The 144,179-nt window shown below is 40.5% G+C and overlaps 1 protein-coding gene across 3 annotated transcripts; it reads left to right on the forward strand.

The window, feature by feature from the left end:
• Positions 1–8,326: 8,326 nt before the first annotated feature.
• On the forward strand, positions 8,327–114,462 carry slc35b3 (solute carrier family 35 member B3). 3 transcript variants are annotated; one of them, XM_060823144.1, is made up of 14 exons: positions 8,327–8,413; positions 18,901–19,055; positions 23,236–23,319; positions 59,110–59,197; positions 71,013–71,192; positions 72,279–72,537; positions 72,712–72,833; positions 81,164–81,318; positions 86,268–86,375; positions 89,223–89,320; positions 100,006–100,098; positions 106,810–106,921; positions 109,374–109,443; positions 113,363–114,462. In XM_060823144.1, exons 5-14 carry the CDS (start codon positions 71,119–71,121, stop codon positions 113,508–113,510), a joined length of 1,239 nt encoding a protein of 412 aa, XP_060679127.1. In that variant the 5' UTR covers positions 8,327–8,413; positions 18,901–19,055; positions 23,236–23,319; positions 59,110–59,197; positions 71,013–71,118; the 3' UTR covers positions 113,511–114,462. The 3 variants fall into 3 exon arrangements, with proteins under 3 accessions (XP_060679127.1, XP_060679129.1, XP_060679130.1); XM_060823146.1 differs by lacking the exon at positions 59,110–59,197; XM_060823147.1 differs by lacking the exon at positions 23,236–23,319.
• The last annotated feature ends 29,717 nt before the right edge of the window (positions 114,463–144,179 follow it).

Here is a 144,179-nt window from a genome sequence, read left to right on the forward strand (position 1 = left end):
TCTCAAACATCAAAAACTGTAAGTACAACAAACTTTTATCTACCCACCTCCATAACCAGTACTCCTCAAATATTCCAGATGATTCCCCCAGCCTCTGCAACTACGTGGACTACATTAGCCATGTGGCTGGTGCAGCTGCCACCCCCACGCTAATTGATTATGTCACTTCCGTCCTTATCATGGCCACTCCCACAACCACTTCTGCCCCTCACAATTTCTCATGCATCACATGTGACATCACTTCTGCCCCTCACATCATCGCTGATGCCACACGGTCAGTGACTTCCGCCACCCCCAATGCCGTGTCTGCCACCACTTCCGCCCCCACCAACGCCATTCACCTGCATTCTGCTGACACGCGCTCCCACAAACCCCACTGTCACTATCCTCACCCCCCCAGAATCCCGAAGGGAAAACTACCCCTGCTCATGACTCCACCCCCATTCCCCCCACCATCACACCCACTCCAGCTACAGGTTCCGCCCCACTCCCAGCTCCACACCGACACCAGATCCCAGCTCCCAGCCCTGCCGAGTTTTCACCATCCCTCCAGACCTTCCCCTCACTAAGGATGAACAATCAGTCCTCAGCAAAGGACTCACCTTCATCCCCCTCCATCTACGCATAAATGAATTTAATACACGCCGTGACATCGAACAATTCTTTCGTCGCCTCCGCTTCCGAGCTTACTTTCACAATCAGGATTCCCACCCACCTTCCGAGGACCCCTTTGCCCACCTCCAACACACTGCATCCACCTGGACACCCCGTGCTGCCCTATTACCTGCCCTCGACCTCTTCATTTCCAACTGCCGCCAGGACATTAGCCACCTCAACCTGTCTACCACCCTCCCCCACTCCAACCTCTCACCCTCACAATGCACAGCCCTCCAATCCCTCTGCTCCAATCCCAACCTCACCATCAAGCCAGCGGATAAAGGGGGCACAGTGGTAGTCTGGCGCACTGACCTCTACACCGCTGAAGCCAAACGCCAACTCGAGGACACTTCTTCCTACTACCCCCTCAACCATGAGCCCACCCCCCCATCACCAAACCATCATCTCCCAGACCATACAGAACCTCATCACCTCAGCAGATCTCCCACCCACAGCTTCCAACCTCATAGTCCGGGAGCCCCGCACTGCCTGGTTCTACCTCCTTCCCAAGATCCACAAGCCTGACCACCCTGGCCGACCCATTGTCTCAGCATGCTCCTGCCCCACTGAACTCATCTCTACCTACCTCGACACTGTCCTATCCCCCCTAGTCCTGGAACTCCCCACATACGTTCGAGACACCACCCACGCCCTCCACCTCCTCCAAGACTTCCGTTTCCCCGGCTCCCAACACCTCATCTTCACCATGGATATCCAATCCCTCTACACCTCCATCCACCATGACCAGGGCCTCCAAGCCCTCCGTTTTTTTCCTCTCCAGACGTTCCTAACAGTACCCTTCCACCGACACTTTCATTTGTTTGGCTGAACTCGTCCTCACCCTTAACAATTTCTCCTTTGAATCCTCCCACTTCCTCCAGACCAAAGGGGTAGCCATGGGCACACGTATGGGCCCCAGCTATGCCTGTCTCTTTGTTGGCTACTTAGAACAGTTGATCTTCCGTAATTACACCGGCACCACTCCCCACCTCTTCTTCCGCTACATTGATGATTGCATTGGCACCACCTCGTGCTCCCGCAAGGAGGTTGAGCAATTCATCAACTTCACCTTCATATTCCACCCTGACCTCAAATTTACCTGGACCATCTCTGACACTTCCCTTCCCTTCCTGGATCTCTCCATTTCCATTAATGATGACCCGACTTGACACTGACATTTTTTACAAACCCACCGACTCCCACAGCTACCTGGATTACACCTCTTCCCACCCAACTCTTGCAAAAATGCCATCCCGTATTCCCAATTCCTCCACCTCCACCGTATCTGCTCCCAGGAGGACCAGTTCCACCACAGAACACACCAGATGGCCTCCTTCTTTAGAGACCACAATTTCCCTTCCCACGTGGTTAAAGATGCCCTCCAACGCATCTCGTCCACATCCCATACCTCTACCCTCAGACCCCACTTCTCCAACCGTAACAAGGACAGAACGCCCCGCTGCTCACCTTGAAACCGACCAACCTTCGCATAAACCAAATCATCCATCAACATTTCCGCCACCTCCAAAAAGACCCCAACACCAGGGATATATTTCCCTCCCCACCCCTTTCTGCCTTCCGCAAAGACCGTTCCCTCCGTGACTACCTGGTCAGGTCCACGCCCCCCCCTACAACCCACCCTCCCATCCTGGCACCTTCTCCTGCCACCGCAGGAACTGTAAAGCCTGTGCCCACACCTCCTCCCTCACCTCTATCCAAGGTCCTAAAGGAGCCTTCCACATCCATCAAAGTTTTACCTGCACATCCACTAATATCATTTATTGTATCCGTTACTCCCGATGCGGTCTCCTCTACATTGTGGAGATTAGGCGTCTCCTAACACCGTGCTTTGGGGAACATCTCCGGGACACCCACACCAAGCAACCACACCGCCCCGTGGCCCAACATTTCAACTTCCCCTCCCACTCTGCCGAGGAAATGGAGGTCCTGGGCCTCCTTCACCGCCACTCCCTTACCAGATGCCTGGAGGAAGAACGCCTTATCTTCCGCCTCGGAACACTCCAACCCCAGGGCATCAATGTGGACTTCAAAAGTTTCCTCATTTCCCCTTCCCCCACCTCACCCTAGTTCCAAACTTCCAGCTCAGCACTGTCCCCATGACTTGTCTGGACTTGTCCTACCTGCCTATCTCCTTTTCCACCTATCCACTCCACCCTCTTCTCCCTGACCTATCACCTTCATCCCCTCCCCCACTCACCTATTGTACTCTATGCTACTTTCTCCCCACCCCCACCCTCCTCTAGCTTATCTCTCCATGCTTCAGGCAAACTGCCTTTATTCCTGATGAAGACCTTTTGCCCGAAACGTCGATTTCGCTGTTCCGCGGATGCTGCCTGAACTGCTGTGCTCTGCCAGCACCACTGATCCAGAAATTGAAGATCTCCTATCCACAGTACATTCTGTGCACTTGCCTTCTTTTCTGCATCTTCTGTACAAAGTAATATTCTACATGGTGGAGTACTGATTCAGCAGCTAAAGCAAGCTGGTAAGCAGTAATCAGCAAGAGGGTGTTTTGCCCATATTTAAGCTGGTGCCCTCATGGGCCCCAGAGTCAAAGTTAAGTAAATGCAGGGCAATTCCTTCTTGGTAGTTTACTCTCATACCGCCGCTTCTGATAGGTCTGTTAACCAGGGAAGGTGATGGTGGTATCTGGTATAGTGCACAGTATAATTCCACGTGTATGAACGTGTTGTGGTGTTGCTTGATATGTCTGCAGAACAGTCCTCCCAAGTTTGGTATGACCCTCCAGATGTTGGTATGGAGGAGTTTGCAGGGTCAGCAGGGCTGTGTTTGCCATTATTGTTTCTGGTGCCAGTGTTGATACTGGGTTGTCTTTCCCAGTTTGTTCCTTTATTTAGACTTTGTAGTGGTTTGATGTAACTGAGTGTCTTGCTAGTATGTATCAGAAGCCAGGTAAAGTTAACCATCTTTCTGTTGATCTGGAATTACATATAGACCAGACCAGATGAGGATGTCAGATTTCCATTCCGAAAGGAAATTTATGAGTTTGTATCAAAAGTTTTGACAGGTATTTAAAAAGGAATACTGGAAGTAAAGTGAATGTTCATCCTCCAAGGAATGAGAATGGCAAGATAGTCAAGAGATGGTAGATGGAATTAACTGACTTTTTGTTTTTGACTTCACTGTAGAGGATACAAAAGCATTCCAGTAATAGCTGTAAAGAAGAGGCTGAAGGAAGTTGGTCATTACAGTCACGTGGTAAAGAGTGCTCCAACCTGGTGGAGCAGCAGGTTGTTGGGTCCTGTGTCCTGATGGACCTTATCATGGGCACTCAAAATAGGTGACTAATGAGGTAGTCGAAGCATTGGTGTTAATTTTCCAAATTTGCTGGATTGTGAAAAGGTTCCATCAGAGTTGAAAGTATGAGGTGTGTTTGAATCCATCACATATCAGACTGTTTGGATTGGCTGAAGAGGCGGTTAAAGTCACTGAGGAGCACACAGGAGCTACAAGATTGTTAGTGAGTTTAGAGAGGTGGTTTCATTGCAAGTTCAGTCAGATAGATGGGTGACTGTCAGGAGAGGTAGGAAGGTAGTTCAGGTCATGGCTGTTCCTCTCTCAAACAGATATGCTATTTTGGGTATTGTTGAGGGGGATCATCTCTCAGGGGAAAATGGAACTGGCAGCCTGATCTTGGGCACGAAGAATGAATATAATGTTAAGTGGGGTTCGTCAAGATTCAAAAGAGCGATAGAAGACTCTCCTATCAGGGGGACAGACAGGAGATTCTGCAGCTATGAGCATGAATTCAGGATGGAATGTTGCTTCTATGGTGCTAGGGTTAACGATGTATCAAAGCAATTGCAGTATATTGTCAAAGAGGAGAATGAGAATCGAGAAGTTGCTGTACACATTGATAAGAATGACATAATTAGAGAAATGTTTGAAGCTTTGCAGAGTGAATAAAGGAAGCTAGGTAAAAGGTTAAAAAGTAGAACCTCAAGGTAGTAATCTCTGGATTAGGAATAAGAAAATAGGACAGATGAATCAATGGTTGAGGAAATGTTGCAGTGGGAAGGGATTCAGATTCTTGGATCATTGGGGGATCTCTTCAGGGGAAGAAAATATCTTTTTAAAAGGGACAGTTTTTAGCTGAACTGGAAGGGGATGACTGTCCTCATGGGGAGATTTGCTGGTGCTACTCAGAAGCTTTGAAGTGAGTAGGCAGGGGGGGTTGTGTGGGAGCTAAAGTAGTCTTGAAGATAGGAAGAAAATGACGATGGCTCTGAATTTTAAAAAAGCAAGTTGATTAGAAAAGACAATCAAGAGCAAATCAGAGAATGAGGTAACTCTGATGAATTAAAGTACATAATCATGGCTTTGTGAGAGGCAGATCATGTCTTACTAAATTGATTGAATTTTTCAAGGAGGTGATGAAAGTGATCGATGAGGCTAGGGCAGTGGTTGTTGTTTACATGAGTTGTAGTAAGGCTTTCAACAAGGACCCCCATGGTAGGCTTATCCAGAAGATTAAGATGCATGGGATCCACGGTGACCTGGCCGTGTGAATTCAGAATTGGCTTGCCCATAGTAAACAGAAGATAGTAATGGAAGGGTGTTTTCTGGCCAGAAGTCCGTGATTAGTGGTGTTCTGCAGGTATCTGTACTGGGACCTCTGCTGTTTATGATAAATATAAATGACTTGGATGAAAATGTAGGTGGGTGGATTAGTAAGTTTGCAGATGGTACAAAGATCAGTGGAGTTGTGGATACTGTAAAAGGTTGTCAAAGGATATAGCAAGATATAGAAGAGTTGTAGATATGGATGGAGGAATGGCAGATGGAGTTTAATCTGGGTAAATGTGAGATGCTGCACTTTGGGAGATCAAATGTTAAGGAAACGTATACAGTTAATGGCAGGACCCTGAACACCATTGATATATAGAGGGATCTTGGGGTTCAAGTTCATAGTTCCCTGAAAGTTGCCATGCAAGTAGATAGGGTAAAAAGAAGGCATATGGCATGCTTGCCTTTATTGGTCAGGGAATTAAATACAAGAGTCAGGATGTTATGTTGCGGCTTTATAAGACTTTGGTTCGGCTGCAGTTAGAATATTGCATTCAGTTCTGGTTGCCACATTACAGAAAGGATGTGGAGGCTATGGAAGGTGCAGAAGAGGTTTACCAGGATGCTACCTGGGTTAGAGGGTATGAGGTGAGGCTAGAAAAACTAGGGCTGTTTTCTCCAGAGCTGTGGAGGCTGAAGGGAAACTTGATGGAAGTCTTTAAAATTATGAGATGCGTAAATAGGGTTGACAGTCAGAATCTTTTTCCTAGAGTTGAAATATCTAATACAAGGAGGCATACATTTAAGGTGAGAAGGAGAAAGCTTAAATGAGACATGAGCGGCAAATGTTTTTTTTCACAGGGAGTGGTCAGTGTTTGGGACGTGCTGCCAGAGGTGGTAGTGGGGGCATTTAAGGGAGTTTTAGATAAGCATTTGATATGCAAGGAATGGAGGGATACGGATTAAGGTCAAGCAGAAGGGGTTAGTTTAATTAGGCATCATGTTTGGCACAACATCATAGGCCAAAAGGCCCATTCCAGTGCTGTACAGTTCTATGTTCTATGTTCTATGCTAAGCATTTCATTTAATATTGCTTAATTAAGATACTTGTTGCAGTACCACAATTTGTTAGCATGTGCACACCTTTGTGAACAGGCGAATAAAGAGAATGGCAATTGTAAGAAGAATTAGATTACTTACAGTGTGGAAACAGACCCTTCGGCCCAACAAGTCCACATTGACCCGCTGAAGCGCAACCCACCCGTTCCCCTACATTTACCCCTTTACCTAACACTACAGGCAATTTAGCATGGCCAATTCACCTGACCTGCACATCTTTGGACTGTGGGAGGAAACCAGAGCACCCGGAGGAAACCCACGCTGTGAGGCAGCAGTGCTAACCACAGTGCTAACCACTGTGCCACAGTGCCACCCACAGTGGTTAGCACTGCTGCCTCACAGCGCCAGAGACCCGGGTTCAATTCCTGACTCAGGCAACTGACTGTGTGGAGTTTGTACATTCTCTAACAGTGGTTAGAAGAATGTTAGTCTTCTAAACATCCTTCAACATATCTAACTGATTGTGGACAAGATACAAATGGCGAAAGTGTTGAAGGTTACTTTGAAGCATGTGGTAATCTAAAAAGAAGATGAAGCAAGTGTGATTGATGAAAGCCAGAAGATACTTGCGAAGGCTCATAAGGCTAATGTCAGTAAATGACTTTAAAGCTGGGATTTTCAACTGAAGGTTTTGTAAATGACATTGGACTCTTCATAAGGCACTTTGACATTGGACTAATATTTATAGGACCATTGGACTGTCAGTACCCAACTATCCACCCTGAAAAAGGGAATTAGGTAAGATACTTCAAGCTCACATCAAACAATCATGAGGAATCAAGAAATAGAGAGGACTTGGGCAACAAGAAAATTGGAAATTGAGAACAAAAAAGGACAAAGACACAAATAGAGAGAGAGAAAAACACAGCTAAAGAGAAGGGAATCAAAGAAATGGAAGAAAGAGAGACAAAGAAAGAAAGAGAGAAAAGTGAATGAGAGAAAGAAAGAAATGTTTGCATTTGCCAGTAATTCTGCCCAGTCTGAACTGATATTTGTGACTTGTCACTCTCGTTTATTTTTGCTAGTTGCTGATGTGTTATATCCATCTGGAACTCTGATTAAAGTCGATACTCCAATCCTAATTGACTGGTTAGACAGTGTAGTATCACTATATCATTGCAAGACTAAGTATCGTACAATACGGTAGCAACTAATCCATGCCAAAACAAACAATAGGAAGAAATTATGAAAAAATAAATTGTTGAAGGAAAAGTGCAATTTGAATAATAATACCCAGCTGGAAAAGCTTTTAGAAAGCATTCCCATTTAAGATTGTACACTAGCTGCCAAAGCTAAGACTAAATACTTTACAATGTCCTTTCTTCCAGCCTTGATATTTGAGATGAGCTGTTTTGGAAAGTATAACACTACTTAAACAGTCCTTATAACTGTTCTACAATAAAGGCTGCCTCTAAAGCTATCATTTAGGGGCAGGAAGTGAAACTAAAGCAGAAAGTTCAGCTTAGTAATTGGTCATGGTCACGCTAAGTGAACAGGAAGAAATCTGCAACTGATTAGAATTCTTCCTTTTAAATTAATAGTCAGAAAATTAATTATATTTTAGACCCATTTCCACTATCGTTTTTCCTGTTTAGGAGGTATTTTACAGGGGATATTCTCAGATAACAAAACACTGAGTAAATGATTTTGTAAGCTCAAGGGCCGAATGTTTCAATTTAGTAAGCAGTTCACCTTCCTCTTAGAAATGGAAAGCAATTAAAAATAGTTGCTCAAGAACATAAACAAAAACTAACTTTTCAAAACATTACGATAAGCAGTTTGTCCACAAAAGATTCTTCATGGCCCTTATCTCGTTTTGATCCGATCGGTTATAGAGGTCTACTTGGGTGCTCTCCTGACCTGTGCCTGCATCTGTTTATCCCAAAGTCAACATTGCGCCACTACTTCCTCCTAGATAACTCGGAGTGTGCTGTGCTTTGTGTTCCATGTTTGGCATCACCCTCTTAGGAATTAAGTACTTTCCTGAATCCAAAGGATCAGCTAATTCAGAACATTCTACAGCTTAGTCTCAAGCATTTGGTACTTCAAAATGCAAATTACAATTATAGTTGTTTTATTTTCATTGAAGGTAAGTTTTCTTTCACTCTCTAATAGTTGAAGAAAGTTACAATAATATTGATTGGTTGTGTGATATTAAGACATCATAAATAAACGCTAAAGACGAAACGTAGTTAATTGATGCAACAATTGATAGTTATAGTCTTAATTTAAGCATATAAATGGTTCAAAATAACTCAATGTAACTCTTTGTGTCTCTTGCTGTTCACATTACATAATTAGCGTTGCCAGGAGTCTGGATTCAATTAGTAAAACAAGCCCATAAGCTGGTTATGGTTAGAAGGATTTTCAGACTGTTTTATCAGTACTCTGCCTGTTTAAACAATTTCCCCAGAAGAAAGTACTACTAATATCTTCAAACTCCAAAGCCTTTGAGCGATGGAGTTCCTTTACTGTTCACAGTCCTCTAATGAAAACACCTTCCACAATGCAAAGTTTCTTTGAAAAGGGATAAGGGCTAATGCTTGACCATATTTTGAAGAATTACACAAAAGGATCAATTATTGAAGTGCAAGGGACAGCATATTTATTCATTTCTGTCTTCTTTTTACAAATTATCAACACAAATGCTGATAAGTTTTTAATTAAAAAATCATGTGATTCTATATCACAGAGGATGTGCCTTCATCTAATCAGGTAATATTCACAATTCACAAGTTCAGCTGTTTAGATCTATGGATTTTTTTTAAATTAACTTGGCTCCACCAAACTAAAGAATACTTTTACAATTCCTGATTCATGGTTAGGAGAGACTCCTTTTTTTTTAAAGCAGCTTCATACAGAAGAACATAAGAAATAGGAGACATGTTGGAGCTGAGTACCATGTAGTGAAATTTGAGACAGAATTGCCAAATGTTTTCAGTACACATGGACATGAGAACATTTGACTGCTTCGATGGAAAGGATGGCGCATGCCTTGGAGACCTGGGATCAGAAGGTCATCTTTGTGTTGAACCTCAGGAGATGAGAGAGATTTTAAATGAATAGTTTGTGTCAATTTTTACTGTGGAGAAAGAAATGGAGGATAGAGAATACATGGAAATAAATATTGATGTTTTGAAAACAGTTCACATTACAGAAGTGGAATTGCTGGAGGTCTTAGAAAACATAAAGGTGAATAAATCCCCAGCCCTTGATTAAGTATGTTACAAGACACTGCGGGAAGTTAGGGAGGAAATTGTGGAGCACCTAGCAGAAATATTTTTAACATCTATAACTACAGGTGAGATGCTGCAAGACCGGAGGATAGCTAATGTTGTGCCTTTATTTAAGAAAGGCTGTCAGGAGAAGCTTGGGAACTATAAATGTATGGGTCCGCTATTAGTAGTGGGTAAGCTGTTGGGGATGATTTTGAAAGATAGGATTTACATGCATTTGGAGACGCTAAGAATGATTAGGGATAGTCAGCATAGTTTTATGTGAGAGAAGTCTCACAAACTTGATTGTGTGTTTTGAAGAAGTAACCAAAAAGATTGATGAGGGCAGAATGGTAGATATTATTTACTTGAACTTTAGTAAAGCCTTTGATAATGTTCCGCATGGTAAAGTAATTAGTTAAAATTACTAATTACATGGGATTCAGGGTGAGCTTGCCAATTGGACACAAAATTGGCTTAATAGCAGAGACAGAGGGTAGTGATGGAGGATTGTAGACCTGTGACCAGCAGTGTTCGACAGGGATCGGTACTGTTCTTTTTTGTTTGAAATTTATATAAATGATTTGGATGAGAATCTGGGAGTGATGGTTAGGATATTTGTGGATGATACCAAAATTGGTGGTATAGTTGAGAGTGAAGTAAAGATTACAAAGAGCAATTGGGTCAATGGGCTGAGGAGGGGCAGATGGATTTTAATTTGGATAAATGTGAGGTTTTGCATTTAAGTAAAACAAGCAAAGGCAAGGCTTACCTGATTAATGGTAGGGTCCAAGGTTGTGTTGTAGGACAGAGAGACCTCGGGGATTCAGGTACATAATTCTTTGAAATTTGCATCACAGGTAGACAGGGTGATTAAGAAGACATTTACCATGCTTGCCTTCATTGCTCAGACCTATGCGTATAGCAATTGGGATATCATGTCGAGGTTGTACAGGATGTTGGTGAGGTCTCTTCTGGTGTACCGTGTATAGTTCTAGTTGCCCTATGATGGGAAGGATGTTATTAAATTGGACAACGTTTCAAAAAGATTTACTAGGATGTTGCCGGGAATGGACGGTTTGAGTTATAAAAACAGACTAGATAGGCAGGGACATTTTCCACTGGAGTGTAGGAGGTTGAGGGATAACCTTATAGAGGTTTATAAAATCATGAAGGGCACAGATAAGGTGAATAGCAAAGGTCTTTTTCCGAGGGTGGGGGAGTTCAAAACTATGAGACATATTCTTAAGGTGAGAGGAGAAAGATTTAAAAAGGACACGAGGAGCAAACTTTTTATACAAAGTGATTAGTGTGTAGAATAAACTGTCAGAGGAAATGGTGGATGCGGGTACAGTTACAACTTTTGTAAGACATTTGGATAAGTACATGAATAGGAAAGGTTTAGAGGGAATTGGGCCAAACACAGGCAGGTGCGACTAGTTTAGCTTGTGAACATTGTTAGCGTGGACTGGTTGGACTTCAGGGACTGTTTCCATGCTGTATGATGCCATGACTCTATAACAGAACGTTCAATTGTTGCTAAATACATGGTTGAACCTGCACCTTATTCCTCCAGCATGGTTACAGTGCATCAATGACATATTGTGAGGGGAATTTTGGTGACAATCTCAGCCTAGGTTCATAAGACTTATTGCAGGAAGAGTGGGTTTGTTGAATTAGGTCAGATTGAAGAGATTGGGCCTATATTACAGGTGGAGATACTATCTATGTGAGGCAGGAAGAAATCTGACATGGCTTTGCAGGGTGAAGGAAGGAAGAATCAGTTCCTTGGCTGGGATCTCCCGGGACAACATTCTTAGAAACACTTGTTGTTAATAATAATCTGAGGTGTGCAGCATTTTATTCTGTCAGGTAACGTTCAGAGTTTGGAAGTGCATAGGGTAATGGAGCCACAATCACTGAATTAATATAACATGTGAGTTCTGGAAGAGAAATATATTCAGGGCTGTATGCATAGGTGATGAGTTACATCTTTTATGATGTAGGAGCACTGAATAGCATGCATATTGGCCTAATCGGCTCCTCTTTCTTAACTCTCTGTGTACCTCTACCTATATTAAAGTTCTCAAATAATCCCATTTGGAACATGTGTTAGGGTGACATGAATGCAGCTAAACTGAAATGAGTCACCATGAGTAGGTATGGTGTATGTGGGCTTGCCTGAAGCAGGGCTTCCCTTGTTGTGGAAGAATCACTCAATGGTTTATATTTAAAAAATTACCAGGTGACACAGAAAATCCTTCACAAACTTAAACTTTAATCTTGCAAAATCAAAGCTGTGGGAGCCAGCAAAATATCTTCCCTGACTCCCCACAAGCTCTTTGTTCTCCTCCAGTTTATAGAATTGTTGGTCCCACGCTTATCAGATAATATTAGCATAGCCAATCATGCCGGCTTGCTTTAACTTGCTAAATTAAACAACTTCTGCCACACTGCTTCCCTCCATGACACTTAAAGTATCACATTACAACACCATCATCTTCAGGATTAGCTCATCTCCCAGTGATTTAACTAACCTATCACAATGTACTACCATTATCTGTTACAGGGCTCCAGTAACAGGATTATGGGCATACATTGCAACACTAAGCTAACTACATAACTGCCATGATTTGGAGATGCAGGTGTTGGACTGGGGTATGCAAAGTTAAAAATCACACAACACCAGGTTATAGTCCAACAGGTTTAATTGGAAGCACACTAGCTTTCGGAGCGACGATCCTTCATCAGGTGATAGTGGAGAGCTCAATCGTAACACAGAATTTATAGCAAAAATTTGCAGTGTGATGTAACTGAAATTATACATTGAAAAATTGATAGCTAAGTTCGGTACCCGTAGGGAGGGCCTCAACCGGGACCTTGGGTTCATGTCACATTACAGGTGATCACCATGCACTACACACACACACAGATATTCCTACACACACACACACACACACACACACACACACACTCTCGCATACACACGGACACAGGTACACACAGATGCGCACAGACACCCACACACATCCTTATAGACACGCACACTCCCACACTCACACATGCACCCCCTCACAGGCTTAAGACACTCTGCACTCACTACACACACACACACACACACACACACACACACACACACACACACACACACACACACACACACACACACACTTTCTCACACTCACAACCCTCACCCCAGGCAGACACACACACACACACACACACACACACACACACACACACACACACACACACACAGACAAAGACCAACATGCACATATATTTTGTGGGGTGAATTTGTACTTGCAGAGTTACATTGCACTTTGCTCAAAAACTGCATACATTCATATAGAATTCTGAGCTCAAAAACTGCATGAATTTATGTAAAACTCTGTTATCGCACTTTTTAGATTAGAATCAATCTAAACATCAGGTCATAGACAGAGAACACAGGGGGCCAACACCTTCAACATATTGTCTAGCTATCACTATTGTTAACAGCCAACCCGAGAATGCAACTTTAAAAAAAAAATTTGTAATTTACCCATGAAAGAAGTGAAACTATCACTGTATTCTAACAGATGAAAGGATTAACAAACCATCAATTTTTCAATGTATAATTTCAGTTACATCACACTGCAAATTTTTGCTATAAATTCTGTGTTACGATCGAGCCCTCCACTATCACCTGATGAAGGAGCGTCGCTCTGAAAGCTAGTGTGCTTCCAATTAAACCTGTTGGACTATATAACTGCCAGAATAACTTCCATACTCTCCAGGACCTGGAGGTCACAGAAATATGCAGCGTTGTGCAGGTCCTATTGGCCACAATCACCATAAGGCCAGATTTTTCAAAACTGATCAATGCTTGTGAGGTGTCAGCTGAGACAGTGTAAAACAGAACACTTTATTTAAGGAAACAAAAACTACAGATAACTTAAATAACTTAAGGATGAATGTCCTAAATAGGAAACAATAGCTTTCTGGCCAGCTTGTTTTTTTTAAAACCACCAAACTCTAAAACACGAATATTGTGTCATTACAGTGTCAAGTTCAGGTGATCCCCAATACAGTGCACTGATCCATCTAATTAGCTTATTTCATCCTAAGTCCTGATGTAATATCTGCCCTTCTCACCAACCATGGTGCATGCTATCCTGTGGGACCATGGAGGAGACTCTTTGTTACAAGTCATTCATGTTTATGATGTTATCCCTGTACTTTTCCTGACTGAACAGGGAACTTTCCATCAGCAACTTCAAACCACAATTATGATGGCCCTGCCATGCCATCATAGACATTCTATCCACCCTCTTGTCTGATTTGAGGATCAAAACAAGAAACTGGAGGTTCCAATATTGGAGATGGTTACCCTCTGATACTTGTTTCGCTTAAAGTTTGTACAGTTTTTTTATTTTTCCCCATGGTTTTATCCATACCTCAGACATCATGACTTGCCAATCAGGCTACAATATACTGTGGCTCCAGACACTGGTGGGATCTCACTTGGAACAATAATGGTTCTGTAGCCATCAGGCCATGGAGAGGAGAACTCAGATGTGCATAGGTCTCCAACCTTTTGACTCCAAAATAGTAGGATGTCCCTTCAATTCAGCCAAAATTCAAAGTATGAACTCCACCCATTTTTTGTTCCTGATATATTGTTTGGAAGTGTGACACACAATCAGGGCTTCAAAATGATACCTTTATTCAAGGCTTTATCATCCACCAAGCCACTCAAAACCTCCTTTGGCCTCACTGCTTCACTGTTCCTTTTCCTCCTGTAACAATTCAGTCCACTTGTTGTTATCTTGAATCCTTTTTAAAAATATGTTGACATTCCTGCTCTCCTGTCTGAGTCTATATCAATTGATATACCCAGTCCCTTCCTGAACCTGACCTCTCCATTCTTGAGACCACTGCATCCTGTTGTTTACAGACATCCTCTATGAGGTCACACAACATCATCTCACCAACCCTGAAACTCCCACTTTACGAGATCCAACACCACCCTCTCCCTCTGACAGGTCCCTGTGCCACATAGTGTCCTCACATAAACCCTGAACATGGATGCAGAAATTCTGCCCTTTAGACACACCTCTCTGTAACCATGATTGTCCTGCAATTTCTTTCCAGAAAGACCACACCTTGACTAACAGAACTATGCTTCCTCTCTCGACAATTTAACATGCTTCCAGCCTCTCTGACTCATCACCCAAAGGTCATCTGGTCCTTGCCCCAAGACAACAGTCCTCTCTTTTGCCACCTCCACTCTACCCTTTCAATACTGAGGTTCCTTTACTTGTGCCTCTTTGACTCCATGTCGGTTTGCTCGCTGAGCTGGAAGGTTCATTTTCAGACATTTCATCGCCATACTAGATAACATCATCAGTGAGCTTTCAAATGAAGCACTGGTGGTGTAGCCCACTTCCTATTTATGTGGTTGAGTTTCCTTGGGTAGGTGATATAATTTCCTGCGATGTTATTTCCTATGGAGATGGCATTTCCTGTTCTTTTTCGCAGGGGGTGCTAAATGGGATCCAAGTCAATGTGGCAATGAAGCCTGGCAATCCAAGCAGAAACACATTGACTTGAATCCCATTTACCACCCCCTGAAAAAAAGAATAACAAATGACATCACCATAGGAAATGACATCACCCAGGGAAACTCAAACACATCAATAGAAAGCCATCTACACCAGGAGGCTCACTAAAGATGTTACTTAGTATGGTGATGAAATATCTGAAAATGAACCTTCCAGCTCATCCAGAACCTCAACCTGAGCTACAAATATTCTCAAAACTCCTTGACTTCATCCTACACTGAGACACCCATCCCTTATTGTGCAGCCATCAATCAGCTCGGAGTACTGACACCCGAACTTGATCATAAAAGTGTTCTCCTAGAAGTACAAAGCAGCAAACACTCGCTCCAAAGCATTGGAAGAAACCAACCTCACAACATGCAAGGCTCTCTTATGCATCCGAACCTATGTATTTCTTGATTAAGGAGAATGGAATGAGGAAGGACCACATACACATTTCAGAGCACTTAATTGGAGCACTTAACGTTTATCCCACAATTGAGATTCTAACTTTTGATCTGTCCAATTAAGCTCCCCCACCTGCAGGAGCAATATAGGTTTCCACCCACGAATTCAGGATTTAAATCCTGTGGGCGGTGTGGTTGGTAAATGGCATTCTCTGTTGTCAAAACAAGTAGTTCTAATTCAGTTTGGATTTAGATTATATATAGATTGTTTCCCAAGAAAACTTGCCTCCAAGGTTATGAAAATTTATAAGGTGATTCATTCTTATGTTGTTGCGTTACCACATCAGCTTTAATTGAATAGATGAGTGGGTAATGGGCAGAACAAGCAGCCACTTAAATATTTGTTCACCCAGGGAGGAAGAATAATAAAGCCCCTTGTTTGGACATTTTCAATAAAGTTAGAATTAAAATAGCCTTTGTTGTTGTGTACTGAAGTACAGAAGTACAGCGAAAAGTTTTACAATGTCATCTCTTTTGGCGCCATCTTTTGTACAAGTACCCAGGTACGAATCTTAGATACAAAAAGAGGACGAAAAAAGAAAAGTGGTTGCATTATTTTACAGTGATTTAGAAAATAAGTTAGAAATAAGATATAGTTGAAAGGATAGACATTACAATTAGATAAACAAATTACCAATAAAACTACATTGCAGGAGCTCAGCTCAGGGACTTCAACATGTAGTCTGACCATTTGCGCCAAACCCCACTGTCCCCGCTCCGTTCCAAGCCTCCAGTCTGCTCCACACTGGTTCCCAGCTGATCCAAGGTAAATTTTCTCTAGGACAGCTTCCCTTCAGTGGCTTCCACTCCGGAAGTTGCTCCCCATACCAGCTTTCACTCCAAGACTCGTTCTCCACACCGGCCTCCACTCCGGGGACTGGCTCTGTGCTGGCCTCCGCTCTGGGACTCACTCCCCACTCCAGCCTTCACTCTGGGACACAGTTCACTGCGCCAGCCTCCACTCTGGGACACACTTCTCTGTGCCGGCCTCCACTCAGGTCTCGCTTCCCCATGCTAGCCTCTGTTCCGAGCCTGATTCTCCATGCCAGCCTCTGCTCTGAGACTGCTTCCCCCACTGGCCTCTGGAACACACTTGTTCCTTCATTCTCCTTCGGTAAGTCTGAGTCATTAGTTGAAAAAAAACACATAACAGAGATAAAAAGAGAGAGAATGAAAAGAAAAAGAAAGAAAAAGAACAGGCAGAGTAGAGGAGCTCTGGCTGGAGTGACTTACTCTGTCACAATTTTGCCTAGTGGTCCAAAATTGGTCCAATTTTTTAATATGATATTGTACTCTGGCCCAAATCCCAATTATTCTCCTTCTACATGGGCAGATTCTGAAAGTCAGCAATAGGAACTATGCACCTTAGCCTTTTATGGGTTGACCTGGTTTTAAAGTAACTTTTACAAAGATATTTCATAGCTTGAACTCTACAACCAGGCAGGTAAATTTCACACCATTCTGACTCATTACTTATATCATGATGATTAAATACTAGTTTAATCCAGAGCAAATTGATCCCATTAGGAATAAGGTTGATAACATAATTTTGTGTTGTAATGGATAGTGTTCAATGTCACTACTCCAATGAAACTGCTATAATTTCTGGAGTCTGCAATGTGTAAAGTAAGAAAGAAGTCTCAAAGCTGATATCAGTGACTCTCCAAGACAATGCTGCTGAACTCAAATATTCAATCAAAGGGAAATTTTTGCACCGATGTAAAAGTCCACTTTCACGCTGTTAATCTTGCTACAAAAGGCCTTTAAAAAACTCTACCTTTTTGGGTAATGTGTAATTGGGTTTTAATGGCACAGGAAGTTTGTAGTCACTGACAAACAGCCTTATTGATCCTCAAAAGCAAGACAATTGTATAAGGGTCAGAAAGGATTGCTCCTAAGGAGTGCTTTATACGATGATGTCATATGGATCTAAAAACCGTAAATCTACTTATACCAAAAAAGTTTATATTTTCAATACACACTCACATAAATATTTCCCATAATGGCATCACACCTTAGATATTAATCTCATTTTACAATTTGGATTTGGTTTGGTTAAAAAAGTTATGAAATTTGTCATTTTACTCATAATATAACAGTAGGTAGATAAAATCCCTCATTATTTCTCTCACTCCTTGATACAACCCAAAGATTGGGAGGTTTCAGAACTCTCTATTTGACACCAAGAGACAATTTGACATGCTTTAGCGCAAAGGTAACAATACCTATTCGTACATTTTTAACCAAGTTGTGTGTTGTACATCTATTGCTTGTGTTGATGTTGACATCTTGCCTGAAAGAATTAAGATGGAAAAGCCAATGGAGGTTGAGGATTATTAAGACATCATTATTAACTTGTTACCGTTAGGCAAATAAAATCTATAGAATACAGATTCACAATTAATTAGGCACAGAATAAACGTGAGCATTTAATGGATACACAATACACAACCCACTGAATCACAACAAAATGTTAAAATCCTAGCACTACAAGCTAGAAGAAATTATGTATACAAAAAGGAATTATTCCCTGTCAGTTCCACGTCAACTGAGAACCAATATTGCCTGAAGGATGCCAATGAAAAATGTAAGATATGGAATGGCAAATTAAACAGGCACTCCATTAAAGTGTGCAATGATCTCCTTAGTCACTTAACATAATAAATTATAACATTGGCTTCTGTAATTACTTTTTAAATTTTTTATCTCTGCGCAGTAGCTATAACACATGTGCTAAAATTTGTTTGCAGCACAGTCATCACAGAAATTGCTCAGAAAGTAGTCTTTCCCTTTGAAACATTTTGGGAAGCTAACATATACAGTTAATAGCTCCCATGTTAATTGTGAAACTGTATATTGCTCCATCTTTCTGATACAGTCCTGGATAATCCACTTGTTTTCCCATTGCTTTTTATAGACAAAAAAGCGAGGACTGCACACAAACAATACAAGGGTTTCCAACAGAAAACAAAGATGAACTGTAACCGTAATATGTTTGATGCTGTTCTAATTTTTCCAAATCTTGCCGCAATGTGAACTCAGTTGTTAAACACAACCAATATGTCCCTTTGAGTGGAAACTTGTATATCCAAAACAAAAGGGTTTGTATCTATATTGCAATGTTCACAACCTCAAGAAGTCCCAAAGACACTGTAGTAATGTAGAAAATGTAACAGTCAATTTACCGAGATACAGCACAAATAGCAATGTGATAATGACCAGATAATCTGTTTTGGTGATGTTGATTAACCGTGTACATGGCAGGTACTCATGCAACTCAGCCAACCTTGAATATCTCATATGCTGCAGGCAAGGATGCCCTGAAGTATGGTACATTGGCAAGACCGAACAGAGGCTACAGCAATGGATGAATGGACACCGCACAACAATCAAAAGACAAGGGTGTTCCCTCCCAGTTGGAGAACACTTCAGCAGTCCAGGACATTCGACCCTCGGACCTTTGGGTAAGTGTCCTCCAAGGCAGACTTTGGTACAGGCAACAATGAATAGTGGCCAAGGAGAGGCTGATATCCAAGTTCAGTATCTATGGGAATGGCCTCAACCGGGATCTTGGGTTCATGTCACATTACAGGTGACTCTACTGCACTACACATACACATACACACAGTCAGATGCACACACATAGATTGACACACACACACACAAACGCTCCTACACACACACACAGACACTCCCACACACACACACTCACACTGGCTCTCTCTCATACACAAGCTCTCTCTCATATGCTCACACATACACACCCACACTCACATGCACCGTACCACAGACTTATACCCCTTCACACTCACACTCACACACATACACACACTCTCTCACAGACATTTATAACCACCCCCACCCCCACCCCCACCCCCCAGTCACCCACATACACACACACAAATATAAGTTTGTGGGGTGAATTTGTGCTTGCAGAATTATATTTTATTTTGCTCAAAAGCTGTAAGAGTCTATAAACCTGTGTTTTAGATTAGAATCAGTCCAAACATTGTGCACAGACAATCTCACACAGCGCACCTCACACCTTCAATGTATTATCTGGGCCAACTTGACACCAATTGTTAAAATTCACTTAAGAATGTAACTTTAAAAAGGTTCTTGGATTTACATATGAAAGGACTGAAACCAACATGGCCATTCTAAAAAATGAGAGACTTAACAAACAATCCAGTTTTTTTTCAATATATAATTTCAGTTACACCACACTGTAAACTTTTACTATAAATTCTGTGGCTTATGATCTCATATTCCACAATCAACTGATGAAGGAGCAGTGCTCCAAAAGCTAGTGCTTCCAAATAAATCTGTTGGACTATGACCAGGCGTTGTGTGATTTTTAACTTTTGTACACCCCAGTCTAGCACCAGCATCTCTAAATCCTGTTTAACATTGTTTAGAGAAAGAGTGATAACCACCTATGGTATTTCAAAACAGTTCCTTTGGATCCTTCCTACCGCTCTGTCAGAACAGACCCAATATTTACTCAACATCTCATCACCTCCAACAGTGCAGCAGTCCCTCCATATTATACATGCAAGCTGGACTTTGCTCATGACTCTGGAGTGGTAAATGTACTCATAAAATCCTTTGAACTCATAAGCAAGAGCAACTGAGCTGTATGTGACACCAAGGGATGACTTGATATGCAGGAGTACTATTATTTCTGTCAATAAAGTCTATTGCATTTGGGGTAAAACAAACAATGGTCCAATTTTCCAATTTGCAGTTAGTGTGGTGGCAAGTGGATTTCATGGCAACGGTTTGTTTTGGCACAGGGCAAGTTTTCTCAAGCAGCCTTCTGCCTCTCTTGTCATTAATTATGAAGCTGAACTGTCATGTTCTGGGCATCCTATGGCAAGTAAGACGATGTAATCACCCCTGACAAGGGCTCCTGGTTCACATACGTCTGCAACCCACTTCAGATGCTGCAATTCAGGAACTACCTCTTACACTGCAGTGCTTGGTCCTGAACTTTCCTCCTTATACATGACCACTGATTGCATTCACTTCCATCACATTCAATCCCTCCCATAGTCCCATTGCTGGAAAAACTGGTCCATAACTGGACTGAAAGGGTCAAGTCTGGTGGAAAGTGACAGAACAATGGTGGGATAGGGTATTAGGCTTCTCAATCCTTAGAAGGTGAAAGTTTTGAATTTGGCCAGAGAAAAGCAAGAATAACTCATGTGAGGACAAGTAGACACCATTTGACATTCAAACCAGTAAGCTCCAATGTGTTGTGCAGTTCTCCCAATACCACCAAAGCTAACTCAGTCTTAATCTGCACAAGCTCTCATCCATTTTTTACAGCTACCTCCATCTCTTCTCTTATGGAGGCACTAGTGGCACCCAGTGAACCTCCACTAAGGAGATGTCAGTGATGGAGACCCTGAGATCCACTGCTTCCTCTGAGGAGGAGGCCACTCCATTCTCAGTGAATGTATTGGCAAAGCTTTCACTTGCACCTTCCATCAGCTCAGCGACTTTCACCTCACTGAATGCTTTTCTAGATTAAACTCTGGTGAGCAATCACTGACATATCTTATTATTTAGACATGGAAGAGATTCCTCAGGTCATCAGAGAACAGATTCTATCAGAGACCAGCACCTGCCCCAGGAAAATTATGCGTACAATTTTGGTTGACCTTCTAAAGGAAGGATGTTGTTAAACTTGAGAGAGTGCAGAAAAGATTTACAAGGATGTTGCTGGAACTGGACGGTTTGAGTTATAGGGAGATGCTGAATAAGCTGGGGCTTTCTTTCCCTGGATGGGCTGATGGGTGATATTTCAAAGTTTCTCAAATCATGAGAAATGTGGATAGGGTGAATAGCTAACATCTTTTTCTTAAGATCTGGGACTTCAAAACTAGATAGCATAGGTTTAAAGTGAAGCAGGAAAGATTTTTAAAAAGTCCTGAGGGGTGTGCTTTTCATGCTGAGGGTGGTGTGTGTATGGATCAAGTGAGCTGCCAAAGCAAGTGGTGGAGGCATGTAGAAATAGAACATTTAAAAGGTATTTGGATGGATATGCAAATAGGAAGGGTTTAGAGGGCCATGGGCCAAATGCTGGCAAATGGGACTAGGTCAGATTGGGATGTCTGGTCAACATGGACGAATTGGACTGAAGGGTCTGTTTCCATACTGCTTGACTCTACAACTTTGTGTCCCCCTTCTCGGCCATTAATAACTGCAGAGACAGGCACAAGAACATCAGGCAGCTTTCCAGAGGCACTCATTACACAGGAATGAAAGGTTCCGGAGTCTATCAATACTTTGCTGGCTCTGGTATGCATGCATCTGCCTGTCTCCAAAAACAGATCGGTGACCATCATAAAGACTCAGGTTCAACAGAATACTACGTCTGTTTGTTACATGTGCAGACCTGTACTACAGAACTTTGGTCATGCTGTTCAACATTAGTAGCAAAGTGGAATGTGGATAAGACACCTTGAGCTCATTTCAGTGCCCACTTCCTTTCAGGAAGATGGGATGGCACCAGTAGGCACCTACAGGGAGCAGTAGTAATAAACAAGATCCTCAGAAGCTTCTTCTCAGGCTGTTCCAGAGGTGCTTGGCCCCCTCTGCCACCCCCTACCCCCCTGCAACCCACCCCCTCAACTTATCCCCCGCCCCAGTGATTCCAAAGCCTGCAGCAGCACAAGCCGAGGAGGGTAAGCTGCAATATTATAGATCTGGGTTTTCTAGATCCAAATGCAGCAGGGAATGACTGCCCAAGTCTTCCAGGATAGTGGGGTAAATTACAGAACTGAGAGATGAGCAGCCTCTTCAGAACCCCAAGGATGAAGGCTGTTGCAATCATCAAGTATTGCTCACCTATTAAAAACAATCTGATTGCAGACAGCTTCAGACATTGCAGTTCAATCCAATCATACCATTACGTGAAATCTGACTGGACCCTGAATGATGTGGCCTATGGTGAAATTTGTTGAGGAATCACATGAGAAGTCTGGCAAGACCAATCTTGATGTTGGGCGCAATTCGCTGCATGTTTTACACTTATGCCAAACAGTAAGATTGGTTTCTCATTAGGCAGCAGTAAAGTATCACTTAAGGAGTATTACATCTTGTTAATGATCTTATTAAAGCCACAACTGACCTCATTAATACTCAGCTTTCTACTTACCAAACTTGCCAAACAAGCTAGATGCTAAGAATCCCCTACATGGAAATCAGAGCAGATACCAAGCAACTTCAGCTTGTGTTTCCTCCATGATGGACACTTGACACCAACATCTCAGGGCATGGTGCATGTGCACTCGATATGTGCACTCCAAATTGGCATCTGACATGTGCCAACCCTCATGGCACCTTTCTAATACACCTACAGGACGCTTCTGCACTTTAATGCTGCATCTTGGGTTGCACTGACAACCATCATTATAATGCTGCAGCAAGTGCACAGTGCACTCAGCAACGTGCATCTAGCTCATGGACTGGACCAGGCTGCATCTCCAGCCTGTTTGCTTTGTATCATTGTGCTTGTTTATTCTGAGCCTAACTGGATAGTTACTACATCTCTGTCTTACCTTGCTTTGCCTTTTTGACCCTCAGCTAGAAATACCAGGCTCATTGTCCTACTATTTACTGTGCTATTTATTACAGAGAAAAACCATGAAGCTTGTGATAGTCATCAGCAGTTCTCGGTCAAGTTGTGGGACAGAGCTTACAGACGGAGATCCTGGTGAAGTAAGTCACGGGCATTTTCCGATACCAGTCCAAGGGCTTGGATACGGTCAGTCAGCCCCTTGGGGTGGTCAGAGTCAAAATCTTTCTCCACTGAACTGGTGAAGAGCCAAATGTTGAGCGTGCCCTAACTGTGAGTTGTTTTCCTCCTAATATGAGAGACAGTTAGGTATTAAGGGACATCAAAGTGGGTGGCACAACTGTCACTGTTGGTACAGATGGGAATGGTGGAGGTGGTTTCAGTAGCAGAGTTGAAGTGAGTATCAGAGAGAAAAAGCACTTAAGTTTTCAACTTGAAAAAGGTCATTACTCTTCTTCCTACAGAGTTGTGTATTCCACCAAAAAGCGGAGACTCACACTAACCCTGGTGGGCGGCACGGTGGCACAGTGGTTAGCACTGCTGCTTCACAGCGCCAGAGACCCGGGCTCAATTCCCGCCTCAGGCGACTGACTGTGTGGAGTTTGCACATTCTCTGTGTCTGCTTGGGTGTCCTCCGGGTGCTCCGGTTTCCTCCCACAATCCAAAAATGTGCAGGTTGGGTGAATTGGCCATGCTAAATTGCCCGTAGTGTTAGGTGAAGGGGTAAATGTAGGAGTATGGGTCTGGGTGGTATACGCTTCGGCGGGTCGGTGTGGACTTGTTGGGCCGAAGGGCCTGTTTCCACACTGTAAGTAATCTAGTCTAAAGTAATCTAATCTAATCTAAACCTTGGACATAGCTGATATGATTTGGTCCATGGAAGAGGGTCTCTGCACTACCTCATCCAGCAGAATCTCCAGGCCTTGCCTGCAAAGCAGTCACTGATTTTCTCTCAGTTTGCCACACTGAGAGCAAATGTCAAGAAATGTGCAGAGCAGCTCCAAACTGACAGCATTGGTCCAAGTGCACAATGGCTTTTTCAGCGATGCCAGTCATTTCTGGGATATCCTAACAGTAGTGAGTTGTTCTGGGGATGAGATGGAGTGCCATAAGGGCTGGATAGTTAATGAAGTGAGTTGAGAGTGTTGTTCTGGAAAAGCACAGCAGGTCAGATAGCATCTGAGGAGCAGGAGAATCATTGTTTCGGGCATAAGCCTTTTATCAGGAATGAGGCTTGTGGGTCGGGGGTAATAGAGAAGTGAGTTTGGCAAGATACAGCCAAAGGCAAATCACTCTTCAAACCAAACTCAAATATAACTAACACTTAGTCATACAGTCATACAGATGTACAGCACGGAAATAGATCCTTCAGTACAACTCGTCCATACTAACCAGATATCCTAAATTAACCTAGTCCCATTTGCAGCACTTGGCCCATGTCCCTCTAAACACTTCTTATTCATATACCAGCCTCCATCACTTCCTCTGGCAGCTTATTGCATACACACACCACTAGCTGTGTGAAAAACTTGTCCTGAGGTCCCTTTTACATTTTTCCCCTCTCACCTGAAACCTATGCCCTCTAGTTCTGGATTCCCCCACCCCAGGGAAAAGACCTTATCCATTTACCCTATCCATACCCCTCATGATTTTATAAACATCTATATGGTCACCCCTCAGCCTCTGATGCTCCAGGGAAAACTGCCCCAGCCTATTCAGCCTCTCCTGATAGCTCAAATCCCTGAAACCTGGCAACATCCTTGTAAATCTTTTCCGAATCCTTTCAAGTTTCACAACATCCTTCCACTAGGAGGGAGACCAGAATTGCACACAATATTCCAAAAGTGGCCTAACCAATATCTTGTACAGCTGTAACATGATCTTCCAATTCCTATACTCGATGCTCTGACCAATAAAAGAAAGCATGCCAAACATATTATCCACTATCCTATCTACCTGGAACTCCATTTTCAAGGACCTAGTAACAAAAAAAAAATAAGATATGGGCCATTCCAAACTGTGGCAAAACTATTACACTTTAATGTGGACATTGCTGAGTGAGAGTGTAGAATCAGTGATGTTTCTGCAGCAAAAGGTTCATTCTATGTGTCAGTTTTTCAAGGGAGCTCACTGAGCAAGGCAAGGAGATATACAATGGATACAATATATGTCCACTACCCCTCAAAGAACACTAATCTACCAGGAACAATTGTCCAAAGCATTACCCCTTGCAAGTTAAATATTATCATAGAGGATGCTCAAGCATTTCATGGCAACTTAATTGTCTATGTGAATTCTGAAATGTTGAATTGTTACTCATGATAGGAGGATTAAAAGGATGGCTTAGGATTTCTGTCAACTTGGTGGCTACAATGAAGAATTTTACAACACATCATTTGAAGTCATATCCTCTTGGAAGCCTGACAAATAGCAAATCTTAACACGTGATATTAGTGCAGTCTGTCAGTGGCTTCTACTTTTGTCTTAACAGTCAGGTAGGTTAGGTTATATACAGATATTTTAGAGTGGGATGACATAAAGGTACCATGTGTACAACCACATAGATAAGGAAACTTTGATTCCAACATCACAAAAGGCCATTCACTGCAGAAATACCAAGGTCCACAAAACTAACAAACAATGTTCTTTGCACTAAGCAGAAGCTGTTTGCCAGATTAGCAGCAGATTTGTAAACAAGGAAGGAGACAAAGGGAGAAAAGCACCAGTCACATTTCAATGTACTTATGGGTTGAAGTTTGGGATATGCCGCACAGGTCCTTAGTTGCTCCCTGAGAAAAAAAGTTGCCAGCATCTAAATTCAGGACAGCTGTAACCTTGATGGCCTTGATGACCATCACAATGGACTTTCCATCCAGTCCTTTTCAACACAATTTCTCCCCTAACAAATAACACATGACTGAGATGATGGGTGAGATATCCTTAATCGGTGAATACACTGACTTTCAGACAGCATCTGAGAGGCAGGAAAGCCAACATTTTGGGCCAAAACATTGTCATTCCTGCTCCTTTCTGAATGGCTGTGCTCTCCTCGTTTCACATCTATTAACTCTAACTTCCAGCATCTGCAGTCCTTACTGTCTTCTGACTTTCAGACAGTTCCCCTCAATGTCTCCTCTTGCATTGTCAATGGAGTAAGAGCAAAGCCACAATGAGTCCAACAATGGTGTCCTGCGTATGAGTTTCATAAGCAGGTCCTTTGTGGAGAATATCACAAAGATAACACATTATTATTGAAAGAATTCCTGAGCTCTCACATCCACCACAATGAAGGTTGTGTAATGCCATCACACAGTGTGGCATCAAGGCTTCCCACGGAGGACATTCCTATGCCTCTATGAGAATTTTGGGGGTATGTCACCATATCCAATTGTTGCTGTGGTTCTGTTCGCTGAGCTGGGAATCACAATATCCAATTGTGATTCACACAATCAAAGGTTTCATGCTATTTCAGAAATAATCATGGTTTTGTAACTGAATAAACAATTGATTAGTATATTTACAGTCAATCTGGTATTTGCTGCACATAATTTCTGAAGCTTAGTTAGATTCAGGTGTGCACAGGGGTAATTTAGGAATTTAACAAGGTAAAATTGAGCAGAACACTTGCAAGCTGCACCTTTTTGTTTGTAATATGCTACCCATTAGGTCACTGACATGAAAGTTGATCTAAAATTGTGTGATAATTCAAAGATTTTATTGACAGAATCAATTCTCAATTTCCCATGGATCAGTTCATCTGGTTAGTCAATCAGCAGTATATCATAATACCTACCACGATCAAGTCGGTGTCATTGTACATTTTATAACTCAGATCGGTGCAGAGATTATACTAACTTCTATTTGTGTAATGAGATTTCTCAACAGTATTTTAAAACGTATATGCCATTCTTCCAGCTTACTTTAATTTGAATTCATATTCAGGCTTAACGAATCAAGCCAGTGAGCATCAATAGGAAGCAGACTTATATGATCAAACACAGAACAATTGAACACTGCATAATAAATAAATACCATCAACCTTGCCAAACTTCCTTGTACCATTCAAAGTCCTATAATTTCTATGCTTTTGTGACTCTTTTACTGTATTTTCTAATTTTGGCTGTTCATTTCCCTGCTGAAACGTTTGGATGCCATCTCCTGGCAATCCTCCAACCCAATCACAGGTTTAAACTGTTCCAACAGTACTAGCAAACCTTCTCCCTGTCTGAAGATTCCAAGAGTAGAATTGCAGCTCATGTTAGTAACTATTCCTGATGTCATGAAAATTTGGCAACATTTCTGATGGTGTTCTACTAAAAGTCAGGAAGCCTTCTATAGGAACTATAAAATAGTAATGTCACACTATTGCCATTTGCCATTTGTCACCAGAACAGAAGCAGAAAGGTCTTAACCTCAACACATATTTAGAAGGTGATAATTACGTTTGCAGAAGATTAGGCCATGATATAGACTCAGAACACGTATTTTGCAATTTCACAATAAAACACAATGTCACCACTTTACTTATATGTCCTTTGTCATTTTCAGTAAAGCTATGAACAATAATGACCTTACATTAATGAATTTGCTAACACAAATAAAATAACTAAGACTGACCAATCATGACTTCCGTATTCTGCAAGTTTAGTATAGAGAATTGTGAAGAATATTTTCCCCTTCAAGTGTTGCTGTATTTCTTCGTGCACCTTAGCATTTGACAGATCAGTAAATCACATGATTGTTCAGACCAAGGAGATTTTCTTAAATGAAGTCAGAATGAAACAGGCATGCCCAAGACTAGTCTTCATCCAGTCCCTTATTTGAAAGTAATGTTGAAGCCGCATATGACAAATTCCAATGTGCAATGACGTTATCCTTTGAACTATGGGCTGACTTTAACAGTTACAGATCTGTAGGTCCCTGCTGAATGTAGAACCTGCAACAATGTAAGATCAGTTTTTTCAGTTGCTGACTTTGCAGCCATTTTTATGACAACCAAAACAACCTGATTCAAAACAGAAACAGGAATCTAATAACTTGCATTCCCAGTGATTTAAAACATTCAATCACATAGATTTTTCTTATGTTGTTTTATAACTAAATTGGTTATTTTATATTTAAACTGAATGGTTAACTCAACAAATAGATCATTTTCCCCAGCCATCAGTTTCCAGAAGTTACCAACATTTAGGTTTATACCGAATAACTATGTCTGTGAATCATTTAGCTGAAAAGTGACTTGCTGTACGATGCTTAGCCAAAGAGCAAGGTTGCTTATGATATATCCTGCTTACTAGAAGATGAGGTACGCAGAAACAGAATGCGGGGAAATGCTTTTCAAAACCAATTCCAAGTATAGGAATGGCATCTCAAATCATTCTTACATTAAAAACTCATGGTTGGTGGAACAGTGAGTGATTTTATGATATCCAGGCCTAAGGTAATAATCTGACTGCATAGATGTAATTCTGCTTGTTTTAACTGTCCTACATACAATGAATTGTAATAGTTTCATCTATTAACTAGTGGACATGAGCCCACAGCACAAAACTGTTCATATTGCAGTTTAAATTGGCACTAAATTTCAATCATACAGAGATATTTCTGAACACGTTTTATATTACACTTTTAATTCCTTTGTATTGGCGCATTGAAAATTTAGGTTGCATTGAAATTATGCATGTGGTGGTGCAATGGTAATGAATCTGAATAATAATCTAGAGGCCCACGATAATGCTCTGAGGCTATGGTTTGGATCTCACCATGTCAGATAGTGAAATTTGAATTCAATTAGTAAATCTAGAATGAAAAGCAATTCTAATGGCGATGATAAAACTATTATTGATTGTTGTAAAAATGACATTCTGGTTCACTAATGCCCATTAGAAAGGATATTGGTTGTCCTTATGTGATCTGATCTCATCAGTGACACCCAAATCCCATGAATGACTGAAAAGAAAATTGTGGGGAATGGGAGAGCATAGAAGTATAGTGAAACACTGCAAGAAAATCTGAGAATGAAATTATTACTTTAGTTTGAATCAGATGTAAATTTAAAGATTAATGGATTTCTTATTAACAGGGTCCTGTGACAGTTTGAGTGAAAGGCATGGAAGATTTTGATTAGACATGATCTTACTAAATGAGAGAACAGGCTCAACAGGTTGAATGAATTCATCCTGTTCTAATGTTCCATCCAGGCTATGTCACCTTTAAAGAACATATGGCAAGATAAAGTCAGAAATGAACAGAGCTTTGAAACACAAAACCCTGCCTTACTGTACAACAACATTAAATGGTCCAAAGGGAATTGCTATAATATAAGAGCATTTTGGAACAACAAAGTTATAAAAACATTTTGATTTCACTCGTCTCTCAGTCATTGAGAAGACTTGGGCCTTTGAATGCCCAACAACCGTGATTGAATAAAAATTTATCTGATCAAATACAGATTGTGGCTGACTTAAGTTCAAGTAAGAAATTTCATAATTTGCCTTTTTCTAAACTTTGTTCATATCTAAACTCAAAACATCTTTGAGCAGTTTGAGTTCATTGTATTTTTTAATAACTGTGGGTCTTTATAATTCAAAGTATTTTCTTGACCTGGAAAACATTGTATATAATCTTTCATTTTAAAAATATCATTACCCATATGTAGTATATTACACATATAATGTTTAGTATAACCTGAGAGGAGCATCATACAGATTTGAATAGCATAGTGGTCAAAACAGAATCAGTCTGTTATCAAAAGCAACATAAGGTTGAATTGTGTGCTTCGAGTCTTGGATTTTGTAGTCCAAATCACATTGCTGTGAAACCATTTGCTGCATTGTGGTTGTGTCACCATAGTCTTACCAGACCATAGGGGCACTCTATCATTAGAGAGAAGCAAGTGGTGGTGATTTAACCTGAGTGCCACCAGAGGTCAGGCAAGGGGAGAGACTGAGAATGAGTGTCCTTTATAGTAACCTCAAACCAGTGTTGAAAATTGAACCCATGCTGTTGGTATCATACTGCTCTACAAACCAACAAACCAGCCAACTGAGCTAATCAAATTCCACTGCATTGTAAGGAGCAAGGAGAGCAAGGCACGTGTTTATGCTCTTCATTGATATTATTTCTTCTAGGTTCTAGAATGAAAAACTATTTTTGAGAAAAGGTTAAGCAAATATAACTTCATGCTTGATGTGTTAGTTCCCAGCATTATTATGAAAAGTATAAAGAAACAATGTAAGGCACGGCACAATGCTACAACCATGGAATAAAGCCACCACAGTCCCACACTGCTGTCAGAGAGGGACACCTGATGGTAGTTTGGCCGAAGAATCATCATGCCTTGAGCAAGAGAAGAAGTTGAGAAGGAGAATCCTTTGCTGGAGTGGAAATTGAACCTACCATATTGGCATCACTCCACAAACCACCAGCCATCCAGTCAACTGACCAATCACCAAGCACTAGCATACATGTATAGCAAGTAATTAGTAAGGAAAATAACATGATGTCTTTTATTGTAAGGGAATTGGAGATTATTTTTTTTAAATTTTAAAGACTGCACCTAGTGCAGGTTTGCTTCTTAAGTGAGGACGCACTTGAAAGTAGTTCACTAGGCTGATTATTTATCGAGGCTAATTTTTATAACGAATGATTGAATAAGTTGACCTGTACATTGAAATGTAAAAGAATGAGAGGTGGTCTTATTGAAACATGTAAGATACTGAGGGAGATTACATTCTGAGAGAATACTTCCTCCAAGGAGGAATCATAACAAGGCGACACAGTTCAAATATAAAAAGTGTCCTACTTAAGACACGAGGAGGAATTTCTTCTCTCTCAGACTGTTTGTCTTTGGAACACGTTTGACATATCTTTGAAAAATAAGAGAGTCATAAGGAACAAGTATAGAAAATGTTGTCAAGGTCACAATCAGATTGTTACGGTCTTATTGAATGGCAGAGCGGGCTCAGTTATCAGAACTATCTACTCTGTTCTTATTATTTATGATGTGCAGGTGCTGATGTTTGACTGGGGTGGACAAAATCAGAAGTCACACAGGACAGGTTTATTTGAAATCACAAAATTTCAGAGCACTGCTTCTTCATCAGATGAAGTTTATTTCAAATAAACTTGTTGGACTATAGCCTGGTGTCATGTGAAGTCTGACTTATTATTTACAATCATGGTTCATTTTCCCACCTGAGGTGTACACAAAATTAAAAGATATCCCCTAACACCTTGAGAATTTCTGATACTTTCATATTTTCCAAACACGCTCCCTCACATATTTCTTTTCTTCAATCTAGTTATTTTTTTCCACAGACAACATGGAAACTGAACATTCCTACTCTCATGAAAAGGATGTGTAATGTGGTATTTACAGAGTCAACTGTGAGCATCTCCAGCTGCTGGATACAGGGTTTAGGCTTTCTATTCCTTTATTAATTTATGGGACTGTGGGTGTCATCTGCTGGGCCAGCATTTATTGCCCATTCTGAGTTGTCTTCAGAAGGTGTTGGTGAACTGCCTTCCTGGACCACTGCAGACCACATTCTGTAGATAGACGCAGAATGCCATTATGGAGATAGCTCCAGGAATTTGACCAACAACACTGAGGAAACAGCAATATATTTCCAAATGAGAATGATGAGTGGCTCGAACGGGAAATTGAAACTCATTCCCATGTTTTAGATTAGATTACTTACAGTGTGGAAACAGGTCTTCAGCCCAACAAATCCACACCGGCCCGCTGAAGAGCAATCCACCCAGATCCATTCCCCTACACCCAACACTACAGGCAATTTAGCATGGCCAATTCACCTAACCTGCATATTTTTGACGTGGGAGGAAACCGGAGCACTCGGGGAAAACCCACACAGACACGGGGAGAACGTACAAACTCCACACTGTCAGTCGCCTGAGGCGGGAATTGAACTTAGGTGGCACGGTGGCACAGTGGTTAGCACTGCTGCCTCACAGCGCCGGAGACCTGGGTTCAATTCCCGACTCAGGCGACTGACTGTGTGGAGTTTGCACGTTCTCCCCGTGTCTGCGTGGGTTTCCTCCGGGTGCTCCGGTTTCCTCCCACAGTCCAAAGATGTGCGGGTCAGGTGAATTGGCCATGCTAAATTGCCCGTAGTGTTAGGTAAGGGGTAAATGTAAGGGTATGGGTGGGTTGCGCTTCGGCGGGTCGGTGTGGACTTGTTGGGCCGAAGGGCATGTTTCCAGACTGTAAGTAATCTAATCTAATGAACCCTGGTCTCTGGCGTTGTGAGGCAGCAGTGTTAATCACTGTGCCACTGTGCTACCAGTTGTCCTACAAGATAGAAATAGTCAGGGATTTGGAAGGTGGTTTCTAAGGAGCCTTGGTGAATTTCTGCAGTGAATCTTGTAGATGGTATATACTGCTACTACTGAATGTCAGCGATGGAGGGAGTGAATTTTTGTGACTATGGTGCGAAATAAGTGGCCTGCTTTGTCCTGGATGGTGGCAAGCTTCTAGAGTCTCGTTGGAGCTGTACTTTTCCAGGCAACTGGGGAATATTCCATCACACTCCTGACTTATGTCATCCAGATGGTGGACAGACTCTGGGGATTTAGGATGTGAGTTACTAGTTGCAGGATTCCTACCACCTGACATCATGGTGTAGCTGCTGGATTTATTTGTTAGTCCAATTTAGTTTCTGGTCAATAGTACCTGGGATGTTGACAGTATGGTGTTCAAGAATGCTAACACCAATGAATGACAAGGCATGGTGGTTAGATTCTCTCTAATAGGAGATGATCAGTGACATTTGTGTGGCTGTCACTTGTCAGCCCAAGCTTGGATGTTGCCCAGATCTTGTTGCATTTGAACACGGACTGCTTCAGTAACTGGGGAGTCACAAGTGGTGCTGAACATTGTGCAATCAATCTGCCTTATGAAGGAGAGAAGGTTATTGATGAAGCAGCTAAAGATAGTTGTGTCTGGGACACTACCCTGAAGAGCTCCAGCAAAGATGTCCTAAAACTGAGATAACTGCTCACCAATAACCACAACCATCTTCCTTTGTGTCAAATATGACTCCAAACTGCAGAGGGCTTTTCACTTGAAACCCATTGACTTTGGTTTTGCTAGGGGTCCTTCAGAGAAACTGAAACTCTGCCAAACTCAGAGAAATGTGGTCTTGATATCAAAGGCTGTCACTGTCATCCCACCTCTGGAATTCAGTTCTTTTGTCCATATTTAAACCAAGGATTTAGTGAAGTCAGGAGCTAAGTGGTTCTGGCAGAAACCAAACTGGGTGTCACTGAGCAGGTTATTGTGAAGCGGGTACTGCGTGTTAGTGTGATTGACCACATCTTCCATCATTTTACTATTGCTCAAGAGTATGATTAGACATGATCTTACTAAATGAGAGAACAGGCTCAACAGGTTGAATGAATTTGTCCTGTTCTAATGTTCCATCCAGGCTATGTCACCTTTAAAGAACATATGGCAAGATAAAGTCAGAAATGAACAGAGCTCTGAAACACAAAACCCTGCCTTACTGTACAACAACATTAAATGGTCCAAAGGGAGTTGCTACCAAACCAGAGGATTTTGGAACAACAAAGTTATAAAAAAAAATTTTTTTTCACTTGTCTCTCAGTCACGGAGAGGACTTGGGCCTTTGAATGCCCAACAACTGTGATTGAACAAAAATTGATCTGATGAAACACAGATTGTGGCTGACTTGAGTTCAAGTAAGAAATTTCATAATTTGCCTTTTTCTAAACTTTGTTCATATGATCACTAAACAAAACATTGTAAACATAAGAAATATTTCAAATTTCCAAAATATGGCACCTAACTCAAATCCAGATCTTTAGTGAAAAGATACAATGTGTTTGCTGCTCAATTAGGAAGTAGCCCAGTTGGAAAGAGATGATAAAAACTTTTATTACATCTCTCAGAACTGACCATTTTGGTGTATATAGGCAATTATTTATATAGTGACAACCAGTATTTAGGCAAAAGAAGTAATGAACTTATCTGGAGCAAGATGACTGAAAATAATTCCTTGCTCTTCATATAGTGACCGGAATCAAAGTATTTATCCTAATTACTCAAAAAGAAAAAGTTTAACCTGCAATTATTTTCAACTCAGGTGGATTTGTCCAGATTTCAGAGGTTTTCTTTTGAGAGCAAGACGTACTCAGCAGGATGGAATTTATAAATTGATTCAATTTGCTGTGGAGTGATCCAATGTATCCACAATGTACAATTTGATTCAGTGTGAAAGACATCTTGTCAAGTGCTCTACAATTTTGGCTAGCAAAACATAGGACTTAATATTCTAATGAATGGGTTAGTTACTTCTTCAGAATTTTATACTTCATTTTCTTCTGAAAGTAATAAACATCTTATTCAGAATAAAAGGTTTGACAGACAGTTTAGACTCCAACAAGTTAGGTCTGCCGCATGAGCCCTGGTGAGTCCACAATGCACAGAAACCTTTTCATGTGGAGCAAGCTCAAGGCTGCAGGGTTAGAGGGTGAGAAGTGGATCATTTGACAACCAGTAACAGCTGTTTGATGTTGCCTCTCCCCATTCATCCTACTTCTTACTGCACCCCTAAGTTTCTGAACTGTTCCCCCAATTGGGTCTCCTACCATGTTCCCAAGCCTCTACCCGACCACTGCGTTTAACATTGCTTTCACAACGCTCCAAATGTCTCCTCCCATTGTATCAGGCCTTTTTTTCACCTCCACCTTTTCAACTTTGTGAGAAATCTCAGTTAAAACACATAATAGTGCCACACAACACAATGTAAGGTATCCTTAATGTGAAGGTGAACCTTATCTCCACAGGGATTGTGTGGTGATCACTCTTCCCAGTACTATGATAGACAAATGTATCTGTGGCACGCAGATTGGCGAGGAGGAGAACAAGTACTTTTTTCCCCCTTTTGGTTCCCTCACAACCTAGTCAACAGTGATGTCCTTTAGGACTTGATTAGCTCGATTAGTAGTCATGCTGCTCAGACACTCCTGATGTTTGACATTGAAGATTCCCCTATCCAGAAAGCTTCCTGTACCCTTGCCATGATCAGTGCTTCCTCCAGGTAGCATTCAACATGGAGGGGCACTGATTCATCAGCTGAGGGCAAGTAGTACATGGTAACCAGCCCATGTTTAACCCAATGCCATGACATTTATTAAAGTTCAGTGCCAAGATTGAGGACTCCCAGGTTAAGTTCCCGCCCCATGTATACCACTGAGCCACCACCTCTCTGAGTCTGTCCTGCCAGTGGGGCGGGCTATACCCATTATGGTGATGTCTGATTTATTGTCTTTAAGGTACGATTCTGTGAATACATCTATGTCTCACCATCATGGGATGGTGCTTGAGAGACCATTCTTCCAGTTTTGATACCAGGCCCCAGATGTTAATAAGGAAGACTTACCATTTTCTGTTGTCACTGCTGGTGGCCAGGTTGTTCATCTGGTTCCATTTCTTTTTTGAAACTTTCAAGCGGTTAATACAATTGAGTAGCCAGCTAGGTCATTTTACAGGTAACCACATTGCTTTGGCTGTAGAATCACATGTAGGCCAGATTTCCTTCCTAAAGGACATTAGTGAATTAGATGGGTTTTTACAATAATCAATAATTGTCATTAAAATTTTAAATCCAGATTTTTTCATTCAATTCAACTTTCATCATTGGTCATGATAGGGTTCATTCCCAGATCCCAGAGCAGTACCTGGGTCTCTAAAATACTAGATGATTGATGATATCACAATGTCATCACTTTCCCTTACAAGGAGTCCAAACCATGGTTCTTGTAAACCTTAATCTAATGATAATGTTAATAAGATCAATGAAACATAGCATTATTCTGTGGGCCCCATAGAAGGTCAGCCCTATTTGAGTCAATTAATTGCACTTTTACTTTTCAAAAAGTCCTTTGACATAACCTGCAACAATGCACAGAATTTTATTTCCTTCATTTAACTTGCCTTGATCTTTAGATATCAGATGGACTGACACCTAGTGGATCTACAAGTAATCAAGTTTTATTTCTAGTTAAAGACTTGAACTCCCATGGGAACTCTTTCATTTTCACAAATTGTAAAAACCTACACATCATGGACACTGGCCCTGCGGAACTCTCTGCATTAGGGGAGCTAACATTTATATTTTTTCCCAGAATGATTTTCAGAATTTCACTTTTCCCCACAGCTTACTAACTTAAGTTCTTTGGAAATTGGAATTACTTAGTTCACTCCATTGCTGAAATGCATTTCCTAAGCAGTGAACTAGAAGTTAAATACAGTCTGTGCAAATGTAAAATTTATGAATTCACACATCTCAATTTGATTTATGTGAAATAATAATACACTATTTAATGGTTAAACATGGCTGGGAGCAATCCTATGCCATCAAGATGTACAATGGAATAATGGATTTACAAGATGGATAACCCCTTTGACTTGAGCAGCTTGTTTAAAAGTATTGTAAAGATATTATTAAACTATATGTAATTTTATACCAACTTCAAGTTTCAAGCTTGTATGACAGACAGCAAATGATTACTGACAAACCAGTTACTATAATGTCAAAATTTAACATACAACCTTCAGAAAAGCCAAATTTGAATGAAATGAAACTGATAAAACCATGAAATCCTTTGTTTCTTCCTCGCTTAAACTGTTCTATCTGTATTTTAGCCCTGCTAGAATTTCCAATGCTATTATTTTAAACCTAATTTTCAGCTGCATATTCCTCATTGGTTTCCTGAATAAAGACCATCAGACTGTCAGATGTAAGAACAGAAGTAGACTATTTGGGCTCTTGAACCCTCTGATCCTAGACTCTCCTCCAAATGGAAAACAACTTCTCCCTATTGACCTTCTCAAGCCTCCTTATGAACAAATGTGTTTCAATAAGGCCTCCTCTCATTCTTCTAAACTCCAATGAGTACAAGTCCAACCTACTCACCCTTTCAACAAGAAAATCCTCCATACCCAGAATCAACATAATGAAGCTAGTTTGAAAGGAGTGTCTTATGAGCAAAAGCTAAACAGATTGGAACTCTACTCACTGCAGTTTGGAAAAGTAAGAGCTGATCTAATTGAAACATATAAATTCTTAAGGTGCTTGACAGGATAAATGCTGAAAGGATGTTTTCCCTCATGGGAGAGTTTAGGACCAGAGGTCGCAATCTCAGAATAAAAGAGCACCAATTTAAGGCTGAGATGAAGAATAATCTCTTCTCTCAGAGGATTATGAGTCTTTGGAACATCTTTCTACAGAGAACTGTGGGGGCAGAGTTCTTGTGTATATTTAAGACTGAGATAAATTCTTATCCAGTCCAGGAAAGCATAAGAAAGTAGACATGAGGAATGTCAAATCAGCCATTATCCCATTGGATAGTTGAGCAGGTTCAAGAGGCCAAACAACCTACTCCTATTCCTATCTCTTATGATGCTATGTTCTTATTCCATCCAAGGTCTTTCAAGATTGTTTTAAGAGAAATGCCCAGCACAGTGTGTCCCACGGATGTCTGTCAACGCTAGTAGAGTCAGGGGGCTTGACCCTTTTTTTAAAGCACCAGTTGCCAGGTGGCAAATTTATCATATTGGGTAAAATTGGTAATATGTAAATGATATTGATTCTCAAGTTAGGCTAGTTCCAAATCAAAGTTAAAAATCCAGAAAGAAAGAAAATTAGCAGTTTGTTCTATCATTGTTCAAAACAGATCTGTGGCTCTTGTGGTGCAGTGTAGTGTCCTTGCCTTTGAGCCTGGAGGCCTGGGTTTAAGTCCTAACCACTCCAACAATGTGTAATAATATTGCTGAACAGGTTGATTAGATAATATAGACTTTTATTTTAAATTCAAGTGTTTTGCACACATTCTTCTATTTAAATATTGTTTGGTTCCAAAGCTCTGAAAAGTGATTGTTGTGCATGTCTCTTCATGTGAGGTGCTTGTAATGTGAAACTCCCCCATACTTTGCTTTCTTTTGACGTATTGTAATGGATGCCATAGCACACAGGACACCCATCACCCTCAAGATATGTGCATATTTGGCAGCTATACGTGGGTTTTTTTGGCACATCACTTGCTGGGATAGCGATGTCCCATCCCATCTGAAGGCATCTCTTGGCATCTTCTGCATCAACTGTATTTGTAGAAATCCCAGGGACATCCTCATGTGTCTAGTAATAACCGTGTGTGTATAGTGACACCCATCTGCATGTATCAGGATGCCAGACTGAAAGCCATCTGGGATAGTTCATATCTCAACGTTTCTCTTCAAGAACTTCAAGACAGTAATGTCACAGTAATACACAGTAGTTTTCATATTCATCTTAGCAATGTGTTGAGTGCTGGAAGTGTCGATTGTATTTTTTTACATTGGAGAGTTGCGAGAAAAGGAGCAGCAACCTATTAGACACAGTGTACTTTTATACTGGGTGATGTCAATGTATTCTGTACATCACAAGACATTCAGTGTTGTTCTCATGCTGAGTTACAAGTTTGTTCAAGGCTGCCAGTTTGCTGTTGATAGGTAACCCAAATTTGTTTTACCTCAAAATGTCTGTGTTTTTTTTGTGTGTTATCTGTTCTGAATTGTCAATGATGATCCTTTGTTTTGGGATCTCTATAGGACAATAGGTAAATTTCCCTTGCAAAAAAAAAGTCTGCATTTTGCTTATGATTATTGGACTGAATTTTAAGATTTTTGTCCTGTGGCTCCAATTCTTTGATGGAAACATGAAGGTGGCCATCACAGAATAGCATGACATTGAATATGAGATGGTGGTATCTTGCTAACATCACCGGGCAAGACTAATGCGCTGTGGTGTAAAACTGATCAATATTGAATGCAATAAAAAAAATCTTGAATTGAAAACTAAGCTTTCTTTGATGTATTGTAATGGATGCCATAGCACGCAGGACACCCATCACCAAAGCCCATAAGATTTGTGCATATTAGGCAGCAATAAATGGGGTTTCTTGGCATATCACTTGCTGGGACAGTGATGTCCCATCCCGTCTGAAGCTGCCGGCAAACCAGAGGCTGTTTCAAAGGCCAGAACTGTCAGTGTAACAACACCACCAGAATCCAAGCATGTTGGGTGACTTTTCAGAGATGATTGCAGAGTTGGGAGTTGGAGAGACTGCAAGTTGGAGGGCTTTGAGACCTTTCAGCTGTTGGACTGGGAAGACTGAGATGTCCCCAGTCCAAATCCTAACTCTGCAGACAGGCTGCTCCATTTTACTGACTGGGAAAGGTGCTACAAGTCTCGTCTGCCGAGAAGAGTTAATTGCAGAAGAGGAGTGAAGGTTGTTAATTGACCACTGAAGGAGGTCAATTTGTGACAGGTGAGTAACATAAACTGCAAGCACTCCAGCCAAGAACTGAACTCCTGTAGTGGCAGGGAGCCAGTGCATACTTCCCAACTCTGAGTCACACAACTATATTTCTCTCCTGCCAACTTCTCCACTGCTCCTCAAGAGAGGAGGATTCCATCCTTGGACACAGTAATACTCCAAAACTATTGTTGATTGCCATGAAAACTCATCTGGTTTACTACTCTCCTTTTGGGAAGGTAATCTGTCATCTGTACCCAGGCTGGTCTACAATATGGCTCCACATCCACAAAAATGATCCTCAACTGCCCCCTGAAATGGCCTTAGCAAGCTGCTCAGTTCAGGGGCTATAGGCAAGAAATGCCAGCCTTGGCAATGTCATCCACATCCCATGAAATAATAAAGACAAATAATACAATCTGAAATAGGTGAAGCTGCCTATCAGAACTTATAAGATGACTGAAATAGATACAAAAATCATTCCTCAATAAACATAATGCAATACATGTGACTTTGTGAAATGATCACTTTAAGATGCGACAGTACAATACTTTTACTTCCTCAAGCAAGAAAGCTGGTTGCATTTTCTATGGGCAGTACTCAGTTCCTGTGTAGAAGGTGCATAGTCAGGTAGCCAGGAGGATAGTCGTGTTGGTCTGAAGATCAAAAGACTAGTAAATTTGGCCGAATATTTTTTCAAAGGTGCACAAAAACAAAAGAAATTCCAGAGTTGTCTTGTACATAGTTGAAAATTAATCACAATCAATTCCAGAAGTGTATTCAGCCATGGCATATTCATACAGAATTGTATTTGCATTATGCAACTTTAAATGTAGAGCAATAGTAATAGTAATTAATTACTGAGAGCAATTACAAATTAATAGTAATTACTAACTTTAGCAAGTGTTTGGAACTACAGCAGAACTATTTTCTCTGGTTAGGGAATTGGATCATTTTATCAGAGGAAGCTGCTAACATACAGGAAGACAAAGGACAGTCAAGTTAGGTTTGGATTGCTCTGTCAGCCAGTAAAACACTGTCATAATTTTCTTCACTCAGCGAGTCGTGAGTTCATGGATTGCCCTGCCAGTAGCAGTGGTGGACTCTCCCTCTTTATGGGCATTTAAACGGGCATTGGATAGACATATGGAGGATAGTAGGCTAGTGTAGGTTAGATGGGCTTGGATCAGCGCAACATCGAAGGCCTGTACTGCGCTGTATGTTTCTATGTTCTATGTTTAATGGGATGAATGGCCCCTTTTCTGACAACCTCTATGGGTCTATAATGTGGACAATTTCAATCTTAAAGTTTGGCATACTATTAGTTTACTATTTATAATAGGAAATTATTAAACAATTTAATATGTTAGAAAGGTGGTGTTCAAATTTGAGAACATATTTTTCCGATTCTTCTTGGCCAGCAGTTCCAATTCACATAAACTTCACTTGTGCAGAAAACCTATAAATCTTGTGGATGATATAAAATAACTAGGATCAGGCATGACCAATTGTCATATTTCTTAACTTTGGAAAATGTCCCATAAGATTGAAAATGAAGCAGAAAAGCTAGCCTGTTCGAAATCTAATATTCCATCCAAACACAATTTTTGTAATGTTAAAACAAATACTGAGTCTGACATTTCCACAGAATATTTTTTAAATGAGATATGAAATATTTAAATTCACTTTCAAAGTTTGGGAGATGATTTGTAGCTCGGGTGCTCGTTGTTGTGGTTCTGTTCGCCGAGCTGGGAATTTGTATTGCATACGTTTCGTCCCCTGTCTAGGTGACATCCTCAGTGCTTGGGAGCCTCCTGTGAAGCGGATCTGTGACCTTTCCTCCGCATTTGTAGTGGTTTGAATCGGCCACTTCCGGTTGTCAGTTCCAGCTGTCCATTGCAGTGGTCGGTATATTGGGTCCAGGTCGATGTGCTTATTGATTGAATCTGTGGATGAATGCCATGCCTCTAGGAATTCCCTGGCTGTTCTCTGTTTGGCTTGTCCTATAATAGTAGTGTTGTCCCAGTCGAACTCATGTTGCTTGTCATCTGCGTGTGTGGTTACTAAGGATAGCTGGTCGTGTTGTTTCGTGGCTAGTTGGTGTTCATGGATGTGGATCATTAGCTGTCTTCCTGTTTGTCCTATGTAGTGTTTTGTGCAGTCCTTGCATGGGATTTTGTACACTACATTGGTTTTTCTCATGCTGGGTTTCGCGTCCTTCGTTCTGGTGAGTTCAAGACACTGTTCAAAAGGGCCACAACACACTGCAGTACACCAGAACTGCAAAAAGAGGAAGAAGAACACCTATACAATGTATTCACCAAAAACGGATACCCGCGCAATTTCATCAACAGATGTCTAAGGGAAAGACAACAGAACGAGGACATGCCACAACCCAAAGGACTAGCCACACTACCATACATCAAGAGCATTTCTGAGCTGACAGCCAGACTACTGTGACCATTAGGACTCATAACAGCACTGAAACCAACAGCCACTCTCAGACAACAACTCACCAAAACAAAGGATTCAATACCCAGCATGAGCAAAACCAATGTAGTGTACAAAATCCCATGCAAGGACTGCACAAAACACTACAGGAAGACAGCTAACGATCCGCATCCATGAACACCAAATAGCCACGAAACGACACGACCAGCTATCCTTAGTAGCCACACACACAGATGACAAGCAACATGAGTTCGACTGGGACAACACTACTATTATAGAACAAGCCAAACAGAGAACAGCCAGGGAATTCCTAGAGGCATGGCACTCATCCACAGATTCAATCAATAAGCACATCGACCTGGACCCAATATACCAACCACTGCAACGGACAGCTGGAACTGACAACCGGAAGCGGCTGATTCAAACCACTACAAATGCCGGAGGAAAGGTCACAGAAGCACTTCACAGGAGGCTCCCAAGCACTGAGGATGTCACCTAGACAGGGGATGAAACGTCTGCAATACAAATTCCCAGCTCAGCGAACAGAACCACAATAAGTTTACTTTATTTGTTATTTTCCGTAGTAGACACGCCTTCGATAAATGATTGCTATGAAGGCACTTCCATTATTAATATTCTTGAGAATACATGTCTAAAAGATTGTGAAAATTAGTTCATTTGAAGTACTCATTGAATGTTTGTAAGGCAAAGACAGATCAATTTTTGAACAGTAAAGGAATTAAGGGTTATGGTGAGCTGAGTCCATGAAATGATCAGCCAAGATCTTATTGAATGGCAGAGCAGGCTCAATGGGCCAGATGGCCTACTTCTGCTCCTATTTCATATGATCTTATATTCTTAAAACCATTTAGTGGAGTTGGCTTAAGCTGCTTGTCTTAAGCTAAATGAACAGCCTAGGTGGACAGCCAATGGAACTGCTTGGATTTATTGGAAGTCGAATGTTTGAGTTCACTGCTGTCAGTAGTTGGCCACTTGAGATTGTTTGAAGTACAGTTGTTTCATAGTCTATCAAGAGAGAAGCCAATCAACTCATCTCTTCTCATCTTTTTGAGTGAACCTTTTGAAGAATGGAGTGTGAGTACTGAAAAAAAAACTGCTGCAGCCATTCTCCATAGAAGCTTCAAGAAGGCATCTCTTGGCATCTGCTGAATGAACTGTATTTGAAGAAATCCCAGGGACATCCTCGTGTGTCTAGTAATAACCATCTGTGTATAGTGACACCCATCTGCATTGTACCAGAATGCCAGTCTGAAAGCCATCTGGAATAATTCATATCTCATCATTTCTCTTCAAGAACAAACAATTACTTTGTCAAAGCTTTTAAAAGAAAAGATAGTCTCTGTTACAAAACAAAATTCTTTAACTGGTGTGTGTCTATGCGCTTTGGTTTTAAAAGATTTTCTTTTTATACTGTCACATTCAAAACTGAATGTTAGTATGCTTTGCACCTTTCCTAAACAACTTCTTAGCTTTTAATAAATTATTTATTTTATTGTTTATTGAAGAAATCTGACTGTTTGATCTGTATTCTGAAGTGGAAAGATCGGTATTTATAACTGACCATATTGATAATTGAGTAAAACATTTACTTGGCACTTAAATATATGCTGACACCAGTAGAGTATTGGAACTTGAGAAAAACAGAACTCTCCTCCTACCTTGGCCATACCTTAATCAATCTGTAATCATTTGCACAATATCGGTCTTTACATGCCATGATCGCTCAGTTTTGTTTCTTCTTAACACACTTTGGGTTTGAAAATTTGTGAAACTGTTATTTCAGAATAAGTGCCCAAATATGCCCAATTAGTACATCCATTGCTGCCAAGTTAGACTCTTTGGATTGTGGGGAGGTTGCCTTCCTTCAACATGACTGGCTGATACCAACGTCACAATACATGGTCTTGAACCCCGGCAGAATAGAGTTGAAAAGTGTGGCACTGGAATGGCAGCAACCGAGGAGCAGGAGAGTCAATATTTTGGGCATCATCAGATGCTGCCTGACCTGCTATGCCATTCCAGCGCCACACTTTTCGATTCTGATCTCCAGCATCTGCAGTCCTCACTTTCTCCGGGTAGAATAGAGGCAAAGTAGGACAGCTACTCACAGTAACAACCAAGGAGCATGGTGAATTTTCTGGGCTTACCGTGAAGGGATCAAATCAGACCAAATGCCAAAGTGACATCTTACAGACTAAGGCACACAGTGATCTGCAGATTAGCGTCAGCCGTACTGTCAAGGAGGTCGATATACCTCCTCTCATTGGCATATCTAACATCTGCCATCTCATGATGAAGGGCTTTTGCCTGAAATGTCGATTTTCCTGTTCTTCGATGCTGCCTGACCTGCTATGCTTTTCCAGCACTACACTCTCAACTCTGTTTTTCTAACCTATCCATTGTTATCTATGTCAACATTTGACTTTCCTTTCATCAAAGAACACAAAGTTGTCAAACACTTAAAAAAAAGGGCTTAGCATGACAGGAATGCAACTTTTTTTGTGCATAATTTTAAAAATTCTTTCACAGGACATGGGTGTTGCTGTTTGGGCCAGTATTTGTTGCACAGCTCTAACAGCCTTTGGGACCATAATGCTGAGCTGCAATCTTGAACTGATTTAATCCATGCCGTATAGGCACATCAGCAATGCTGTTGAGGAGGAAGTTATTCTGTTTCCCAAAGACCTGAGCCAATAAAATGTGGTCTTGGCAACCATGAATTCCAGCAGCTGCCAGCAGGTTCCAGTGCTGTATAGGTAAGAATATATATCCAATGTGATGATACTAAGGCTTTAAGAAGTGTATTTTTTCACTTTCTTTTCAAAAGAGGTTTTGAGACAGAGGTAAAGACTTATCTCTTTGAAGCCAATAAAGTAAACAGCTTGTAAGGCCCTGGGATTTTTAAAAGTTAGAAAAATAGAAGCAACATGAATGGATGGAGTCAGGTTTCCATAGACCCAGGATTTTAGTTTAGCTTTCAGTTGTTGTTGGGGTTTTGAAGTTGACTCTGAAAGCTTGTTATACACCTCCCTCAGTTACAGCATAAAGGTGGAGCTCTCTCCCTACCAGAATATTTCTTTCCTCCTGGACTACAGAAACATCGCATGTTAGACAATCTATTTTCCTCAATTCTTCTTTGCCATGTGTGTATTTATGGTACATTACTATGTGGGAACAGTTACTGTTTAACAGTTAAATAATCTATTATGCTGTTACATTTTCCAATACAGCTAAAGTTATACCAATTATCTTTCTTTTGTTTGTATTTTAACTGGGTGTAGGAATAACATGTAAAAAAAATGAAGTGCATTTTGCTTAAAGCTGAATAATGTGACCAATCAAGGTACATCTGGAACACAGCACCTTACATTTGCCATAAACTATGATAAAAGTTGGGGTCTAGGCTAAATCCTTGATATACTTGAAGGGGTCTGGTATGGTTGGTCTGGTCGATAACACCAGTCCTGGAAATTCTGCAAAGAAAAGTGTACTACAACAAATTTAAATGGACATGGAAACCCTTTCTCGTGTTGAATGTAAAGTGTGCACATCTTTATGTCTACCTCTCTATGCTGCGGTTGCTCTGGGATTATTTTTCAACTTTCATGTGATTTCATTGAGTTAGCAATTTAAGTGCTCCCTAGTGATTAGCCAATGTACCTGCTGAGTAACAAAGCTCAACAGAGCAGGGGAATACCACAGTCAATTGTTGTGTATTGTTGAATTAGTTAAGATCAAGCTAGGGATTTTTTGAGGTGTAACCATTTTGTGTCAAAGCTCCCGTGTTGGAGAGGACTAAGATCAAACATGTTTCATGCATCTCATCTTTATCTGGGAGCCTTACTTGAGGTGGATTATGAGTGAAAAAAAGAGGAAACTCAAACATACGTTCCACCTGTTACAAGAACCTCTGTTGCTTGCTGTCACAGCACATGTGATAAATGGATGAGGATACAAGAGACCAACTGGTGTCAGTGGAATTGCAGAGAGCTATGAAATTAAGTACAATGCACACTCATTCTCAGATTCTAGCATTAGTCATGCTCATAAACATTCTGAGTATCTTACCTGTAGAAAATGAGTCCACACTGCATATAACTATTTGGATAATAGCATGGTTTGCATTTGCAATAATCGTTTCGCCATGTGAGCTGGTATGGATGTTTGAACTTAATAGAAACTTACAAGATAATACATGGCTTGGAAAAGGTGGACGCTAGGAAATTTTTTCTGTTAGGCGAGGAGACTAGGACCCGTGGACACAGCCTTAAAATTAGAGGGGGTCAATTCAGAACAGAAATGCGGAGACATTTCTTCAGCCAGAGAGTGGTGGGCCTGTGGAATTCATTGCCACAGAGTGCAGTGGAGGCCGGGACGCTAAATGTCTTCAAGGCAGAGATTGATAGATTCTTGATGTTTCGAGGAATTAAGGGCTACGGGGAGAATGCGGATAAGTGGAGTTGAAATGCCCATTAGCCATGATTGAATGGCAGAGTGGACTCGATGGGCCGAATGGCCTTACTTCCACTCCTATGTCTTATGGTCTTATGGAAACCTATGCACAAGTTATCTCCTCAGTTGTTCCAAAGGCAAAGCAAGGTGTGGTGTGACTCTTAATAGAAATAAATTCTGACAGGAAGACTGGTATTGTGCTTTTCACAATAGGTCATCCAAAATCACTTTATAGCGAATGAAGTATCAAATTATGTCATGATTTGGTTAAGGACCAGTACTATTATTTCTAAAGTACACAAAAGCTGAGTTGCAGGGTATGTGCAAAGAGGATAAAACAACAAGAGCCCAAGGTTTTGAACAAATAACAAAACATTGCTACAAAAGTTGGAACAGTGTTACATTCTACAATACATTAGGAATAGGCAATAAATGTTGGCCGAGCAAGTGACACCCTCATCCTGTGAATGAATTAAAAAAATGAACAGTTTATTTCCAATGCCCAGAATTATCATAACTAAACATAGGTAATACTTTGTGATTTAACACACAACAAATCATAAATGCCATCAACAAATCCCACAGATTTCTGAGTAGCTCTCCCCAAACATTAATGACGTGACGGGTCATAAAATTCTATCAAACGTCAGAAGGAATTATAATTCTTCACATTTGAAAATCTGGCCTTGAAACAGAACAGTTCGATCATATACAGCCTCAATGACTGCTCCGCTTCTGGTCAGTTAGCCTCATGTCCTGGGTCTACTCACCCCTGGAGTCAGAAACTGCACTCCAGTACTCATTTATAGATATGTTTCTAGCTCTTCCCCAACTAACTTCAATGAGCCAATCCTGCTCTCCGGCTTTTTCCCCCAGCTCTAATCTTGCTCAGTTACATCAAACAAATACTCCTCGTAAGTTTTTTAACCCTCACTCTTGCAGCTGCACTAAGTATTTATGTTTGCAGGCTTGTTCTGAACCCTTCGCAACTTCTCCAACACAGAGCCAATGACTTTCCTAATTTCTGAGTTCCCCAAGACTTATTCTATGTTAAGACTCCAGCTCATCTCAGCCATCTCAGTAGCACAGCTAACTGGAGTCTATCCTTGTTTCTGTGTATTTCTCCAACAAACTGTGATTTTGGAACTGCTTTTCAGTGACACCTGAACTGTTCTGAGTGACCTAACAAAAAGCTTGTAATAAGCCCCCAAGCTAATAGCAGAATTGAATGTTGCCACATTGCCACTCTGAAATTGAGTGTGCTGTAAATTAAATTTCACAGAGAATGCAACCTTCTTTAGTACATTTGAACAATTAGGAAATGGGTTTCATCACATATCTGATCATTGCAATGGTTGATCAAAACAACCAAACTGGACCACCCGACATTGACTAAGGTGCCAGAATCAATAACAGCAAACACAGCCAGGTCAACAACACAAGGCCCTTATTAACATTTGGGGGGTTCCCCCAAACTTGAGCTGTTTCACAGACTAATCAAGCAACAGCCTGACAAAGTAATTCTGACAAAAATCATACTTTACAACTGATGTTTCGGACACACCATAAAGATATAGGTGCGCCCTGCTCTACCAGTAGGGTAGACGTACCTGAGATGGTACACAATCAAGATGGAATTGTCCAGTTAAGAGTCCTCAATATTGGCTCCAGACTCCATGAGATCTTTTGTTTTCAGTCAAAGATGGGCAAGGAAACTTTCTGCCCTTCACCACCCCTCAACTGATGAATCAGTACTTCTCTATGTTGACCACCACTTCGAGGTAGCATTGAGGGTGGCAAGGACACAGAACACACATTTGGTGAGGACTTCAATGCGCAACACCAGGAATCGCTTGATAACACCACCACTGACTGAGTTGGACAAGTCCTCAAGTTTAAACTACTAGACTGAGTCTGTGTCTGATGGTGAGGGAATCAGTAAGAGAGAAAACTGTACTTTACCAGATTCTCACCAATCAATCTGTAGCAGAGGCATTTGTCCACAAAGGGGTTGGTAGAAGTGACAATAACAGAAAGCTTGTTGAAATTATGTCTGCCTTAACATTAAGGATATCCTCCATCTTGTTGTGTGATATTACCTTGTAACCGAATAAGATAGATTTTGAACATTTTCTACCAACTGAATACAGGGCATCCATGAATCACTGTCAACCTACAGCAACAGCAGAATTGTATTCAACCACAATCTGTAGCCTCATGAGCTGGCATATCCCCCATTCTACAATTCCCACCAAGTAAGGAGATGGACTTCGTTCAAAGAAGAATACAGGAGAGCATTCCAAGAGCACGAACAGGCATAGCTAAAGAGGAAGTATCAATTCATTGAAGCTACAACACAGGATAAATATGTGACAAGCAGAGTAAAGAGCAAGTGATAGGTAGAGTTAAGTGATTCCAGAGCCATTGAATTAGATGTAAGCTCTGCAATCCTGCCAAATTCAGTCATGAAAGGTGGGAGACAATTAATTGAGATACTGAAGGGAGATTACAGAGAGTTAGGCAGAAATTTAAAAAGGAGGTCCTCAAGTGTAATAATATCTGGATTACTCCCGGTGCTATCAAGTAGTGAGGGCAGGAATAGGAGAATAGAGCAGGTGAATGCATGGCTGAGGAGCTGGTGTATGGGAGAAAAATTCACATTTTTGGATCATTGGAATCTCTTTTGGGGTAGAAGTGACCTGTACAAGAAGGATGGATTGCACCTAAATTGGAAGGGGACTAATACATTGGCAGGGAAATTTGCTAGAGCTGCTCGGGAGGATTTAAAGTAGTAAGGCAGTGCGGGTGGGACCCAGGGAGATAGTGAGGAAAGAGAACAGAGGTGAGTCAAACAATCAGGGCAGGCAGGGACAAGGTAGGACTAATAAATTAAACTGCATTTATTTCAATGCAAGGGTCCCAACAGGGAAGGCAGGTAAACTCAGGGCATGGTTAGGAACATGTGACTGGGATATCACAGCAATTACCGAAACATGGCTCAGGAATGGGCAGGACTGGCAGCTGAATGTTCCAGGATACATATGCTGCAGGAAAGATAGAAAGGGAGGCAAGAGAGGAAGGGGGGTGACATTTTTGATAAGGGATAGCATTACAACTGTGCTGAGGGAGGATATTCCCAGAAATACATCCAGGGAAGTTATTTGGGTGGAACTGATAAGGGGATGATAACCTTATTGGGATTGTGTTACAGACCCTCCAATAGTCAGAGGGAAATTGAGAAACAAACTTGTAAGGAGATCTCAACTATCTGTAAGAATAATAGTGTGGTTATGGTAGGGGATTTTAACTTTCCAAACATAGACTTGGACTGCCATAGTGTTAAGGATTTAGATGGAGAGGAATTTGTTAAGTGTGTACAAGAAAAGTTTCTGATTCAGTATGTGGATGTACCTACCAGAGAAGGTTGACCTACTCTTGGGAAATAAGGCAGGGCAGGTGACTGAGGTGTCAGTGGGAGAGCACTTTGGGGCCAGTGACCATCATTCTATTAGATTTAAAATAGTGATGGAAAAGCATAGACCAAATCTAATAGTTGAAGTTCTAAATTGGAGAAAGGCCAATTTTGACAGTATTAGGCAAGAACCTTTGAAGGTTGATTGGGGACAGATGTTCGCAGGTAAAGGGACGGCTGGAAAATGGGAAGCCTTCAGAAATGAGATAACGAGAATCCAGAGAAAGTATATTCCTTTTAGGGTGAAAGGAAAGGCTGGTGGGAATCGGGGATGCTGGATGACTGAAGAAATTGAGGACTTGGTAAAGAAAAAGAAGGAAGCATATGTAAGGTATAGACAGGATAGATTGAGTGAATCCTGAGAGAAGTATAAAGGCAGTAAGAGTATACTTAAGAGGGAAATCAGGAGGGTAAAAAGGGGACATGAGATAGCTTTGGCAAATAGAATTAAGGAGAATCCAAAGGGTTTTTACAAATACGTTAAGGATAAAAGGGTAACTAGGGAATAGGGTCCCTCAAAGATCACCATGGGAGCCTATGTGTGGAACCGCAGAAAATGGGGGAGATACTAAATGAGTATTTTGCATCAGTATTTACTGTGGAAAAGCATATGGAAGATATAGACTGTAGGGAAAAAGATGGTGACATCTTGTAAAATGTCCAGATTATCGAGAAGGAAGTGCTGGATATCTTGAAATGAGTAAAGGTGGATAAATACCCAGGACCTCATCAGGTGTACCCTAGAACTCTGTGGGGAGCTAGAGAAGTGATTGCTGGGCCTCTTGCTGAGATATTTGCATCATTGATAATCACAGGTGAGTTGCTGGAAGACTGAAGGTTGGATAACGTGGTGCCACTATTTAAGAAGGGTGGTAAGGACAAGCCAGGGAACTATAGACCAGTGAGCCTGACATCAGTGGTGGGCAAGTTGTTGGAGGGAATCCTGAAGGATAGGATGTGCATGTATTTGGAAAGGCAAGGACTGATTAGGGATAGTCAACAGGGTTTTGTGTGTGGGAAACCATGTCTCACAAATTTGACTGAGTTTTCTGAGGAAGTAACAAAGAGAATTGATGAGGGCAGAGTGGTAGATGTGATCTATATGGACTTCAGTAAGGCATTAGACAAGGTTCCCCATGGGAGACTGGTTAGCAAGGTTAGATCTCATGGAATACAGGAAGAACTAGCCATTTGGATACAGAGCTGGCTCAAAGGTAGAAGACAGGGTGGTGGTGGAGGTTTGTTTTTCAGACTGGAGGCCTGTGACCAGTGGAGTGCCACAAGGATCGGTGCTGGGTCCTCTACCTTTTATCATTTACATAAATGATTTGGATGTGAGTGTAAGAGGTACAATTAGTAAGTTTGCAGATGACACCAAAATTGGAGGTGTAGTGGATTGCAAAGAGGGTTACCTCAGATTACAATAGGATCTGGACCAAATTGGCCAATAGGCCAAGACGTAGCAGATGGAGTTTAATTCAGACAAATATGAGGTGCTGCATTTTGGGAAAGCAAATCTTAGCAGGACTTATACATTTAATGGTCAGGTTCTAGGGAGTGTTGCTGAACAAAGAGACCTTGGAGTGCAGGTTCATAGCTCCATGAAAGTGGAGTCGCAGGTAGGTAGGATAGTGAAGAAGAAGTTTGGTATGCTTTCATTTATTGGTCAGAGTATTGAGTACAGGAGTTGGGAGGTCATGTTGCGGCTGTACAGGACATTGGTTGGGCCACTGTTGGAATATTGCATGCAATTCTGTTCTCTTTCCTATCGGAAAGATGTTGCAAAACTTGAAAGGGTTCAGAAAAGATTTTTTTTAGATTAGATTAGATTAGATTACTTATAGTGTAGAAACAGGCCCTTCGGCCCAACAAGTCCACACCGACCCGCCGAAGTGCAACCCATCCATACCCCTACACTTACCTAACACTACGAGCAATTTAACATGGCCAATTCACCTGACCCGCACATCTTTGGACTGTGGGAGGAAACCGGAGCACCCGGAGGAAACCCACGCAGACACGGGGAGAACGTGCAAACTCCACACAGTCAGTCACCTGAGGCGGGAATTGAACCCGGGTCTCTGGCGCTGTGAGGCAGCAGTGCTAACCACTGTGCCACCGTGCCGCCCCCATTGGGTTGAAGGATTTGAGCTACGGGGAGAGGCTGAACAAGCTAGGACTGTTTTCCTTGGAGCGTCGGAGCCTGAGGGGTGACCTTATAGAGGTTTACAAAATTATGAGGGGCATGGATAGGTTAAATAGACAAAGTTTTTTCCCTGGGGTCAGGGAGTCCAGAACTAGAAGGCATAGGTTTAGGGTGAGAGGGCAAAGATATAAAAGAGACCCAAGGAGCAACTTTTTCACACAGAGATTGGCACATGTATGGAATGAGCTGCCAGAGGAAGTGGTGGAGGCTGATACAATTGCAAAATTTAAGAAATGTTTTCTTGGGTATATGAATAGGAAGGGTTTGGAGGGATGTGGGCCAGGTGCTGGCAGGTGGGACTAGGTTGGGTTGGGATATCTGGTCGGCATGGATGGGTTGGACTGAAGGGTCTATTTCAATGCTGTACATCTCTTTGACTCTATGACTCTATAACCGACCAATTAGAATGGCACGGTGGTTCAGTGGTTAGCACTGTGTCCTCCCAGGTTCGATTCCAGCCTCTAGTGACTGTGTGCAGTTTGTACATTCTCTGCGTGGGTTTCCTCCTAGTGCTCTGCTTTCCTCTCACATTCTAAGGATGTACAGGCCAGGTGAATTGGCTGTGCTAAATTGCTCATAGTTTTAGGTGCATTAGTCAGAGGGAAATGGGTCTGGGTGGTTTACTCTTTCGAGTGTCGGTGTGGACTTGTTGGGTCGAAGGGCCTGTTTTCACACTGTAGAGAATCTGTTAATCTGACTTCCGGAAGGAACAGGCTCCACAAATATCCCCTTCCTTAATGATGGAGGAGCCCAATACATCAGTACAGAGGATAAGGCTAATGTATTCACAACGATCTTCATCCAGAAAAGCCAAGTTGAAGATTCACCTTGGCCTCTTCCTGTGATCCCCAGTATCACAGATGTTCAGCCAATTTGATTCGCTCCATACAATATCAAGATATGTCTGAAAACACTGGATATTAAAAACATTACAGCAGTAATACCAAAGACTTGTGCTCTAAAACCAGCTGTGCTCCCATACAAGCTATTCCAGTACAAATAAAGCACTGACATCTAACCAGTGGTAAAACATTGCCTAGAGCAGGACCAATTCAATGTGGCCAATTAACACTGCATCAGTTGTCCCTCAAACATCATAAAACTGACAGAAGGTGTTGGTTGAAAATGTGTTGCTGGTTAAAGCACAGCAGGTTAGGCAGCATCCAAGGAATAGGAAATTCGACGTTTCGGGCATAAGCCCTTCATCAGGAACCTGATGAAGGGCTTATGCCCGAAACGTCGAATTTCCTATTCCTTGGATGCTGCCTAACCTGCTGTGCTTTAACCAGCAACACATTTTCAACTGTGATCTCCAGCATCTGCAGACCTCATTTTTTACCTGACAGAAGGTGTTGCCTATCAAGCAGCATTTATTCAATAATCAACAGCTCACTGATGCTCAGTTTTGGGATAGAACAAGGCCAATTCAGTCCCTGAACTCATTACCGCCTCGATCCAAAAATGGATGAAAGAATTCCAGACAGAAAGTGAGGATGACTGCCCTTGACATCAAGGCAGAGTTGACCAAGTTTGGCATCAAAGAAACCTAAAATAACCGGGGTCAATGAGATTCAGGGAACACTCTTCACTGGTTGGACTCAAAAAGCAGTGATTCCTCAGGGTAGTGTTCTTGACCAACCATCTTTAGTCACGTCATCAGTGACCTTCCCTGCACAAGATAAGTGGTGGGGATAATTGGTAATGAATGCACAACATTCAGCATCATCTGCGTCTAATCACGTACTGAAGTGCTCTATGACTGTATGCAGCAAGATCTGGACAACATTCAAGCCTGGTCTGGTCAGTGACAAGTAACTTTCATATCACTTAAGTACTTGTTACTGACTAGCTCCAACAAGAGAAAATGCAACCAAAATCCTTGACTTTCAAAGGCATTACCATCACTGAAGTAACATCTTAAGAGTCACTATTGAATAGAAACTGTTCCAGAGCTGTCAAATTGATCCTGTGCCTACAAGAGTGAATTAGAGGCTGAGAATTCTATGCTAATTAATTCATTTCCTGATTTCTCAAATCTTGTCCACTAGCTGCAAAGTACAAAGCAAGTGTGTGATAGAATAGTCCCCATTTGCCTGGGCGAGTACTACTCCAACATTACTCATGAGTCTCAACACCATCCAGGACAAAGTAGCCCACTTAACTGACACATTATTCACCACTTTAAACATTCACTTCATCCAGCACTGATGCACAGTAGCAGCAACGTAAACCATCTATAAGATGTACTGCAACAACTCACTACTGTTCTTCAGAAAGCACCTTCCAAACCTGTGACCTCGGCTATTTTAAAGGACAGGACAGCAAAAACATGGGAACACCACCATCAACAACCTCCCCTCCATGGTACACAATGCCCAGGTGTGGGATGCATGAATCAGAAAATCATGAACCCACAGCATTATATTTTGCATCTATCAAATTTAAACTGGCATAAGTTCAAGGTCTGTGAATTCCACTTCATACCAGGCGCACCCAATTAGGAAATCAGGCCTTTGATGCTAAATATACTTAAATTAATAATAAAGTTTCCTATACATTAAAATGGGTAACGCTTGTTTGTCAGAAAACAACAAAGGTTCTAATGAAATCATTGGATTCAGATAGCATTCCATAAACAACTAACACAATAGCGTCTCAACTTACAAACTTAATCCGTTCCGGGACACGGTTCGCAAACCGAAAAGTTCACGAACTGAATCAATTCTTCCCACTTGAATTAATGTAATTCCAATTGATCCGTTTCGCCATGTCGTACTGCTTAGTGAGATCAGATGCGTGAGCACCATTTTCGTGTTTAGCTATTATTTCCTTCTTCCTTTCCACAGTAATAGGTTTAGGCTTCTTAACACCACTATCACTACCACATTTCACTTTCTTGGGAGCCATAATGAGGGCTAATTTAATGCGAAAAACAACAAAAAAAAGCATTAGAATGCTTGGACTTAGAAATGAACGATGTTCACAGCTCGTGCGCCAAAGAAGAACTGAATGAGATCACGCAGGGCCTGAGAGCTTTTGCATTCAAAGCGCTCATAGCAAAGCAGAACAATGAAACCACGTGGTCACACACGGGCTTTTTGCGTTCGTACCTTCGTTTGTACCTTGAATTTCGTACGTACGTTGAAGCAAAATTTTACGTACAATCCTGTTCGTAAACCGATTTGTTCGTGAACGGGGTTGTTCGTATGACGAGGCGCTACTGTACTGGTCTTACTTGCTTTATGATTTTATCTAACATCTTCAGTTAAATGGTGGACATGCCAAATTACATATTCATCATTCACCTTCAGGATGATAGTACAGAATGGTATCAAAATGTAGACATAGAAATTGTTTTGAGACCTTCTTTCATTAAATTAAAAGAGCACTGAAGTATAGCTTGTCAGAATATGTAAAACTAGTTTTCATTAAAAAAAGGTTTCGTTTAGAGCTGTCAAATATGGGCCTTTCCAATGGCATGGTTTTATATGAAGGAAAAGGTTGAGACAAATTGAAAACCCACTGAGCTTAGTAGTGGTGTTTATTTTCAAAGAGTGGCTACAAATAAACAGGTTACAATTTTTTTAACCAAAATGAATGAGTGTCTCACTTGAAATGGGCAAGACTAGATAGCGCCTGCAGAAATGACAAACAAGCTTACATCAACTGCCTCTGCTGAGCATTGTGAGGGACAAATATACTAGCAGAATTGGCAAATTAAATATATACCAGTGGACGTCCCAAAATTTCCACGGGAAAGCAAGTAGCACCCCCTAGAGAAGAACCCAAGAATGTGCTACCATGACATTATTATTTTAAAATACACAAAAAAAAGGAGTTTCATTTGGAAATAGTACATTCTGAAGGGAAAACTTTGAAACACACGAATACTGACTGCTGTGTACATTTTCTCTTAGACGTGGAATTAAAAGTTATCAACAAGAATATTAGTGAGCAATAAGCATAAAACAGAGGACCTTGATCATATCTGTTGCCTGGAAAAAGCTTGAATTCCGATTCAACTATAATTCAAAAATGACCTATAAATGATTGTCTTGATTTCCTCTGGGATTTCAAAACCCAAGAATAGAGGAGGATAAATTACAAGAATCCATCAAAACTAGAAGATGAATAATCTGTTACAAGTCCACACACAGCAATAGAAAGCGTCAGTATGCAGACCATATTACAGAATGAATATGAATACAACATCATTTTCTCTTAGGGATTTTCACACAGAATGCAGTGAGAGAAAATAATAAATTAATTCTTTGTTTGCTGAAGCACTCTTACCTTATCTATCATATTATCAATCAAAACTATGACATGAAAGTATAAAGGACTGGGGATACAAAAGATTTCATATAAAATGAGTTATTAACAATATTGTCAATATAAATGGAAAACTCTAGCCAAACCATTAAAGTGTCATAAAGTGCAGAAATGCTGCTTGCAGGCATTGTGAGAAATGTAAGGCCATAGTCCTACAGTCACATATCAGACAAAAGAAGGATGAAGCTATCTGTGGAACTGTCAAAACTACTTCAGGAATGCATCAGGAGAGTGAATTCACCTGATATTAAGGGAAATAAATATGAGGCATCTCCTCAGACTCATAGCATGTTTGGAAAGGAAGTAATCACACCTCAGCCAGAGAAAATGCCATAAGGTATTCCCTACATAACATAACAGGATTGCTGGCAAAATGATTTATATTAAATGTCAAAATAGTATCTTTAAGATTACAACAGACTCATTTCTGCTCCTTGTTTGAAAATCAAATAAATAACTAAAATTGCATTGCCTTATTTGAATTATTGCAATTACTTCAATCTGATCATTTTGGTATGAAAAGATGCTTATATTTTATTGCAGCTATATGTTTACTGACAACCACACTTCTGTAACTGTCTGAAGACATAGATACTACAAGTTGGATCATTTTTACTGGGCACTCCCTGAAGTGCTGTACTAATAATTTATGCATGTGTATACCTCCTCTCAACACTACTATTGGTGCATGTCACAAAGACTTGTTAAGCTTACCAGTTGAAAAGGTCTCAAGGTAATGATAATCACGACAGGTATTAAGATAACAAAAAAACTACTTTGGGGTCATGGTGTGTGTAAAATTTAAATTACATATATATTTTAAGTGAATAAGGTTCTGTTTGCTGTGGCAAGCAGTTATCATAGCATTAGGAAGTTGTTAGAAAGACTAACATTTCTTCTCGGTCGCAGGCAGTTAGTTCTATGTTTGCTAAGAGCAATCACGTAACCAAACATCACCAATACTAGGCTTTCTTCAGGCAATGGGAGATTGTTTACCCCATGAAGAGGTCAGGGCATAGAAGCAGGAAGCAAGGAAATTTGTTTCCCATTCCTGGCTCCGTCGTGCTCCGGGATCATTTTCCCAGAGTTGGTATGGTAGGGATGGGGGCTGTTTCAAGGCACAGCAGGGCAAGTAGGAAGCATTCAATTCAAGGAGCTAAATGCTAATTAGGTGTGATGTCAGAATTTCCCAGTATGCCTCCAGGTCCATAGAAGTGATGGGGACCAATTGCATACAGTCAGGCAGCAAATGCTCCAGGTTGGGTCAGGGGCCTTCCATGAATGTGTGGCTAAATGATGACATATTTCTCACCACCACCAGGAAATGGTGATGAAAGTCTTGATTATTTTAAATATTAAAAGGTTGGAGAGAGGGTGTTGCCATCTCTAAGCACACCCTTCCTCATTTGCCTACAAAGGCAGTCTATTGCAACTCCTGAGTTAAAGGAACTTCCATTGCCCCTCCAGGTTCAAGAGGGAGGCCAAAACGTGCAAGGGAATACAGGGAAAATGAGGAGATATTAAGAGAGGTAAGGAAGGTGAGATACGTTGGAGTGGAGATCCGCAGGTCCCTGAAGAGAGCAAGGCAATTAGGTCAAAGAAGGCAAATGGAGTGCTTTCCTTCATTGGATGAGATACTGAACATAAAAGCAGGGACATGATGTCAGAACTATGTAAGACACTGATTAGGGCACCGCTGGAATTTTGTGTAGAGTTCTGGTCACCATAACAAATAAAATACTCAAGGACAGTGAAGATTTACAAGAAAATTAGGGCAAGAAAATTGTAGTCATTGACAAAAAATAATAAGCAAGGATTCTTCCCTTAGTACAGAGGAGGGTGACTTAATTGATGTGTTCAAAACAATGAAGGACTTGGATGGAGTGGACAAGGAAGACCTGTACACTTTAATAGGGATGTTAATTACTGGGGATAAAGATTCAAGATGATTGGTAAAAAGAATAGAGGGAACCTGAGGAAAATCATTTTCACCCAGAACAGGCAAGGTGCCTGGATATCACTACCCAGTCTGATGGTTGAGGCTCTCAACTCATTTATAAGGAATCTAAAACTGCACCTGAAACACTCTAACCTGATATACTATGAACCAGATATTGGAAAATGGGATTAGATTGGATATCTTGTTTATTCAGCCAGTGCAGACACAATGCGCTTAATGTACTCTTCCTGTGCTGCAATTATAGTTCTATGGCAAGCCTATGTACAATTCTTAATTGGACAGTCCTTGCTGACAGGTTGGCTATTGAAAGGTACGCATTAATTTGAAAATGATGTCTTGCATACCAGTGTTGCCCTTAAGATGTCAGAAATAGCTCAGATTAGTGAATTCACGAGTATGTGATGATTTTTTAATTGGGGTAAATGAGAGTCATGGCCAATCTCTTGGCCCAAATATTTAATTTTACAAGTGTGTTGCATTATACCTTTGGGTTTAATTAGTGCTGAAGACATTTAAAATATTTTACTTAAATCTTCAACATTAATTAACTTCTGAACAAAAAACATCCATACTGTAATTTTTGAGGAAGTTTATTTTATTTCTCTCTCAATCCAATCTGCCTTTCCCAACCATTATTTTGTTTCCTACACATTGTTTAAATCTAATTTCAATTTCCTTCTTTATGTTCCCTGGTTTAGACTCTGTGCAGCTCAGTGAGGAATTTTCAACCTGAACACTTGAAGCATCTGGCTGTTTCTTAATTTGTTCCCAGTTGCCCTGCTGCAGGTACTGAGCTTAATCGAATGTCCAATAATATTATGCTCTGCTCATAAGCTCATGAAACCTTTGAGTAGCAGTCACAAGGTGAACAGCAAACACCATTCCTTCAGCACTGACAGCATAATCTGAGCTGGTGTTCTGTTATTTTAAAGAGAAACCACATCTGACTTCAAAATATCTTCAAAAAGGTATAAAAAGAAACAGCAAGTCACCTATTAATTTGTGGATTGCAATGCCACAGTACTCTATTAAAGCAAAGGCTTACTATTGCTCAGTAATTTGGAAATGTTAGCCTCTGCCTTGGAATGGTTTCACGAAGTTACTTATTACCATCCTCATGTAAGTTATAAAATGTTGTGTCCAAACCAAGCACATCAAATGGATACCTGTCTACCTCTGCAGCCTCCCCGCTTCTTCAACACTACCTGTCCCTCTACCCACTTTTGTGTTATGTGCTAATTACAACAGCACTGGACAGGAACTGGAAAAATTAGATTGAGGTGGCTGTTTGAGGATAAATCCACATCTGGCATGTGGGAGTCTTTTTAAAAATTGTTGATCAATGTTCAGGACCAGCATGTTCCTGTGAGGATGAAAGATAAGGATGGCAAGATTCAGGAAGCCTGGATGACAAGAGATAACAAAAGCTTAGTCAAAAAGAAAAAGAAAGCATATGTTAGATTTTGGAAACTGAATCAGACACAATCCTTGAGGAATATAAAAGAAATAGGAAAGATCTCAAACAGGAATTAGGAGGGCTAAAATAGGCCATGATATTTTGCTAAGTAGGATTAAGGAAAATCCCAAGGTATTTTATACATATATTATGAGTAAGAGAGTAACTAAGGAAAGGGTGATCCACTGCCTGGCAGCTCTGATGAAGAATCATCTAGCATTGAAACATTAGTTTGCTCTTTCTCCATGGGTACCGCCTGACCCGTTGTGATCTCTGGCATTTGTTGTTTTCAGTACAGATTCCAGAATCTGTAGTAATTTGTTCCTACATTGATGTTAGGGTGTGTTTTGTGCCAGATATGTTGCTGAGAGTAGTTCAATGCGCATTATGACCTCTTTTTTTATATATAATTCTTCCCTTCATTGTCCCATGCTAGAACTTTGAAAAGCTAATTACTGCTGTGATAGTTGTTGAATGGAATCTTGTGCTCTGCAGTAAATACTAGAAAACTTCTCTTTTTAAGGGATCACAATAGCCAATAATATTCCCACCCCCCACCCCACCGAAACAGCTCCAGCATGGTTAGGAAGGTAGTGGTCTGATTCCCTACCACTGAAAGTGATTGGAGGGAGTGTTTCTAACCTCTATTTGTTAGTCTGTTTGTCTGAAAACATCATATCTCACAAACTGATGGGTTTCAATGCAATCTGGTGTGCAGATAGCATATTGTTCAAGGAAGAATTGATTAGATTTTGGAGAAGACATTCATTAAGACCCTAATCCTGGAACTTTTTAAAGGTTCTGTTAACATTGCAAGATAGGGTGACTTCTTTTAGATTGTTTTAGAATATTGTTGTTGATTTTAGGCTAATGCAGATTGTCTCATCAGCTTCGGTGACTTTGTCACAGCTGTTAAAATGTGAACAGATTTTTGCAGAGAACATTGCTGTTTGTGAATTGGCCTGAAACCTCATAAGTCATATGGAAGCTCTTAACAAAATAATATACAGAAAAGCACTGCAATTTTCAATATTTGTATAAACTGGACAAATCAATTTGGCAAAGATAGTCTGGAAGATGAGCTCACAAAGACTATTAGAAACAATTTTTTGGAGCAGTATATTCTGCTGCCAACTAAGGAGCAAACTATTTCACACTTTTGTGCACGGGATGAATTACTTAGAAAAGGAGACAGGTGGCAAATGTGATCATGACATATTAGAATTTCACATCCATTTTGAGGATGAGAAGTGCCAAATTGAATGAATAGGCATAGAATACTGTGAAAATTACTGGTAGGTCAGATTAATGGACAGATTTTAGAAACCAGCAAGGAATGACTAAACTAAATAAGGATGGAGAAATCAGTGTGTGAGAGGAAGCTACCTAGAAATATAAAAGATAGTTAGAGTTTGTTCAGTGTTTAGAAAGGAAAATGAGTAACTAAAGCAAGTGTTAGTTCCTTAGAGGGTGAGAATAGAGAATTATTAATCGGAAACACAGGAAAAGTGGAATCACTAATAAGGTCATTTAAATTGAATTTTACCAAAAACCAATTCAGTCAGTTGTAAGGAGTTATATGAGGATCTGTCTCTGTAAGCTCAAGTGAGCTGCTAATGCTATTCTCCACATCTACCCTCATTAGCCATCAATCTGTCTCCATAATACCCTGTTTGTGCTACTGTGTGCCCACCAGCCAGCAGAAGTACCTCCCAATGTCACAACCCCCTTAGCAAGGTGACCAAATCCTAGACTAATAGTTAATGCTGCTCTTGACTTACCATGCCAGCATTCCCTGACCGGAACCTCTCACCCTGACTGATGCCTCCTCACAACTCACCATCCTACTAATTTCTGTGTCATCTGCAAACTTCTTGATCATTTAATTCTAAATTATTAATGAACGCCAAAAGCAACAAGGACCCAGCATCAAGTCAATTGGGGTGCTACTAGAGGGGAGACAATTATATTAGCAGGATTGCCATTAGAGTTTTAGTCTAGAGACCCAAATAATATTCTGGGAAGACAGGTTCAAATCCCACCATGACAAATTGAATTTGAATTCAGAAAATATCCACAACCAGGAGACTTTGAGACATGGCCGTTTATTTGACACGCAGTGGGTATACTCTTGACACACTGTATAGGTGTAACATTGACATAGCATGGTGCCAACATAGTAAAATGCCCACTACTGTGACTGATCACTACTGTCAACCATTAGAAGCTGCCTGGCCTTGTATTAAAACTAAACAGAAAGGCAAGACAGAAGACTTTGACCCTTCAAGTTCTGAATGAGGCAGTGAAGTATTAAAAAGCAGGGCAAGGCAAGGCAGAAATGTTATGAGCATAGAAGTAGATGCAAAGTGAGTTACCTCTGAGATACCAAGCAAGGATCACAATAATTATTCAAATAAGGGACAGCTATAAGTAATTTGGCTCCTCAAATTTGCTCCACCATTTAATGATATAATACTTAATTTGATTACTCCACATTCTTGCCTACCCCCTAATCTTTCACCTCCATTGCGTACTAGGAACCTATCTCCATCTGCTTTAAAAATATTCAAAGCTTCTCTTCCTCAAAAAAGTATTGGAAGCAAAGTACCAATATCCTTTGGTTATTGACCCCTCTACTAATGAAAAGGAAGTGTTCTCTTGTCCATGCCCCTTAGTCTTACACACTTCAATCAGGTCCCTTTCAAACTTCACTGCTCTAAAGAAAACAATTCAAGCCTATACAATATTTCTACATAGCTTAGACCCGCCAACGCAGGCTGAATCTTGGTCAATGTCTCCTGCATCCTCTCTAGTGCAATCATATCCTGCCTATAATGTGGTAAGAAGAACTGCACACAGTACTCCAGAAGTGGCCTAACCAGCATTTTATATAGTTCCATCACAATTTCCCTGCTGTTGTATTCTCTGCCTCAGCTAATAAAGGCTAATACCCCATATGCCTCCTTAAAACAAAACTGCTCTCACACCCTCAAGAATCTGTGGATATTCACATCAAGGCCCCTTTTATCTTCAGTACATTCCAAAGTATTACAATTCATGGTGCAATCCCTTGTCTTGCTAGCACTACCTAAATGCATTATCTCATATTTTCCAGGTTGAATTCTATTTGCCACTGCTTTATCCACCTTACCAGTCTATTGATATCCTTCTGCAGTTAATGGCTAGCCTCCTCATGATTTGCCACCTCTACCAATGTCTGTGTCACCTGCAAAACCTGATTATTTAAGTCCAAATCATTAATGTATATGACAAACAGCAAGGACCCAGCACCAAGACAACTAGAGGGGAGACAATTGTTTTAGCAGTATTATCACTAGACAAGCAGTCTAGAGACCTAAATAATATTCTGGGGATAAGATGCCATGGCAAGTGGAATTTGAATTTAAGAAAAAAATCTACAGTTAAGATGACCATGAAATCAGTTTTGGGGATAAATCCATCAAGTTCTTTCAGGAAATAAATTGCCTTCTTTGCTGGTCATAGAATCATAGAGTCATAGAGCTGTACAGCATGGAAACAGACCCTTCGGTCCAACCCATCCATGCCGACCAGATATCTCAACACAATCTAGTCCTACCTGCCAGCACCCGGCCCATATCCCTCCAAACCCTTCCTATTCATATACCCATCCAAATGCCTCTTAAATGTTGCAATTGTACCAGCCTCCACCACATCCTCTGGCAGCTCATTCCATACACGTACCACCCTCTGCGTGAAAAAGTTGCCCCTTAGGTCTCTTTTATATCTTTCCCCTCTCACCCTAAACCTATGCCCTCTCGTTCTGGACTCCCTGACCCCAGGGAAAAGACTTTGTCTATTTATCCTATTCATGCTCCTCATAATTTTGTAAACTTCTATAAGGTCACCCCTCAGCCTCTGACGCTCCAGAGAAAACAGACCCAGCCTGTTCAGCCTCTCCCTGTAGCTCAGATCCTCCAACCCTAGCAACATTCTTGTAAATCTTTTCTGAACCTTTTCAAGTTTCACAACATTTTTCCGATAGGAAAGAGACCAGAATTCCATGCAATATTCTAACAGTGGCCTAACCAATGTCCTGTACAGCCGCAACATGACCTCCCAACTCCTATATCAATACTCTGACCAATAAAGGAAAGCATACCAAAGGTCTTCTTCACTATCCTATCTACCTGTGACTCCACTTTCAAGGAGTTATAAACCTGCACTCCAAGGTCTCTTTGTTCAGCAACACTCCCAAGGACCTTACCATTAAGTCTGGCCCATCCACAATTCCAGACCCACAGCAATGTGGTTGACCCTTAACTGTCCTCTAGGCAATTAGGGATCGGCAAGAAATGCTAAACCATCTCGTAAATGAATTTTTTAAAAACCTTGCAGTCACAGAAATACCCCTTTTCAATCACTTTCTGCCTTTCAGCCAATTTTGAATTGAATGCAATGGACCCTTACCTTCTTGACTAGTCTGCCATGAGGGCCCTTTTGAAAAGGCTCCTACATCAACCATATTAAATGCAGTCTTTACCATTAAAAGCACTCCCGACTACCTCAAAAATTCCATTAAATTTGTCAATCACAACCTTTACAAAATTAATGCTGACCATCTTTGATTTATTTGTTTCTCTCCAAGAACAGATGTTGTCTGTCTCTCAGAATTATTTCTAAAAACGTCCCCTCCACCAAATTAGATTGACTGTCCTCTAACTTCCTTGTCTATCTCTTCCACCCTTTCATAATTATGGGATAACATCAGCAGACTTCCAGTCCTTTGAACCTCAGCTGTGATCAGAGAAAATTACTGCCAGGGCATTTGATACCCACCTTCAAGGTTGTTAAATGCTCTAGTACCTCCTCTATATGTTAATTTCTTCTGAGGGGCACTCTGGTCCAATCCATGTGATGGATGTTTGTCCCTGCACACAAACTGTCCTGGCAACAGCATTATAATGAAAGGTAGCAATACACTTTAAAGTGCAGCTTTAAAGTTGGCATCAGTAAAGTAACAACCTCACTGCATCATCATGGCACTGTCAGTGGGACTGATGACAACTTCCATGGACCAAGGTGCAAGTGATCACTTCCCATGGACTGCGACTGCTGTCCATGTTTGTGGCTTTGAGGAGGAAGTTGGAGCCAGCAGCTACCCACTCTGACATTCATGTTATCGCTAGAGAATTTCTCATTTCTTCTGATTTTGGCACATGTTCCTAAATGACCTGCCATTACCTGTGATGTTCAGGAGTGGGTAAGATTCCATTCCATGCATTGTCTTCAGAGCAGAAGGTACAAATTATATCCCAAAAATGACTGAAAACCAAGAGGTAAAATATATTGGTAAACTAATAGAATTCAAGGTTGATAAACCTCCTGACCTGATGGCTTCCACCTCAGATCCTAAAATAAGTGGGTATAGAGATAATTGATACATTGGTTATAATTTTAAAAAATGTCTGAGATTCTGGAAATGTTCCAATATATTAGAAAATCTCTCATGTAACACCTCAATTCCATAAAGGAGAAAGAAAGTAAACATGATGCTATAGGCCCACTCGTCTATCATTGACATGGGAATGTACTAGAACCAATTAATGAGGAAGTAATAGCAAGGCATTTTAAAAGATTCAAGGAGATTCAATGTGGTTATATGGAAAATAAATCACATTTTCAAATTTATTAGATTTATTTGTAACAAATGAGGAAGAGGAAGTGGAATCTGTAAATGTCATTTTATCTGGATTTCCAGAAGGCATCTCGTGTAAGTAAATGAATTATGATGAACTTGTCCATCTTGGTAGAGAGAATACAAAAGGAGCTTTCTTATTTTTATTTATTTATGTGGATGTCACTGGCAGGGCCACCAGTTATTGCCCAGGAAAATGTGGTAGCGAGCTGCCTTCTTGAACTGCTACAGTCCATGTAGATTAGATTACTTACAGTGTGGAAACAGGCCCTTCGGCCCAACAAATCCACCCCAGCATAACCCACCCAGACCCATTACCTAATACTAGGGGCAATTTAGCATGGCCAATTTGCCTAACCTGCACATTTTTGGATTGTGGGAGGAAACTGGAGAAAACCCACGCAGACACAGGGAGAACATGCAAACTCCACACAGAGAGTCACCTGAGGCGGAAGTTGAACCCGAGTCTCTGGTGCTGTAAGGCAGTAGTGCTAACCACTGTACCACCATGCCACCCACTGCTGTAGGTACATTCACAATTCTGTTAGGAAGCAAGTTCCAGGTTGTAACACTGCAATATATTTCCAAGTTTGGATAGTGTACATATTAACATAAAATTTTGCTGGGTTAGCCAAAATGAAATTAAGTTAAATTGAATGAAACATACGAAGCCTAGTAATGGCCTAATAATGTAAAAGGTCACTTATTTTAAAGCATTTCTTTGTTCAGCTGAAGGAATACATATGTATTTACATCAAGCCCCATAACTCAGTAGTAATGGACTGATCTGTCACAGTAACTTCAGTAAAGCTGAAGTTTAGTTTAAAGAGAGACACAGTGAATCTGATGTGATTATGTGGGCCATTTATCAATTGAATTTGTGATTGTCATAGAACTGTGCTGTGTAATTAGCATACCATTGATTAGGTGACATATAGCAGGAGCAAGCTAAAGTAGAGGTCAAAATTCTTCAAAAGCAAAAGACAAGCCTCTTTCCAAAGAGACACAGGTAAATGATTTCCAGACATTGCTGATAAAGTATTGTACATTGAACATGAATAGAGGATTGGCTAACTAGTAGAAGGCAGGGACAAGATTAGATTAGACTTAGATTAGATTAGACTTACAGTGTGGAAACAGGCCCTTCGGCCCAACAAGTCCACACCGACCCGCCGAAGCGCAACCCACCCATACCCCTACATTTACCCCTTACCTAACACTACGGGCAATTTAGCTTGGCCAATTCACCTGACCCGCACATCTTTGTGACTGTGGGAGGAAACCGGAGCACCCGGAGGAAACCCACGCAGACACGGGGAGAATGTGCAAACTCCACACAGTCAGTCGCCTGAGTCGGGAATTGAACCCGGGTCTACAGGCGCTGTGAGGCAGCAGTGCTAACCACTGTGCCACCGTGCCGCCCACAAAAGGCAACCTCCAATGAATGGAGTGTCACATGGATCAGTACTTTGACCACAATTATATCAATATATGTGAATGACTTGATCAGGAAAGTGGATAACATAAAAATAGTTACATGGTGAAGATGAAAGAGTATGCAGAGGGAAATATATAGGTTAAGCAAATGGGCTTAAAAACTTGTTAGATGTAATATAATGTGGAAAAATGTGAGGTAAATGTACATTGCAGAAAGCATTGAGAAGGTGAACATTATTTAAGTGCAGAAAAAAACAGATCAAAAGACTTGGGAGTAGAAAAATCACAAAAAGCTAGCATACAAGTTCAGCGGGTAATAGGAAGGACAAACAGAATGTTGGCCCACTAAAAACTGTACGTAATGAGATTGTCAATGATAATAGGGAAATGGCACACGTTGAATAATTAATTGTTCAGTATTTACAACAGAAAAGGAGAGCTCATAGGAAGATCTGGGGAAATTAATACTGGATTGAGAGGACTGAATAAAATTAATGTACATAAAACATTAGTTATGAGGAAATTAATGGAATTTAAGAGGATAAATCCCCAGGATCAGACAATATCCATACATAAGAACATGGAGCAGGAATAGGCCATCTGGCCCTTCAAGCCTGCTCTGCCATTCAGTAAGATCATGGCAGATCTTTTCATGGACTCAGCTCCACTTATCCACACTCTCACCATACCCCTTAATTCCTTTACTGTTAAAAACATTATCTTAGCTTTAAAAAATCCAATGAAAAAGCATCAACTACTTCACTGGGCATGGAATTTCACAGATTCACAATCCTCTGGGTGAAAAAGTTCCTTCTCAATTTGGTTCTAAATCTGCTCCTCCTAATTTTGAAACTATGCCCTCCTGTCCTCCTTTCACCCACCAGTGGAACCATCCCCTCTATTTCTATCTTATCTATTCTCTTCATAACTTTATATGTTTCTATAAGATTCCCTTCCCATTTTTCTAAATTCCAATGAATATCATCCCAGTCTACTCAGTCTCTCCTCATAAATCAACCCCCTCAACTCTAGAATCAACCTAGTGAACCTCTTCTGCGCCCTTCTAGTGCCAGTATATCGTTTCTCAAGGAAGGCGACCAAAACTGCATGCAGGACTGCAGTTGTGGCCCACCACCCTAGACAGCTGCAACATAACCTCCCTGCTTTTAAATGCAATCCCTTTCGCAATGAAGGAGAAAATTGCATTTGCATTCCTAATTACCTGTTGTGCCTGCAGATCAACCTTCTGTGAGTCCTGCACAAGGACAGCCAGGTCCCTCTGCACAGCAGCATGCTGCAATTTTTTACTATTCAGATAATAGCTCTTTTTACTGTTATTCAAACCAAAATGGATGACTTCATATTTATTAACATTGTACTCCATCTGTCAGAATAATGAAGAACGTAGGGAAGCACATTGTGAACATCCTAACTATAATCTCTCAGCGTTCTCTGAATACAGGAGTTGTCCTTCAGGATTGGAAAATTACATGTCACTCTGATTTTTAAGAATGGCAAAAGAGGAAAATCGGGAATTACAGACCAGTTAGTCTAATATCTGTGGTGGGAAAGTCATGGCAAGTTTCCTTTCATAATCTCTTTCAGTAGCACTCATAAGCTGATTTGTGGCCGTTTGCTGGTCTTTGTATCTTTCTTATTCAGCAGGATCTTTGCTTTTTTTTATGTAAGCATTTTGTAAGTCCTTTCCTTTAGTTTTATGCTGTCACTTATCTCTTCAGTTGCCAATGTTTTTTTTTCCGAATAAAGGATTGGGTAACTGAATGCCTTGAAAATCTTCAGTTAATGAAGGAGTGCCAGTGTGGATTCATGACAGTAGATCATGCCTCATTGAATCATTTTGAATGGGTGACTGAAGTCGTGGACAGGGGAATGTCTATGGATGTTGTTTATTTGGATTTCCAGAAGATATCTGATAACATCCCATATAAGAGACTGTTAACTAATATAGAAGCACACAGAATTCAGAACTGACATGGCTAGGAAATTGAGTAGCAGGTGACGGAACAAAAGTACTCAAATTGGCGAGATTGTCTGGGGTGTCCCACTGGGAACTATGTGTTGTGAGGAAAATCACCAGCCTCAGAGTCAGAGTCAAGGTTCAACGACAGATTATATTGAACAAGGAAATACCAGAGTTCCGGGTGTTCATTGTAAACATTGCATAATCGTTGACAGTTTTGATGCAGCCCAGCCTTTGTTAATTTCAGCACGGTCGTTGTCAGTTTCAGCGCAGACCTGGTCAATTTCAGCATCTGTGCAGAAGTCCATTACTGTAGTAATGGGTGTTAATCGCTCTTCGGACCTTGAGAAGGACAATTACTGAAGCCCTGGCTATTAGCACTTTGTATTGAGTCCATATCAAAGTTAGCATTTCTATCAAAGGTGTTGGCTGGACCCAGACATTTTGCGATACTCATGTGTATTCTCTCCCCCACCCACCTTAAACTAATCAACTGAGTTGTGAATGCATTGTGCTGGCATTCTGGTGGCCCCAGGCAGTATCTGTGTTTGCTCTGCTGTCTCTATCCATATTGTGGTCCAGCAGCCATCTTGTGTGTCAAGTGGCCAACTTATGGCTCAGTGGCCATCTTGTGTGTCCATGTGCTCTAGTGTCACACTGCCCCGTGCCATCTCCCATTTCATGAGTTAGGCCCATAATTATTCACATTACTTATTAATGACTTAGGTAATGGCATAGAAAATCATATATCTATATATGTTGATGACACAAACAGACAGTATTATAGGCAGTATTAATGATAACATAAAATTACAAAGGGGTATTGATAGATTAAGTGAATGGGCAAAACTGTGGCTAATAAAGTTCAATGTACAAACAATGTAAGTAAATTGATGTTATCATTTTGAACCAAGAAAATATACATCAGGATACTTTCTAGATGGTGTTAAATTAAATCTAGTGGATGTCAAAAGGAACTTGAGGGGGCTGAAGTGCATCGATCTTTAAAATTTCAGGAAAAGGCGCAGAATCTATTCAAGAAAACAAATGGTTGCTGACCTTGATATCTAGAGTACTACAGTACAAGAATGCAGACATTATGCTGCACTTATACAAAACCTTGTCAGACCCCACTTGGAGTACTGTGGTTGGATCTGCGCACCACATCCTAGATAAGATATATTGGTGTTGGAGAGGGTATAATGCAGATTTACAAGAATGATGCCTGAACTTCAGGGACTCAGCTTTCAGGAGAAATTATGCAAATTAGGCCTGTTTACACTAGAATTTAACATGTTAAGGGGTGATCAAATTGAAGTCTTCAAGATGAAATAGGAAAAGTTAGTGCAGAGAAACTATTTCAACTAGTTGGGGATTTTCGAACTAGATAGCATAGTCTGAGAGTTCAGGCCAGCTCATTCAGGAGAGGTGTTAGGAATCACTTCTAAACAAAAAGGGTGGAAGATGTTCGGACCTCTATCCCACAATCTACAGTGGATTTTTCATTGGAAATCTGAGACAGATAAATTTTGTTCAACAAAGATATTAAGGGATATAGGTCAAAGACAGGCCACAAATCAGTCAGCATCTGGTGGAATGGTGGAACAAGCTTGAAGGGCTGAATGGTCTACCCCTGTTCCTATGGCTTCAGGATTAAGGATGGTTTGACTATGGTTCCATGGTTGGTTAATACAGGGCACAATCAGCAGGGTTAGCCCCATTCAAGGCAGGTGGTCCTTAAAGGGGTGAGTAGGTTTTCTTGGAAGATTATGCACTTCCTCCAATACGCTCAACAATTCCCAACAGAGGTCCTGTGAATAAGCCTTCCTGAATGTCACAAATATTTCTATTTGGCCCATCTCTGATCTCTCTAGGATACTTTAAGAGTGACTCAAAAGTGTTTCTGTAGTCCTCCAAGGAGTTCCACATCGTGACCGAACACAAGTGTACAACAAGTGGCAATATGACAGCAAACACACATTGAACTTGCAACATAACAATTGACACAAAGTGAATTAACAAGGCAGAATCACCTGCTCTTATCTTTCAGGAAGTTGACGAAATAAACGCCCTGAATAAATAGCTACTGCTCAGACTGTAAAAATCATTCCTGATGAAGGGCTCATGCCCGAAACGTCGATTCTCCTGCTCCTCGGATGCTGCCTTCTCCAGCATCTGCAGTCCTCACTTTCTTCGACATAAAGGCAATGGCTAACACTGAGACTCCCAGGTAAAAATATGATAGTGCTATTCGTTAATAATTTGAATACCTAGCAATGATGCACAGTGCAAAATCTATGTATGTTTATATTGCCATCTCGGATCGTCTGTTTGAGATAAATTTCGAGAATGCTACCTCGAGACTCTGTCATATTGTCTTGCACCACCGGAATGGGTGATTTACAGTAAATAAATTGCAGAATATTGCTACCTTTTTTATATTGGAATCTCAATTCGGCGGTTCTGTCCTGAAAAATGTTTCCAAATGGCTTTACTGACTGGTATTACCCCTTTTTTAAAAAAAAATCGCAGTTTGAGCTTCTTGCCCTGAGTCTGGGGCATCTGGCAGCACTGAAGAGGTGCTCCCGGTGTCCAACATCCTTGGGTAGGGAGATCACTGAATCCAGTCCCTGCAGTGGGTTCAGTCCTGAACCATCGGGAGAAGCGGAGCGCATCGCTTCCTAAAGCTAACTATCGTGATACGAACTAACAACAAGCGCCTTCAAAGACTCAACCTGTGGAGTTGAGGGTGAGATGGGAAAACGAATTTCAATGACATGGGGGGGGGGGTCCAACAATTGCTGATTTCCCCCTCCCTGTGCGACACCGAAAAGTTGGCCCGCAACTTTCGGGGCAAAAGCCGAAGAGCCACGCAGAGTCCGAGCTACTGCGCAGGCGCGGCGGCCGTTTCCAATCCCGCCCCCTCACTCTGGGCTGCGGGTGACCAAATGGGGCGGGGTTGTGAGCGCGGACGGCGAGGTTCGCCCCGCCCCTCCCGCTGCCCTCAACACGGATTGGTCAGTGGGTGGGAGGACTCCGCGCGTGCGCACCAGCGGCCGTGGCGATGACAGTTGGCAGGTGGTGGGGGAGGGGAAGTGAGGCCTATAACCCGGACCTGGATCGTGCATCTATGGTACCGGTTTGTAATGATGACTAAAGATCGATGATATCAGAGTAGGGGGGGAGAGAGAATGACAATTACAATGATAAGAATAATGAAGCAGTGACCCTGTGGGGTCATTTCACGATTTCCTTCTCCGGTGCCGGTTTGTGTTGTTTTTTTTCTCTCTCTGTTTATCAGATTTATTTTAAACAGTTTGCCGGCCGGCCAGCGCTCCCGCTGCGGCGACTGGTGGCAGCGGCTTCTGCTGCAGGAGGGGGAAGCAATGAGTGGCTCCAGGAAATACATCTCCATCAGCGTGCCCGATAAACCCGACTCCATGTCCCCGCATATCAAGTCGGCGGAGGAGCTGCGGGTGATCGGCTTAAACCTGAGCGACTTCTCCAGGACCGTGCAGTTCCTCATCTGTGTGTCCGGAGTCTTCATCTTCTATCTCATCTATGGATACCTGCAGGCCAGTGTTTCATCTGCATGCTTTGTTTTGTTTTTAAAATATGTCCACACACAATAAACGTGCCATATTTTGCCATTGTTATTGATCACTCCCATAATTGTAAACGCGGAACGACACAAAAAATGCTTTCAGAATTTGTTGCACTCCCTGAAATTAATCTGTTGGGTTTTACAGGAGCTCATCTTCTCTGTGGAAGGCTTCAAACCATTCGGATGGTACCTCACTCTGGTACAGTTTGCTTTCTACTCCACCTTCGGCCTGATCGAACAGCAGCTCACGCAGGACAAGAGGAGGAGGTAATTTATGGTCGGTGATTGTTTGTTTTCGACGCATGTGGTAATCCCTTTTGCAATTTTGTTCAACAGTCCCTACCAAGCAATTTATGAGTGAGACTTGCTGAGATTTTGAAGGGGAAAAACTTGTTACTCTAACCCTGTGCAATCGTTTACGTGCCGTCTCCAAGTGTTCACAGCTAATCATCTCTTCAAATCTAATCTAAAAATCTGGAGGTGGTCAGGTGTGATCAGATGAAATGACCGTTTGCTGTGTTCATTAGTAAACAGCAACCACAGTGATGCTTTGAATGTCTTGGGGCGGATCAGAACTGCGCATTCAATATTGATTTACTGTGCAATTTTATTTTACCTAGAGAATGCAAATCCATGGTACCAAGCAAGAGTTTAAGGCAACTACTCCATAATTTAATCTGTAGAGGTCACACTCCTTGGTAATATGCAGTATTGCTTGTCTGTGTTTCTGCAAAAGGGTGAGAGGTTTGTACTGAGGCCAGGAGGTGGAGGCTGGCTGAATGACGGTCCTAACTTGTTCTGAACTTGTTTAGCATACTTACTTTGGTATACAATAGGTGCAGGAGTAGGGCATGCTGCCCTTCGAGCCTGCACCACCATTCAATATGATCATGGCTGATCATCCTTAATCAGTAAGGTAAAAACAATGACTGCAGATGCTGGAAACCAGATTCTCGATTCGTGGTGCTGGAAGAGCACAGCAGTTCAAGCAGCATCCAAGGAGCTGCTCCTTGGATGCTGCCTGAACTGCTGTGCTCTTCCAGCACCACAAATCCAGAATCCTTAATCAGTATCCTGTTCCTGCCTTATCTCCATAACCCTTGATTCCTTGAGAGTTCTATCCAACTCTTTCTTAAATGAATCCAGAGACTGGGCCTCCACTGCCCTCTGGGGCAGAGCATTCCACACAGCCACCACTCTCTGGGTAAAGAAGTTTCTCCTCATCTCTGTCCTAAATGGTCTACCCTGTATTTTTAAGCTGTGTCCTCTGGTTCGGCACTCACCCATCAGCGGAAACATGCTTCCTGCCTCCAGAGTGTCCAATCCTTTAATCTTATATGTCTCAATCAGATCCCCTCTCAGTCTTCTAAACTCAAGGGTATACAAGCCCAGTCGCTCCAGTCTTTCAGTGTAAGGTAATTCCGCCATTCCAGGAATTGACTTCGTGAACCTACGCTGCACTCCCTCAATAGCCAGAATGTCTTTCCTCAAATTTGGAGACCAGAACTGCACACAGTATTCCAGGTGTGGTCTCACCAGGGCCCTGTACAGCTGCAGAAGAACCTCTTTGCTTCTATACGCAGTCCCTCTTGTTATGAAGGCCAGCATGCTGTTAGCCTTCTTCACTACCTGCTGTACCTGCGTGCTTACCTTTATTGACTGGTATACAAGAACACCCAGATCTCTCTGTACTGCCCCTTTACCTAAATTGATTCCATTGAGGTAGTAATCTGCCTTGCTGTTCTTGCCACCAAAGTGGATAACCATACATTTATCCACATTAAACTGCATCTGCCATGCATCTGACCACTCATTTAACTTGTCCAGGTCACCCTGTAATCTCCTAACATCCTCATCACATTTCACCCTGCACCCAGCTTAGTATCGTCAGCAAATTTGCTAATGTTATTGCTAATACCATCTTCTATATCATTAACATATATTGTAAAAAGCTGCAGTCCCAGTACTGTTCCTGCGGTACCCCACTGGTCACTGCCTGCCATTCCGAAATGGAGCCGTTTATCACTACTCTTTGTTTCCTATCAGCCAACCAACTTTTAATCCAAGTTAGTACTTTGACCCCAGTACCATCCGCCCTAATTTTGCTCACTAACCTCCTATGTGGGACTTTATCAAAAGATTTCTGAAAGTCCAGGTACACTACATCTACTAGATCTCCCTCATCCATCTTCAGTTACATCCTCAAAAAATTCCAGAAGATTAGTCAAGCATGATTTCCCCTTCATAAATCCATGCTGACTCTGACCTATCCTGTTACTACTATACAGATGTATCATTCTTTCATCCTTTATAATAGACTCCAGCATCTTTCCCACCCCCACTGAGGTCAGACTAACTGGTTATAATTTCCTGTTTTTTCTCTCCCACCTTCCTTAAAAGGTGCAACGCCTGCCATTCAATTAAACAGGGTTTGTTCCAAGAAACATAGGTAATTTTCCATGCTTCCTGTTGCTTAATCCAAGAATATCTGCTGGTAAATCTTGGTCTGGAGGATTACTTCATGGAGATGAAAGGTGAATTGAACAGGTCAGTGTGGAGTGGTGATTGAGGCACAGCAATTACATTTTAGAACTGGCAGAATTACTTTGGATTACCTTGCTGAAACACTGATTAGTTTGATAATGTCATTGAACTATATCGTAGAATTGTATCTTATAATTCGGAGGCAGTCTAACAAATTTGATTAATATTTTTGAAGGGGTGACCAGGAAATTAGATGAAGGTAGTACAGAAAACATTGGTTACATGGACTTTAGCAAGCCCTTTGACAAGGGACTGCATGGTGGGTTATTGAGTAAGGTTAAACCTCACAGGATCCAGGGAGAGATGGCCAATTGGATACAAAATTGGTGTGATGGTAGATGACAGAAGGCTGCTTTTCAGACTCAAGGACTGTGACTAGCAGTGTGCCAGAGGGATCATTGCTGGGTCCACTGTTTTTCATCATTTATATAAATAATTTGTCTGAGAATTTAGGAGTTATGGTAGAAAGTTTGGCAATGAAATTAAGATTGGTGGTATGGTGAAGAATGAAAGAAGTTATCTGGGAATGCAGCGAGATCTTGATCAACTGGGCCAGTGAGCTGAGGATTGGCAGATGGGGAGGGGATGGTGTAGTGATATTACCACTGGACTGTTAATCCAGAGACCCAGGTAATGTTCCAGGGACCTGGGTTTGAAGCCCACCATGGCAGATGTGGAATTTGAATTCAATTTTTAAAGTCTGTAATTAAGAGTATAATGATGACCATGAATCCAATGTCAATTGTTGGAAAAGCCCATCTGGTTCACTCATGTCCTTTAGGGAAGGAAACTATCATCCTTACCTGGCCTGGTCTACATGTGACTCCTGACCCACAGCAATGTGGTTGACTCTTAACTACCCTCTGGGCAAGTAAGAATAGGCAATAAATTATGGTCTAACTAATGACACCCACATCCCATGAATGAATTAAAAAATAAAGTTTAATTTAGATAATGCAAAGTGTTGCATTTTGGTAAAGCAAACCAGAGCAGGACTTACACAGTCGATGGTAGTGCCCACAGGACTATTATAAAACAAAGAGCTAGGGGTACAGGTTCATCGCTCTGTGAAAATGGAGTCACAGGTAGAGAGGGCAGTGAAGCATGCTGAAAGCTTTCTAGCACTCATTGTTCAGAGCATGGAGTTTAGGAGATGGGACATCTTGTGCAACTGTATAAGACATTGGTGAGGCCACATTTGGAGTACTGCATGCAGTTCTGGTTGCCCTGCAATAGAAAGGATATTATTAAACTGGAAAGAGTGCAGAAAGTATTTACTAGAATGCCACCTGGACTGGAAAGTTTTTAGTTATAAGTAGCAGTTAGATAGTCTGGGGTGACTGATTTTTTTTTTTCCCCTGCAGTGAAGGAGCATGCGGGGTGACTTTTGTAGAGATTATATAAAATCATGAGAGGCATAGATAAGGTAAATAGCAGACAGTTTATCCCATGATAGGGGAGTCTAAAACTAGAGGGCATTGGTTTAAGGTAAGAAGAGAGAGATACAAAAGGGTCCAGTGGGACAATATTTTCAGTCTGGTGAGTGTCTGGAACAAGCAGTCTGAGGTAGTGGTGGAAGCGAGTACGATTTTGTCACTTGAGAAACATTTAGACAGGTACGTGGATGGGATGGGTGTGAAGGGATGTGGACCAAATGCAGACAAGTGGGACTAGTTTAATTGTGCAAACTGGGCGGCATGGGGAAGTTGGGCCAAAGGGCCTATTTACATGCTGTAGATTTCTTCACTCTGTGTGGCATGAAGTAGGGTATTTTGTCCAGATGTGTGTGCTGACTATATGTTACACTGCCTATTCAATCTCTTTTTCCTGCTCCCTACTTACTGCTTACAGTTTTTTCTTTGTAAGGTTTCTATTGAATCTGCTTCCATTACCAGTCGAGTATTATTTTTCAAATTATGGCAGTAAGTGGTTGTGAGCTGAAACAGTTTGGTAGGTAGAATAAATACAGACAACATTAACTATAGTTCTAAATGACATGTAGGAGCAGAAAGGCCCACCCATCCTTGCACAAATCATTGAAGGTAACAGGACAGATTAAGAAACAGTTAATAAAGTTTGTAATTCGTAGTGTTATAAACATCAAAATAGGATACAAAAACAAGAATGTTATAGTGAACCTTTCAAACATTCATTGAGCCTCAGCTGGAGCATTATATCCGATTCTGGTGTCAATGCTAAAAGATGGATGTAAAAGCTTAGGAGATAATGTAAAAAAGGTAATGGTAAAAACTTGGTGGCTCATGTGGAAAGGCTGGAGAAGCTGGAGCAGTTATCCTTAATGACAAAGGCTGCAAGAAGCTTTGATTGCAAATGTTCAAAGTCATCTGAAGTCTGGATAAAGTAGGTCGATAGGAATTGCCGATTGACGAAAGTGTTGAAGCCAAGGCCAAATCAGTTTAAAATCGATAGCACAAGAACAAAGGGAAGACCGGAGAAAAACCTATTTACACTGTGAATGGTCAGTATGGAATATGCTGCATCACTGGGGATCAGTGACTGGTGGTCACTGGCCTCAAGGATCCGTGTTGGGACCACAATTGTTCGTAGAAGACTTGAAGTTGGGGACCACGTGTTATGTGTCAAACTTTGTGGATAACACTAAGATGAGTGGTAGAACAAAGTATGCAGAGGACTGTGAAACTTTGCAAAGGAACATAGTTTACTTGAATGGGCAAAGGTCTGGCAGATAGAATACAGTGTTAATATGTGAAGTCATCCATTTTGGTAGGAATAACTAAAATAAAACCTATTATTTGAATGGTAAGAAATGCAGCATGTTGATGTGCAGAAGGACCTTTGCAACGTTGCAGATGCAACGGGTACTTAAGAAGGCAAGTGGAATTTTGTCCTTCATTGCTAAAGCGATTGAGTTTACAAGCAGGGAGGTTATATTGCAGCTGTATAGAGTGCTGATGAGGCCACACCTGGAGTACTGCATGCAGTTTTGATCACCTTACTTGAAAAAGGATATACTGGCACTAGTAGAGGGGTTTCACTAGGTTGATTCCGGAGTTGAGGGGACTGGGTCATGAGTGACTGAGTAGACTGGGATTATATTCACCAGAATTTAGAAAAATGATTGGGGAGTCTTACAGAAACATGAAATTAGGAAGGGAATAGATAGGATAGAAGTAGACAGGATGTTTTCCCCCAGCAAGTCAAACTATTACAAGAGGACATAGCCTCAAGTTAGTGGGAGCTGATTTAGGACCGAAATGAGAAGGAACTTCTTCACCCAGAGGGTTCTGAATTGATGGAATTCACTGCCCAGTGAAGTAGTTGAGGCTTCCTCAGTAAATGTTTTTAAAGTTAAGATTATTTTGAACAGTAAAGGAATTAAGGGTTATGGTAAGAGGGCCGGTAAGTGGAGCTGAGGCCACAAAAAGATCAGCCATGATCTTATTGAATGGCGATGCAGGCTCGAATGGCCAGAAGGCCTACACCTGTTCCTAGTTCTTTTGGTTCTTATTTCCATTGATACCTGTGGCAAATTACCCCTTTTCCTTCAGTCCTTCCTTTCCTCTGGTGTATATACTTTCGCTGAGCACTTTGAAAAGTTGTTTTGATAGTCCTCCACTGTTCATCAATTGTCCTGCCATAAAGTCTTTGCATTCAGTATACTTTAACCAACTCCCTCATCCTATTGGATCCAATCCTGGTATTGGAGTTTATCTTCACACTTTCCATTTATGCTCTGAATTCAATCATACTATGATTGCTCCTACCAAGAGGATCCCTAACTATGAGATCATTAATTATTCCTGTCTCATTATACAGTGGCACAGTGGTTAGCACTGCAGCCTCACAGCACCAGAGACCTGGGTGCAATTTCCGCCTCAGGCGACTAACTGTATGGAGTTTGCACACACTCCCCATGTCTGCGTGGGTTTCCTCCAGTTTCCTCCCACAATCCAAAAATGTGCAGGTTAGGTGAATTGGCCATGCTAAATTGCCCGTAGTGTTATGGGCAGGGGTAAATGTAGGGGAATAGATCTGGGTGGGTTGCGCTTCGGCGGGTCGGTGTTGGGCTTGTTGGGCTGAAGGGCCTGTTTCCACACTGTAAGTAATCTAATCTAATCTACATAGGACCAGATCTAGGATAGTTTGCTCCCTCGTCAGTTACATTATGTACTGTTCAAGAAAGCTATCGTGGATACATTCAATGAACTACTCAAGGCTATGTGATCTGGTTCAACCAACTGACATGTAGACTAAAACCACCATGGTAATATCCATATCATTTTTACAGGTACTGGTTATTTCTTTGCTTATTGCCCACCCCAGCGTGATATTATTATTTGATGGTCTGTAGACTATGCCTGTCGATAATGTTTTGTATTTGAATTTTTAATTTCCACCCAAATGGATTCAACTTTATTCTCCATAGAACCTATATCATCTCTCACCACTGACCTGATGCAATCCTTAAATATCAGAGCAAGGAGCACTGCACAATTATATCTGACAGCATCCTTAATGGATTCAATTTGTGACCATTCCAAATTTCCTGTGACTTAGAAAATGTTACAAGGCAGCTAATGTGATGTTGCAGTCACGATATGCTAAATCTTTGTAGTTTTTTTTAAACCTGTTCTAAAAATTATTGTAATTGGGCATGAAAAAGCCTTGTTGCTATGCTGGTAGTCCAGTTCAAATGAGAAAGGAATTATACCTTCTCCAGAAAAGTACTAATTGTAGCAGATTTGGTTTGTATGTATGTAATCCTCAATGAAGCTCATGGAATTAATAAGACTTCAACAAAAAAGTTAGGGTATACAGGAAACTGAGGTAGTTGTGTTGTGTATCCAGTTGAGATATTGTCTCTGAGGCTGTCCAATAATTCTGGTTTTTGGAAGATTGCATACTTACCAATATGCAAATGAACTTAACATAAAATCAAGCAAAATAAACACTTTAAAACTAGCACAATTTGAGGACTTGTTGGTTCATTTATTTTTGAATTGTTATGAATGCTAAGATTGCTGGAAAGGCAATTTATTTGGTCTCATCATGTAGTTCTTTTGACTAAAAGCAAATTAATGAAGACACTGGAGATCTGAAATAAAAAGTGCTGATGACAATGTAAATCATTCCTGAATGGCAAGGGGACGGAATGTAAACCTCCCACATTTCATCTATAAGACAAAGATACACCCCTAACCTCGGGGCATTCAATTTGTTGCAGCTCAGCAGAGCAAATTAACTCTTAATATCAGACACTTTCTTGAAGGGAAGTATTATCAAAAGTTCACTATCAAAGTTTCTTGGGATGGATGAGATGTCCTCTGAGGAGAAAGAGTAGAATGCACGACTGCTTTCTTGTGTTTAGAAAAATGAGAGGTGATCTCATTGAGGCTAGAATGGTTCTATGAAGGGTTGCAAACTTAACTTTCAAGAGGTTTGTTTCCTCCAGCTGGAGAATCTTGAACTGACTGAATTGTCCAAGGACAAGGGATTGGTGGCCATTTCTGAGAAAGGATATTTATTAGTTTGGATTGTTAATCTTTGGAATTCTGTACCACTGAGACCTCTGGATGTTTATTCAGGTTGAAATCCAGTCTTTGGATTCTAAATTCAAGGGGATCAGGCAGTAAAGTATTGAGGTTGAATATCAGTTGTGGTCTTACCAAATTATGAAGAAGGCTTGAGTGACTGTGTGGCCTACTGCTCCTGTTCCTTCTGAGCTTGTGCTATGCTCTGGGCATTAAATCTACGATCTTACTAGAGTGGCATTCAAACTGATGGGTCAAATGTTTCTTCAGTGGTGTAAATTGTGCTCACTCATTTTTATTTTATAAATGCAAATCCTTGCAAGACCCAGCAAAATCATGTAGTCTTTAGAACATAAAAAAAATGATATTAAAAAGTCATTATTTGATTATATTTTGAGTAGTACCCTCATACAATTTTATTGGTACAGCCAATAAAGGGTTTAATGAGGTTCGTTTTGTTTTTGTTTTTTTTTTGTTTCAAATTTTAAACATCTACAATTCTTTTGTTTCATTTAAGTTTTTTTTTGTCTTGTTTTGCAGAATCCCCTGGAAAACGTATATGCTTATAGCATTTCTTACAGTGGCCACTATGGGCTTGTCAAACACCTCACTTGGTTATCTGAATTATCCAACTCAAGTAATCTTCAAATGCTGCAAGCTGATTCCTGTTATGATAGGAGGAATCTTCATTCAAGGTACATATTATTAGAGTTTTAAAACTCTGCATTTTAGAAACTGCAACAGTGTAAGGTTACCTGACAGAAGTTTTACCAAATAAAGCTACATGAGATTTGTATTCCATGCCATTGGTGAATGATTATTTTTAAGATAACAATTATACATGTCTTGTCTTATATGTCTGAAAGTAGCATTGCTATACATAGTCTAAATCTAGATTTTAAAAAAACATGATTTTATCCACAAATTTCCATTATTCAGCAATAAATGTGGTGGCAGTTAAGAGGTTGCCTCTTGAATGTTTGGTTATTGCATTAAACGTTTAATGGGGATTAATATATCATCATTTAAATGTAAATGACCATTTACATCACATAAGATACATTAAAAAAGCTTTTTGACTCCAATTGTTCTTGTAAACATGAGTACTTAAAAGTGCACTTCAATAAAGCAGGTTGATTTTTCTGTGTGGAGGAACATTAAAAACTGAGCAATTACACGCTGACCTTCAAAAACACTGATCATCAATGTAGGTGTATGTCTGCTTAATCCAAATAATTGTTATTTTATGCTAACTAACGTGTTCATAGAAAACAAGTACATAACCATATTTCCCTCCTGTTTCCAGTTTCTCATTTCAAGTTGACAAACATTTTTTTAAATTGAAATTCCAGTAATTTTTATTCTCCAAGTCTGTCAGCTAAAGAGATTACATATGTGGAGTGATATTGATTATAGACTTTATTTTCAAGCCATCTTGCCGTGTGAGGAAACAAACACCTTAACTTGCAAATCCAGTTGGTCCAGCTTTGTAGATACTGTAACTTTTTTCCCAGGTAATGTCAGGGATTGTGTATAAGTTCATTAGATATAGAAAATCTCAAGTCACCCATGGCCATTGGTGTATCCATTCTGTTTTTGTACTCTCCAACCAATTGCAAAATGTAACCATTGATTTTCACGAAACTTGTTTAATTTTTACGAAGCTGTTTGACCCTACAAGTTTCTGCAATAAGTGCATCCAAAAACTGCCTTCCCTTCAGTGAAGGAATGCTTTGTTGCATTCTGAGACTTTAGGAATTAGTAGAGTCCTAGTGATCTACATCAAAGAAAAAGGCCCATTGCATTCATGACAGTCAAAAAGAGCCAACCTAACTAATCAACTCTCATTTTCCAGCACTTTGGCCCATAGCTTTATATAACTTAGCATTGCAAGTAATCATCTAAATATTTAAGTATTATGAGAGTTTCTGCCTCCACTCTTACTGGCAGTTCTAGATTCCCACCACTCTCTTGGTGAAAAATCTTATACTCAAATTTCCTCCATTAACCTTCTGAGTCTTACCTTTAAATCTATACCCCAAGTTATTGATCCCTCCATCAGGGGAAGATTTTCTTCCTGCCTTCCCCATCTATTTCCTCCTAATTTTATACATCTTAATCATGTCCCCTTTCAATCTCTTCTGATATGGAAAACAACCTCTCTTCATAAGTGGTGTTAGCTTGTTTTATTATCCTGTATTTAATCAAGTGTTTTTGACTGCTTGATATCCCACAAACTTTCATAATTAAAGAAATATCACATTTATAAAGTACATATTCATGTGTTAAAATGTTCACCAGGAACACAACAAGAAAGGATACTGAGCCTGATCACAAAGCAGAGCTTTTACATTAGCCTAAAGCTTGGTTTAAACAACAGATTTTTAATGCAAGATTTGAAGATGGAGAAAAGTAAGGAAGCAGAGGGTTAAAGTTCAGAATTGGACATGGTTATGGGGCAGAAGTAGGTTGCTGAGTTAAGGATTGCATAACAAGAACGATTTATTTAAAGGTTAAGTACTGTAAAAAAGTAAGTTGTTGGCTAAATGAGGAGCCGGTATACTTAAGTGTGCGCAAGACAATTTTCTGATTCAGTATGTGGATGTACCTACTAGAGAAACTTGACTTACTCTTGAAATAAGGCAGGACAGGTGACTGAGGTGTCAGTGGGGGAGCACTTTGGGGCCAGTGCACACAATTCTATTAGATTTAAAATAACGATGGAAAAGGATAGACCAGATCTAAAAGTTGAAGTTTTAAATTGGAGAAAGGCAAATTTTGACAGTGTTCGGCAGGAACTTTTGAAAGCTGATTGGGGGCAAATGTTTGCAGGTAAGGGGATGGCTGGAAAATGGGGAGCCTTCAGAAATGAGATAACGAGAATCCAGAAAAAGTATATTCCTGTTGGGGTGAAAGGAAAGGCTGGTAGGTAGAGGGAATGCTGGATGACTAAAGAAATTGAGGGTTTCTTTAAGAAAAAGAAGGAAGCATATGTAAGGTATAGACAGGATAGAGCGAGTGAATCCTTAGAGTATAAAGGAAGTAGGAGTCTACTTAAGAGGGAAATCAGAAGGGCAAAAAGGGGACATGAGGTAGCTTTGGCACATGAATTAAGGAGAATCCAAAGACTTTTTACAAATACATTAAGGACGAAATGGTAACTAGGGAGACAATAGGGCCCAACAAAGATCAGCAAGGCGGCCTTTGTGTGGAGCCACAGAAAATGGGGGAGATACTAAATGGTGTTTTGCGTCAGTATTTACCGTGGAAAAGGATATGGAAGATACAGATTGTAGGGAAATAGATGGTGACATCTTGCAAAATGTCCATATTACAGAGGAGGAAGTGCTGGACGTCTTGAAACGCATAAAAGTGGACCAGGATCTGATCAGGTGTACCCTAGAACTCTGGGAAGCTAGAGAAGTGATTGCTGGGCCTCTTGCTGAAATATTTGTATCATCGATAGTCACAGGTGTGGTGCCAGACGACTGGAGGTTGGCTAATGTGGTGCCACTGTTTAAGAAGGGTGGTAAGGACAAGCCAGGGAACTGTAGACCAGTGAGCCTGACCTCTGTGGTGGGCAAGTTGTTGGAGGGAATCCTGAGGGACAGGATGTATATGTATTTGGAAAGGCATGGACTCATTAGGGATAATCAACATGGCTTTGTGCATGGGAAATCATGTCTCTCAAACTTGACTGAGTCTTTTGAGGAAGTAACAAAGAGAATTGATGAGGGGAGAGCAGTAGATGTGATCTATATGGACTTCAGTAAGGCATTCTACAGGGTTCCCCATGGGAGACCTGATTAGCAAAGTTAGATCTCATGGAATATCGGGAGATCTAGCCATTTAGATACAGAACCGGCTCAAAGATAGAAGACAGAGGTTGGTGGTGGAGGATTGCTTTTCAGACTGGAGGCCTGTGACCAGTGCAGTGCCACAAGGATTGGTGCTAGGTCCTCTACTTTTTGTCATTTACATAAATGACTTGGATGCGAGCATAAGAGGTACAGTTAGTAAGTTTGCAGATGACACCCAAAATTAGAGGTGTAGTGGACAGTGAAGAGGGTTACCTCAGATTACAACAGGATCTTGACCAGATGGGCCAATGGGCAGGGAAGTGGCAGAAGGAGTGTAATTCAGATAAATGCGAAGTGCTGCATTTTGGGAAAGCAAATCTTAACAGGACGTATACATCTTAGTGGTAAGGCCCTAGGGAATGTTGCTGAACAAAGAGACCTTGGAGAGCAGGTTTATAGCTCCTTGAATGTGGAGTCACAGGTAGATAGGATAGTGAAGAAGGCATTTAGTATGCTTTCCTTTATCAATCAAAGTATTGAGTACAGGAATTGGGAGGTCATATTGCGGCTGTACAGGACATTGGTTAGGCCGCTGTTGGAATTTTGCGTGCAGTTCTGGTCTCCTTCCTATCGGAAAGATGTTGTGTAACTTGAAAGGGTTCAGAAAAGATTTACAAATACGTTGCCAGGATTGGAGGATTTGAGCTATAAGGAAAGGCTGAACAGGCTGGGGCTGTTTTCCCTGGAACATTGGAGCCTGAGGGGTGACCTTATAGAGGTTTACAAAATTGAGGGGTATGGATTAGGTAAATAGGCAAAGTCTTTTCCCTGGGGTCAGGGAGTCCAGAACTAGAGGGCAGAGGTTTAGAGTGAGAGGGGAAAGATATAAAAGAGACCTACGGGGCAACTTTTTCTCACACAGGGTGATATGTGTGTGGAATGAGCTGCCAGAGAAAGTGGTGGAGGCTGGTACAATTGCGACATTTAAGAGGCATTTAGATGGGTATATGAATAGGAAAGGTTTGGAGGGATATGGGCCGGGTGCTGGCAGGTGGGACTAGATTGGGTTGGGATATCTGGTCGGCATAAATGACTTGTACCAAAAGGTCTGTTTCCATGCTGTATATCTCTATGACTCAATGACTCTAAGGATTTATTGTTAAGTAGAACTTGCTGCAGAATAGAATACAGGCTTTAGAGTTGTAGATGGATTAGGTTTATGGAAGGTGGGAGGTTAGAGAGGCTGACCAGAAGAACGTAAGTAGATAACTTTTGTAATTGGACGTTTATCGTGTCGACATTCTGCTAGTGTTCACACAGATCCAAGGTTGCTTGTTCAATTTAGGATAAAAACAATGAATTAACTTTATTTTTTATCCATTTATTTAATACCATTTACAATCAATGAAGTGTGAGGAAATATAGTCACTGTGTAGTATGCACAAAAAGGTCCTGCAAACAACAACGAGATGCATTAACTTAATTGATGCTGTTGGTTTTTCAAATTAAATGTTGGCCAGAAAGGATTTATTAATTCTTCCAGGGATCATTTTGTACTGATGCATATTCTGTTTTAGCTTGACGTCAATTTTATTCCTAGCCCTTCACGTTTAGGTAGGAAAAGTAGTTACAGTGACCCGTAAGTGAAAATTGTTGCATTTTCATTGTCATTTAATTAAGTGTTTGTAGAATAATTTGTGGAACAAAGCCTGAATGTCTCTCAAAAATATTTGGCCTTTTTTAGCTTGCCATTCCCAGATCTTGCTGGTTAGAAAGCCTTTCAAAAGTAAAATTATCAAGATACATTCACACTCATCATTTGTTAATCTGCTTCCTCCTAACAGGGAAACGTTATAATATTATAGATGTGTCAGCTGCACTTTGTATGAGTCTTGGTCTGATTTGGTTCACTTTGGCTGATAGCAAAGTGGCGCCTAATTTCAATCTGACAGGTGAGGCCTGTGATTTCAGTTGATTCAAAACCTTTGCCAAGTACTTGCACATTGGTCATTTTTATGCTGTTTATATTTGTTTTCTATCTTTCAGGTAAATGTATAATAGGGTTTGATTACCTAACAGGTCGGAAGCTGTGTATTTTGGTACTTGAACCTAATTTGTGGCGTTTGCAAGTAAACTGACATCTGCTTAATTTAGGAATAAATGCGGAATACCTTGAGTTCCTTTTTTACTGTCAAATTCTTATGTCCATTGATTAGCGACCTTTTTGAGCATCCACTTTTAAAATACAGAATCAGGGTTACAGAGTTACAATTACATTTCTACTTTTAGTAGATCACTTAAAGGAAGGAAATGCTCAAAAATGTATCGCATGAACAAAGTCAGTACAACTACATGTTTGAGTAGTTAACTTCCCAAGGGTTTGACTTTTAAAAGTGTGCAGTGCACTTTTTTAAAAACAGGAAAGCAAACCTATTCAATATCAGCTGTAAAGCTTCTTAAAATTTGAGCATTATTTGTATAAACTGTTTTGATATACTCAGTATTAAGTTTCGAGTGGTGAATACACATGAGGTCAACTGCCTGAGGGTTGATAAAGTGGCTGACAGTTACTTCAGAGACCAAATTTACTTTTCTAACGTATATTTGCTACAAAATAAAACAGGAGTGCGTGCATTTTTACTGACCAGCAGTTTCTTTGGAGGAGTAAAATGCCTTGGCAGCTGTATAATTGTGAGGAAATCTGATTTGCTCTGGACAGTTTTGCCTTGAGAAGCAAAATTCTGCCATCTGAGTATAGTGGTCTAGAATATTATGAAGTAAAACTAGCCTTTTTAGACAGTCAGTTAAAGCAGTCAAAGCCAGAATGAACTGATGGGGTAAGGAGCTACAGTCAAGTTGTGTTCAGGGGCCTTTCTAAGCATTGGTCTCCATGCCTCCTGCTGAAGCATCTGTTGTTGCCTTTTAATGAATAACCACCCTCTCCTATTCCAACATCTCTCTGGGAATTCGCCCAGAGGATCCATCGGTTTTTAACCTTGTCAACTTTATGACATCTTGCTCATGCTATTTACTGCTGTCTATTTGAATTCTGCCAATGTTTTAGCAAAAGCTACCTTTCTTATCATTTCCTTCCAGAATGTCCATTGACTTATGCATAGTTTTTGCCTTTACTTTAATTTCAGCAATACCATTCAGATCATGGCTTTGTCCTGTGCAGGTATTTGGCTCATGGATGCCATACCCTGCTCCTTGTTTCTGTCTCTGCTATACTTTCCAGCTGTCTTGCCCAGGGAGTGGTAACCTTTATTACTAAATCAGTTGCATTCTCCCAAATCTTCTGATGCTTCTTAATTTCATAAGCACCTTATCTTAACCCCAATCCCATCCCTGTGACAGATCAAAATTCTTGCCAAGATATGCTCCTTTCTCTTCTATTTTATCTCTGCCTTGAGTAACTGCTCAGTCATGGTGATTTAAACCTCTACCTCAACTTCAAATTTGTTTTCTTCTCCTCAGACTGCTCATTATATATGAATTCTCCTGTCCATATTCATGACCAGTGCCACAATCTCTCTCAACCACTCATTTACTACAATCTCTTGAGCACCTCCCATTACCCACATAATTCTGCTTACTACAGCCTCACTGTTTGAATCCTTACTAGGTTTTAAAAAGAAACTTACTTAGAATCACACTAACTATCTCTTAGCAGTTACTCCACCACCTCCACCTTTTGAAAACACACCCAATATAAATTCTCTGAGCTGCTCAATTTCTTCACTTCTGTAAATTGAGCTTATCAAGCACACAGCTGCCTTGGTTATCCATTATCAGATCATACCTACAACTATTGTATCTCTCTTTCTCTGCTAAACCTACCCACTATTCCAATATCATCCTGTAGAGCAGAAGTAATTCTGAGCACGTTTGCTTAACCATCAGCCATTTCTTTAAATCCCTCCCCTGAGTTCTAATTTCCAGCAAACATGAGCAGCTCATGGCTTCTGTTGTCAGTCACATTGCAACCACCTGTTTAGTTGCTTCTGCTGTTCTCCCTCATCCCTTGGGCTTTCACCCTGTTTCTTTTTCATCTGCTCTCTCAATGTTTTGAGATCCACCTTCTGTCCCCTTGATCCAACAGTGTCCTTTATAAATAGAAAATGCTAGAAATGGTCAGCAGGTCAGGCATAATATATGGAGCAGAGATCAATTTCTCATTTCAAGCCTTTAACCTTTCTTCACAATGATCGGACAAGTATGTTCCCCTCAATGTAAGTGCAGTTGAGTATTTTTCAGCATTTCTTGATTTTGTTTTCCAGCATCCACAGTATTTTACTTGTGTAAATGGTTGTTCCTCATCAAATAGTGTCCACTTCCTTTTTAAAACTATCAGCAACAACCACTTCTCGAAGAGATCCATCTTTGATCCTTCTACTGTTGCAAGCTCCATTTTCACTCTTTCTATTTTGGGCTCTTGCACCACCATTGCTTTATGTGACTTTAGTCAACATACTGAGCTTTTTGCCTAAACCCTTCCAACTAAAGGGCCCTCCCTGACATCTCTACCCTCCTGTTTTCTTTTCAGACCCACCTTCAAGCTCCGCTTTTGATTAAAAAATTGAGATGTTAATGTATGCTTGCAGCATTGTTAGTGCTAGCACATACAGTTTAACCACAAGCTTTTTCAGTCTTGCCAAGAAGGGAGAATTACTAAAGTAAGCATCTGAATTGTTGTTTTAATAATTGAAATCAAGACAGCATATTATGTTTGACGAAAGTGAATGATTGATTGTAATTTTTCTTATGTTTGCAATTAGTTTGAAAACTTTGTTTTTTAGGCATAGCGTTTATTTCAATGGCACTTTGTGCTGACGCAGTTATTGGAAATGTACAAGAGAAAGCAATGAAATTACATAATGGTTCAAATTCAGAAATGGTAAGTGATTTCATTTGCTACCTGCTTGGCGAATTTATATCAGTAGCTGTTGAAGGCATTACATTGTGGACCAGATTTAAATTAACATTGGCTTATTGAAGTAATCATTGTGCAATGCTTGTTCTACAGTTTGATTATGGAGCAAGAATATACTTTAAAACTGCAATGCCTAATATTGTTACATTTAGAAAAATAAGTTATTGTAAAGTGGCTTCCATTTTTTATCTTGTTTGAAAGACGCATGCTTTTACAATTTTAATTCAGGTTGTGTTATACAATGTGATGTGAATATACTTGCTAAGTTTTTTTCGTACTAAAGCTAATCATTGTGTCCATGCCTCATTGCTCTTTCACATTATTTGCTATTCTACAAGCTATTGTTTTTCACAAGCAAAGTATTGTATTTAAAAGGTGTTTTCTCTTCCTAACTGAATTCATGGATGTGCAAAGATAGCAGCCATAATCATTTTTTTTGTTGGATATGAAAACCATGATTTGGGCACCATTAAATATTGATCAGGAAGAATAATCTTCCAGTTTGCATAATAAATTTAAATATGGAACTGTATTTGCATTCAGTAGCTATAAATCTGTATGGAAAGGAAAGTTACTTGATAATTCTATGATGTGGTGCTCACAGCTAATTCAAAGTGAAGTTGTGCCTTCAGCAGGGCTCAAAAAATTTTATTTTTGAGTCTACCTCTTGAGATTTCTCAGAGGGTACTTTTTGGTTTCCAAGTGCTCCTTTTTCAGTCTCTACTTCCCTTGTTAGGTGACGCTGCAGCCACATGGAAACAACACCGACTGTATTTGTTTTGATAAATGGGGGCTTTTAATTTTTTCAGAAGCAGAAGATGATTTTGTCAATATCCCCAATAATTATTGCTGCATTAAACTTCAATCTATAACTCTGAATGAAAGCCTTCTTTTCCTACAGATAATAGTATTTCAGTTGGCACAAAACAACAGGCATTAGTTAAGAGCAAGTGTTTTTTAATTAAAACTATTACTGACACATTTCTGTACACCAAGACATTGGCCTAATCACACTTTTTGCAGCCAAGTAAGGTCATCACTAAACTGCTTGATATTTGTCTCTAACATAGTCACTCTACCTCAAATAATTCATAATATATGAGAAGCTTTGAAATGTGACCCATAAATGCTAAATTTTATGAAATATAATATTTCATCATAAAATATACAATTGATAGTATTCATTACACTCTCATCCATTACATAGGAACAGTAGGCCAATCAGCCTCTAGTCTCTTCTGTCATTTATTAGCATTATGACCAATTGAACACTCAGCTGCCTTTTAATCATACTATTTCCATAACCCTTTATGCCACTGGTAATCAGAAATCTATCATCTATCATCCCCACTTTAAGCATACTCAAAAACTGAATTTCCACTGCATTCTGTGGCCCCAAATTCCAAAGATTCATTACACTTTGAGCAAAAGATAAATTATTCTCATCTCTGTGTTCAAAGTAACTTCACCCTTCTTTTAAAATTGTCTGCCCAAGTTCAAGACTGCCACACCAAGGGAAATTTCTTATCTGCATCCACCATATCTATTGCGAAAGTTGGTACTGCAGATGCTGGAGTTTAGAGTCCGGATTAGAGTGGTGCTGGAAAAGCGGAGCGGGAAAATCGATATTTCGGGCAAAAGCCCTTCATCAGGAATTTGCCCGAAACATCAATTTTCCTACTCCTCAGATGCTGCCTGACCTGCTGTGCTTTTCCAGCATCACTCTAATCTTGACTCCATCCTATCTATTCCTTTTTAGGTAATTTGTAAATTTCAATGAGATTTGGTATTGTTAAACTTGAGAGGACAAATCCAGTTTGCTGAGCTGTCTTCATAGGACATGCCCACTATTCTGGGAGCAAGTCTGGTGAGCATTCGATGCATTCCCTCTCTAGCAATAATTATCCTTTCTGATGAATGAAGCAAAATGGCATACAGTACTCTTGGTGTGGCCTAACCAAGCTTCTGTACATGTGAAGCATGACTCCATTTCTCCTGTATTCAAACTAACTGTGACATTGTATTGGTCTTCTTAATAGCTTATTGTACCTATGTGCTAGCATTCAGTAACTCATGGAAAAGAGGAACTTTGACTAGGACATTTCTGGCTTTCTGCTTCCAATCTCTAGGACTTCCTTTTTTTTTACACTTTAGGAGATTGTTTTTCAGTCTTCCTCTCTCCTGTGCTTTTCATCTCTCCTTTCGCCAACCCCTCACTTTTGTAACAGATCCCGCACTCCTGTTGATTTCTTTTACAGACTCCACATTCATCACCTCAATTTTTCTAGTCCCAGTCAGGTGAGTATTCCTTCATTGAAAAGTTTCTAAATCTGTTTTTTTCAATTTTTTTTTGTGGGCTCTTGTTGCAGACTGTTTAACAGAACTGCTCGTCAGGTAAAGGTCCCCAGTCTGTCACCATCTTGACTGCATTTGCCCAAAAGTTTAAACTGTTGGGTGTAGAGGGATGAACTGGATGAATATTCCTTAACCCCTCCTTTGACTGTATATAATAAACTCAATTTAGGAGGATCACTTCTCAATGAGAACTTTTCCCAGCCCAAATGTATTTAAGTTTGAAAGGCATAAATTTAACCAGATTCTGAGTTAAGCACAATTGGATTTATTAGCTATTAAACCACGAGAAAACATTACAACACAACACATTAGAATTTTGAGGTGCAGTCCAAAAAGTAAAAGTAAACAGTAAGTACCAATCAGCATTTGACTTATGCATGATGAATAGATTGTGAAATGTTATGGCTGTTAAGTGGGTGATTTCTGTAGTACCACCTTTGACAGTTGTGGTGTTCGGAGATTCTTCGGTAGTTCGCTGAAACGCATTTGCCTCGCTTTCCTTCAACAGTGACTTTTTTTTTAATTGTTTCCAGCAACTGAAAGAAATACCCTCTTTCTTTTCACTTGCACAAATTGTGGTTTTGGTCAAGAAAAAGAAGGAAGCATATGTCCGGTGTAGACAGCAGGGGTGGACTGAATCCCTAAAGAGTACAAACATAGTTGAAATATACATGAGGGAAATCAGGAAGTCGAAAAGGGGACATGCGATGGCTTTAGGAGAATCCAGAGCGATTCTACAAATACATTAAGATAAACAAAAAAGTAACTATGAAGAGAATAGGGCCCCTTAAAGATCGTAAGGCTGCCTATGTGTGGAACTGCAGGAGATGGGAGATACTATTTTGAATAGTGTTTTGTGTGGAGAAGGATATGGAAGCTAGAGAACTTGGAAATAAATACCAGCATCTTGAAATGTCCATATTACAGAGGAGGAGGTGCAAAACTTCTTAAAATGCATAAAGATGGATAAATCCCCAGAACCTATTCAGGTGTACCCTAGAACTTTGTGGAAAGCTAGGGAAATAATTGCTGGGCCCTTTGCGATGTTTGTATCATCAATAGCCACAGATGAAGTGCCACATGATTGGGAGTTGGCTAACAAGGTGCCACTATTTAAGGTGGTAAGGAAATGCTAGAGAACTATAGACTACAGTGGTGGGCAGGTTGTTGGAGGGGATCCTGAATGACAGGATTTACATATATTTGGAAAGTTAAGGGACGGTCAACAAAGCTTTGTGCATGAAGAGATCATGTCTTACTAACTTGATTGAGTTTTTGAAGAAGTAACAAAGTGGATTGGTGAAGGCAGAGCGGTGGACGTGATCTATATGGACTTCAATAAGGCTTTTGACAAGTTTCCAGATGGTAGACTAGTTAACAAGGTTAGAACACACAGAATACAAGGAGAACTAGCTATTTGAATACAGAACTGGCTCGAAGGTTGGTGGCAGAGGGTGTTGGAGAGTTGCTTTTCAGACTAGAGGCCTGTGACCAGTGGTGTGTCGCATGGATCTGTGCTGGATCCACTGTTTTTGTCATTTATATGAATCATTTGGATGTGAACATAGGAGGTATGGTTAGTAAGTTTGCATATGACACCAAAATTGTTGGTGTAGTGGAAGCAAAAAAGGTTTTTTCTGAGTACAACAGGACTTTGATCAGATGGGCGAAGGAGTGGCAAATAGTATTTGTTTAAGATAAATGTGAGATGCTGCATTTTGGAAAGGAAATACGGGTAGAATTTATATACTTAGCAAGTTTTGAGAAGATTTGTAGCTCAAGTTGAGGTTCTAGATTTAGGTTTGCTCACTGAGCCGGAAGATTCATTTACAAACGTTTCATCACCATACAAGGTAACATCTTCAGTGGGCCTCCGGGCGAAGCACTGCTGATAATTCCTGCTTTCTATTTATATGTTTGGGTTTCTTTGGGTCGATGATGTAATTTCCTGTGATGATGTCATGTCCTGTTCTTTTTCTCAGGGTGGTAAATGGAGTCTAACTCGATGTGTTTGTTGATAGAGTTCCAGTTGGAATGCCATGCTTCTAGGAATTCTTGTGTGTGTGTCTCTGTTTGGCTTGTCCTAGGGTGGATGTGTTGTCCCAGTCAAAATGGTATCCTTCCTTATGTGTGTAAGAATGTTAGTGAGAAAGGGTCATGTTGTTTCATGTCTAGTTGATGTTCATATATCCTGATGGCTAGTTTTCTGCCTGTTTGTCCAATGTAGTGTTTGTTACAGTTCTTGCAAGGTATTTTGTAAATGACATTATTTTTGCTTGTTGTCTATATGCGGTCTTTCAAGTTCATTAGCTGCTGTGTTAGTGGGTTACCTATACCATGTATTCAAAAAGAATGGGTACCCAATGAACACAGCCCGCCGATTTCTCAGCAACAAACCCAAACAAGCAGACAAAACACATCCAGAAACCCTAGCCACTCTCCCCTACTCAAAGCTATCTCTGAAATGACTGCCAGACTACTCAGAACCCTTGGCATCATGGTAACCCACTAAATCAGTAGTTAATGAACTTGAAAGACCCGATACAGACAACAAGCAAAACTAATGTCATTTACAAAATACCATGCAAGACGCATAAAAAAACACTACGTTAGACAAACAGGCCGAGAATTAGCCGCCAGGACACATGAAAATCAGCTAGCCACGAAACGACATGACCCGCCCTCACTAGTAAATAGGTGTGATATGTCCTAGCTTCGGGGCATGGTTACAAAAGCACTTCTAAATGGAAGGGACTGAATGAGAGTTTAATTTGAGAATAGCAGGAGCTATTAAATGGCTGCCTAAATGAAGTGGGAGTCATCCGCATTCCTGCATGAATGTCGCTCCCCCACCCAGTTCCAGAATGTTCAGTTTCTGGAGGAAGACAATACAGTTTAACCCTTTAACATTACATTAATGTTCAGAGAAGTAGTATAATTTAATCTTTGAACATTACTCCTCCCCTCTGGTGTATCGATAGTTTTCTCAAGTTGTATTAGTCTAGAATGCAATGCCCAAAGAGTGCTGGAAATAAATTCAATCATAATTTCAAAAAGGAATTGAATAGACATGAAAGGGGGAAGGAAAGAGTGTGAGGGAAAGAACAGAGGGCTGGGACTAATTATGTTGCTGTTTCAAAGAACCTGCATTGGCACATAGACCAAATAGCATTCTGTACAGTGTGATTTTAGCCTTGCACCATTTCAAAGACTTTTATGATGCTGAAACAAGGTGGTTTCATTGTCGTCTTCTAAATTTAGCAAGGTTTATGACGTCCAATTTTCTGGGGTTTTCTTGTGCCAATTATAAATTTGGACAAATAAAAATTTTAAATTATTTGACTTTAACAATGCCCACCAAGTATAGAAGTGATGTGTTTTTCCAGTGTGATGCAGTTCTACTCAGCAGGCTGATTGCCAAGTTTATTCAGTAGAAAGAACATGGTCTAAAGAAGTTTTTAGCTATTGTAAAGGTCAAGCATTAGAACCCAAAGTACTCTGTGTGCGTACTTACTGTGCATCAGATAATCCATGACAAACACCAGCGTCTCCAATTACATATCTTTTGAAGCATGAGAAAGCACAAAGTAAGAATTCCTCTTGCTGAATTCATTTGCAAATATACTAATTTCAGCTTCTATTGCCCTTGGATATTTCAGACCAAACAATTCTTCCTTAAAGTTGAGGTTCTGGATGTAGGTTTGCTCACTGAGCCGGAAGGTTCATTTACAGACATTTCTCTTTTTGCCTTACCAATTTATAGACTTGTTCCTTTTTTATTTTAAAAATTAGGTGACCTAATTTGATTTTATTTCTTTTGTTTGAATCTCAGTACTTGCTCTCATCTTCTACAGAGCATGGTGATGAACTAGTTCTCTTCGATTTGCATTCCCAATTAATGTATTGGCAAGTTTCATTGAAGTTCTGCAGAGCATTGTAGTGACCTCATTAATAGTCTCACCTAACCGTATTTTCTTTTCATGTAAATTGGTGATTATAAAGGAGACATATTGCTTTCCCAGCAACTTCTTATCATTGCATTGCTTTTTTGGTGGATTTTCGAGTGTGGCTGTATTTCTGTTCAAGTTTCTACCTTTAATCAAAAGCTTACTCCAAAGTGGTCATGTGGCTCATTTGTTATTTATGAAATCATGGTCGGATTGAAGTGCTGACTGGAAAATTCCAGTGTTCTGAATAAGATTGTAAATTAATTGTATTTGCTGATAAATAGATGCCCAAATATAAAATATAGATTTCATTCCCTATTAAAACCTATTTCTGCTCATGAGTAACCTTTTGTATTGTGAACCTGTACTCCATAAGTGCAAGAGAGCAATTGCCCTTGAACACAACTTTAGAAATGTGACTGCTTTGTTTGAAAATAAAAAATAGAATTGAAATACTGAATTTCTTAAAAACTATTATTTAAAATTGATTGCACACTAAGCAGGGAGACTGGAACCTTGGTGATATGCCAAAGGAAGTATTGATTTGAAAAACTAGCTAAAATTAGACAAGATCCATGTTCATGACAAATTTCAGTAGAATATTAACATGCTTGCTCATTTCATTTAAGTTTACTGATCTTATCAAAAGGACACTGAAACCTGTTTGGCAGCATATTATATTTTAATATAAATTGTATCCTGAACAGTTCCATTGTAAAATTTGAGGTCATGGGGCTAGTACGTTTAATAGTCATTTTACAATCTTGCCAACTACATAAAATATATTCAAGTTAATAAAACCAAATGGGTAGAAATGAACCCTGAGTTTCTGACATGGAATTATGCTTAAATTTGTTTGACATTGATGCTCTGTAGCAGCAGTGTTGTGTCACCTAGTAGATATACTGCGAAAATTCACTAAGACTCCTCAGGCAGCACCTTGCAAAACCAGTCCCTTCTAGAATTACAAGGGCACCAGATACTACAACATCCGCAAGTTCCCTTCAAAGCCATTCACCATCTTGATTCAGAGACATTGAATTAAAATCCCTGGCATTTCTTCCTCAATAACACATGGACTGCAGCAGTTCATGAATACAGCTCACCCCCAACCTTTTCAAGGGCACCAAGCAGCAGGCAATAATGCCAATGACCCGGTTTCCTATTAATGACTTTTTAAAAAGTCAATATAAGACAGGTTAACTCTGGTTAAAATCCTTGGTTGTTTTATAATGTAATAACCTAATTTCCATCTAGTGAACAATGACTGATAATGTACAATGAAGTAGACTAAGTATGAGTTCATTCAAATTCGACAATCTTGCATAAATAGTTCTGAAGAATTAAATGAATAACTCCTGTTCAATTCCGAATTATGATAAACTTGAAAAATACTGGATTGATAATTCTAATCATACTATCAACATTATTGCAATTCAGGAAGATTCTCCCCGATGTATGTTATGGAGAGTGTTCCCCCTTGCTGCCAATAATTTTTGTTTTTGACCAGCTGAGGGATGAATCCATTTCCTTCTTGTTTAGCATCTCCTGTTTAGTTGGCTACAACAACAACTTTTAATTCCTTTCAGAATGCAGCTACATCACAGTTTAAGTAAAATGTAGTTTTCCAGTGTATGATTAAGAAGCTAATTATAAGCTTTGCTTGACTGCAAGAAAAAAATTTATAGCTTTCTCCCACATCAGAAAAATAATAAAACGCAACAACAGAAAGAAAAATGCAGATATAATGTTTAAGAAAAGAGCCTAGAACAGACAAGAAGATAAAAGAAAATGCAGTTCAAAAGTGCATAGAGTTCTTGAAGTGTTTAGGTTTTAGCCTGAGACTGTGGTAGTTTATTCAATGATTTGTATCATCAGCTGTAGCAAAACTTGTAATTATCTCTGAATTTTCAATGAATGAGTGTTTCTCTGATTTGTTTCTCATCAGATGTTGCTTTCTAAAAGGAAGACAGGCAAAGGAGGGAGAAACATCTTCCAGTTTTATTATTACAAATCCTTTTTTTTTTGCCTCTCTGCTCTGCCTAAAAGCAGTTGCCTACCATACAGTTCATTTCTTAGCTTGATGTTTTTCTGAGCTAGATAATCTGTAGGTGACATTGATCTTTATGTGAAACTTGCCCAGAAAGGTGTAAATCAGAGGTACAGGTCTGAGTTCAATGCTCTTTTATAACCATGTTAATTTTGATTCAGACTGATTTTGTGTTTACACATTCATGAGCTGGTTCAACCTTAATTGGGTACTCACTGCAGCCATCTTTAAATTTAATATTTTGTTACAAAACCATTGCAGTCCATCAAGATGCATTAGATGATTTTTTTAAACCAAAACAACAGGGAGGGTGACACTAAATCATGATGCTCGTACAGAGATCTAGCGGAGATGTTTTGAGCCAAATGGCCATCATCGCTGTAACAATTCTGATTTTTGCTTCTCAAAGAAACTGGGTATTAAAATCTTGTGATGGAAAGCAATTTGATAGTCAATTTTTACCATCATCGCACATTTTCTTAATTGTTCAGTAGCTCAAAATAAAGATTAGATTAGATTACTTAGTGTGGAAACAGGCCCTTCGGCCCAACAAGTCCACACCGACCTGCCGAAGCGCAACCCACCCATACCCCTACATATACCCCTTACTTAACACTACGGGCAATTTAGCATGGCCAATTCACCTGACCCGCACATCTTTGGACTGTGGGAGGAAACCGGAGCACCCGGAGGAAACCCACGCAGACACGGGGAGAACGTGCAAACTCCACACAGTCGCCTGAGTCGGGATTGATTTTTCTAATTTTGTAAAATATTACTTACTACTTGAGCAATTGTTTCTTTTCCTCCCTTACCCCACAATTTCTATTCTATGACAATAACTTACCTTTCGAAAACCATCATTGCCACAGCTGCAGTCCCAAACTTGGGGTAGTATTTGTTTGTGGTAACCCAGGCATTGTGCATGCTGTTACTCCCGAACTGTGCCTTGAACTCACTGATAATGTTGATGCCCTTGGTTCAATGGTTGATAGATGCAAGAATGTTAATCAACACTGAATTTTTACAGAACATCATTCTTCAAATACTTAAACTTTTCTGGTCTGTTGGCACAGATTGAGAAATTCTGTTATTGGATATATGTAGCAAAGATAAAAAAGCACCTAAACTTTAACATGACTAAACAATTCTGCAAATCAAAAGACATGAACCTTAATTAAATTGAACCCTGAAAGGATGAGTTTTTTTTGAGTTTATTCTAAATGATTGTTTCACTTTTTTTAAAAATAAGTAATCAGTCTCTTATTTGTTGGAATTCCAGTTGAAGACAGTCTAATTGATTGCCTTGCAACATTGTCAAACAATCATGCATTCAATATTTTTAGAAGTTCCTTGCATCAATATTTGAGGCTTAGAAGCCATTCTAAAAAACAAAACAGTGATTCTGCTGTTAGCTGAAAATGCTACTGACAAATAGAAATTAACCTGGTCTGTACCAGTGATTGAAGAAACTTGTCCTTTAGATTTGTTTCTAAATATTCATCTGTTCTTTCCCTATACTGATTTACTTTCAATCTATTTTGTAAACCATTCCTTTTGTCTAATCTATCAGAATGAGACTAATTCCGCAAAAGATATGAGCATGTAAGGAGAGTCATAATATTTAGTCCACTGGTCACCCACAAACAAATCTACAACGTACCTTCCTGCCTCTTCTATCCATATATTGTTTTTGTCTTTTCACCTCTGAGTACTCTCAGGATGATTCTGGATCTTCAGCATTAAAGGAAAACTGTGAACTGGCTACAGAGACCCTGCAGTAAGTCTGCAGTTTAGAGCAGTGTTAATGGTGGGCAATATCTAAGGCACCATATTCAAAAGTAAAAGTGTAGGTGGTGTTTAGAGGCTTGCAGTGCTATTTTGGTCGCCACTACTGTCACTGAGCTGAATGGCTTGCTTCTGCCCCTCATTCAAATGTTTGTAAGGCACTTTTTATACATAGTATCTTTTATGTTATGATTATGTAGGATTAAGATTTATATCGGAAGCCCATTACAGTGCATGTGGTTAAATAAATGACCATTATTAAACACAAATATTCTATGATGGTTATAGAATATTTTAATTGGCAGACTTGTAAGAAGAATCACTGTTTTTTGTGCTCTTAACAATTTAGTGCTCAAATAATTCTAACTGTTTGCCATTTGTGATCTTTGCTGCATATGATTTATTACTTTTACATCCTCTGGTTAATTATGGCAGTATGCTTGTAAAACCTCCTCCTTTCTGCACATCCTGAGTCAATGACGTACATATTTGTCTCCTTTTGCTCCTAGGTTTTATATTCCTACTCTATAGGCTTTCTATATATATTAACGGGTTTGTTTTGCACCCGAGGACTGGGCCCTGCTTTTGTCTTTTGTTCAAGGGTAAGTATGTTCAACATTGTACTCTTTACTGATTTGTACTTTTAAATCTGTTCAGTAAGTTCCAACAAAAATAACATTTCATTTTGCAACATTTAAAGTCATCCAATTGGACAAATTATGACTTAATAACAAACTCATGGGAAGGCAGTGATGTAATGGTAAAGTCTCTGTGCTAGTAATCCATAACCCTAGCCTAATGTTCTGTGGATATTCACCACAATGCAATTTAAATTCAATAAAAAAATTAGCCCAATGTCAACCATATAAACACTGCTGATTGTTAGAAAAACCTATCTTGTTCACTAATGTTCTTTCAGAAAATCTGCCATCCTTCTCTTGTCTAGTCCACACATGACTCCAGATCCACAGCAATATGGTTGACTCTTAACTGCTCTTTGGGCAGTTATGAATGGGCAATAAATGCTGGCCTAGCCAGCAATGCCTACATGAATGAATGTTTTAAAAACTAGTTGAACTCCTAAATCCAGAATCTATCTTTAGTACTTTTTTAATCCTAACCATTCATTCTATTTTGCCCAACTACAACATTTCAATTGAAATGGAGTGTCACTAGTCATGGGGACCATTTTATTCAGCTTGAGTGGATTGCATAATAATATTAGTGATTTAGTTTAATAGTGCATTATTTTCATTTTGTAATCTTCCTAACCTTATCAATCTCACTACAGAGTACACTAATTTGTTTTATTACAAGACTGCATTAATACTGACAGCCTTCAAGTACATTTATTCAAATGGCCATATTAAATATGTGAAGCTAGATTTTATTTGTGTAGAAGAATCCTCAGTTTTTGAAGAAGGCATCCTAGCCCCTGAAGCTGACTTCTGCCATAGAACAGAAAATGCTGTAGAAATTCAGTAGGTGTGACAGCAGCTATGGATAGTAAGCAAAATCAATATTTTGGATCCAGTGACCATTCTTCAGAATACTTTCCATAGATGCTGCCAAGCCTGCTAGGTTTCTCCAACCATTTCTGTTTTTGTTTTTGTTTCAAGTTTACAGTATCTGCAGTTCTTTGTTTTCTGTCTTAGTACACTTGGCAAAAAAAAATTTGGATAGTAAGTCAGATCAAGAACTGAAATCTCAAATCAGAACAATTAGTTGTATATAGACTGGGAAATAAGCAAGATTTTTCTGCTGTTAATGGTAAATATGGTTTCACTCTATCAAGGTAACTCCCATACAAGCAAAGCCTTTAAGTGATATTTTGTTAATGTGAAAATAAATTCAAGATTCCAATAATTGTTCACAAATGATTAAGTGTTCAAAGATTTTAATGTGGTCTAAATCTGAACACCATGAAAAACTCCATCATTAAGTCCCTCTGATGGTTTATCTGCAGGAAGGGTGTTTTGGGCAAATCTCGAAAGGTTGTACAGTTTAGTGCATTTCTCACATTTTAAGTAATAATTGTGAAGTGCACATATTTTAAAGATTTAGTTTTCATTGAACAGAAGTAAAATATTTAATGTAAGGTGTTTCCAATTACAAGTATCATACAATAAAAATTCTATATTAGATATAATATGTTAAATAAGCTAAATTCATTTAAACAATTGTAAGGCCACTGAGACAACTGTTTAAAAGATATTGGCTGAAATAATTCTGCAATAAGAATAAATCTACAATTTTGGATTTAAGAAATAGTTTATTTAATACCATTACGCTTCCTTAGGAAATCATTTTATAAAAGCATGTAGAAAGCAAATTACAATGTTTAGGTCTGTCCTTCAAATGTATCAAAAGATCAATGGTTTGAAGTACTTGTGAAAATTTCTATTTGTACAGTATTAATGTTAAATCCAAAGGGTTTTTACAAATACATTAAGGACAAAAGGATAACTAGGGAGAAAATGGGGCCTCTCAAAAATCAGCAAGGCAGACTTTGTGTCCAGCCACAGGGGGTGGTTAAGATATTAAACAAGAATTTTGCATCAGTTTTTACTGTGGAGCCGGACATGGAAGATATAGAATAGAGGGAAATAGATGGTGACATCTTGAAAAATGTCCATATTACAGAGGAGGAAGTGCTGGATGTCTTGGAACGGTTAAAGGTGGATAAATATCAGGACCTGATTGAAGATTTGTAGCTCGGGTGTCCGTTGTTGTGGTTCTGCTCGCCAAGCTGGAAGTTTTTGCTGCAAACGTTTCGTTCCCTGGCTAGGGAACATCATCAGTGCTGTTGGAGCCTCGTGTGAAGCGCTGCTTTGATGTTTCTTCCGGTATTTATATTGGTTTGTTCTTGCTGCTTCCGGGTGTCAGTTTCAGCTGCAGTGATTTGTATGTGGGGTCCAGGTCGATGTGTCTGTTAATGGATGTTCTTGCCGTTCCCGGAAACGGCAAGAACAAACCAATATAAATACCGGAAGAAACATCAAAGCAGCGCTTCACACGAGGCTCCAACAGCACTGATGATGTTCCCTAGCCAGGGAACGAAACGTTTGCAGCAAAAACTTCCAGCTCGGCGAGCAGAACCACAACAAATATCAGGACCTCATCAGATGTACCCTAGAACTCTGTGGGAAGCGAAAGAAGTGATTGCTGGGCCTCTTGCTGAGATATTTGTATCATCGTTCGTCACAGGTGAGGTATCGGTAGACTAGAGGTTGGCTAACGTGGTGCCACTGTTTAAGAAGGGTGGTAAGGACAAGCCAGGGAACTATAGACCAGTGAGCCTGACCTCGGTCGTGAGCAAGTTGTTGGAGGGAATCCTGAGGGATAGAATGTGCATGTATTTGGAAAGGCAAGGACTGATTAGGGATAGTCAACATGGCTTTGTGCGTGGGAAATCATGTCTCACAAACTTGATTGAGTTTTTTGAAGAAGTAATAAAGAGGATTGATAAGGGCAGGGGTTAGATGTGATCTATATGGACTACAGAACTGGCTCAAAGGTAAGAGACAGAGGGTGGTGGTGGAGGTTTGTTTTTCAGACTGGAGGCCTGTGACCAGTGGACTGCCACAAGGATCGGTGCTGGGTCCTGTAATTTTTATCACTTGCATAAATGACTTGGATGTGAGCATAAGAGGTACAGTTAGTAAGTTTGCAGATGACACCAAAATTTGGAGGTGTAGTGGAAGCGAAGAATATTACCTTAGATTACAACAGGATCTTGACCAGATGGGCCAGTGGTCTGAGAAGTGGCAGATGGAGTTTAATTCAGATAAATGCGAGGTGCTGCATTTTGGGAAAGCAAATCTTAGCAGGACTTATACACCTTAATGATAAGGTCACAGGGAGTATTGCTGAACAAAGAGACCTTGGAATGCAGGTTCATAGCTCCTTGAAAGTGGAGTCGCAGGTAGATAGGATAGTGAAGAAAGCGTTTGGTATGCTTTCTTTTTATTGGTCAGAGTATTGAGTACAGGAGTTGGGAGGTCATGTTGCGGCTGTACAGGACATTGGTTAGGCCACTGTTGGAATATTGCATGCAATTTTGGCCTCCTTCCTATTGGAAAGGTGTTGTGAAACTTGAAAGAGTTCAGAAGGGATTTATGAGTATGTTGCCAGGATTGGAGGATTTGAGCTATAGGGAGAAGTTGAACAGGCTGGGAATGTTTTCCCTGGAGCGTCGGAGGCTGAGGGGTGACTTTATAGAGGTTTACACAATTACGAGGGGCATGGATAAGGTAAATAGGCAAAGTCTTTTCCCTGGGGTGGGGGAGTCCAGAACTAGAGGGCAGAGGTGTAGAGTGAAAGGGGAAAGATATAAAAGGCATCTAAGGGGCAACTTTTTCACACAGGGTGGTACGTGTATGGAATGAGCTGCTAGAGAAAGTGATGGAGGCTGGTACAATTGCAACATTTAAGAGGCATTTGGATGGGTACATGAATAGGAAGGATATGGGCCGAGTGATGGCAGTTGGGACTAGATTGGGTTGGGATATTTGGTTGGCATGGACGGGTTGGACGTAAGGGTCTGTTTCCATGCTGTACATCTCTATGACTCTAAGCCCACAGTAAATATGATTCATGAATATTTTAGTAAACTTTTTAGATAAAGATCTCCTATTAATTCTGGCATAGATCCCAACAGTGTGAAAACAGGTAATTCGACCCAACAGACCACACCAACCCTCCAAAGATCAGCCCACCCAGACCCACCCCACTACCCTGTCTCTGTAACTGTTTCCCCTAATCCTGAATGCTACAGGCAATTTAGTTTGGCCAATCCACCTAATTTACACATCTTTGGACTGTGGGCGGAAACCCACATAAACACCGACATTTGCCTGAGGATGGAATCAAATCTGGGTGTATGGCACTGTGATGCAGCAGGGCTAACCACTGAACTACTGTGCTGCCTGTAGATTGTGACTTCTGCATATTTAGCTTTCAGTCATTTCACGTTCCTTAAATTTGTGCAGTCATGCATCCTATTGGATAAGGCAAAAGTAGCTTGTTTTATATGGATTGTATTGCAATTAATATCTCTTTGTGATTTATAAATATATTGTTGATAACCTGTTCAATATTGAACATCCCTGCTCAATAGGATTGTTAATGCAATTTTCAGCATTTCACTTGCTATAATTGCTTTTTGAGCACATCCCTCGAATTGTCCTTATTCTACTGTTGAGCCACTTTTAATGTCATAATATTCAATAAGAAAGAAGAAAGAAAATTTACAGCCCAGGAACAGGCCCTTCAGCCCTCCAAGCCTGAGCAGATCCAAATGTATGGTCTAAACCTGTAGGTCAATTCCTAAGCATCTGTATCCCTCTGCTCCCCAACTACTCGTGCATCTGTCCAGACGCATCTTAAATGAATCTACCGTGCCTGTCTCTACCACCTCTGCTGGCAACACGTTCCAAACGCCCACCACTCTGTGTGAAGTACTTACCACAAGTAACCCCCTTAAACTTTCCACCTCTCACCTTGAAAGCATGACCTCTCGTTATTAAATCCTTCAGCCTGGGAAAAAGCTTGTCTCTATCCACCCTGTCTATGCCCTTCATGATTTTGTAAACCTCAATCAGGTCCCCCCTCAATTTCCTTTTTTCTAGTGAAAATAAACCTAACCTACTCCACTTCTCTTCATGGCTAGCACCTTCCATACCAGGCAACATCCTTGAAACCTTCTCTGCACCCTCTTCAAAGCATCCACATCCTTTTGGTAATGTGGCACCCAGAACTGAACACAGTATTCTAAGTGCGGCCAAACCAATGTCTTGTACAATTTTAACATGACTTGCTAGCTCTTATACTCAATACCCCGTCCGATGAAGGTAAGCATACTGTATGCCTTCTTGACCACTCTATCCACCTGTGCAGCAACCTTCAGGGTACAATGGACTTGCACTCCCAGATCTTTCTGTCCATCAACTTTTCCCAAGGCTCTTCCATTCATTGTATAATTCGCTCCAGAATTAGACTTGCCTAAATGCATCACCTCATTTGTCTGGATTGAAAGCTATCTGCCACTTTTCTGCCCAACTCTCTCCAGTCTATGTATATCCTCCTGTATTCTCTGACAGTCCCTTATGCTTTCTGCCACTCCACCAATCTTTGTGTCATCTGCAAACTTGCTAATCATACCAACAGTGCCTTTTTCTAGATCATTTCTGTATATTACAAACAACAGTGGCCCCAATACTGAGCCCTGTGGAACACCTCTAGTCACCTTTCTCGATTTGGAGAAACTCCCTTCAACTACTACTCTGTCTCCTGTTGTTTAATCAGTTCTTTATCCATCTAGCTAGAACACCCTGCACTCCCTGTGACTTCACTTTCTTCATTGGTCCACAATGGGGAACCTTATCAAACGCCTTACTAAAGTCCATGACTTCAAAGCTTTTAACATGATCTATACAATGCCTGTTTTAAACATTTATCATGTGCCAAAGATACATTCAGATCTAGATTCCTGTCAAATAAACATATACTAATTACTGTCTGCATCACTGACTCTAGGGAGAGCTAACTCTCTCAAGCCCCCACCATCTGTTCAACTTACTGTTCATCTCCCTTTGTCAACATTATTTACTAGTATCCTTCAGTTCCAAAGAAGAGTCATCTCAAACTCGATGGCAGCTCACTGTTTCTTTATCCACATGTGCTGTCAGACCCACTGAGTTTTTTCAGAATTCATTTCAGATTTCCAGCATCCACAATATTGTGTATTTATATAACCATTGTATGGTCTCCAATTTCTCTTTACTTACATGTTGCCTCAATCCATTCTTTGTTGCCTAGTTTACACTTTTGTTATGCCCCATGTGCAATAATATTCACCAACCAACTCTAGGTATCTGTTCTTGTAAACCCCTGCCTCTTCCTTGTATCATTTTAAGAGACAGTATTCAAAAGAATCAGAGGAGATACATAAATAGACTGGTGAAAAGTTTCTAACTTTCTCATATGAAAGTAGACCTGGGGACTGGGTAACTATCCCTCTCTCAGAAAGCAACTAGTCCATTTAAATATAAAATTGAGCTGCATGCCGCATGTAATAAAACCCTGGGTCGGTTTCTTGGGCCTCAGGGAAAAAAAACCTGGCAGCTAAAAGGACGGATGGCTGTTTCACGCAACGTATACAACCTGAAAAGTTCACTCTTTAGAGAATGATGCTTGTCCAAGTTTTGAGTTTTTTTAAATGCACAATGTCTGTTTATAACTCTGTGCAAGGTCATCTGTGCTTCTAGAGATATTGGTAATGCATGATTTTCATTTCCTTGTTTGTTTTGCAGCATCCTATGCAGACATATGGTTATGCCTTTATGTTTTCCTTGACTGGATATTTTGGAATTTCCTTTGTACTAGCTTTGATAAAACTCTTTGGAGCACTTGTTGCTGTAACAGGTAGTATATCCCTCATTTATGGTTATTGTTCCTTTTTTAAGTAGTTGTTTCAACAGAAAAAAATGTGATCAGACGTTTTGCCCACTATGCTATCCTAATAAAAGTATAATTTGGTTTACTCTTTTTAAATCTACCTGTAATGCAACAGTTTTTACAGATGGAGGCAGTGGCCTAGTAATAATGTTACTGGATTAATAATCCAGAACCCTGGTTAATGTTCCAAGGACGTGGGTTTGAATCCCACCATGGCAGATGGTGAAATTTAAATTCCGTAAAACTGGAATAGATAGTTGAGTTAATGATGATCATCAAACTGCTATCAATTGTCATAAAAACCCAGCTGATTCTCTACTTTTCCTTTTTAGGGAAGAAAATGTGCTGTCCTTCTCTGTTTTGGCCTGCATGTTATTCTAGACCCATGTCACTTAACTTTGGGTATGGGTAATAAAGGCTTACTGAGTCTATGATGCCCTTATCCCATAAATGAATGATTTGAAAACTGGACCAGTATGATAGTAATTTATGTCCAGATTACACCCAAAGCACAAATTGTACCTTGTGGGTAGAATCTTGAAATCTGCTGACAATGCAAAAGTAACTATAAATGTTGAGGAGGATTTTCAAAGACTTATGCGGACAATTAGATTAGATTAGACTTAGTGTGGAAACAGGCCCTTCGGCCCAACAAGTCCACACCGACCCGCCAAAGCGCAACCCACCCATACCCCTACATTTACCCCTTACCTAACACTACGGACAATTTAGCAATGAAATAGCCAAATGGTTAGCATATGCAATTTAAATAGATAAGGTATGATACATTTTGGGCAGCAACCAATCCAAATAAGAAGGGTGTGAATGAAGAGTCATCTGGGAGATAATTGGTACAGCTAGATGAAGAAATAGCAGTCAACAGCATTTTGGATTTTGTAAGTAAGGATGTGTATTACCTCTGTCCTCTTGTATTCTATTTATATAATTTAGGTAGGCCAAAGTTAGGGGTTCCTGAATAAGGTTTTGTATGTCTTTAGTATTGTTATGAAGTTGAAGGTGTGTGCTGTATCTTTTAAGAGAGAGAAAATACTGTTCTGAACAAAGAGATTACAAGTACCTATGAATATGATGAGATGGCAGTCTCAGATTGTACTGGAAAAATGGAAATGTGTAATATTTGGCTGTGAAATGGATACCTGAGTTTTGGTTGCTGTTTTGACAACAATTCAAATTTAACCAATCAGTTTAAATTACACCTCAAAATGCTAAAACCCAATCACATTTGAATTATTGTTTTGCCAATGAGACGATCTGATGTTGGAGATATAAGAATGCAGAGGCCACTCGGGTGTTTTCCTATTTTTCCTGGTGGTGGAAATTAAATAAAGATTTGTGCACTTTGTGTGTCTCTCACTGTGTCTAACACCTGCACACACACACCATGGGTGCTGGGGAAAATAAGCACTACCGCAGTTAGGCGGTCGTGTGGGGGGAAAAAAGAGAAAAGTAAAAAAAAAAGAATGCAGATTTCTTTGAAAATTGGTTAGAGAACAACTGTCAGAGAGAGAGAAACTTCTGCAGACCTAATTGCCCATCTTAACATCTTGCTGTCAAAGAAATTAGAAAACACTCTCTATCAAAAGTATCTTTTCATGTGAAATATATAGTAGAAAGAAAGTAGGCGAGCCAGGAAGATTGCAGCCGGAAGAGCGAAGACACAGAAGAAGATAGCAACTATGTGGTTTTGAAATTACATTGATATCATTTTAATAATATTATTGGAACAGCATATTCTTAGAGTTGGAAGCAGATAGTAAGCAGTTAAGAGAAGGGAAGGCTTAGAATTTTGTGACTAGCTTTTGTTTAATGTTCACTTTTAGAGTTAAAAAATAAGTTAATGTTATTTTTTTAAATAATGGAATTTGAGAGTCCTCTGTCACTCATATTTTAACAGATTGTGAGGAAAGGTGAGCTTTTCTGGGTGTTTAGTTTAATTAACAGAGGGGTTCAACTCCATGTCATAACAGTATCTATTGATACATTAAAGCCACAAGAGATTACCCCAGTAATTGTTTTTAAAAAGCAGACTAAATTGGAGTGCATCCTTCTGAGTTGGAAAACCTGATGTTCTTTTATCATGCAACCCAACTAATGCTGACCTACTTAATTGGAGTTGAAATCAGTTATAGTTGAACCTGCTATTGTAAGTCAGAAATGCAGTGGCTTTTTTTAGATGTACCCTAGGCTGCCAATATTTTTGTGTAATGTTATTCATTCATTTGACAAACATAGTCCTATATTGACCATTGTCTGTTAACTAATTTGAAACTTGGCATTTATTCGACATTACATACAAATTTTCAGAAAGTTACTTCCCTGATTCTTTTTCTCCCCGCTGTGTTTGTAGTAGATAAAATATTTCTGAGCAGAGGTGAACATATGTTTGTTTCTTTTGCAGTAACTACTGGAAGAAAAGCAATGACAATTGGTCTATCATTTTTCTTCTTTGCAAAGCCTTTTACTTTTCAGTAAGTAAACCTAAAATTTATGCAAATATGGCCTCAAAGTAGCTTGCTAATTGTTTGAAATTGCATAAACTTCTGTATAGTGGATGAAATGTAGTAATGCATTTATGATAACTGCGAGTCATTGCCTAAGCGTGTCCAGTCGTTCCACTGAACAGTTGCTTAACAATGCCCTATAGTCAAGCGTTTTCATAGATCAATCTCACCTACCTGTAATTTCTGCATTAACCTTCTGCCCCAAAGGGCCATAAGATATAGATGCAGAATTAGGCCATCCAGCCCATCATGTCTGCTCTGCCATGCGATCATTGCTAATATATTTCTCAATCCCATTCTCCTGGTTTCTTCCCAAAGCCCTTGTTCTCCTTACAAATCAAAAGTCTATTAATCTCTGTCTTAAATACACTCAATGATTTGACCTCCACAGCCCTCTAAGGAGGTGAGTTCCACAAATTAACCATCCTCTGGCTGAAGAAATTCATCCTTCCCTCAGTTCTAAAAAGTCATCCCTTCACTCTTAGGCTATGCCCTTTTAATTTTAGTTGCATCCAAAAGTGGAAACAGTTTGTCGACGTCTGCTCTATCGAGGCCTCTCAGTATTCTGTAAGCTTCAGTCTGATCACTTCTTCATTATTCTAAACTCCATTGAGTGCAGATTTAGAGTCCTCAACCGCTCTCATATGACAAGCCTTTCATACGTGGGGTCATTCTTGCAAACCTCTGGATCCCCTCCAAGGCCAGCACAACCATCCTTAAATATGTACACCAAAATTGCTCTCAGTATTCCAAATGCTGACTGAGAGCCTTGTCCAGCCTCAGCAGTTCATCTCTGCTCTTATCATCATGCCCTCTTGAAATGAATGTCAGCATTGCATTTGCCTTCCTAACTGAACTTGCATGTTAACTAGGAGTTTGAACAAGGACTCCCAAGTCCCTTGTATTTCAGATTTCTGAAAATAATCTGCGCTTCTATTTTTCCTTCAAAAGTGCTTAACATCGCACTTTCCCACATTGTATTCCATCGGCCAGGTCTTTGCCCACTCTCCTAGTCAGTTCAAGTCCTTCTGCACCTTCACCACTTCTTCCTCAGATTGTTAATATATGACATGAATAGTTGATCCAACACTGATTCCTGCAGAGCTCCACCCGTCACCAGCTGCCATTCTGAAAAAGATCCCTTTATCCCTAATCTCTGCTTTTACCAATTAGCTAATCCCCTATCCATGCCAGCACCTAACCTTTATGACCATGGTCTCTTATCTTATTTAGAAGCCTCCTGTGTGGCACATTGTCAAAGCCCTTCTGGAAATCAAAATAGATCACATCCAGTGGCTCTCATGTCTGACTTGCTTATTACTTCCTCAAATAATTCTAAAACATTTGTCAGACATGCTCTCCTGTTGATGAAGCTATGCTCCCTTAGCCCTATCTTACAATGCACTTCCAAGTACTCCATAGTCTCATCTTTAATAATGGACTCAAATTTTACCAACAACTGAGGTCAGGCTACCAGCCTATAGTTTCCTCTTTTATCCCCCTCCCTCCCTGGGAGTGGTGTTAAATTAGCTATTTTCTACTGTCTCCCCGATCCAGTCTGTCCTGAAATTTCACAACCAATGTCTCTACAATCTCCTCAGCTAGCTCCTTCAGAATTCTGGGGTGTAGCCCACTTAGGGTGATTTATCCACCTTCCGATCTTTCAGCTTCTCCTTAGTGATGGCCGCTACCTTCAACTCTGCCAGTGACTGTCTTGAAGTTCTGGTATGCTGCTGGTGTTTATCACTATAAAAACTGATGCAAAGTATCACTTCAGTTCCCTGCTATTTCTTTGTTCCCCATTACTATTATTCCAGTCTCATTTTCCAGTGGTCCAATGTCTGTTCTTGCCTTTCTCTTACCTTTTTTTAGATATCTAAAAACTCATGCAAACTTCTTTTACATTACTAGCTAGCTTACTCTTATTTCATCATCTCTTTCCTTCCTGCTCATTTTAGTTGTCTTCTAGTTTTTAAAGGCTTCCCACTCCTCTGGCTTCCCACCAACCTACTTTTCCTTTGCTTTTGTCCAGTCCCTGACTTCCCTTCTCATCCTGTCTTTAGTATGCTGCTGCTTCCTTAGGATGAAATTCTGCCATGCCTCCCATATTACCCTCAAACTCCTGCTATTACTGCTCCTCCTTCTCTGCTAGGCTCCTCTTCCAACCAACTCTGACCAGCTCCTTCCTCATGTCTTAACGGTTACCTTTACTCAGTAGTAATGCCATTACATCCAATTCCAGCTTCTTCACCCCCTCCCCACCCACCCCCCCCAAAAAAAACTGCAGGAAAGATTCTATCACATTATTGTCACTGCACGTTAGGAGTTTCTTCAGCTTAGGCACCATATTTCTAGACCACCTCATTAAACATCACCAAATCCAGAATTGCTGTTCCCCAATACATTGTACCACAAGCTGCACCAAAAAATGCCATCTTGTAGGCATTTCATAAATTCCTTTTCTTGAGATCAGCTATCAATCTAGTTTTCCTTGTACATCTGCATATTGAAGAGCCCCACAATTATTGCAATAATGCCTTTGTTACATGCCTTTTCTATTTCTTTTTGATTTATTTTCTTCCCCATATCCTGACTACTGTTACAAGGCCTGTAAACAAATCCCATCTGGGTCTTCTCTCTTTTTTGCAATTCCTCAACTCGACCCACACTAACTATACATCTTCCAACCCGATATCACTTCTTGTTGTTGATGTAATTTCATTTCTTACTAATAAGGCAAACCCGACCCTCTGTCCATCTCCTTTCAATACAACACGTGTCCTTGGATATTTATTTCTCACCCTGATGCCCTTGCAGCCACATATCTGTGATAGCCACAACATTGCATCTGCCTTTTAATCTGTACTTGAAGCTCATTTATCTTATTTCATGTACTGCATGCATTTAAATACAACATCCTCTGTCCTGTGCTGACTACCTCCTTTTCATTGTCCCAGCATCTGTTGTGACTGAAACTAGTTTCCTGATGCTTTCCATTCTTTCTGTTACTTGTTCTGGAAAATTTAATAACCTCCTCTGAGCCCTTCCCCCACCCTTAACTTTTTCCATTATTTTCCATGCAACTGAACACAATCCCTCCTCCCCAATATTTAGTTTGAAGCCCTATCCATAACTCTGACCAATTTCTCAAGAGACACAACAACTGGGATTTTCAGCTGTTTGTGGAGATGAAAATAGGAGGCCTCCAGAATGCAATGAAATTCTTGAAATATGGATGGGGAGTCAGCTTGCTTCCAATTAACTGCCTGATAAACTGGTCCTCAAAAGAGGTTAACAGGCCACACTACCACACTAGAAGACAACTTTCAATTCATATTTGTGTGTAGTGAGGTTACCTCCACTGTACTGCCTCCTCTCTTCTGAAAGACAGTTGCATGCCCCCTTACAGCTCTTCTGTCTTTTCAAGTTTTGCACTGCTGAGTACTCCTGCCTCCTTGTAATACTAACTCTACTAATTGTGCAAATGCTGCTGTCCACATTCAAGGTGTCACCAAGCCCATCATTTCCTATCCTTGGAATGAATAAGTCCCAACACTTTCTCCAAGCTACCTCATTTTATATTTGTCCTTTGGTATTTTATTATGGTCAGAAGTTAGTCTGGATCAATTTTGTCAGCTCATTTCATTGTACATTGTCTGTGTTTGCTCCGATCCAATTCTGGTCGTCTCCATTCATTTTGGAGACGAATGCAACTTTTGTGCATGACAATCTAGGAATACATCAGGTGGATTAGCACCAGAAACTTCTGGTGTTCACTGATATTGAAATACAATTTCAGTGTTTAAGCTTTAACTTTTATGGTAGGAGCCTGTAGATTCTACAAATTGTAGTAATACTAATTGCACTTTTTTTTTGTCTTTTTAAGCTATTTATGGTCAGGTCTTGTGGTCCTCCTTGGTATCTTTCTAAATATATACAGCAAAAATAGGGACAAAATTAAGCTGCCATCACCGCTTGATCTTTGGAAAGTAATCAAGAAAAAACAAATTACATCAATGTCTCAGACTGTGTAGAATCCATTGTAACATGCATTATTTGAATTTGATCACACCATGCAGTTATTTATTGACTGCATCCGGACATTCTGCAGCAGTGGACACATGATGCACATGTGACTGATTATTTTTGCTAAAAAGCAAATTTGATCAGTGAAGATTGGAAAAACTCTGAATAGAGCGATGTTGTAAAAGGTAACAATGCAATTCATGGTCAATGTTGTCTGTAAATATCACAGATTGTTTACTAATAATGTATATAAAATTCCTGATTTATGAACTTTGCCACTGAAACTTTTGCCTGGGTTTTTATTGCTTTGTAAATGAATCAGACATATTCTGCATTTTTCTTTTCAGTGGTAATTACTAATGGGGCCAAATGTTTTTTTAAAACATGTTGTGCATACTTGTACAGTTTGACAAATAATTGTGTGGTACAGTAGTATTTAAAGTGGTTATTTATCATGATTGTACAATTAAATATACCTCTCAAGTACATGTTGATGCATCTTAATTGTACTGAGTTCCAAAATTAATGCACAACAGTTGGAAAATGTGTATTAAACATTGTGGTTATGAAGTTTTCATTGGAGAGTGACCCTAAATAGGCAAATATTTCTTTATTGTTCTTAATTTATTTGAGTGCAAAAAAAAGTGCCATGTTAAGACATGTTTACTGTGTTTTGTCAAAATATTATCTCGTGCACAGCACCTCCAGTGGAATGTACTGTTCATCTTTTTATGAAGAACCTTTAGAGTCATGGACCAGAGAAGTTCCAGTGAGCTTATTACAAAATTAATTTTGTGTTGTGACCTTTCCATTATTCTCTTTTTGCACAATACCTTTTTCATCCTTTTTTATAGTTTTTAAGAGAGAATGATAAAATGTATTTTAACATGTTCAAGTTACATGTCTTTTAATATGGAAAGAAAAATGAAGCTGAGTAAAGCATATTGCTAAATCTTTGAATATTGTGCAGTTACAACTTTTTTTAAACCTTGGATTCATGTAAGTTTACAAAATGGTATTGCTCTTCACTTTCATAATCGTCATTCTTTAAATGGAGCGTACATTCTATTGCAAAGTATCAGCAGTTGGGTTGAAAATACAGTAAACATTGCACTGTTGCTGAATCTTTAGCAACAGATACAATTTTGTATATTTGAGGCCATTATTGAAATGCTACTCTGTGCATGAACAGGAAATTATGTAAGCATGCCTCTTTAGTTAGAGAGATGAATATTATTACTATGTAAGTCACAGGCTCGAGTAAGGCTGTCAATGATTAAATAGAACAATGTTGGAAATTGAAGTTCTCTTTAAAACTAAGCTTTTAGCATTTCAAGTTCAGCATTTCCTGCATAGCATGAGGCCTCATGTAACTGTGTAACAGTAGTAATTAGCTTTTCACAAGCATAAACAAAAGGTTTCTTGAGTGCAACACTACACTATTTTACATGCAATGTTTTCAAAAAATTTTAATTTCCTTCTTCATAAGGAATGAAAACTAACTGTCAAATGGAAGTGGACAAGAGGACAGCAGTCATCCAACATAGCTAAAACGTTCAGGCAATGGATTGACATAGCATAAGTTATTCCCTATTCTCAAATGCTCAGGGGCAGTCCTTGTAAGCAGCAGCCTTCATCATGATGAAAGATGGACCAGAAGAAGAGATGCAGAAAAGTTCCCTAACAGCTCAACTGGAGAGTAGGAATCTGTCCCCAAAACTTAAGTCCAATTAATTCTGTGCTGACAGCCAGTACCTCTTCTGATGTCAGTGAACCGTCCCCAGTCGTCAGTTGTGTACTCACTTTATATAATTAACAAATCCATATCTGAACTGGTGCTTAACAAACTCAACATCTCCTCATACCTCTCCAAAATCAAGGAGGAGATGTGGGATACCACAAATTTAATTGGCATTATATTTTGAGAAGCTGGGTGGCAGCAATCTTGTACATAATATGCATATTAAGTAATTGTTAAAGTAAGAAGTCACTTTGTCACTGGAGTATTTTTAAATTCAACTGATTTGTTTAATGGAAAATTTAGTATTAGCAGCAGTGGATGCTATATTGGAAATCCTAAAAATATGTGAGAGCATGTCTTTGACAGGCTGTATTGAAAGAGGTTGTGAAAGGAACAATGGAGTTAAGAGTCTGGAATAAGTTAGCTTAAGGTGCTTTCTGTGTGCTTTACATTTTGATTAAGGAAAAACAAGCTGCCAGACTTGGTGAAAGAGCTTCAGGATAAAACCGATTACGAGCAAGAAAGCATTGTTCCCAATGATCGAAAGAGTTTTTTAAAAAAAAAATTTTTCTGCGAATGGTAGCAGTTATAAAGATCACTTTATAAAAAATATCTTCCTTTTTGTGAAAAAAATGTTTGGTTTATTCTCAACATACAAATAAATGAAATTTGTCAGATACCCAATTTCAGCATACATGCATTGTTCTAGTTTTCAGGAGAAAAATTGTAAGTCAGAGGTATAAGTGAGAAAAACCGATAAAGAAGTACAACATGACATCGCCTGCCCCTTCTCAGAACGGCAAAATTGATTCTTTCTGTTGACTATTTATTTCTTACCATGCATCTGTGTGGTTAGATCTGTGATTTTGGACAGGGCGTAATTCTGGATCTCTACATTCTATATAATATGGATATTGTTAATCCATTGGGCTTCTTACAGCAACACACTAGATTTTGTTGTTGTCTCTTTAGATAGACTTTGAGAATCAGTTTTGCTGGGACAGTGTGTTTGGGAATAATATTGTGTGTTTTTTTTAAATTGTCTACTACTAGGCACTATTATATTACACTATTTAAAACCACCAACACTGAATAAAATTGTTACTGAAATTGAGATTTGATAAAAGAACTTGATACAAGTTGTTAGTTCAAGCTCACGATGGGAAATTTAATTGAAGGTTCAGGGGGTGAGAGCAGGGTTAAATGCATTTAATTGTTTATATTCTAATTTAAAATCAAATCAAAGCCAATGGAAACTGCTGGGATGGTTTTAATTTGTACAAAAATGGACTTGTTTGATCAGAAATTAATTGATCAATTTAAAAAAAAAACCTGTCAGCCCAACAACTTTGTGTTATCTTGGAATCCTACATTCTGACAGGCTGTTAATTTTATAAACTAGTTTTCTTAATTTTTTAACAGTTCTATTCAAAGTAAATTAAATTCAAGCTTAACTTAAAAAGTGTAAAAGTCAAAAATTAAGTAGCACAGTTAGTGCTGAAGGTGAATAAAAACAAACTGCTGGAGAAGCCCAACAAATCTGGCAGCATCTATGACAAGAGAAACAGAATTAATATTGAGTCCATTATGTCTCTTTTCCAGAAAAAGAAACTTGAGTTTTCAAGCATTTTGCTGTTTTTATTTCAGATTTACACCAGCTACAGTTTATTTGTACTAACACCAAAAGGAGGTCATGATTTAGTGTCTGTTGTCCAGTTTATATTTAATTTATAGTTCAAGTATGCAAATAAACATCAAGGAGTTCTTATAACAATGGTAGTGACCCTACCTCTGAGCCCAAAGGCCTGGTTCAAGTCCCACCTGTACTGAGAGGTGTCATAACACATCTGATTAGGTTGATTGCAAATGCCTACCAATAAATACCAAAATATTTCATCGATATGCCTTTGTATGCTTAAAGGTGTTTAAAGCTCATGGCTTACTACCCAGTAATGGTGAAAATGAATGAAAATAAAGTTTGACATTGAACCCCATTTCAGCACTTTTCAATGTCAAAATCTATTTTTCAACAGTTTGACTTTCTATTTATGTCTTCCTTCAAATAATATTTTCTTCAATTTTCACTCATTTAGTAAAGGAAAATAAATAAACTATGTCCTATTGTTTGTCCTGTTGAAAATTGTCACATATTTGCTATTTGCAGTGAATCACTGAATTGTTGAACTGGAGGTTGCATCTTCTCATGTAAGTGTCTATTTTAAATTATTAAAAGCAGAGACAAGTACATGTGAAATAACTGTAAGTCAGTTAAGAATTCACAATGGATACCTTCTTATTCTTTAGTAATGTATTTCAGTGCCAGTTTTAATAAATAAAATCTTACAGTTTTTCATTTCAGGTATGCCTGACTAAGATTCAGAAGTGAATAACAGTAAGCCAATTAAAATTGATGTAGTCTTTTGCCAGTTTCACATGTTCACTAGATGTGCCACTGTTCTGTATTCAAGTTTCATTATCAATACATTCTAGGAAGAAGTAAACTTCTGTAAAGATGCAACAAATTAAGCATGCTACAGTGAAGTCCCACCATTCCTTGGGGTTTTATTTCTGGGAATTTTCACAAATGATAAACATTGGAGTCAATAGGATAGGTTCCAACCATCCAAAAATTTAATATATGCGATACACAAATAATGAAATATTGGTTCTATGTTTTTTTCATAAACATTAAGCTATTTTACTGAAGAAATAGCATAACAAACTAAGAAAAATGTTATTTGTCACATTAACTCTTAAGGCATACCAGCAGAAATGAAGTTGGTGAAGACTTATTTGAAGGTGGAGGAATGAGGAATGTTTAAGGTGGTTGATGTTGATGTGATAGTTAATTCAAAAACTCTGTATATCAGGAATTGAAAGGGGGGGAATAAGCAAAACATGTTTTGCTCCTGCAGAGTTTCTACAGTATCTAAAAATGAAAGAGTAGATAAAGTAGCGTTGGTCTTTTCGAGTGAAAATAGTGAGTTAATGATATGATCATGGCAACTGGAATGATAAATATTTTGCAGACTGAGCTGAGTTGTACTGGAATTTTGAAGAGTGAGGGATTACTTAATTGAAGTATATGAGATTCTGAATGGTCTTGGCAAGATTTTCTCATTTCATTGAGTCCAGAACTAGGACACGGTGTTTTAAAATTTAGGGTCAGCAAAGAGATGGTGAGCATTTAATTTGATACTGGGGGTTGTGTAATTTTGGAATATCTGTCTCAAATCTTGGTGAAGGCAGAGTTTTTAAGGCAACTTAATCCTTGTAATGCAAGAGAATCAAAAGTTAAAGAAGGTGGTGGAAATTTGCCTTTCACTGCTTGAAAAGGATTTGAGTCAGCCACATTCTAATATTTAACATCACGACCCGCAAGTTCCCTCCATACCACTCCATTCTGACTTAACTGTGCTTCTTCTGTGTCACTGGGTCAAAAAGCTGGAGTTCCCTCCCTTCAGCATGTTGAGTTTGACTACACCAAATGTACTGCGGCAGTTCAAGAAGACATTATTACCTTCTCAAGGACAACTAGGGATGGGCAACAAATGCTGGCCAAGCCAGCAATGCCCATATCCCGTTAGTGAATAACCAAATAACCTCTGGATGGATGTCAAGGTGTAATAATATTATAAGTAGGATCTTGGAAAAACTATTTCTCTTTAAGTCCTGAACTCATCAGAAAGCAATTCTCAAACCAGTCAACAAATACTCCTATTGTAACGAAGGCAGCATTATCAGCCTTCCATAAATCTGATAGGGGTTAGAGTTTTCTCCATTAGCCTTGAAGATTTTGACCTATAGGCTAATTTCTACACTTCAAAACCAGCAATACAGGCATATGGTAAGAGCCTTAGCTTGTCCTTTGCTGCTTTAAAACCACATGTGGTCTCTTCTTTGAACATCTAAGTCCTATTTGCCATTTTCTTTTGTAACAAGCCAGTTTTACCTGTATTAGAGATTGCTCTGACTGGTATCCTTCCTCCATAACATGTTTCTGCAGCTGCATAGCCAGCTGGTACAATCTCCTTCACCAATTTCACATTATGAAAACCAAAATACTTTTGTAAAACAATTCTCATGTCCAAACAATGCCACATTGTCCTGTACTGGTTCAAACTCTTAAGAGAGCTCTTCTGCACCTCTTTCATTGTCACTCTTATCATCAACACTTCAACTTTTTTTTGCCATCAGCTGCAAGTTTTCTTCTATTTTTTCATCCCTGAAAGCTACGGGTAAGCAGACATTGGACCAGAAATGTACAGAATACTTTGCATGTAAAAATAAATTTATGGATGGTGAAGATGCAAATAGCAAGACCTTGTTTTGTGCTCATGAAGCAGTATGTTATTTATACTGTTGTGGTTCTGTTCGCCGAGCTGGGAATTTGTGTTGCAGACGTTTCGTCCCCTGTCTAGGTGACATCCTCAGTGCTTGGGAGCTTCCTGTGAAGAGGTACACCACTACAAATGCTGGAGGAAAGATCACCGAAGCGCTTCACAGGAGGCTCCCAAGCACTGAGGAGGTCACCTAGATGGGACGAAACGTCTGCAACACAAATTCCCAGCTCGGCGAACAGAACCACAACAACAAGCACCCGAGCTACAAATCTTCTTACAAACTTTGAAATATTATTTATACATTGGAAACGAATGCTGTCTCCATTTCCATGTCTGCTATTGTCATGTGGTAGGCAGTCTGATACCCAGCAAAATTCCTTCCATTGTACTCAACCTTCAATTGGCTGCTGACTATAGGCTGAATGCTTCAGGCGATGGGGTGGGGGGAACGCTGTTACCCTCTCTCCAAACCAGCAAACACCTATAGCTTGTCTGCTCACCCATCAAAATATAACACTCGGAGGTGTGTTAACCGTTTAAAGTCTGGTTGAAGATTTGTAGCTCGGGTGTCCGTTGTTGTGGTTCTGTTCGCCGAGCTGGAAGTTTTTGCTGCAAACGTTTCGTTCCCTGGCTAGGGAACATCATCAGTGCTATTGGAGCCTCCTGTGAAGCGCTGCTTTGATGTTTCTTCCGGTATTTATAGTGGTATAATTTATAGTGGTATAGTACCACTATAAATACCGGAAGAAACATCAAAGCAGCGCTTCACAGGAGGCTCCAATAGCACTGATGATGTTCCCTAGCCAGGGAACGAAACGTTTGCAGCAAAAACTTCCAGCTCGGCGAACAGAACCACAACAGTGTGTTAACCGGTTTACCCCATAAGCAAGTCTTGCCTGTGAGAGCTGCTCGCCACTTGAATGGCTGTGCCAGTGGGAGCAGTGGCTATGACTGGGACTGCATCCATCCCCCAACTGCTGGTTAAAGAAAGAGTTACGTAAGGTAGGAATGGGACCAAGTTAGGAAATTATGGCAAGGAATATGGGCTCCTGCTAATGAAGGTGTGCCCCTTACCTATCAGCAGCCTGCATGGTGAAGGTTTACAGGGTTGGGTACTTCTGGTTGATGTAAATCTCGGAAGGTATAGGATAAGGCTCTGAGTGGTCAGAATAATGCTGCTGGATAGTTATGCAGCAGGGCCAAGTGGGAAATGACAGGCATGGCATCCATGCCTATGGTTGTCCTCCACCTTCACATCCAACCACAAAATCCAGCCCGTTCTTCTCATTTCCTATCAAATAGCCATTTGAAGGTTGCATGAAATAGTGAATATGCCCACTAGCTAACGGACTGAGGCTTCAATAGCACATTGGCAAAACTCTGCATGTTGTATATTCAAGATTTGAATCCAGTGTTGAAAGCTGAAGGTCAGTTCAATACAATTGTGTTTTTCAAATAATTGCATGAGTCACCCAGTTAGGAGATTTCTGATTAAATTAAACAAGTCCCCTCAGTTCTTGAACTTGCTGATCGATCCTGAACTTTGGTGCCAACTGGAAAATTAAATGAATACATTTACTCTCTGTGGAATCATCGAATACAAGCATAGAATTCCTACAGCCATTCGATCCATCAAGTCCACACCGACCCTCCGAACAGCATCCCTCCCAGAACCTTACCCACCCTATCCCTGTAATTCTGCATTTAGCATGGCTGACCCACCCAGTCTGCACTATTGGCAATTTACCAAAACCAATCCATCTAACCTGCATATTTTTGACTGCGTGAGGAAACTGGAGCAGCCACACCCACTATGCAGTCAGGGGGAGAATTTGCAAACTCCACACAGTCCCCCAAGGCTGGAATCAAACCCAGGTCCTTGGAGCTGTGAGGCAGCAATGCAAACCACTCATTCATAGCAATTAGTTCCTGTCCCACCAGTAAACCAGTTGAAGAATTTTACTGTTCTGATTGCATTGGTCATACATAAACTCACATAACGCAGAAGGAGACTGTTTTCTGCTCCATATGTCTATTTTGGCTGTGTAAGAACAAATCAGTGAGTCCCACTTGGCAACCTTTTACACCAAGCTCCACATTTGTTCTCTATTCAGTTGCTTAGTCAATTCCTGTTTAAAAGTCAGGATTGAATCTGTCTTGACCATACTTTCAGGCAGTACATTCCAGATTCTAACCAAATGCTGCATGAAGTATAAGGTTTTTCCTTTTATTAGCTATTTTGCCATCTGCACCTCCTGGATTTTGCACATGGAATTCTTACAAAAATAGACACTGTTGAAGATGTTCTGTATGATTGAGAAGAGGTTAATGTGTCTTTAAAGAGGTTGAGTTTTTTTTCTTGTCTGACCAGTTAAGAAAAAGGGATTGTGTAGTGTGCAGGAACACCACTAGATGTCACTGGTGTTCTCATTTACAAAGTTTGCAATTCCAAGTATGGTTGTATCCATCGGTGCCTATTGCATTCAGGTTTTTAATTTTGAGAACAGCACTTTTGCAAAAAAGTGATCATTCTTTTCTCAGTGCAGCTGTTTAGAAAAATCATTTTCACCTCAGTTAAGAACAAAGTTTTTGCTGTGCAGAAGCTACATTTTAAACTTGTTCACAACTGGGCTTGCCTTGACCACCCTTTCCTTTATTAAAGTTAACTGCATCAGTTGGATCAGTGACTTATGTTTTCTTTTCGATGACTTCTGTGATAAGTAATGGCAGATATCTGGAGCTCATCACATCTATAAATTGGGTGGTATATAACGTGTCACCGTTCTCAAAATTGCCATAGCAGGGAGGGCTGGCGGTCCATCCATTACCTGGTTATTTCAGGCAAAAGGTTTATTTTCGTCCTTGGATTTTGGAATGAAGCCTGCAAAGTTCATTTGTTAAAAAGGACGGCCCTGGAACCCTTACATTCAGAGAACTAATCACGATGGACCCGAGTTTAGCAATAGAATGTAGATGGCCTTGTTTCTCCTTCCCACCTCCACTCCTCTCTCTCCCTCCACCCTACCTGAATACATCCACATGTTAACATTGATCAAACCCAATGTTTTTATTGTTTAAGTTAGTTGCAATTGAAAGTTGAAGAGTACACTAAACAATGTTGTATTTGAGACCTGCAAGGATGTTGCCAGGTTTTTAATTTTCCAATAATGGAATAAAACATTCTCGTCCCCCTTTTACAAATAATGAGTGTTAAGAAACCTAACTGGTTAATACTATTATTACCTTTTTTTGTGTAATCTTACTGACACAAAGTGTTGAATCAGAGTATGTGATGAACCTTTGCTGGAGATTCGCTCTGTCAGCACACGATGAAACAAATGAGCTCCATCTACTTCATTCATGTCAAAACTCAACAGCTTGACTTGCATGAGCATTCTGCAGTCACTCATGAAGAGAAATTTTTAATAATAAATATCTAATAATTAATGGGCTAGTTGCTGTAGTTGTCTTCAGGGCATAATATCTAATTTCCTTGCAATGTTTCATATCCTTACTTTTCACGCTGCAACAGTCTATCATTAAAATCAAATGTAGGTTTCTATCACTTTTATTTATTTTTCAAATCAACTTATAAATCAGTGCCAGGACTTGTTACAGATGAGTTCCAATAAATTATCAGCTGTGGACAAATTCCGCATGTTAAATACTTTCTTTTCAACGCAGTTGTTGGAAGTCCTCAGGGCCTAGTTTGTATTTCTGTTTGATATGAAACCATACATTAATTAAATGCTGCAAATAATACATGCACTATTTTACGAACACAAATATGTTAGATTTACTTCTGAATGGATTTTACATATGAAAAATTAAAATAGCAATTTTTTTTCCAAATGTGTTCCAGAACATAAATACAGTAATAACTTTACCAGCTGTGTCTTTGCCACAAAACAAGAAGTAATTTAACGCACCAGTGGCAGTTGCCTATTAATTTGAATAGAAATACAGAAGCCTGGAAGGGTGGATTTAAGGGACAATATGGCATCAGAAAGTATTATGTATTGCTTCTGATGTAAATAAGCATCATTGATGCAGTTATATTTCAATCTGACACGGATTCCTATAATGCAAATTATGGTGCAGGAGAAATCAAAGCAAAGTTAATTCATGCAGCCTCAGGGATCTTTCATTTAACCCTTCAGTGTTAAAGCCTGAAGGGTTACTACCAGTGGCATAGCCATAGGCCCGAGGCTAAAAAGAAATCTCCAGCAACTCCTGTGATTTTTCCTTAAATAATTGGAAATACTACAAAATGATCTGAAAGCATTTTAGACTGATACCACTTCATGAAGGCTAATTATCATTAAAGTGATTACTTGTATTGCTAAGGATTAAAACAGTGCACCATCCCAATTCTGTAGCATTTCAGCTCTGCAAAACTACAATGAAACTAGAAATGAATGAAAACCATTGTTTTCTTCCTGATTGTTCACGTGAAATACAAATAAGTGTAATCCCTCCCGACCAGCTCACTTTATTTCCTGAGCTTGGTCAGTGGTAGAATACTTGTCAACAGAGTAATTTAATTTCTGCGTGGTGCCAGTCTCTGATGATGTGAATAACAGTCTTGCTACATGATGCAGCAGAGCTTGTACTTGGGAACCTGTAGTAAGTGGGGCTGCAGCTTTGGAGCTGTTCAGGAAAACCCTGTAAGTATATTCTACATTTGACCTCAGAGCCAATCATTATTATGCATAAATCAGGAATAGAAACTCAAGTGCCAAAAGTATTTATTTAGAAATAGAAGCATTAACTACATACCAACACTGGCTGAGATTTTTCAGTTCTGGGATCAAAGTATGGTGGCAACCACTTAAATGGCATCACATCTGCTATGATCTGTGATGAGTTTCTCACACAATCATCCTTTCTTCAGCTCATTTCTTATGCACAAGCAAACTTATGGCAGGTTGACAGTCATGTAGGTTATGAGCAGAAGTTTACATCCCACCAGCATTTTCCAGGTCAGGTTTGAAGGTTCTTGCCTCATATTTAAAGGCCATCCAGACACTCTTTACTTGCTGCAGCCAGGAACTCCACAAAAGGATGTGTCGTCACTCCTACCACTGAGACATCTGCAAAGTACCGGAATCTGGCTGGCCACCTCATGAATGCTGCACTGAATATTCTAGGCTGTCAAGGTAAGAAAAGAAATTCTCTTTTCTAATAGACATGAAAGGCCTAACAGATACAAACATCTTGGGCCCAGGTTGCACATGAGGTCTCTAACAGACAAACAGCAGACACAGTGCAAGATGCGGACAAATGATCTGTCACCATATTCTCTCTACAACTTCTTACTAAAAGGATTATCATTTAGTTTAACTCTGCCACTGTATGGACAAGTCACATGTGGAAGCCCAACTCACCATCACATGCATAAGGTGCACTGAAGGGCTCAGACTCTGACAATCCACCCTATGCTTCCTACTCATTTACTGGAAAGGGATCAGGCCTATGCATGCTCATCAAGTGCTCATGAATTCATTCCTATCATACTCAATCTTTCTGCTTCCCTCATTGCAGGATGAGCTAGCACATAGTAAAAAATAGAGGGCCTTGACTGATGGAGAGATTCCTGATCTCTGCATCCTCACTGTCTTTGAAGAAGATACAGTCCATCGGAGGCTGAGGGGTGACCTTATAGAGGGGCATGGATAGGGTAAATAGACAAAGTCTTTTCCCTGGGATCAGGGAGTCCAGAACTAGAGGGCATAGGTTTAGAGTGAGAGGGTAAAGATATGAAAGAGACCTAAGGGTCAACTTTTTCACACAGAGGGTAGTACGTGTTTGGAATGAGCTGCCAGAGGAAGTGGTGGAGGCTGATACAATTACAACATTGAACAGGCATTTGGATGGGTATATGAATAGAAAGGGTTGGAGGGATATGGGCAGGGTGCTGGCAGGTGGGACTAGATTGGGTTGGGATATATGGTCGGCATAGATGGGTTGGACCGAAGGGTCCATTTCCACGCTGTACACCTCTATGACTCTATGATGGACAGATCAAACTAGCAGAGGGACATTTCTGTCTGCTTTTTCAGAAGTACATCCACTCTCGCATATCCCTCTGCAATAGGCTCATACTTGTTTAGCAACTAATTCTCTCCTCTGCTGAATAGACAATAGGTGCAGGAGTAGGCCATTCTGCCCTTCGAGCCTACACCACCATTCAATATGATCATGGCTGATCATCCTTAATCAGTATCCTGTTCCTGCCTTATCTCCATAACCCTTGATTCCACAATCCTTGAGAGCTCTATCCAACTCTTTCTTAAATGAATCCAAAGACTGGGCCTCCACTGCCCTCTGGGGCAGAGCATTCCACACAGCCACCACTCTCTGGGTGAAGAAGTTTCTCCTCATCTCTGTCCTAAATGGTCTACCCCGTATTTTTAAGCTGTGTCCTCTGGTTCGGCACTCACCTATCAGCAGAAATATGTTTCCTGCCTCCAGAGTGTCCAATCCTTTAAAAATCTTATACGTCTCAATCAGATCCCCTCTCAGTCTTCTAAACGCATGGGTATACAAGCCCAGTCACTCCAGTCTTTCAGTGTAAGGTAATCCCTTACACTGTATGAATGGTCAACATACATTAAAATGAAAGAAACCCAGTGGCTATTTAACACCAAAATTCCTGAGGATGAAGCCTGTGAAACCTCAAATTATACACAGGCAAGACGTTCACCTGTACCTTGCCGGTCACGAAGACTGTCATGTCAGTGAATGCCTTAGCTAGAGTAGGGACAAAATCTTATGAGTACAGCACTGACATCTGCCCACAGCCAGTGATAGAAGAATACCCGAGATCTCTGGCACTAAAGAGACTATCGGAGACTGGGTATGTGCTCAACTCCATAGAGAAGACTTGCCTTTGTGCACAATCATAAATGACTTGCTTAACCTGTATAGAGCAAAGGGCAATTCACAAGGGTGATAAAAGGCCCTCACCAGACTGCAGCAAAAGATGGAGAAATCGCCCATTTCCACTCTCTGTGGCGGTTTTGGCATGTGACTGCTTCATAGCCTCCATGAAAAAGATAGCAGCTGCCTTGGAGACCAAGGTCCAGCAGAATGCTCAGTGGCTGCTGGATATTCACTTGGACCTGCATCCCTTCTCTCCAGCCATAGGTGCTCAGCATCATGGTAAGAAGGGGACGAGCCAACTCAACATCATTTCAGGCACCCACCTCTTCAAAGAGACTGAGGGTTGCCAACAGACACCATCAGTGAGCAGGAATGACTTGAAAAGCAACCCAGGAACTTTGTCTCAGGACAATGCAGAGTTGCCGTTCGGCTCCACCTTCCCCCTACCATTGACCCCAATACCTGCAGCAGATCAAGCTGAGAAGGATGAACCTACATCTGAGCTGGAGTCTTTTGCCAGATGTTGGTTCTCTAGGTCCAAGTTTCATAGAGGCAGTGCCCCCAAAGTCTTCACAGTTACCAGCACATACCAGTCAACTTGCTTCCTCCACCCGAGCTAAGGATAAAAGGTCCACAAATCAATGTAACGATAGGCAAAGAAAGAAGTAATTCTTTTGATGGCACCTCTCACACAAACACATTCACATAGGCCCTCTCTCATACACACGCTCTCTCTCTCTCTCTCTCTCTCTCTCACACACTCACATAGGCCCTCTCTCACACACACTCACATGCACACTCAGATGCATATACTCCTTCATACTCATATATACTCTCTCTTAAGCACACACACACACACACACACACACAGTATCTCTCGAACACACACAGTGTCTCAGATGCATAGACTCCCTCACACTTGCACACGCGCTCTCTCCGCTCACACACGCATGCACACATACAAATGCAAATGCATATATAAATCTATGAGGTGAATTTGCATTTACAGACTTTTGTTTGCAGATGCATTCTATTTTGTCAGCCAATGTGACATTCTATTAGCTTCTACTCTGGAAACAGACAGACTCCAACCAAGACCTTAAGCCTAAAATACATTGTCTGACCAGAGGGGTCATTTCCTTTAAGGTGTCCCAAGGCAGTGACTTGAAAGAAATTCTGGAATTTGCATATTAATCAATCGAAACTTGCACCTCCAGTCTAACTAATATAAGAGCCATCTGAGGTGTGTTCAATTCATTTACATGATTTATATGACCCTTTGATCTTTTCCTTATAACTTCTGTGTCTAAGCTCTTCCTCTCTCCACAACACCTGATGAAGAAGCAGTGCTCCGAAAGCTTGTGTTTTCAGACAAACCCATTGGACGATAATCTGGCATCATGTGTTTTTTGACTTTGTTCATCCTTCTTAAAGTGTGTTGGCCAAAACTGGATGCAGTGCTCTACTTGAGGCTGAAACCAGTTTTTAGCACATAACCTTCTTGCTTTTGTATTCTATACCCCTGTTATAAAGCCTGACAGCTGTCTACTTTCTTAACTGTTCTCCTAACCTTTCCTGCCACTTTCAATGATTTATTCCCATATACACATAGTTCTCTCTGCTTTTCCATTGTTACAACCAAGATGGGAGGAATGCACTGTCTTTCTCTGGTCTCGCTACTCGATAGTTCCAAAATATGAATTTTGTCTTTTTTTTAATCCAGTTCCTAACATGGTCAATCATACGCTTTCTATAGATTAGAATTAAAGTAAAATATCCACCAACTGCATTTATAATATGCAGTAAATTATTTATTTAAACAAAATCTATACAATGCTGATGTAAAGCTAGTTAACACACTTAGACTGTAGTATGAAAATATAGATACTTAACCCTCAAAATGACACAAGAACACTCTGATTTCTCTCATGCAGAGTTACACTTCACTGAAGAAAAAAGCTTTTTAGCCAATAAGTCTGAGCTCTTGAGGGCAGAAAAGAAGAATAAAGTGTGGAATGTTCAGATAGCTTTTGGTTTAACCCACTACTGCAGAATGACAATCAAAATTAAGCTGATCTTTGCTGACCCAGTTTGCTCAGGAAACATAATATAAATGGTAATTCTAAACATTTGTTTAGGGTGGGTCAGGGTGACAATTAGGGTTCAGGGTGGGTCAGGACTCCAAGTACCACACTGATCAACATTCAGTGTCAATATTTGTTATTTTGCTTTGGAACAAAAGCAAAACCACATCAAGATGTTTGCCAGAAATAGGAAAGCAGAACAGGGAAGTTCTTTTCTGGGTGGCACAGTGGTTAGCACTGCTGCCTTACAGAGCCAGAGACCCAGGTTCGATTCCAGCCTCGGGGCGACTGTCTGTGTGGCGTTTGCACATTCTCCCAGTGTCTGCGTGGGTTTCCTCCAGGTGGTCTGGTGTTCTCCCACAATCCAAAAATATGCAGTTTAGGGTAAAGTGACCATGCTAAATTGCGAAAATTTCACAAGAATGTGTAGGTTAGGTGCTTTAGTCAGGGTTAAACATAGATTAAAACGGTAGTGGAATGGGTTTGGGTGAGATACTCTTCAGAGATCAGTGTGGACTTGTGGGGCCAAAGGGCCTGTTTCCACACTGTAGAGATTCTATGGATTCTACTATTTGGCAAACAGCTGATAAATCTAAACAATCTCCAAAGCAGAAAGTAGAACCTGACAGCTATAAGCCCAGGCAAGGGTCATCAGTAAACAAGTCTAGGCTAATGTCAAGCCATTAAAATTACAATAGAGGAGCAAGCATTGTATTTTTTTTCCAGTCAAGGGAAGGAGAATTATTGCCTAATTACCCAAACAGCAGGTAACATTAAACCACATTGCTCTGAGTCTGCAGTCATATGTCGGCCAGACCAGGGAAGGATGGCAGAATTTCTTTCCCTGAACGACATTGGAGAACTAGATGACAATTTATAATGATTACATGGTCATTGCTGAACTAGCTTTACTTCCCAGACATCTATTGAATACAAGTTAAACTATCTGTTATGTTAATATGTCCACAGAATGATAGTCATACAGTCACACAGCATGGAAACAGACCCTTCCATCCAACTTGTCCAAGTTGATGATGTTCTCAAACTAACCTAGTCCCACTGGCCTGCGTTTGGCCCATGCCCCTCCAAACCTTTCCTATTCTTGTAATTATCCAAATGTCTTTTCAATGTTGTAACTATTCCTGCATCCATTATTTCCTCAGGCAGTTTCATTCCACACAAGAACCACTCTCTGTGTAAAAAGGTTGCCTCCCATGTCTTGTTTAAATTTTTCTCCTCTCACCACAAAAACGTGCCCCCTAGTTTTGAACTCCCCCACCTTAGGGAAAAGAACTTTATTATTCACCGTATTTATGTCCTTTATGATTTTATAAACCTCTATAAAGTCACTCCTCAACCACCTACACTCCAGTGAAAAAAGTCCCAGCCTATCTCATGTAAGACTTTGGGTTACTATTCCAGTTATATTATGACTAGGCACCACCTCCCATCTAGGAAAGTGTTATACTTCAAGGAATCTGAGGTAAAATGGAGTATGAGACCTTATACCCTCAGATCACATGTTGGGATACAGCAACAATATCATAAGCATGCCTCTTAAAGGCATAAACATGTTGGATGTTAGAAGTAACACAATAATTCCAATAGCCCTACATATCTAGCACACCAAAAATCTTCAATATGAAGCCACTGTAGCACTATCACCTTCCAACCAAAGAAATTAATTCTCTGCCTTAAATTTCATTGGTAGCCTGTTCATCCATTCCAAAACTCCATGTATGTTCTTTTGAAGTTCTGCACTACCATCTTCACAGTTCATAATATTTCCAGGTTTTGCATGACTTTGAAATTATGCTCTGTTCACCAACGTCTAGGTCATTTGTAATCAAGAAGAGCAAGGATCCTAACAGTGTCTGTTGTGAACAATTTTCCAGTCTGAAGGCAGTTTTCAATCACTACGCCAATTCCCTCTTTATGTTGCTACAGTCCTTTTACTGCATAAGCTCTAACTTTGTTCATATGTCTATTGTGCAGCACTGTAGTAACTAATGTAGTAATTAATTCATAAAATACATTTTGGAAGCCCATGTCCACCACATCAACAGCATACCCTTATCAATCTTGTCTTATCTCATGCAAAAAATTAAGCAAGTGCCAATTATTAAGCAAAATGACCAAGCGCATGTTTTTTACATCAATTAATCCAGTGATTTATTGCAATCAATTACAAAAGCATCTTTTGGTGTTGGCACTGTCCAGAGGGTGAACTAGCATAGTGATCACATTGCTGCATGAATTAATCTAAAGGCCTGAATTAATGATCCTGAGTTGTCAGACTGGACTTTACCTTGAACCTTAGGACCTGAAAGTCAGAAACAAACTGAGGGCATAAGACCACATGTGTCAACAGTAAGACCAGAAGCATAATCTTCTGGAAGGCAACTTCCTAATTGGATGCCCCTGGATTGCTGGCCTCTTAAGATGACAGGCTTAATGCTGCCAGGCTAGAGACTGATGACTCAAGAGCCATGCCCACCATATCAAGACCATTCATAAAACAACGCATTTATTCTTGGTAACAATCTAGTAAATCTCTTTGAACTGCAGCCAACATATTTACATTTTTCTTTAAATAAGGAAACCAAAACTGCACATAATATTGAAGATGTGTCCTCACCAATGTCCTGTCTAACTGAAGCATAACATCTTTAGTTTTATGTTAAATTCATCCTGTAATAAAGGAAAGCGTTTCATTTGCCTTCTTAATTACTTGTTGCACCTACATGCTAACTTCTTGTGACTCTAGGTTCCTCTGTACCTTAGAATTGTAAGGTTTCTCTGTTTAAATAATATTTCGCTTTTTTATTCTTCCCATCAAACTAAACAACTTCCTGTTTTCCCACATGATACTCCACGTGGCAGATTTTTGCCAAACCCTACTTGTAAATGCCCCAAAGCTCCTTATGTCCTTTTCACAGCATATCTTTCCCATCTACTTTTGTGTCGTCTGCAAATTTAGCTACCATGCCTTCACTCCTTATGTCTAAATCATTGCTAAAGCCAAAGCACAGACTCCTGTCGGACTCCACACATCACAACTTGCCAATCAGAAGAAGACGCAGTACATATACTGTCTGTTTTCTCCTTGGCCATGTCAATATCCACATCATGAACTTCTACTTTGTGCAAAAATCTTTTCATGTCGCACTTTGTCAAATACTTTCTGGAAATCAAAGAATAATATACCGATAGGCTCCACCTTATCCAGAGTGCATATTCATCCATCAAAGAACTCCACTAGATTTGTTAAACATATGTTATGTCTCACAATCAGTATGCCTTTAAGAGTTAAGTTCATGACATTATGAATGTTTGATGGCTTTTACCTGAGGGTACAATGGTCTCATGCTCCATCAGAGCCTGGGATCACCTGATGTATGAGATGCTCCTGGAGCATGTTGCTCCATTTAACTTAATAGCACAATATTTGCCCATAAGATCATAGGACATAGGATTGAAAGTAAGGCCATTCGGCCCATGTAGGCCTTTCCGCCATTCAATCATGGCTGACAGGCATTTCAATGCCACTTACCTGCACTCTTAATTCCTTGCAAGATTCAGAATTTATCAATGTCTGCCTGGAAGACATTTAATGTCCCGGCGTCCAGACCGTTCCATGGCAATGAGTTCCACAGGCCCCACTATTCTCTGACTGAAGAAATGTTTCCTCATTTCCGTTCTAAATTGACACGCTCTAATTCTAAGGCTGTGCCCACGGGTCCTAGTATCCCGCCTGACGGAAACAAATTCCCAGCGTCCACCTTTTCTAAACCATGCATTATCTTGTAAGTTTCTATTAGACCTCCCCTCAACCTTCTAAACTCTAATGAATTCAATCCCAGGATCCTCAGCCGCTCATTGTATATTAGGCCTACCATTCCAGGGATCATCCATGTGAATCCCTGCTGGACATGGTCCAGGGCCAGTATGTCCTTCCTGAGGTGTGGGACTCAAAACTAGACACAGTATTCTAAATGGGGCATAACCAGAGGTTTAAAAAGTCTCAGTAGCACATTGCTGCTTTTACTTCCAACCCTCTTGAGATAATGACAATATTACATTTACTTTCTTAACCACTGACTCAACCTGCAAGTGAACCTTTAGAGAATCCTGGACTAGCACTCCCAGGTCTCTTTGTACTTTGTATTTATGAATTTTCTCACCATTTAGAAAATAGTTTGTCTCTATTCTTTTGTCCAAAGTGTAAGACCTTGCATTTGCTCACATTGAATTTCATCAGCCATTTCTTGAACCACTCTCCTAAACTGTCAAAATCTTTCTGCAGCCTCTGCACCTCCTCAGAACTACCTGCCTGTCCACATAAATTCGTATCATCAGCAAACTTCATTAGAATGCCCCCAGTCCCTTCAGTCAGATCATTAATATATAAAGTGAACAGCTGTGGCCCCAACATTGAACCCTGCGGGACACCACTTGTCACTAGCTGCCGTTCTGAAAAAAAAACTTTTATCCCAACAGCCAATCCTCAATCCATGCCACTAGCTCACCTCAAACCCCATGGGCCCTCACCTTAATTAGCAGCCTCCCATGAGGCACCTTATCAAAGGCCTTTTGGAAGTCTAGGTGGATAACATCCACAGGGTTTCCCTGATCTAACCTACTTGTTACATCTTCAAAAAGCCTAATTACCAATGTGCCTAAAAGTGTCTGTAAGTGAGGAAGAGATGAAGTCTTCTGCCACTTTACCAAACGTTCCAGATTCCCTATCCTATATAGCAGGACACTGCCCTCTCCCGCCAAAACTATTGCTTTTAATTTTGGCTCAAATGGAAATAAGATTAGATTAGATTCCCTACAGTGTGAACACAGGCTCCTCGGCCCAACAAGTCCACACCAACCCTCTGAAGAGTAACCCACCCAGACCCACTTCCCTGTGACTAATGCACTGAACACTGTGGGCTACTTAACATGGCCAATTCACCTAACCTGCACATGTTTAGAATGTGGGAGGAAACCGGAGGAAACCCACACAGACTTAGGGAGAATGTGCATACTCTACATAAACAGTCACCCAAGGCTGGAATTGAACCTGGGGCCCTGGTGCTGTGAAGCAGCAGTGCTAACCACTGAGCCACCCCAAAATAAATATCGGGAAAAACAAGTTGACTCACTATTTACCCTTTTACACTGTTGCTATCTCACATTTCTATAGCTTCCCTTCATTAAAAAACTTTGAAACATTGCTTTAATTTGTTTTTGTATGGACGAGGTGTTCTAGCTTCACCCACTCTGATTGATTAGCTGAAGGTTAGCATCGCCCATGTCTGCATTGGTAATGTGGCAGATGAATAGTATTTCTTCCCCAAATACAGTCAAACTGCTGAATAAGTTCTCAGACAAAGGACTGAATGATCTGGCTCTAAAAAAGAAAAAGGGAGGAATTTATAACTGTTCTAAGGCTGCTCTGAAAGGGATACAGGTCACAAAGGAGAAAAAGGAGAGCTATCGTTACTGAAGTCGCAGGCAAGACCCCATCTACACAACGTGTGGAAGGAGATGACTGTGACTATGAGACAGGAGCAGCTTACACTGTCATGATCATAGCTCACAATCCTGGATTACCAGTGGATATTTAATTGCAATACGTTTTTTTTATGCAATGTTAATTGAATCTTATCTGCAAGCTAAATAGATACCATCTAAATTAAGATCTCTCTGTACATGCTTATTGATGCAGGCAGGCACGAACAGAAGTTCCAGTTAAAATAAAACAGAAATTATCAGGATGATGAAGTAATTCTAGTAATTAGCAGAAAACGATTGCACTCCGAGCATCATCTAAATCTAGTAACAGTCTATAGGATTTGTGCATTGCCTAATAGCTGTGTCTACACAGGAGTGCTACCTCCAACTTATCACTAAGAATCATTAGAATGGAGTTACTTTCTGAATACACTAAATGTCAATTTTCATTCACACCCTAACCTGTAATATTTAATAGCTTACATTAAATTCTTTCTACACTTCTAATGCCAAATTTTACAACATAGAACAGTAATGAAACAGAACACATTGTAATCATAAGTATGAAATTGCTCAGTTTAAGTGGGATCTTTGTGGTGATAGAAGATGGAATTCAACATGCTCCACCAGCTCTCAGGTTAATTGATATTGGATTTTGGGTAAAAGAAACATGCAGTTGTACCCACATGATGTTGACCTTTTCTTTTGGGTGGAAACCAGGCATCAGGACTGTTTCTGGGATCCCAAACTAACCTGGTAGAATTTAATTACTCAGTGAGCCTATATAACAGTTGTCCCAAATATGACATGGAGACTAGTTCTACAACTAATATTAAGGACAGTGGGTGTACTGCCAAAGCTGGAGGGTCAATCAACTTGATAGACCCACCTCTATGGCTCCTTCTATCTCCCACCCAAACCCAATTTCATTCTCAGTGAGGGCTGAAAAACCAGTCCATGGTTTCAACACCACCTTAGTCGGGTGATAGTCTGGATGCAAATGAGAAAGTATACTCATTTAAATATAAAATTATGTAAATGGCTATACTAGTGATGCATTGTCATATGATGTAGCAACCATTTCAGTAAGTGTGCACAGTGAGCAGCACATGTTGCAGCAGTAAAAAGAAGCATCCAATAAAGATGTGTTCAACCGCTCCACCTGCCTTCAGATTTGGTTATATAAGTAGAACAGCCCCTGAACAACATGGGCATTGACAATCTGTTGGGAAATGACAGTAACACCAGCAGCAATGAGATGCTCAACATTGAAAGAAAACAATCCAGCGGCGTTTTCAGCTTGGGCAACCTGTAATTAGTGGAGTGTCACAGGGATCAGTGCTGGGGCCATAATTATTTACAATATATATTAATGGCTTAGATGAATAAAGTGAATGTACTATATTCAGGTTATTAAATGAGCCAATAGGTAGAAGGCCAGTTGTATTGATGATGTAAGGAGTCCATGAAGGGAAATGGACACATTAAACGAGTAGGCAAAAGCTTGGCAGATGGAATACAATGTGGCAAAATGTGCAGTCACAGACTTTGGCAGGAAAAAAAGAGATGCTGAATGTTATTTCAGCAGTACTGAGGAATTTGGGGGTGATATTCCCTGTAGGCTGCACAGCACATGAGCTGCTCAGAGTTCCATGTTTGTCATTTGGCAAGAGAATACATTGACTTCCAGAAATCATTGATCTAATTGACCCACCTCAACACCATGTTCTATTAGTCACGTTAAATAGTCCCTCCTTTTCTTGTTGGACTTGGCACATACTGCTGTAAGAAATTCAAATCTAGGAATGCTGAAGCATTCTTACAGCAGTATGTGTCAAGTCCAACAAGAAAAGGAGGGACTATTTAACCTGACTAATAGAACATGGTGTTGAGGTGGGTCAAGTAGATCAAGTATCGATATTTAAGGACGCCAATCATTTTATCATAAGGTTTAGGCTGACAGTGGAAAAGGACAAAGAGAAGTGGAAAAAAAGAATAATTAACTGAGAGAGGGCCAACTTCCATGTGGTAAAACAGACTTGGGTTCAATAGACGAGCACCAAAGGTTGGCTGGAAAATATGTAGCTGCACAATGAGCTACCCTCAAAGAAAAGAAGGGATAGACACAGTCAAGATGTATTCTGTCAACAGGGAAAGGTAGGGAAATCAAATCCAGAGCTATCTGGATGAAATAACATACTAACTTTGACAAAGTTTTAAAAAGTATGCTACTGACAGGTGTCAGGTGAAAAATATAATTGAGAATCAAGCTAAATACAAAGATTCAGAGGGATGCCATGATGTGGAGGTGCCGGTGTTAGACTGGGGTGTTGTTTTCACCTTGTGGTTTATGTGGTTTCTATTTGTCCTCAAAATACATGACTGCAGGATGCCAAAGGGAAAAGGAGTGAGCAAACAGCAGTAGGGAGGACACTCCCCTGCAGCACCTACCACACCAGAGACAGCAGCAGCAGCAGCTTCTCCTGAACCCCCAGGGGTCTGACAGACTCACAGGAATTGGTTGTGGCGATAGAGAGACTTACCTTGAAAGTTGGAGCTGAGATTGAGGATATCCATGGGGAGATTTGTGCCCAGGTCCAACCTATCGCATCCATGCTGCAGAAGCATGAGCAGGAGATCCAAGGCCTAGGGGAGAGGCTGGAGGAGGTGGAAGTTCGAACTAAGGCCTCAGAAGCTGCAATGGAGTCCTCGTCTAGTCGGATCCTGGAGCGAGAGGTGCGGGCCTTGCAAGACTATATCGATGACCTTGAAAATCGAGGTTGGAGGATAAATCTCCGAATTGTCCGGCTCCCTGAAGGTGAGCAGCCAGTCAGCTTCTATGAAAGCTGGCTGCCGAAGTTTTTGGGCCTTCATATTGAGTCCAGCAGGCTGCAGATTGACAGGGTTTATCAGGTTACAGTGCACAGGTTAGGCCCAGTGCAGTGCCCCCGCCCGGTCCTAGTGCACTTCCACTCATATAAGAATAACCAAAAAGCGATAGAAGCTTCTAGGTTACTGGAAAATGATCTGCAGGCAATGCTATACAAGGGGTCAAAAATCGTTTTTCCAGGATTTCTCTGCAGCTGTAATTCAAAAGAGGAAGTCTTTCGATGAAGTTAAAAAGTGGCTGAGGAACCTGGGCATCCACTACTCCATGAGATACCCCGCAGTGTTCCGTTTCAGTCACAAGGACTCGGTTTATACATTTGACTCAGCGGATAAAGCTAAAAACTTTTTAGACTATTTAAAATAGATAGACTGGCCTGATGAATACAGTTAATGTTTGTTCTCTTTTCCTTCTTTCCCCATGTTTTCTCTTTTTTTTATTACTTTCTTTCTGCCTAATAATTTCTTTTTTTTTTGGAAAGGGGGGAAAAGACCTTGGAATAAGTTGTTCCTTTTTTTAATAGCTGGATTTTCTGATGGGAAATTTTGTGGATGTTCTTTGTTGTCTCCTCCTTTTTTTTGTTTGTTCTGTTTCTCTTTTAGTCACAAGTAGGGGTGACATGAAGTCAGGGATGGGTGGCGTGCTCATCCTGACTTTGTCTTTTTTCTGTTGATTTAAGGATCATCTCCTTGTTTTTTTTCTGGCCTGAGGATGGGGCACAATCCGGGTTTGAAGGAGCTGTGAAGGAGGGGATGGGTAGGGTGAGTGCCCCCTATGGGGTTGGTGATTTCCTTAGATGTAGAGAAAGCATTTTTTATGTCTGAGAACAGTTTGGGTTGGGTGGGGTCTTTGCTAGGTGGGTCAAGGTTTTAGGATGAGATTACTTATAGTGTAGAAACAGGCCCTTCGGCCCAACAAGTCCACACCGACCCGCCGAAGCACAACCCACCCATACCCCTACATTTACCCCTTTTACCTAATACTACGGGCAATTTAGCATGGCCAATTCACCTGACCTGCACGTCTTTGGACTGTGGGAGGAAACCAGAGCACCCGGAGGAAACCCACGCAGACACGGGGAGAACGTGCAAACTCCACACAGTCAGTCGCCTGAGTCGGGAATTGAACCCGGATCTCTGGTGCTGTGAGGCAGCAGTGCTAACCACTGTGCCACCGTGCCACCCACCTCTGGCCGCGGACATCACCAACGGAGTGAAATCTGGGAATTTTAGCATCGGCAGGGGTAGTCGGCAAGGCTGCCCCCTCTCACCGTTGTTGTTTACGTTGGTGATGGAGCCGCTGGCAGAGGCCATTCGTCAGAACATCCACATAACCGCTCCGGAAGTAGGATCAAGGGCACACAAGATTACAGTGTATGCAGATGCTGTCTTCTGTTTTTATCGAACCTGATGACCTCCATACTCCATTTGATACAATGTATCAATTCATTTGGGGCTATTTCAGGATCTAAGATCAGTTTTGCAAAATCAGAGGCTATGCCTTTGGGGAAGCTTAAGGATGTGCCAGAAGTTGACGGTGGCCCTAAGTTCCTTTTTAAGTGGTCACGGGCATGGTTCAGTACCTAGGCGTTTTTATTACCCCCAAGTTTGATCTGTTATTTCGGACTAACTTTGCTCACTTGCTCGACAATATTAGGCGAGATCTCCAGCGATGGGAGGCTCTTCCAATTTCATGGCTGGGCTGAATATCTCTCATTAAGATGAATGTTCTTCCTCATTTGCTTTATCCCATGCGTATGCTCCCTATAATGTTTCCCAGGTCAATGCTGCGGAAGCTTATGGGATGGTTTGGTTCCTTTGTCTGGCATCGTGGGCGGCCCCTCATCAAACTTACTAAATTGCAGTTGCTTCAAGGAGGGGGAGGAGTTGATTTCCTAGACATCAGGAGGTATCAATTGAGTTCCCTGCTGTCCTTTGTCTGCGATTGGGTAGGTAATGATCCAAACTCAATATGGCTGGGTATTGAGGCCTCCCAGGCAAAGTGCCCTCTTATTAACCTGTTGTTCATGGATGAGATGAGGACAGTTATGGGCCACTGCCAGAACCCCATTGTCATTAGTACAGTCAAGCCATAGAGGGCAATGCGTCAGAATGAGGGTTGTTTACCCAAGACTTCACCACTTACGCCTATAGTTGGCATGCCAGGGTTCCCACCAGGGATGATGGACTCAGGGTTCAAACTATGGGCAGCGAGAGGAGTTTCTAGTTTGGGAGACTTGTTTGAGGGGGAGGTTATGATGTCTTTTGAGCAACTGAGCCACAAATATGGGTTGCCCAGCAGAGATCTTTTCCGTTTTTCTCAGGTTAGGGATTTCATCCAGGAGAAGACTATGCTTCTCACTAAGCCCTATAAGCCCGATACAGAGAGGTTGTTGCTATGTTCCACAAGTGCCCTTTCGGTTAGTGCCCTCTACTTGCCTGCTGGGTGACAGGGCCTGACAGGATATTAACTGGTTAGTGAGGTCTGGGAGGAAGAGCTAGGAGTGGAGATCTCTTCTGAAACATGGGAGAACATATGGGAGAATGCTCAAAAAATCTCAATCTGTAATAGGACATGCTACGCAGTTAAAAGTTCTGCTCAGGGCTCATCTGGAACCAAACCATTTGGCGAAGTTTAAAAAAGATGCATCTTCAGTGTGCACCAAATGTAAAATAAGTGTAGGTACTCTTACCCATTGCTTCTGGACGTGTCACAGGCTCCGTGTGTATTAGAGCATTGTGGCGGGAGAGATAGGGAGGATATTGAGGACTGATGTTAAAGTAGACCCAATATCTCTCCTCTTAAGTCTACCAAATTTACCATCTTTAGATGGGTAAGGGAAGAAACTATTTAATATTCTTGCATACTTTGCACGGAAGAATATTCTGATGATTTGGGTGTTTGAGGACCCGCCAGACTTGGGGATGGCAGAAATTAATTATGGAGCACATTCTGTTGGACATTTTTACAAACATGGTGCACCACACAATCGACTATTTTTATAAGACATGGCAGCCCCTACTTGAATTATTTGGATATAGATTTGTCAGTTACCTTAACTAGGGCATTTGTTTAACCAGGATGGTTAGGTTTGTCAAGCCCTGGGCTCTGGAGGGGATCTCCTGAGTTAATACAGATATATATATATATATATATATACACACACACACACAATGCTCCTGTTCTTTTAGATTAGATTAGATTACTTACAATGTGGAAACAGGCCCTTCAGCCCAACAAGTCCACACCGACCCTCCGAACAGCAACCCTCCCACACCCATTCCCCTACATTTACCCCTTCACCTAACACTATGGGCAATTTAGCATGGCCAATTCACCTAACCTGCACAGCTTTGGACTGTGGGAGGAAACCGGAGCACCCAGAGGAAACCCACGCAGACATGAGGAGAATGTGCAAACTCCACACAGACAGTTGCCCAAGGTGGGAATTGAACCCGGGTCCCTGGCACTGTGGGGCAGCAGTGCTAACTACTGTGCCACCCACATGTTTGGGAGCTTTGCACCGAGCATAGCTGTTCTGTATTCTGTGTTTTTTGGGTTTTTTTTTGCTTTTCTTTCTTTTTTTTGATCTATTAGTTATTTGTTTATTTATTGGTGTTGCTTTGCACAGTGTTAAGGTTTGTTTTGTATTATAGCGTAGGGTAGTAATTAGTACACAGTAGTTGTATTTTAATTTGTGTTTTTTTCTTTTTATTATACTGATGTTTGTTATTGATTGTATGTTTTCAATAATTTTATATGTTTATAAAGTTAAAAAAATTTGCTAATAAATATATTTACAAAAGAAAGTGACTGCAAATGCACATGCCATGAGATATTGTTTTGTTTATAGAATTTTTGTAGTTCATAATTGATCTTGTCCTATAGTTGTTTGGTGAAAGCTGGGATAAACACTCTAAATCATCTTTTCCAACAAGTCTGGTCCTATCAACTGAATGTGAGAAATGATGTACGTATAAGTGCCAACACTCTGCAGTTCTACTTTCTCAAAGGCATATGTCATACGACAAGTGCAAAGGTTTACACAAAGGCTTGAGGTTTCCTTGACCTGTAATAGAAGAACAAGCAGTTCATATGGTCTACTCAGACGTTCTACATAGTGGACGGAGCAGGACTGGCAATAGCACATGTCTGGCATGCAACCAACTTAACATGATCTCCATCCATGAACTAACGCAGTCTGAAAAGACCACAATATTCAAGATGCATACATAACTGAGTACAGGAGTTGGGAGGTCATGTTGCGGCTGTACAGGACATTGGTTAGGCCACTGTTGGAATATTGCGCGTAATTCTGGTCTCCTTCCTATCGGAAAGATGCTGTGAAACTTGAAAGGGTTCAGAAAAGATTTACAAGGATGTTGCCAGAGTTGGAGGATTTAAGCTACAGGGAGAGGCTGAACAGGCTGAGGCTTTTTTCCTTGGAGTGTCAGAGGCTGAGGAGTGACCTTATAGAGGTTTACAAAATTATGAGGGGCATGGATAGGATAAATAGACAAAGTCTTTTCCCTGGAGTGGAGGATTCCAGAGCTAGAGGGCATAGGTTTAGGGTGAGAGGGGAAAGATATTAAAGAGATCTAAGGGGCAAATTTTTCACAGAGAAGGTGGTACGTGTATGGAATGAGCTGTCAGAGGAAGTGTTGGAGGCTGATACAATTGCAATATTTAAGAGGCATTTGGATGGGTATATGAATAGGAAGGGTTTGGAGGGATATGGGCCAGGTGCAGGCAGGTAGGACTAGATTGGGTTGGGATATCTGGTCTGCATGGACGGGTTGGACCGAAGGGTCTGTTTCCATGCTGTACATCTCTATGACTATATGACTTCCTTGTCTTTTATCAACCCCATCCCAGAACTCTGTTCACCATGGTAGTCAGAAATCTATCAATCTCAAAAATACTTTAAACATACTTAGAGGATGAGCTTTTATAGCCCTCTGTGTTAGTGAATTCCAAAGGTTCACAACTTTCTGAGTTAAAAAACAAATTCTCTTCATCTTGGACCGGTAAAAATTGGGCACCATGCTTAAAGATGTTTGCAACTGGGGAAACATCTTATCTGCATCTTGCATGTCTATCCCTTTCAGTATTTCATGTGTTTCAATGAGATCACTTCTCATTCTTCGAAACTCAAGAGAATAAGGGCACAGATTATCCAGTCCTTCTTCATAGGCCAGTCCCACCATCCCAGGAACAAGTCTAGTGAACCTTTGTTGCATTCCCTCTGTGACAATTACATCTTTCCTTTGATACAGAGAAAAAAACTGCACATGGTTCGATGAGGTCTAATCAAACTCCCACACAATTGAAGCAAGAATTAACTACTCTTTTAATAAAGGCTGACATTCCATTAGCCTTTCTAATAGCTTGCTGGACCTGCATGTTAGACTTCAACATTTGACAAGGGCATTAAAGTCCTTTTGTACATCTATACTTTCCTTCCTTTTACCATTTAAGAAATATCCTGCACATCTGATTCTCCTACCAAAGAGGATAATCTCACATTTATCAACACGCTATTCAATCTGCCATGTTCTAGCCTCTGTACTCAATCTGTCCATATCATCCTGATTACATCTTCCTTTCTACACATTTCTAGTTAGCTTTGTTTCATCTGCAAATTTAGAAATATTATATTTTGCTCTCGGCTCTAAATCACTGATATCTGCCAGTGGTTAGCACTGCTGCCTCACAGCGCCAGGGACCTGGGTTCAATTCCCGCCTCAGGCGACTGACTGTGTGGAGTTTGCACATTCTCCCCGTGTCTGCGTGGGTTTCCTCCGGGTGCTCCGGTTTCCTCCCACAGTCCAAAGATGTGCGGGTCAGGTGAATTGGCCATGCTAAATTTGCCCGTAGTGTTAGGTAAGGGGTATATGTAGGGGTATGGGTGGGTTGCGCTTCGGCGGGTCGGTGTGGACTTGTTGGGCCGAAGGGCCTGTTTCCACACTGTAGGGAATCTAATCAAAAAATATTGATCTTTGCAAAATAAAAACTGAAAGAACTGCAGATACTGTAAATCAGAAATAAAAACAGAAGTTGCTGCAAGCATCTGTGACCCTTCCTCAGAACAAGCACCCTTCTGAGAAAGGGTTACTTGACACGAAATGTTCTCTTAGATTTCTCTTCAAGGACGCTGCCAGATCTGCTGAGCTTCTCCAGCAACTTCTGTTCTTGTTATCGATTTTTGCAAAACCCTACTGATCACAGCCTACCAACTTGAGAATGACCCATTTATTTCTATTCTGAAAATGTGTTGCTGGTTAAAGCACAGCAGATCAGGCAGCATCCAAGGAACAGGAAATTCGACGTTTCGGGCCAGAGCCCTTCATCAGGAATGAGGAAAGTGTGTCCAGACAGGCTAAGATAAAAGGTAGGGAGGAGGGACTTGGGGGAGGGGCGATGGAGATGTGATAGGTGGAAGGAGGTCAAGGTGAGGGTGATAGGCTGGAGTGGGGAGGGGGCGGAGAGGTCAGGAAGAAGATTGCAGGTTAGGAGGGCGGTGCTGAGTTCGAGGGAACCGACTGAGACAAGGTGGGGGGAGGGGAAATGAGGAAACTGGAGAAATCTGAGTTCATCCCTTGTGGTTGGAGGGTTCCCAGGCGGAAGATGAGGCGCTCTTCCTCCAACAGTCGTGTTGTTATGTTCTGCCGATGGAGGAGTCCAAGGACCTGCATGTCCTCGGTGGAGTGGGAGGGAGAGTTAAAGTGTTGAGCCACGGGGTGGTTGGGTTGGTTGGTCCGGGCGTCCCAGAGGTGTTCCCTGAAGTGTTCCGCAAGTAGGCGGCCCGTCTCCCCAATATAGAGGAGGCCACATCGGGTGCAGCGGATGCAATAGATGATGTGCGTGGAGGTGCAGGTGAATTTGTGGCGGATATGGAAGGATCCCTTGGGGCCTTGGAGAGAAGTAAGGGAGGAGGTGTGGGCGCAAGTTTTACATTTCCTGCGGTTGCAGGGGAAGGTGCCGGGAGTGGAGGTTGGGTTGGTGGGGGGTGTGGACCTGACGAGGGAGTCACGAAGGGAGTGGTCTTTGCGGAACGCTGATAGGGGAGGGGAGGGAAATATATCCCTGGTGGTGGGGTCCGTTTGGAGGTGGCGGAAATGACGGCGGATGATACGCTGTATATGGAGGTTGGTGGGGTGGTAGGTGAGAACCAGTGGGGTTCTGTCTTGGTGGCGGTTGGAGGGGCGGGGCTCAAGGGCGGAGGAGCGGGA

This window comes from Hemiscyllium ocellatum, chromosome 4 (genome assembly GCF_020745735.1).
Source record: "Hemiscyllium ocellatum isolate sHemOce1 chromosome 4, sHemOce1.pat.X.cur, whole genome shotgun sequence".
Lineage (NCBI taxonomy): Eukaryota > Metazoa > Chordata > Chondrichthyes > Orectolobiformes > Hemiscylliidae > Hemiscyllium > Hemiscyllium ocellatum.

Coding starts and splice junctions, on each gene's coding strand:
- slc35b3 (XM_060823144.1), top strand. CDS start 71,119: ATGCTGCCTTCTCCAGCATCTGCAGTCCTCACTTTCTTCGACATAAAG. Junction 72,538..72,711: donor TCATCTATGGATACCTGCAG/GCCAGTGTTTCA, acceptor TGGGTTTTACAG/GAGCTCATCTTCTCTGTGGA. Junction 106,922..109,373: donor AGCACTTGTTGCTGTAACAG/GTAGTATATCCC, acceptor TTTCTTTTGCAG/TAACTACTGGAAGAAAAGCA.